Here is a 141,699-nt window from a genome sequence, read left to right as displayed (position 1 = left end):
AAAGGTTCATCAAAGTTTTGTTTCAGCGTAATCTCGATTAGTCCAAGGAGCTCAGTCCGAAAGACGGGACGAATTTTGGAATTGGGAGCATTCGCATGTAACTGCGCCACATGCTTCCCAGCGGCGTGTCTGGTGTCCGTAGGTGGGCGTTTCCTCAAATGTTCATTGCAACGGTGCCGGATAGGACGCTTGCACCCGTTTCCATGAAGCTTGCCCCGCCTCTCTGTGTCACACAGCTTGCACGTGATTTTACGCACCACGCTTCCGAACTTACATATACCAACCAGGAGGTGGTTACTCGTTGGTGGTCCGGTGGATATGGCAGCTTTGACACCTTTTATACCTGGATTTTCTTCTATCTTTTCGTTTTCCCATAATTTATTCGGCCCTTTCTAGATCAACAAGTCCGCAGCGTTAGCGGGTTTTTTCCTGCGCTTTGGAAACGTTGTGGAGGGTGGTGCGAGTTGTATCACGGCCGGGTAGTATCGGGGTGATTGAGTCCCTATGCGACGAATAGCAAACTTGACTCACTCATTTAACCCACAGCAGCGTCCTTTTTTGTCAGTGTACTTCCAGCTGCACACGTGCGCGTGCGTTGGGTTAGGCGCGCCATTTTTCTGGATATGATTTGATGTATTCTAGTGTATTTCATGCGTTTTTTATGTATTTGATCATATTTTGGTGTATGATGTATCCTTTTAAGTGTCTCCGCACCGAACACCAGGCCACCCTCTTCGTATCGCCAAAATAGCAGCTGTTAGGGAGCAACATGAAAAATGGTGAAAAGAAGCATCAAAAAAAGAATCGCACTCAGACAAGACTTGTGAACCCATCAAATTGAAAGCTTCAAACTACGATTAGCATGATGACCGGTTCCTGTTCCCTTGCTTGCGTGCTGTTTGGTGAAAAGTTGGGTTGGTAACAGGTGAAATGTGTCGTGACAGGCTTACATCCTTGAAACTGGATTTTTATGAGATCAAGTAGCCTTAGATATGAGTCTTCCGGCACCTCATAGCTACTGAAAGGGAGACCACTGCCAATTGTAAAGCACAGGGCTTGGCGAAAATCTTGATGCTTCGAAAGAAATGTTCAATTTTGTCGGAATGTTATGCTAAACATAAACTTATCCGAACTAGTAACACAACTCGGTTTTGTTTTTCTTTTCAGAAAAGCTGACTTGCTGTTAGGTTCATGGCTATGGTCGGTAACCTTTCACCCATGATTACATCAATACCACAGGTACTTTTCAAAGTTCCTAGATCCACCAGCCGACCTAGAGGGGTATTGGGTAAGGAAGAGGCAAGAGTTTGCATTTCGTGTCAGGTATTCCGCTGCTGCCAGCGATGTCATCACAAGAATTTGAGCATACGTCAGCATCCGCAGTTCAGGCCGGCCAGGCCATCCTAGTCACGCCCTTAACAGGCTTACATATTTGCAGCCGCTGCCCCTCTCCGTCCCCATGCTCGCAGCGTAATCTAGATAATGCCTCGGATTCCGCTGACCACATTTGCGTCATAAGTACGAGCAAGGCCACAGGCAGCGTGAGCTCTAATGTCAACTAACGGGCGATGTTGCAGCCTTACAAGTCTGCCCGGCCGAACCCCGGCAGCAAGCCCCGGTGTGATGCGTGTAGCATGCGCATATGATGCATGTAAGATAACACAACATGATGATGCTTGACAAAAGAGCATATGCCTTCGGTACCCTCTTTTTAATGCGAAGCTGCCCAGGAGGGCCCATGTGAGGAGGCTCCTTTTTCCAAGAAGCCCCTTGAAAATCCTGCACCCCCCCCCCCCCCAACTCAAAATCCGTGGCGCCACCGCTGAGAATGGGTGCCACACACACAATTTGCCACTCGTTGGGAAAACCCCGAGTTGCGAGAGAGCGGCTAATGCCCACGGAAGATGCGGAACGATCACAGTGAGGCGTCGCTGCACTGCTATGGTCGGCACCCCGTCCACACCCACCGCTCTCGAGCTCATCCGCCGGACCGACGAGGATAGTTCAGGGAGAGTAGTGGACTAGCAAGTGAAGAAGATCGTGTCGTCGTTAATCGGTTGTCTAGGTGACTGTTCCTTGCTGCTGGACAGCGTTTGTAAAGGTCTCACGGCATGATCGCACTGAGCTGAATGTTATACTTACTGAATGCTATACCTTTTGACAGGGAAGTGCATGCACCGCATATGCCACAGAGCATTTTGCGTCCGCCTGAGCAGGATTTTCAGGCGGAACGAACTCGCTTCCAAGGCGTCGCGCCTTACATGTGGTATCAGCTGTGCCTGGGGAACACTGCATCAGCGACGCAGTGTGCAACAAGGAGAGTGATCGATCGATTAATGTCAACGAACGGCTAGCATGATTGCCATGACCTTTGTCATTCAGGCAATGCATTGTCATTTACAGAAACTTGGATCTATAATCCTTACCTGAGAAACCGAAACCATAGCGGCATTGGCGGTAAAACAATCACTGATTAAAAAGGAAAAATTGTCCTGTCGCAACTACGAGGACGAAGTGGCACAGATGAGCGTATTCTGTTTGCATATCTACATTGTTGTTCTACTTTGTTTATCTTTAATCACTGCTTCAATCACTGATTAAAAAGGAAAAATTGTCCTGTCGCAACTACGAGGACGAAGTGGCATAGATGAGCGTATTCTGTTTGCATATCTACATTGTTGTTCTACTTTGTTTATCTTTAATCACTGCTTCAATCACTGATTAAAAAGGAAAAATTGTCCTGTCGCAACTACGAGGACGAAGTGGCATAGATGAGCGTATTCTGTTTGCATATCTACATTGTTGTTCTACTTTGTTTACATATCTATATGGCTTACCTATTTTACCTACGCATTTATATATCGCATCGTATTCAGCTTGCTTACGATGCAGCCTTCTCCACGCACGGATGTCAAATTGTATTATTTCATGTTGGTCACTGGCCCCCCGCAGTGCCTAATATCCCCTCTAACCGTCAGTTCGCCCCCCCCCCCCCTCCAACCTTCTGGATCCTGAGAGCAAGCAGAACATTAAGAACGGGAGCTCTCAATTTACCAAATGTGAGGAGGGTGTCCAGTATCCAACCGTTTCTCAGGTAAAAAAACACAGAACATGAAAACCACGATGTCATGACCAGTTGGTGCAGCTGACTGAGCTTGTCACAATTTGACAGTTCCGAGTTTGTATCGTGTTTACCTGAGTATTTTTTGTGTTTGCTGTATGCTGCACATGCCCTGTTGGCTCTAGTTCAGTTGTGAGTTATTGTCCGAGTGCTTTGTCTTTATTCAGCAATGTTGCAAGCTCTACAGACTGCAGCAAGTTGTGCTGCCCTGCAGCAGCGTCGTATCAGAGAATGAAAACAAGTAGTCGCACATTACCCTCTAAAAACGTGACAAATTTACCGGCTGTCAACTTTCGGAAGAACTCCTGAGACGTGCCGACCTCCACTTCGATGTAAATGATAAATGGGACAGTCACGTAAACCTTGCGATCCACGCGAGCCAGCTTCACGGATAGCGGTAATCGTCCGACAACGACCACCAAAACATCACCAGCCGTGTCCGGCATGCCTAACGTAAGTGTTGCGTTACAGTCTGCAGCCCGCCTACCTTCCTACAGCCCAAGGATTTCCGTGACAGTCTTTGAGAGTCACGCACATCAATTAACACTTTTTTCTTTCCCGAGTCGAGCACACCCAATAACGCCAGAAGTCACATAACATGGACAAATTGAACAAAATGGACCCTACGTCGATTACCAAAACCTGGTTCTGACGATCCGCGCTCAGCAAATCGATAGACGACAACTTCTAGACGACAACTTCAGCTTCGATAGATGCTCGACGACAACTTCAATTTCGATAGATGCTCGACGACAACTTCAACTTCGATAGATGCTCGACGACAACTTCTCACGCCGAGGAGCAGCGAGAAAACGTAGTGGAGCTGTTGTATTTTACTGGCGTGTTAAGCCAATTTCCCGCAAATGCCTCCAGCCTGTTTTGCGGAACTTCACCCCCGTGGCGGGATTTAATGACCGTGACGCAGCGGGTCGCCGCCACGTGGGCTCGGCGTCGTACCTCTCATAGCACAGCTCCGAAGTGGACAGCGACTGGGTCAAGAGGCAGGGGATCAAAGTGAATGCAAGGCAATTGGCAGCTTAATTAGAGGACGTCTTTAACTAAAAACGGCGGGTTTAATCGCCCTTATTGATTCAGAATCGGGTTCAGATCAAGAGAAAACTCAACAGCCAAAATGTTCCAACTCTTAGCGGTCGAGTGACATCGATTGCTTAGTTTGCCATGGAACAACCCAAGACCCTGACTCATAGATGAGCTGGGTACCGTACCTTTAAACGTTGGAGTCTGTTAGTATGTTTGCAGTGCGTGGTTACTATCCATGGTGTTGTAACTCGCTCGCAACATTATTAGCCCATCCATCGCAAGTCATAGTATCCCCTCCCCCCCCCCCCCCCCCAGCACAATTCATGGTAGCCCATCGCCTCACAAAGTCTGACTGCGCTCCTGCTTACATTTATAAATTTAATTTGCAAAACGCTGCTAGCAGAAGCGGTCAAAGGTGATGCCTCACATTTGAAGATGTTGAAGTAAGCATCAGATATGATTAAATATGCTCACATGTACATGTTGCATACAAGTGAGTGTGAAATATGCTTACTTGTATGTATTGGTATACATTGCCGTGCAAACAGCTGCTCTGGAGAGCAACATTATTCTGTTTAATGAATATGCCTTTAATTATGTCGTTCATTACATTATCGTACCATGCACAACATTGACTGAGAGCCGGTTGACGACCGTTACATCTGGAGATCATGCTAAAAGATGTGGCATATGAACGACGCAACAAGTGCGTTTTTCTTGGCCTTGATTGCAGCATGGCTCATGAAATGGCAGAATCTGAATGACTCTATAAATGCATCACAGATGTCTGGATGACCTTGAAATAACCCGCTTGTAGAAGTCTGCACATCTTGGCGGCGTGTAGTCCAGGACTATACGGATTTGGTTCTTAAGAAGGGCAGTGCTGTTAACTGTACCGAATGATCTTCAAGATAGCCATGTCAGCTGAAAACCCCATTCAAATGTGGAACACCCTCTGAAGCGTCTCCTCGGCGCTACATTTTTTAGCGTTTATTTTCACTCCTAGGCTCTCCCTAGATTTAATGGTGCATGTGTGTTGAAGAGCCCCAGTTAATGTCAAGCTGATCAACGACGTTTAGATATTGTCATGCAGTACTGCACGGACATCGAAAGTGTTAGATGTAAATATAACCTGAAATTACTTACCTGCAAGAATATAAGCCTTAGCCCTCGACCAGGTTCGTTGCTTTCTGATATGCGACCTGATCTGGGCGGTCATGAACGCATATAGTGGCCACCAGGAGCACTTCCAAGCTCCCTTGTGTTCTGTGCAGCCGCTCAGATGTGCGCGACTAAGTGACGGCATCAAAACAGTTCGGATAGACACGCAAGCAGAGGTAGATCAAGAACGCCCGGTGTTGTTTTACGTCATGCAACGTATTTTGTGCGTTTGTGGCGCGCTAAACTTGGTCTTTGAAAATTGGGTACGCCTTTCCCACAGTTAATCCTGCATACGCACCTGGATACGGGATGGGCGTGATGCGACCCTGTCTTTCTAAACTTAGAAAGATAAGACCTGGCGGAAAAAGCACCAGTGAGTTGTCACAATTGTTCACAAGCCTTGTGTTAATAGGCCAAAAACTGGCTCTGCACAACCAGTTCAAATGTCAGGTTCCCATAAAACGAGGCACCCTTTCGGCGTTCCCTGCCAATATCTACAAAGTTATGCGATATAGTAGCATGCATTCGGCACAGGTGTGCTTGTTGTATACATATGAGGAGAATAGTGTGTGTTTTCACACATACTTTTCTACTCTACTACTAGTTTACGCATACTTTTCTACTTTTTAAAGCAAATGTGTTTATAATGCAGGGTTTTCTCGAGTGTCGACCACTTCTCATCGGGGGCGCTGTCCGGCATCGCGACATCAAATGTGTTTATAATGCAGGGTTTCTCGAGTGTCGACCACTTCTCATCCGGGGCGCTGTCCGGCATCGCGACATCAAATGTGTTTATAATGCAGGGGTTGTCGAGTGTCGACCACTTCTCATCCGGGGCGCTGTCCGGCATCGCGACATCAAATGTGTTTATAATGCAGGGTTTTCGAGTGTCGACCACTTCTCATCTGGGGCGCTGTCCAGCATCGCGACATCAAATACAAACGCCATTTCACTTTAGGAACCTCTTATCTGCTCTTGACGATGTTAAGATCTCAGCCGAACGGTGTGGAAAGTTGCATTTCGCATGGTCAACCTGTTCTTATGGCATTCGATTAAGACCAGGTGAGTCACTCTATGCCGCCGCACACTGTGAGAATTTGAGTTCAGAAATCGCCAAATATATAGCTCAAAAAATCAGCCAACAAAAAATTTCTGAAACCCACCTGAATGTCAGAAATTCATTTCGCTCGTTCTGTGGAAAAGTTGGAGTAACGTGCCCCTTTGCCACATGTCTCGGAGCGACACACTGTGACTGCGGATGTCATCGTTCGGTTGGGTTGAAAGAAATCCCAGAAAACGTGGTTTCATACTTTATACCAAAATAAGCTTCTTTGGATAACACCTTAAGAGTGCGGAGATATGGGGCATTTTCGACAATTGCTTACGTCATCGCAAGTTCACTGTTTCTTATTTAATGTATATATATATATATATATATATATATATATATATATATATACACAACGGCAGAATGGCAGATAAAGATGCGTCAAGCAGCATCCATGTGGGGGAGAGGACTAATAACCGCGGCGTTATCACATTTCAAGCAAGGACTTCAACCGTCCAGAATCATCTGTCTGGACTAGCGCGGGAGGGACCCTGACAGGTCAACAGCAGGTAGCATCGGCGGGAGGGGGCCCGACAGGTCAACGGTAGGTAGCATCGGCCGGGGGGGCCCGACAGGTCAACGTTAGGTAGCATCGGCGGGGGAGGGTCCGACAGGTCAACGGTAGGTAGCATCGGCGGGAGGGGCCCCGACAGGTCAACGGCAGGTGGCATCGGCGCGGGCCGGGCTGGCCGACGGGAGGGGGCCCAACAGGTCAACGGCAGGTGGCATCGGCGGGAGGGGGCCCGACAGGTCAACGGCAGGTGGCATCGGCGCGGGCCGGGCTGACCGGCGGGAGGGGGCCCGACAGGTCAACGGCAGGTGGCATCGGCGGGAGGGGGCCCGACAGGTCAACGGCAGGTGGCATTGGCGCGGGCCGGGCTGACCGGCGGGAGGGAGCCCGACAGGTCAACGGCAGGTGGCATTGGCGCGGGCCGGGCTGGCCGGCGGGAGGGGGCCCGACAGGTCAACGGCAGATGGCATCGGCGCGGGCCGGGCTGGCCGGCGGGAGGGGGCCCGACAGGTCAACGGCAGGTGGCATCGGCGCGGGCCGGGCTGGCCGGCGGGAGGGGGGTGCAGGCCTACAGGGAGCGCCGCGCCTCGCAGATACGCCCAGCCATTACAGCATCTGCACTGCCCAGGGACCTAGTAAGTCTACAGTTTTCGGTGGGTGCTGTCCGATGTAGACTTGAAAGGCGGTTCTGAAAGACGAGGTTTCTTGTGAATCCAGCATACCAAAGACTTGAAATTTGTTGCGGTGAAAAAACAGTAATTCAATGATGGTGCCAATAGCTGAGTAGTCCTTGACATTTTTATTTCCCACATTGTATTGCTTACATACCCAAGTTTTTCGATCCCAAAAATGCGCTGTGGCTTTCAAGTTATCGTTTTACAATGCGTAGTGCGTTTCCGTTAAAATGTCATTTCCTAATGTTATCAACGACAGAAAACGGCTGGGTACATAGGTCTAACACTCCAGAATAGTGATCGGAGTACGAGGTATTCGACCATACTAAAGTTTTGACCAGCTCTGAGATGGTGGTGGTAGGGTTATACTTTAAGTGGGTGGTATGGCGTGCATGGCCCGGGCAAGAAGATCTTACTTAATGAGGCTTGCGATGAGCGCAGCATGATCGTACATTGGACTTCCTTTGTATTGACGGTTATGTTCTGAGATGGGTATTGTATATTTCAATATAATTTTATTCTGATGGAAGTACTGCTATGTTCAAAACATATTGTCGTTATATATTCCGAATATACCTTGGAAAAAATTGTCTATCGCATTTGGCGTGTTTAAGTCTATTACAGATGCATGCAATGTGAAAGGGCTTCTCTGCTTTATCGAACAATGATTTAAGAGGGAGTAAAACAACCACGGCGGGACTCTTCACCCCACTGTGGTCAGGGTCTTTGCCGACAGTAATCGATCGAGGGCATTCAGGCTTAATAATCCTCTGCACGAGGACCGTTACACCTTCTGCTACCTTGCGTCAGTTTGTTGGCCGTTTATCCCTGCGTGCCCGAGTGGTAGCACGAACGGTGGCTGCATCTTTGTTTTGCACGTATTTCCTGGTATTACGGACCTGCCATGGCCTTCAGGATTTTAAGCATTCGTGCCATAGACCGGAAAAGCATGACAGATTCGGTAGAATGCGACGAAGGATCAGCCTCGTAGAGCTGCTTCAGGCCTATGCCGAAGTATTTGACCAGATGTGGTAAAGCTAAAAACATGTATTATGATTCAAGCACGCACCATTGCAATCTTAAGAAGCATGAGCACCATGTCCGACGTTACGGTTCTCGTCAAGGCGGGCAGCATTGACCGCTACAGCCAGCGCTCGGCGACGCCTGACAATGATCACGTGGCGTGAAGCACGGTTATCTAAAGCTATTTAAAGCCAATTTGTGCCGTTCAAAGGTTCTGTTTAGACATGCAGTTTACTTGTGCACTTTTGGGGTTGACTCTCTGGAAGGATTATCAGCTAAAGCATCAGGAACAATAGGTTGTGTGGAGAGCTCGTGATGCTGCAGAGGTTAGTCCGTTCCAATTATCAATCTGAAAATGCACCGGTGAAATCTACGGCCGAGGCTACCTTCCAAACGCACGGGCTTATTTTATTTAGTGTTAAGAGGTATTGCTTTCGTATGCGTGCTCATTTTTGTCTGCCTGCTGACCGATCATTGAGGTCAGATGTCCCACGAGTGGTGTTAGCTGCAGGGCCAAAGCCGGATGAGCCTGGGAGACTGCAACGCCAGACTTCGGTGCTTTTCCTGATAAGGACTTGCGAGTGCATGCTTGGAACTATTGTATGTTATTTTTTTGTAATTGATAGGTTTAGAAAGAAATGCAAAAATCCCAGGCAAACATGGATTAGCCACGTCCATACAATGTCTCACCCGATTTCGATCTATGATCCACGTTCAGTACGCGGGGCCCTCATTATGCTTACGCTACCACCTGAGGTTGCCACCGGCTGCGGGCCATCTCACGTTCAGTACGCGGGGCCCTCATTACGCTTACGCTGCCACCTGAGGTTGCCACCGGCTGCGGGTCATCTCAAGTACAGTGCGCGGGGTCCTCATTACGCTTACGCTGCCACCTGAGGCTGCCACCGGCTCTCATCAGAAGGCCATCTCAGTCAGAAGCGAACAGCGAGGACTCAGTGGCTCTCATTCGGAGCGAAGGTCATCCCATCACTTTAGTTATGAGATGAACAGATTTTTTTTGCTGCTGTTTGTTTTTGTGATATTATTTCATTTCAACTGTCCAGAAATGACCTAATTTCATTTTAGCCAGAAGTCGTCTTTGAGCTTCGTTGAAAGTCATTGTAATTTTTAAGTCGCTGTTGATGCCTATTTCGATACTATGGTAAAGTTAGAAGGTACTCTGCAGCTCCCTCATACCCGGTGGACGGTGAGTACAGGCTGGTTTTTATGTAAAGCAGGGGTGCCGATTTTGGTAAAAAATTGAGGTGGTAAAGCCGACTGACCCCAACATTGGATTCATCCAAATTTAGATTTTTGAGAGAACTTATCACCTTTCTTGAACAACAGGAAAGCCTATTTGCAACATTTATGAAATAGTAATTGCATCATCAGCATGGCTGTCCTGGTTATAACATGAGTGTAAAGGTAAGTTTTAAAAAGGGAAGAAAAGGGAAGTTAAAAGTAGAAGCTCTCCATCCCTCCCAATCCCTGGATTCATCCAAATTTAGATTTTTGAGAGAACTTACCACATTTCTTGAACAACAGGAAAGCCTATTTGCAACATTTATGAAATAGTAATTGCATCATCAGCATGGCTGTCCTGGTTATAACATGAGTGTAAAGGTAAGTTTTAAAAAGGGAAGAAAAGGGAAGTTAAAAGTGGAAGCTCTCCATCCCTCCCAATCTCTCTCTCTCTCTCTCTCTCTCTCTCTCTTCTCTCTCTCTCCTCTCTCTCTCTCTCTCTTCTCTCTCTCTCTCTCTCTCTCTCTCTCTCTCTCTCTCTCTCTCTCTCTCTCTCTCTCTCTCTCTCTCTCTCTCTCTTCTCTCTCTCTCTCTCTCTCTCTCTCTCTCTCTCTCTCTCTCTCTCTCTCTCTCTCTTCTCGCTCTCTCTCTCTCCTCTCTCTCTCTCTCTCTCTCTCTTCTCTCTCTCTCTCTCTCTCTCTCTCTCTTCTCTCTCTCTCTCTCTCCTCTCTCTCTCTCTCTCTCTCTCTCTCTCTCTCTCTCTCTCTCTCTCTCTCTCTCTCTCTCTCTCTCTCTCCTCTCTCTCTCTCTCTCTCTCTCTCTCTCTCTCTTCTCTCTCTCTCTCTATCTCTCTCTCTCCTCTCTCTCTCTCTCTCTCTCTCTCTCCTCTCTCTCTCTCTCTCTCTCTCTCTCTCTCTTCTCTCTCTCTCTCTCTCTCTCTCTCTCTCTCTCTCTCTCTCCCTCTCTCTCTCTCTTCACAACGTAATTACCCATTCGTCAGAGGCTTACGCGGAAGAACAGGCGTCACAAACAGAAGCAGGTCCGGGAAAAGTTCCATACTTCAGTCATTTTAGACATTGTGTGGGCACCTTGGGGAACATGATCTCAAAGTCAGCAGTTCATTTTTGCAAGACCTACAGGCATCAGGAAATCTGCGACATCCAATTCGCCATTTTCCTCAGATTTTCATCGCTTGTGGCCACGCTAGAAGTAATGTGAAGTACGAAAAGCAAAAAGCGAGCATGCTGGTGGTTAAACCCATCATCTGCAAGTGTCAGTGAGCGTCATAATCACACCGACGTTTTTTTTTACTTCATTACTTCATAAGGTGTTGTGAGGCTACACCACCACCAGGAGGCAAGAACCCTTCGTCCATTTGCTATTCCATCTCAGTTACTCCTTCTATGGATGCTTACCAATCACATCTAAACTGACGCCAGCAGTTACTCTAGGCGCCCACCATGCTTGGCAGAAATAATCAGCTTAGTTGACGCGTCCTACAGCACTAAGGATATGGTGTGTGAGTTCGACCCTTAACGTGCAGGTTAACTCAAAACACATACCCCCTGGCATAGCTTCGTAAAAGGGATGCGCTCCCCGTTTGAAGCGTCATCCTTCCATGGGTCAATAACTTATACTACAAGCCTTCGTGTGCTAAGTTCCCATCAGTTCAAGGACACAACAGACTTGCATATGTTCACTGTATGAATATTTTTGGGGCCTGCGAGCACCTCCAAACATCTCCAGCACGAGTGGGTTCGTTCCAAACGCTTGCGCTGTTAACATCTTGATATGCAAGTAACACTGTGCCCATGACTGAATGGTGCATATGTGAACATGCCAGTTTTTGTGCCGACACCTTTGTGCGAGCGATCATATGACGAATGTCTGTTGCACTCATGGAAGCATGCAGTAGTGACTGCGCCGGAACTGAACATACACAAGTTTCCGCACCACTCGCATAAAAATGACGGTTCCATGATCATGAATGCCTGTCGGGACATGTCATCCTTGAAATTGGCATAGTTTGATAGCGGTCTTTGATTACACCAATACACATCACAAACAAGAATTGTTAGTAGTGGACTGTGACATTAATGTGAATGATGATTCGAGTGACTGAACCAGGAAAAGAACGTTGGTTTTCGAGACAACTGGCCACAGCTCAGGTATCCTGTAACTGCTAAATACACATGAGGCCGAGGTAACTGCATCAAAAGCTATTTACAGATTTTTCCCAGACATTGACTTGGATCAGGAACACGTCTTGAACGATAGTTTGTTCATAAATGAATGCACCGCAGGTCAGATCAGATTGACAAAGTCAGTTCACATGCATCAGGCCGTGCGACCTTCCTTAGCCAACCCTCGTTAGCGGGGGTTACTAAGAAAGCGGCGTTGTGTCACCGCGCCCCCTGTCACATTAGTCACGTGACAGTAAGTTTTTAGTGCCCTTTCACAACTGAGGAATGTCGGGCCCTCCTTGGTCACGCCCACGCCGTGTTCGATTTTGAGCACAGCCATATGGATAAGGCAAAAAGCATTGCCGCACTTCTTGTGACAAATATTCTATACGAGCGTTGCTTTTAACGCTCCTGACCAGTGGCGCTGATCGCACTTGTTGATGAGGTTGCTGAACAATTCAGATTTCTTCCCCCTCGATTATGGGCTTTCCACCCGCTAGGCTCGGGAACCCCATGTTTAGAGGCAGGCTGAACGGCTTCTAAATTATCGGTACTCATGCAGGAGACTGCTATCACTGCATGCTGAAAAATTTAAGCTTAGGCGAAATGTTCCGCATTTGAAGACTTTAAAGCAAGCATCAGATATGATGAAATAGGCTCACTGATAACCAGTGCTATACCTTTAGGTAGATAAGGCTGTTCTGTACAACCAAATTTCTCTATTGAGTGAATGTGCTCTTCCATACCTCACTGTTTGATTGTGTCATAGAACGCTCGTATCGCAGCACTCACTTGTGGTTACTCAATCTCCCATGAGGTAGCCCCGGCGGTGCTGAATGTGTGCTGAGCCAGATTTACTCGTTAGATTCAGATGCTTCCTACTTGCAATCACACAGGCGGTTATACCTAGTTTTAAGTTTGTCAATGTCAGGTCCTTTTCCGTAAAGTCTAGGAAAAATATATCGCGTCTTGCATTATGTAGCACAAAATGTAATTGGTGTTAGAATCTTGCCTAGCTCGCACAACATTGCTTGAGGGCGTATTGGCGACCGTTATGTCTGGCGATCGTGCTTCACGAATGCCAGATGCGAGCAACTTGACAATTGTATTTCTTTGACTGCACGACGCATGGCCAGTGGAATGACGGGATTTGAATGACGTGGTGATGGCGTTATGGATGCCTGGGCAACCTTGAAACAATATGCTCATCTTCGCGGACGTTTAGCTCAGAAGCTAGAGGGGTTTAGGTGTTAAGAAGGGCAGAGCTGTGAACTGCACCGAACGATCTCTAAGACGGCCATTTCAGCTTAAAGCCATATATAAATGTGGTGCACTGCCTTTAAGATATAACCATGTCACTCGGGCTACTAGTCAGGTCGGTGCACTGGGTATCCACACTTTACCAAGGATCTGAGCTGCACCTTAGATTCGTTCTTTGCACCCCCTGTGCAGCAAGTAATGAGGTTTCTCACAGGTCCTGTCCTGAGCACTTGGCTCACGTCAGGATTACTACCAATCACAATCCTGCATTATTTGTCGCAGTCGCGCTTTGAGGGATCACCCATGCTCTGTGTTAATAGAGGTTTCTTGACGCTTTAAAATGCTTCCAGATCTTCATGGCAGCTCTGACATATTCCGGCGGTGGTCGCCAAAGTGGCAGGGATTGAATAATTGGCGCTATTCACGCGCATTGAATGACGGCCGGCATTCGCCCCAGATTTTGACTGTAAGGACGTGTTTGCTTTTGATGCATGGGAGGAGGCACGAAAATGAAGCCAGCCTTGGCTTCACAAAACCTCAGTTTTCTTCCATCGGCTTTGGGCTCGGGGCACCCGATTGGGTCCTGGGGACTTACTGTGTCACGGTCAAAGATCCATTGAAGAGACCAAAGTGCTCGCCGGGGTCGTATTAAAGAACCTCATTTCCGAGGACCAGGCCCTAAAATGTCAGTCAGAGGGTATCTTACACCGATCGGAGTCCCAGGGAAGATGACGGTATCTATGTGGGTCAGAGACCAGCAATACTGAGCAGTCAGCTTCATATTGGCTTGGGCGCTGGGCAAGGGCCTCGAGTTTCACGAGGGCGCGTTTGCTGAACAGGAACAGAGACAGGACCCCCAATGTCACAGGCTCTTTGCGTTAGCCCTTAGGACATTTTTCTCTTTAGGCCTTAAAATAAGGAAGCGACAACAAAAGGGTCACTGGTAAGACGATAAAGGGATCTGTTATACTAGCAAGTGGCCCCAGCACCGAACCCTTATGTGTGAGGGCCCCAAAAGCCGAAAGGGTCCCTCTGCACACTCTGTGCCGATAAGGAACCATTTTGCGTCAGTGAAAGCCCCTGCGTCTATCCGAGGTCAACTACCCCGGTCAGGGACCTCCCGCGTCAGAGCGGGGACCAATGCATGATATATCCCTCTGTGGGCCTCCGGATCGACCAGAGGGCCCCGGCTCATGTGTCGCTAGAATAGCAGCTCGGGCTGGACAGAAGGACTCTTCAGCCATTGACCGGAAAAGGGACTCTGGTGTCCTAACCTGGGCCACTTGTCCGGGAAAGGTAAGGGTTCTCCTTGAAGGAAGTGTATCATATTTGTGTGGGATATTAAACTGGAATAGTCATTTTGACGATCATTCATTGAAGTTCACAACACTGGCCTTCTTAAGACCTAAGCTGCTTTAGTTTCTAAGCTACATGCCCGTAAAGACATGCATGCTATTTCGGGAAGGCTATTTCAAGGTCACCTAAGCATCCGTGATGTCATAATAGCGTTAATCGAATATTGTCATTCCACTGACCGCGTGGCGGTCAAGGCCAAGAAAAATATGATTGTCCAGTCGCTCATATATGGCGTTCGTGAGCACGATTTCCAGCAATAACGCCCGTCAGTTGGCTATCAATCAATCCTGTGAAAGGTGCGGTGACAAGTAAAAAAAAAAATGACGCATTGAGGAGCATATTTACTAAACAAAGAACTTTTGCTGTCTAGAAAAGCCTTTTCCATCAAAAAGGGTATGAATAGTTATAAATGAGCTTATTTCATCATATCTGATGTTTACCTCGAGATTTTCAGATGTGGAACGTTCCCTTTAATGCTCAACAGGGTGGATCAAAACTTGGTACAAAAATGCTCTGACATGTTAAACAGATGTTTGCCTGCGGACATCTTATCCAGGACTGATTGGAGAAAAACTAAACGAGATGGTTGGGATTACCCCGCTTTTAATCTTTTGAACCCAAAGCACCCGCACCTAGCGTTGCAGCCGCTATCGAACCAAATGACACTGGCTGCCGCCGCAAGCACTATACGGCGAGAGACGGGAGGGTGATAACGACTGTTGGTGCCGTTCATATACTAAGCTTCTATTCTGGCCGTCGTTGGTTGAGTTTTAAGCTCTGAACGGGCGGGCAGTAACAGCAACTCGAACAAGAGAATATCACCTTTACGTCTAGGGTACGTGGTGTTCTAAATGTCACTCCGTTAAAAGTATGTAGTTTGAAATTGGTTGGGTAAAATATGCGGTCAGGGCTTCCTTCCACACGCTCGAATTTATTTCTTAAAACGTCCAAACATACTGATTTCCGATGCAAAGTCATCTTCGGCCGCCCGTTGGTCCCGGCTGGCGTTGGGTGCAGGACCGACGACATAGCCAATGGAGACTGCAATGCTGGACGTCAGCATGTTCCTGCTGAAGACCGCGAGCCCGCTTGCTCAAGGTTAGTCCCTAAAATTGTCATGGCTCCTTGAAAAAAGGTGAACATCGCCAGCCAAACGTTGCTGACCATCCCAATATAAAAAATTTCCTGTTTGGATCTCCGCTGGGGGTTAATCTAATGTGCCCCTCGATATCCCAGAAGAACCTCCAAAACTCCGACAACGCCCCGGTTAACGATTTTTAATTGGCCGAGTTAACCATTGCAAAATGGGTAGTGCCGGTGGTTTAGTTGCTGCAGTCACTTGATACCTGGCTCCTTGATTTCATTTACCTCTGCCTGACCTTTATTTCATCGCTGAATCCTATTTATATTTAACAAACATAATTGTTTTGTATCCGACAAGCCGAGTTATGTTTGCATTTAATAAGCAGAGTTATGTTTTTATTGAACAAACAGAATTGGGTCTCCTGGAGCTTCTGTCTCCTGTCCTATTTCAAGCAACGCCAAAATCTATATAAACGAAGGACATCCGTCTTGTCTCGTCTCGTCGTCCCTCCCCAGCACGCGTCCTAATCGCTGGATTTCTCTTTCTGGCAGTTCTTCCTCTTCCCCATGACTAAGCTCTTGCTGCAGTGTCACCGTTCTAACACCGAGGAGGCAATCCATTTTCACAGCATCAGCCTCGCAGACAGCCCGCAGAAAAGGCCGATGTGCCGAGAGCGCCGGCCAGCTGCAGTCAAGCCGAACGGCGATGCCGGGTGAGCGCGCTCAAGTCCGTGCTGCTCTGGTGCGGTGCATCAACATCGTGCGGTGCATTGAATAACGCTGGCATTATTAGATGTCGTTTTAGAGCAGATGATGGTCGTAATCGCGGCAATGAAACCGGAACTGAGTACTGAAACCTTTCCGTATGAGAAACATGTGTTTTAGTCGTTCGAACTGGGTGAGGTGTGAAACGGTAGCACCGCTCCAAATAACAATGTAGGACGCTTCGTGTGAGAAGGCCCAACATCTCAAACGGCTGTGTGGTGCACAAAGGTGTGTTTCAAATACAGGACATCAACATCACGAACATGCTGCAAGTTATCAGAACGGTTGTCATACTGTATATGACAACTATTCTATGTTGGTTGTCAAGATGTGATGTGCGGGGGGAGGTTTGGACGAGACGGTTTATGCTTTGTTGGGTTCAGTTTCAGTCCGCGGTTCTTGGACGACTTACAGAGGCCGTCCAGGTCCGCCTTAAGTCCGAGTTAATCTGGCATGTTGTCGATTTCATGGCAAATATTTTTACGTCATCAGCGTGCATCATGCACTCGCTAATCACTCATAATACACTGCTCGGGAGTGCCAGTCAGAGAGCAGGCGAGCAGCAGCGGTCCCAGGAAGCTGCCTTGCGGGACACCGGTGCCGGGTTCTTACTGGAATCCAGTCGAACTGGTCGCATTACAGCATTAGCAGGGGAAGCGGATCTCTTATCTACCTCGCCTAGAGCATGACGCTCTCATATAGGGCATCCATGGGACGAGTTCACTCCCGCGGCCTGGGGGGCTTAACCATCCGTGACGGCGTGTGCGGAGAAAAGTGACCGTCTTTGCTATCTCAGGATCTTTGCGCGATCGCCGATTTATTTATCTAATCTTGCTTTAATCGCTGAATCGGAAAAATTTAAGTGCCCATCGATAAGCCTCCTCGATTTCACGCAGTGATTGGTGACTTGAGAAGTGATACGCGATTTAGATTGCAAAACCGATTATTAAAAAGCAAAATGTTACAGCCCTTAAGTTGGTCCACGATAAGCGTGAAACAGCTTTAAGGCTATATAGCTCACGTATTATTAAATATATGCCACCAAAACGAAAAAAGCATCATGTTGTTAAAAAAGGCGATAGTCAAGGACCGGTCATTTTAGGCCACAGTCTTATGAAGTCAAAGTCCAGACGCTACAACTGGCATGATGTTCTCTGCTCTTCAGTTCCCATGACATAAGGGAGCCATTAACCTCGAAACGTGTCAGTTATACCGACTTATTCATGACAAGTGGGCGTGACAAATACGTCTAGTTCCACTAATATAAGTTGACCTCGCATGGCCGCTGATGGGGTGACCACGTATAACGAGGCCGACCCTGGCTGGCGAATACCGCACCAGTCGACGGATTTCATCGAAGCGGCATATTCAAGAGAGGAAGCCGCGTTTGTTTTTGCATGCGTAGACAAAGTTCGCGGTGAAAGGTCATTACTGACAACACGATCAATGCCGTTGTCACCAGACCTAACATTAAAACACGAGTTTTCCGAAATGTGCAATATTGGTCAGCAGTCACGTACGGAAAAATATAGTGAACCTATTTTGCGCGGGTTGAAAGCCATCACCAAGAGTGTAAAGAGTGAATAAAACTTTTAGTCTCGGGAGAGTATTTTTAATCAGCAGAGTGGAGGGAGGATTAATGCAATGGTATGTGAGCATACTGTTTAGTCGCTTATGGTACATGCCTTTTGCAACCTCTCCTCAGCGACTGATGTTTGGCGAACGAAAAAATTACATCGCCCGTCCGTCCGTTTCAGCAATGTCCGTTTCAGCAGTGGCAGAAATCATAGAACTTAGAGTCAACATCCTCCAGTTATAACGTGTGCCTCGTTTTGAACCATTACCTCTGCTCACCACTCGCTGCTGTCAACTGGAAACCCAGGCGTTTGATGACATGGGGCAACCCGAGTTGTTACAACAGTGTATAGTTCAGTCCAAGCAGTCCGGTCACGCGCCGGCGGCTCTCTCGATGTTCTCATCAGCAAGAGCCAGCGTCCCGCTCCTGCAGCGGTGCAGGCCGATACCCCTCGAAGCGCCGGCGGCCCCTCACGCCGACCCGCGAAGAGGGTAAGTGTGCCGTTTTCGCGCGTCACGCCGCGCGCGACACGTGACGGCCGGCAGGACGCGTCGTCGGATGGCTCGTGACGGCCGGCGTCACGGCGGTGCCGCGCGTGCGTGGCGCGCCGCGCTCTCTCGCCGTGACGTCGCCGGCGGTGGCGCCAGTCAGGGCACGGCGCGCGGGGACCCGCCCAGAGCTCGCTGCACCAGCCAGGTGAGGCGACCGACGGCGGCCCACAGTCGACCAGGCGCGCTGCGCGACCGGGCGCCAGCAGAGGACGGCGCGCCGCCGAGTGCTGCGGGGTTCGTGCTCGAACTGTGCGGGGCCCGCTGTGGATGAGAGCAGGGAGAAGGAGAGGTAGCGATTACCTGCGCTCCCTAGAAAGGACTTTGGTTGGTACAGGTAGGTTAATGGCCCGGAAGGCTCTCCGACTTCGTGGGACACAGAACCCAAGGGCACTGAGGTTCCGTTGCACCATAATCTGTTCATGGATATACTGGCTGTACAGCTGACACATATTGTTCTGCTGCTGGCGAGAGGCGGCGATGTGTGGGAAGCTTCACATCTACCCCCTTGTTGTAAATGAGTGCAGATATTTATGCTCTATCGTTACAAAACTATTAGTTATTTATGTCCTTCAACTTAAGCCTACTTGTCTCTAGCCTGATTGCCTTCAGCTCTTTGTGCTATACTTGTCGTAGCTAACGTGAGGCGCCTGACCTGGCGGTTTCGTATTGCTTGTCGTGACATGCGACGGATGACTGTCGGATTTTCTCCACCGGCTAGCGATTTCACCACTCACCATACACGTTGCTGGTGCCTTGCCAAGACATGGCTCAAGCCTACAGAGACCACCCGGTAATTTATTTCACAATTATTTTGCGTTGTAAGAAGGCTGACGTTAAATTCATGGGTCCTGTTTCGGAACCATGTTTTCAGTTGTGAAAGCGTGTAAAAACATGTGAATATGCATCTATATATGCCTATATATCAATAGGTTATATGGGCCCCAAGCGGGGTGCCCCATTGTTTCAGGGGTCTGGCCGACGAACAGGTCTTCGAATGACAGTCACGAGCCCCGGCCCTGTCCATGCTTGGCTCTCTGACCAAAACAGACACGAAAGAATGGTATTGGTCAGAGAGACCCAAGGGACAAACGGGCTTATCTGAAATAGCATGACTTCGCTGAATGACTAAGAATTTCTCCTGAAAGCTTTACGAGAGCCAGAGCTTTCTTAGTGCCTGGAGTCCTCGAATTACGTTCAGAGAAGCTCCACGGTCCATTGCAAACCCGAGCAACGCAAAGCTTGCATCTGTGTTCCATGCTCTTTCAGGAATCCTCGGTGTACCACCGGGAAAGGTGGCAATCACCTGTCGCGCGCTGTCCGGTGAGAGGGATTAGCTCATCTCTTTGATCACATATTCTAAAGTGTATGCATTCGAGCAGTGAGACGTTGCTGTTAAATTAGCCGGGTTATGTCAGTTGCCAAAAATCCGTGATCCCTATTATATTGTAGCCTAATGCTCATTGCTTTGCAAACCCCTTTCCGGAGATGGTCCGTGATTTAGGTTGCTCAGACTTCATAAGTCAAGAAATAAACCAAATATATGAATATTGAGTAGCCATCTATAAGTGAATATCGAGTAGTCAGCTACGTGATTATTCGATATCGTCGCTGAAAAACCGTGTCACGCATATAATAAAGAAGCTTTCTAACCCAGCGGTGTTATGTTAGGTGTCTACCTTGTCATACTGGTGACGGTGATATGTGAGCAGTGTTTCAGTTTGCAGCAGGGATTTTATGGGGAAAACGTGGGAAAACGCAGGACAAGGTATCAATGCACATCGATATGAGTTCACGGAGAGAGAGCACAGCAAAACCGACTGCATGATACAACTTGCTACGTTGCTTAATGTTTACGACCTTACGCCCTCACTATCGTTCAAGAGGACGGTGGGCGTGAAGCGATACTCGTGTGCATCAGTTGGTATCACGGACACTGTACCGTGAATTAACCTGTCACCGTGAAATCGGCGGGGACACGCAAGTGTCTGTTGGAAGACGAGTTTTTTTCAGGTGCCCGATTGCCTGCTTGGTGCTTAGCGTCATTTTCCAAAGTGTTTATGCTGGAGTTCTGCTGGCAGAGTTCATGCAAGCACCACATGCAGCCCACTGACCCTTTGCAAAAGCCAAAAGGCCTGTTTCGGCCTGCGGCTCGTGACCACGCCCGCCGGTGACTGCATCGACAAGTGCATATGATAGGGCATTGAGGAAAGTCCCGTCGGATTGGAGAAACTGGCGTGAAGTGTCATTTTTCCGGCGGAGAAACCACGCCTGTGACGCGATCATCAGCCAGCCGGCACGACATTCTAGAGCACTTCAGATACATGAAGCTCATCAGGTCCGGCTGCGTCTCCTAATCCCTTTCACAGCTCAGTACGAAAGGTTTTCCGATATCTAAATGTACACGTTCTAAGAATGCTCCAGGGCCGCCCCAACGTTTGACGTCGCGCGCATTTTGTAAGTTGCAGCGGTCGCATTCAACCCGTTGCAAAGGAATTCGACGTCCGGTCGGCTCGCCAGTTTTCCTTAATGGGGTTCCTCTCAAGGCAAGAGTGCGGGCCATTTTTCACCGCCACTGGGAGAGGCGTTGTCACCGATCAGCTGCAAGTGCAGGTGCAGTACTAAACTGTGACCTCGGCACAGTGACTGCAGGACTGACCCACGGCCTCGGTACAGTGGCTGCAGTACTAGCCCACGGCCTCGGCACAGTGGCAGCAGGACTGACCTACGGCCTCGGTACAGTGGCTGCAGTACTAAACTATAGCCTCGGCACAGTGGCTGCAGGACTGACCTTTGGCCTCGGCACAGTGGCTGCAGGACTGACCAACGGCCTCGGTACAGTGGCTGCAGGACTGACCTACGGCCTGGGCACAGTGGCAGCAGGACTGACCTACGGCCTCGGTACAGTGGCTGCACTACTAAACTATGGCCTCGGCACAGTGGCTGCAGGACTGACCTACGGCCTCGGTACAGTGGCTGCAGTACTAGCCCACGGCCTCGGCACAGTGGCAGCAGGACTGACCTACGGCCTCGGCACGGTAGCTGCAAGACTGAATTACGGCCTCGACATTGTGGCTGCAGGGCTGCCTTACGACCTCGGCACAGTGGCTGCGGTACTAAACTATGGCCTCGGCACAGTGGCTGCAGGACTGACCTACGGCCTCGGCACGGTGGCTGCAGGACTGCCCTACGACCCCGGCGCAGCGGCTGCAGGACTGACCCACGGTTTCGGGGCAGTGGCTGCATGCCGTGAGCCTTCGTATTCCCGCTGTATATGTATACACACACACACACACACACACACATATATATATATATATATATATATATACTGTTTAGAAAATGGGCACTTCACGTAAAAACGATGTTTAATGTAACACAGTGATTCATGTGAGCTTCCTAAAATTTCCATGACTACGGGATAACTAACTGCAATTTTTCGGCTGTTCTTTCATCCTCAGCATGTCGTTATTCGCCTTGAAGGTATATCTCAGCTTTTGGCCCTTTATTAAACGCCCTGAAGGCATCAAGCCATGCTTCAAATAAAGCCTGGATAAACCCTTCATAAAGTGGTTTGCATAGCCGTTTCCGTTTCATGATCTAGTGAATGGTCGATATCGTTCGTTGTGTTTACGCCCCATAGAATTAGCTGCACTAACCCTCTTGCGTCAACCACGCGACTCTCAGCCATTTAAGTTCGCGGTCCACTACTCAATCATTGGGGGATATGGATAGTGGTTCGTGGAGTCGTGGCTGCCCGCCTCCAGCACGTGACACGCAGCTGGGCTTGAGTGTCAGATTCGACTGACGCCTTGGCCTGGCGGGTGTCAGCTGGCAGCGTATGACACCAAAGTCATGAAGCAGGCTTGTTAGCTGTGAAAAGAGGAAAGGATCCGCACGTGATTGTTAGTGTGACACAATGGTCGGGGTGGCACAAGTGTTGCATAGGAGAGGCCTACCAAAAGTGGTGATACAAGGATGTCGAAAATCCCGACGCTGAAGCCTGTCGGTGGAGTTTTGGGGCCCGCTGAAGCAGCAAGTGTGTAAGGGGGTTGAGTGGCATAGCCTAGCCAGCAACTGCGCCACCGAATTTCTTAGGTAACCAAAGTGATTGACTACCAAGTTCCGCGAGAGCTGACGTGGGGATGTCGGGACGTTTGCGCCTGGCTGCACTGAGGGGATCGACAAGTAGATCCGCTGAGAAGGACAATGTCCCACGGTGTGTCTACCTGTAAATATAATTTTCTTAATCGCATGATTGAGCGCAACAGATCGATCGTGTCTTTATCTTTGTTGATTTCATTTCACTTTCATAATTGCCGTCCGTTGTGAAAGCCATCACCCGCCAACATGGCCATGATCATTCTCGCCTCTGTTAAGCCTTTTTCATAGGCATCATTAGACAGGGGCCTAATTGGGTACCAAATCGCAACGCACGAAAAATAGAATAAGAAGGAACGAAATCCATGGGTGTCGCCATAGCTATGAAATAACTGGCAAAAACTGGTACTTGAACTTGCACTGGTTAGCCCCTTGTACGCAACCATTCTTACAGAGCGGTCTCATTTGGTATCAAATGAGAAATGGACAAAAGAACAGGTCAGGCAGGAGTAAGACACGTGGCTGCTCCTCAGGGATATCAAAACAGCTGTTCGTCCGGATGTGTTTTTGTTTTGTCATCATTTTGTCATTTGCACTCATTTGCATTCATTTGTTTTGTCATCATGCATTCATTCGTTATGCTATGTTCGCGGTACTTCCTGATTGAGACTCATGGAACAAAAGACGCAAAAACAAGCTGAATAAGCACATGATGACGGAACAAGAAAATTTCCGGAAAAAAATGCACCGGCTGTTTTGGCAGGCCTGGCAGCAAACGATGAGCTCATCTTTGTTTAGATTTTATCCTTGCATTTCAGATTTGATACCAAATTGGCTACCTATGTAATAACGCAAGCTTGGAAAGGGCTTCGGCAAAGCTTTTCTCGACTCGGTGCATGTGGGGCATAAGAGTGGATGTTGTATCAACATCGTATTCCGGCCAGCGCGTGCCTGTTGGCACTCCATACACGGTTAGTTGCTCTTGGCTACAGTATGACTTGGCCCAGTCGTCATTCCCTCTCCCTCCCTTTGGCGTCCTCCCTTGGGTGAAACATTCTCCACTCTCGTTGAGGACGCCTGTTATGGATGCGGTTTTTAAACCAAGATTGGTATGTATCATTAATCCTGCAATATGTTAAGCTTCTGCATAATGTCCATTGCTCCTTGCATTACTCCATTTGAATCGCTTAACGCAATGGATCGTGCGTGACGCTGACGTCGCGCAATGGCGTTTTTCCCAAATCTGATTCCATGCCTGCCCCATGCACGCAAGTATAAGACACACGTAGGCTTCAAATGAGGCTGAGAAAGTGCCTCAGAATAATTCCGAAGCCTCTGGTGGAGTGATACCCTCCGTGATTGATGCGGTGCACCGCATGCGATCGGAGCACATAAACCCATTCCATGAACGTCACCGTTACGGGGGGCATTGCAAACGCAGGTGGGAAGTCCAACAGTAAGGCCGACAGTGATGCATATCATGGACTCCATTAAAGAGCCTATGGTTGTTTTAGGGCCGATCGAGAAGCATTTTTCTCGCAACTTGCTTATTCAAGCAGTTCAAAAGAGGAGGGGTTTGGAAAGGTCTTTTAGAGCTGCCCGGGCTCTTTCTTCCTGCATCTGTCCGTCCCAGGTCGTTGGCGTGTCAGCGTTAGGCGCCGCTTTCCTGTGGCCAGGCGGATGGGGCGCTGGTCTGGGGGTCTTAAAACAAATGGCGCGCGCATTAAGTCCGCCCTCACTACCGCGTGGCTCACCACAGACTCCTACCTATGGCGCGGCGTTACTCCGACGAGGGGGCGAGGTTCGAAGACCTCGAGCCACTGTCGGCGGCGGCAAGTAAGTCCGCGGGACCTGTAACTGCCCGCAGTCACGGAAGTAGCTCTGCGAATCTCATTAAGTGGCCTTGCTTCTCTTGTTGCCTTCCGCCCTCTCAGCGCGCAGGGCATAATCGTCTCGTAAGCCATCGGACCACCTGGCGTTTTGCCGCGCCGGGCGTGTTGCTGATGTCTGCTGATATTCCTCATGCGACAAAAGACGCTCGGACGCAAACTTCTCGTTTGTGGTTCTCTCGTCAAAACTGGTTTAACGCATCCTGAGATCAGCGGCACCGAACAGGCGCCCCATGGATCAGCGCGGGAAATTAGCCAACAGAATCAATCTGTCGCTTCACAAAAGTGATTAAAAGCACTGGCGTAGTCAAGGGGATAATGGGCTGTGTGACATGTAGCCAAGGGGATGATGGGCTGTGTGACATGTTGCCAATGGGATGGTGGCCTGTGTGACATGTTGCCAAGGGTATGATGGGCTGTGTGACGTGTTGCCAAAGGGATGATGGGCTGTGTGACATGTTGTCCAGTTGGAATTGATGAGGCCCTCTGAGAGTCCACTACTTTTTGGTAGATTAAGATACTTGTTGGGGATTCTGATTCACCCAAAAAGGGCACCCACGTATCAACACTGGATCCCATGCCTAAACTGGACCCTCGAATCCAAAGCAGGACGTTTAGAGCGACAATGTAAACCCCATCAGTTGAAAGGCTTCCTATGCCCCTCTATGTCCTCCCCTTCTGGGGGAAATCCTTGCTGCCTACTTGGTCGAGACGTTTGGCATTTGGGGGGGGGGGGGGGGTAGCATTGTAGATAGCTGTAGAATTTCACAGCCCTGTAAAACAGACGTGAAGGTATGGGTGTAATTCCCCATCGGGTTTGGGGAACTGCATTAACTAACCGCTGCGTGAAGATAAGTGGGCAGTGACGAGGCCTACCCGCATCGACAGGCTACCACAGGATTGCATGATCCAATCACCTGTCACGAAGTCGTTTACTCATTTAGTGTATTAGAACCCATGCACGTTTAAGTAAACCGGTGACGCAAAAGGAACTCACGGCCTCCGCCAAATTTACTGGCTCGGTCTTATGGGGGCGTGGGGTCCGACAGGTGCTGCCTGCAGAGACCCGCCCAGACCCGTCCGGTGCAATTCAAGGACAGTGCCTAGTGCTGAACGGTGACCCTTTCTCAAATACCGTGCCATAAGGAAAATTCTCAAGGGACCGGAACGTTCCAGCCGGTATGTCCTAGCTGCAGAGGAAGAAGATTGCACCTTTTGGGTCCTACTGTACACACGCACAACGCACACACACACACACACACACACACGCACACACACACACACACACACACACACACACACACACACACACACGCACACACACACACACACACACACACACATATATATATATATATATATATATATATATATATATATATATATATATATATAACACGTTGTCATTGCTTACGCCATTGCGAAGCGCGTAAGTGAATCATCAGACTCGCTCTGTGTCACACGTTTCTCAAATGATATTCCGTGTTATCGTTTTAAGGAATTGGGCGGAGCAAAATTGGGTGGAACTGCGACGTCATACCGTGCAAGTGTCTCTTGCCCTCTTCCGGTGCAATTTAGTGGTGTTGGAAAATTCCAGACGGATTATCGTACGCCATTTTGGTGATTTTCGGTACGCCATTTTTAGCTCCAGGTGACCCCTGGGGCCAGAGCCAGATGTCATTCGACGTCCGCATTTTTATTAGACTCGACTATTTGAAGTCTGCAAAACATTGCACTGGGTCTGATTTCATCAAAATATATGTCATTGAGCGCCCTGCAGGGGTAGGTTTGGGGCGGAAGTCGCTGCGAAGCACAGCTTGTGCGGAGTTCCTGCTTCCACCGCCAGGCAGTAGCGTAATTTCAGTTTCATGGGCTATTTTGGCAGGAGCATTTACGCGTGCCGCGAAAGATCACAGAGCGTGCGCCCACCTCGGCCTGTTCCTTTTGAGGTCAGCTGACCGTGTTTTACGAGTTAAACAACCGAGTACATTTTACAGGACGTGTACTCAGATTTTCCCAAATTACTGGCCAGGCATCTACCTCTCTGACCTCTCGGAGCTACGGAGACGGCAAATCGACAATTGGCGTGTTTGTGGTGCCGCTTTATACTCGACTCGCACTCACTGATATGGACTTGCCTGCTCCATGCTCTGCAAACGTGTCGGTATAAAACGGATGGCGGATGGCCAGGTTTTATGGGTCACACATCGTTCTTATATTTACATGTTGTTTTAACTATCAGGTCAGGCAAAACGTGGTCGAGGTCACCTGTACCCGATTCACAGCGTTCCTTGCATTCACAAAGCAGCTTCCATCCAATTCTGCCAATATATCGATCGGAGAGAGGTCAGCCATAGATACTGAAAGTCATACCAACCTTGAACCTGAATGAGTCTTACTCTGAATAATGGCTTACGTGCGTTTTCAGTTTGCATGACCTTCATTAAATGAGAGTGGGGTGTTTTATTTTTTCCACGCCTGTACTCTCCTACCCTTCTTGAAATTGCGCTTATTTTTCTCAACAACGCTACCATGAGTTGATTTGCCCGTCAAGTTGTAGTGTAAGTACATACTCCGCTGTTTGATAAGACGACACCATGTTCACAGAATTGCATGGAAAGAATAGGCCTAAAATGCAGCATTTTTGTGCAAGACTCCGCCCCTGATCTGCATGATTGGAACAGCTCCACGGCTGACCGGAAGCGCGGAGGGAAGCCTCCCTCGCGCACTCCGGTGACGCAATGTCTCTCGGTAACGGAGCTTATCCAATGCTTTCGCTGTGATAAAATGAGGATATTTGCTTATTTCGAAGGCCTCGCTGGATGGGGTACGTCGTGCTCGGGTAGTGGCGAGGTCCCGTCACCTAAGCTCGCGCGCCGTTAGCTGGTCTCGGAGCAGGGCACGGCGGCGGCAGCCAGTAAGCGCGGTCCAGGACGCACCTGTGCTATGTACGAGCCCCGGCCTGACGATTAAGAAGTCTAAGAAGGTATTACGACCCTCCTGGTTAGCGCCACATCCCGTCCGTGCAGACCGACAGGAGGTTGCCAGAAAGCACCCAAGCGCTGAGAGGGGGCACGATAGGGCCTCTGTCGCTCCGACTGTTGCCGTTTCCGAGCTTTCTGTGTCATGAACGCTGCAGCCGAGCCAGCGGACTGCGTCGTGCAACGGTAACGGGCACTAGCTTTCCTGTAACCGCCTCTCGCTCTCCAGCCAACGGGTTTCCGTCCCGCCCATTCTGCCAAATCGTGCTGCAGGACTGTGACGGATCCAGTCTGCTCGCGGCCGCCGACGGAGTGGATGCCTGCTGTTTCTGTGACAGTTCTGAACAAACACTTTGAAACGATGGATAACCAGTTATCTTTAGTGACACGAGACCTACACATCATGACCTTGTTTTTATTAAGCACGAAGGGTCAGTTTTTGTGACAGCTCCAAGTAGATCTATGCTCCGTTGTTCGTCGACAAAGACCATTTGCACGACCATGCGGGGCGCTATCCCGCTCCAACCTGGAACCACCGCTCCACCATTGCGTCCTGGAGCCACCTTCACTTTATGAAAATCGAAAGGTCGAATCCTCGTGTCGCGTCGCTGGATTTGCGGTTTCCGGCAAGCACGTTGTAGGTCACTGCAGTGAAAACTCAAATCGCCATCCTTGGCAGCCGCTAACATCTGCACAGCACTCCATCGAGTAAAATGTACTAACGCATTGTTGTCAGCACATTTCATGTTCCATAACGTCACAGGTCTCGTGATGTATGCGTCACGGTCCTGAGTCATGAGTTCCAAGGGCATAACCGACTTAACTATGATTCCAAGGTTCACTCCTGGGACAAGCTGACACAAGAGACCGCGCTACCGCGACTCCGAGCGTCTTGTGTTTCACGGACTGTAGCTCGCGGTGGATGAATTCAAGCTGGGTCATCGCACGCCACGGCAGCAGTGCAGGCGGTGTCTAGTTTTAGCTTTAGAGCATGTTTATTGTGTTCATGTGTGATAACTTTAGAGTACCACCTGAGGATGTGTCATCTGATTAGTGAGGGCCCCTCGCCGATGAGTCACCCGCCTATCACATAAGTTCATTCAATTCAGTCTTAAGGTCATGTTTAGGAATGTTTTCCTTTCGTGAGGACGTCTGCCACGCATCTTTTTATTTCCATTGGTAGTCCACGCTTTCCCGTACATTCCCTAGCCTTTTTATCGATTCAACTTTGAAAATACCGTGCACTGGAGCCTCAAGCGCACATGACGTGTTCAGGGCGCGCGTGTTCACATGCTGTACAAGCGAAATCACGTTTTTAACCGCACGAGCCTCGCCACGGATCTGTTGGTTGATCGGATGTCAGCCCCGGGACTACAGTGGTAAAGAGTGTCCTTGTTTTTAAAGACCGCTGGAGCTTGAATGGGCTTTCCTTTCTGCAGCAGCATTGTCATGGACTTACAGACCCTGTTCGATGAGGAAAACATGGGAAGAAGCAAAAGATGTTCGGACACCAATTACCTTATTATTCTTTCCCTATCAGCGTAAAGAAACAATTCTCTCCTATTCCACCCTAGTTTTTCAGAGGATTAAAAAACATGCAACAGAACAATCCTTGTTTGATGGTGATTGTGCACGCTTTAGGGCACGAGTATAGGATCGTGCACTTGTGGATAGGCTAAACACTCATGTCGCAGTGAGCTGGTTTGCAACCTTCATTGATGAACTTATGCTTGAATCATTTTCCCTTACACTCATACCATTATTGCACCCCAAACTAAGTAAACAGTAGAGTTATGAGTTATCAAAGTGCCTAGTTTTATAGAGAGTGTGCAAAGTTATCAGGAAGAAGCGAGCATACCGGTTTTAAAGAAACAAATACAGGGGATTGCGTGGACAGATATAATATGAACACATCTAAGATCAATCTGGACAAATACTCAGATGTTGGAAAATGACTAGACCTGAAGTCTTTTGAGTAGGCCTCACCTAAGATCTTATTGAATGAGATAACATGCTGGCACTGACCACGTATTGAAGCGTTAACCATTGGCGTCTAGCATGAGTTTTCGATTTCCTCCTTAAATCACGTATTTATATACTATAATTTTTTGATCAAACATTTTGATTTATTCCATTCATTATATGAGGGCGAGTCGAAGCTTACAACTCGTAGAAATCGCAGTGCAATGCGATAAGACAACTTGGTGTGCAGCTGCATAGCACGAATTATTGAAATGTGATATAGAGGATGGCAGAGGGAGAACATTAGCAGGCTTGGCACGGCTAGGGCTTAGAATTGATGCTGCTTGGTGGCGAATAGGGTCGGCCAGAATTGTATTTAAAGTTGGATTGGTTTTTGTAATTGGTGAATTGTTATCAATAAGCACCAAGCAAGGTAATACGCCAAAGAAGCAAAATCGCACATAATCTGAAAAAACAGTACCGTGTGTGTGGATGTCATGAGACCTTGCTCAAAAATGCACTCGTGGAATACAGCAATACTGTCAGCTTACTTTGAATATTAATGCCATGTGGAAGAGCACGTAGAGGTATTTTGCCGTGCTACCCATGTCCTGTTTTGCACAGGTAACAGATGCCCCTAGCACAACGTGTTCTCATGTTTAGCACGCAGTCTCTTTCGGTTGCAAATAAACGCTCGGTGCTGACTTAATCATGCTTTCTTTAAATCGCATATATTTAAAATTCGCAGCAAAGACACTCCATAACCCGACGCGCTTGTGGTCTCGGTCCATTAACACTATGGTTGAAAGTCAAAATCTCGTCATCACGTGTGCTTGAGGAAAACTCCTCTCAGGCGAGCACTAACGGGTTCTACGAGCATCGTCCAGCCGTAAATGTCATGACCGCGAGGCATTCAACGACGGCCCGACATGGGGTTTAAAGAAAGCGTGGTTGAGGAATTTGATTCATGTGATCGGCGAACAGTCGATATGAAATGGCTCGTGTGTTTCAAGGGAGGCGGTCTAATATCTGTTCAGCGATGTGCTCGGAAGTTACTTGGAGATAGGTTCGAATGATATTGGAATGGCGAGTGCAAACGCATGGAAAGAAAGCGATGACAGTGTGTTTGATTTATCGCATGATATTGGCAACATTACGGATACCTGTAGATCGCTGAGTTCATGTTTTGCATATGCTTGTCGACTTGACAAGCAGTTTTGGAGCTCATAGGCAGCTTCCGAAGGAGAATTCAAATCGATATGATTACCGAACTGCTCCCGGAAAATTGGAATCCGGCATATGGAGACCTTTCAAAATTGGGGGACAACTCCACATCACAAAGATGCTCCAGAACGTTGCACGGACTTTCAATCATTTGCATCAGAGTCTTGGTGGTATATGGGGTGCGATGAGATAAGTGAGACGTATTTCTGGCGGTCTGCCTGCCGGGGTTCCCTTACTGATGCCTCCCTCGTACAAATTTGTCGCGAGTAGGAAAGGTCTGAACGATTGCCTTGATTGGACACCTTTTATGGCGTGGTCTGACAGAGTGTCGTTGTAAGCCACTCCCCTGCCGTTTCCAAATTGAGGCAGATTGGAGGCAGAAATTGAGGCTAGCGGAAAGCATGGGTGGATTGAGCTTAACGAGATCTCGCGGTTAGTAATGACGTTTTGTATTACCAGGCCAATAATTCAACCCATTATGCCTGGTAAAAGTCAAATTTTCAGAAAATTTAGCTTTTCAGGTTTACATGTTCGTCTGTTTGAGATCACGTCTCGTAGCAACACGAAATCTATACGGGCTAAATCTATCCTTGTTTAACCATGAGTATTCTGGTTTGTAATCTGATGTGTTTTGAACATATATTCAGATAGATGCCCACCCACTGAATACCGGGAGTCTCAAAGGGCACGAAGGTCGCGCACGTCACATGCGTGCGGCTTCAGACGTTCTCGAAGGTATCTGGCAAGGCTTGCTCACACTTAGAAGGAGCCATGCTGAATGTTATCATCGCGGGTGTCAACTGACCCGATCTGGATAGCACCTTGCCACCGGTGACCGAGGCGCCAGGCACTGGTGGGCCATCGTTGCCGGGTCTGCCGTATCGCGGTCTCCCTCCTCTCCTCTCCCACCATTGTCTCTCTCCTCCCCTCTCCCATCATTGTCCCTCTCCTCCCTTCCCCCACTGCCGTCTCACTCTTCTCCTCTCCTCTTCCACCTTTGTCCCTCTCCTCCCCTCTCCACCGTTGTCTCTCTCCTCTCTTCCCCTCTCTCAATTTTGTCTCTCTCCTCTCCTCTCCCACTTTTGTCTCCCTCCTCTCCTCTCTCTCATCTTCGTCTCTCTCTCTCTTCTCCTCTCCCAACGTTGCCTCTCTCCTCTGCCACCTTGTTTCTTTGTCTCTTTATTCTCACACCTTTGCCTCTCGTTCTCTGTCACCTCTGCCTCTCTCCTCCCCTCTCCCACATTTGTCTCTGTCTCCTCTCCCACTTTTGTGTCTCTCCTCCCCTCTCCGACCTTTGTCGATGCCGATTGCTTCTCGGCGGTGTGTGTCTGCTGTGTTGGAGGGTCCAGATCAGTATCATCGCTCTGCAAGTTTTATATTGTATTCAATGTGTCATTAACTGAGGTGCCACTCGACCTCGTTCGATCACTGCTCTAGGCGATTGTGTTCTAACCAGGTGACGCCAAACATGCCTCATGGGTTATCTCACTACTTGTTAGTCTTTGTCCACGTTAAGGTGTCAGCGCCTTCAGCATTCGACGTTTCCGTTCGTGATTCCCAACCGTCATGGATTTGTGGCTGTACGCTTCTTTTGAGCTTAAAATACTTGAGGCACCCACAGCTGTCGTGGTCCAGTTCTTAAAAGATAACCACCTGGCATTGCTCTACGAAAAATGTGTGCCACCAGAATTACTGGGAGCAAAGGGAAGGCAAGCAGATTAAGAGCTCAAAGTTGTGCTGAGTTAACGACTTCCAAGGTATCAGGAGCACTGGTTAAACAACGCTGCAATGCTACTTAATGATTATATGGTCGGTGTTCAGTATTTCGAGCCGTGCTCATTTGAACTCATAATGCCGAAAAGATATGAGCTGAAGGCCTGTCTTGCTTATATCAGGAAAGCCGATACTATCCCTACCCCTCCATGGTGCATTGTTCTAACAGGCCCGTGTCAAACTTCTGTTTTGCGACATTCTAGGCCTTTCCGCTGATAATGCCGATATTCAATATGCCTCGAATCTGAAGGTGTAATACGTCGTTAAGCATTATCAAAATCTATTTCAAAGTTTCCTTGACTCTGTCTTTTGATCGATTGCTCCTGGCATGTTGAAGGTTCCTAGTTTCAACTTAAAAATTGTCTAAATTAGTCGGTAAATTAGTCCGCGAGCAAGCGCTTGAAATCGTTTTAGAACTGATGCGGCGATTGGCTTCAGATCTCACACAGAGGCTGAAATAGCCCCACCCACACAGATCAAGGTCCACAGGTTCTGCAAAGTGGCAGGATCCGGGGGATCGGCCTTACAGAAAAGCTGTCCTGAGTCAAAGAAATAGAATGGTCTCAAACATTTTACCGACGCATGTGACACCTCTGCAAGATGTTTGTTGTCGCATCGTAACAGCCGGGAAGACCCTCGACAAGACCGATTTGAGTACCTTTGCAAATGCGTTTGACTTAATTGCGTTAATTCGGCGTCATCCGCGTGGTAAAAGCGCTCATGAGTGTCATCCTGCGCAGCACAGCGTCCCGCACGGGCTTGCTGTCTGGTGTTGTTTTGCCTGCTTTCCTGCAGGTCCTGTCCTGTGATTGTGTTTGCACTGTGCTGCTGGCCGCGCCGTTCGGCAGCCGGGGCTGCGCGGGCATTCGGGGGGTGCCGGGAGCCAGCCACTGCGAGTCGGGGCTGCGCGGGCGTTCGGGCGGTGCCGGGAGCCAGCCACTGCGAGTCAGGGGCGCGGGTTCGGGCGGTGCCGGAGCTAGCCACTGCGAGTCGGAGGCGCGGGCGTTCGGGCGGTGCCGGGAGCCAGCCACTGCGAGTCGGGGCTGTGCGGGCGTTCGGGCGGTGCCGGGAGCCAGCCACTGCGAGTCGGGGCTGCGCGGGCGTTCGGGCGGTGCCGGGAGCCAGCCACTGCGAGTCGGGGCTGCGCGGGCGTTCGGGCGGTGCCGGGAGCCAGCCACTGCGAGTCGGGGCTGCGCGGGCGTTCGGGCGGTGCCGGGAGCCAGCCACTGCGAGTCGGGGCTGCGGGGCGTTCGGGCGGTGCCGGGAGCCAGCCACTGCGAGTCGGGGCTGCGCGGGCGTTCGGGCGGTGTCGGGAGCCAGCCACTGCGAGTCGGGGCTGCGCGGGCGTTCGGGCGGTGTCGGGAGCCAGCCACTGCGAGTCGGGGCTGCGCGGCGTTCGGGCGGTGTCCGGGAGCCAGCCACTGCGAGTCGGGGCTGCGCGGGCGTTCGGGCGGTGCCGGGAGCCAGCCACTGCGAGTCGGGGCTGCGCGGGCGTTCGGGCGGTGCCGGGAGCCAGCCACTGCGAGTCGGGGCTGCGCGGGCGTTCGGGCGGGTGCCGGGAGCCAGCCACTGCGAGTCAGGGCTGCGCGGGCGTTCGGGCGGTGCCGGGAGAGCCACTGCGAGTCGGAGCTGCGCGGCGTTCGGGCGGTGCCGGGAGCCAGCCACTGCGAGTCGGGGCTGTGCGGGCGTTCGGGCGGTGCCGGGAGCCAGCCACTGCGAGTCGGGCTGCGCGGGCGTTCGGGCGGTGCCGGGAGCTAGTCACTGCGAGTCGGAGCTGCGCGGGCGTTCGGGCGGTGCCGGGAGCCAGCCACTGCGAGTCGGGGCTGCGCGGGCGTTCGGGCGGTGTCGGGAGCCAGCCACTGCGAGTCGGGGCTGCGCGGGCGTTCGGGCGGTGCCGGGAGCCAGCCACTGCGAGTCGGGGCTGCGCGGGCGTTCGGGCGGTGCCGGGAGCCAGCCACTGCGAGTCGGGGCTGCGCGGGCGTTCGGGCGGTGCCGGGAGCCAGCCACTGCGAGTCGGGGCTGCGGGGCGTTCGGGGGCGGTGTCGGGAGCCAGCCACTGCGAGTCGGGGCTGCGCGGGCGTTCGGGCGGTGCCGGGAGCCAGCCACTGCGAGTCGGGGCTGGCGGGCGTTCGGGCGGTGTCGGGAGCCAGCCACTGCGAGTCGGGGCTGCGCGGGCGTTCGGGCGGTGCCGGGAGCCAGCCACTGCGAGTCGGGGCTGCGCGGCGTTCGGGCGGTGCCGGGAGCCAGCCACTGCGAGTCGGGGCTGCGCGGGCGTTCGCGGGGTGCCGGGAGCCAGCCACTGCGAGTCGGGGCTGCGCGGGCGTTCGGGCGGTGCCGGGAGCCAGCCACTGCGAGTCGGGGCTGCGCGGGCGTTCGGGCGGTGCCGGGAGCCAGCCACTGCGAGTCGGGGCTGCGCGGGCGTTCGGGCGGTGCCGGGAGCCAGCCACTGCGAGTCGGGGCTGCGCGGGCGTTCGGGCGGTGTCGGGAGCCAGCCACTGCGAGTCGGGGCTGGGCGGGCGTTCGGGCGGTGTCGGGAGCCAGCCACTGCGAGTCGGGGCTGTGCGGGCGTTCGGGCGGTGCGGGAGCCAGCCACTGCGAGTCGGGGCTGCGCGGGCGTTCGGGCGGTGTCGGGAGCCAGCCACTGCGAGTCGGGGCTGCGCGGACGTTCGGGCGGTGTCGGGAGCCAGCCACTGCGAGTCGGGGCTGTGCGGGCGTTCGGGCGGTGCCGGGAGCCAGCCACTGCGAGTCGGGGCTGTGCGGACGTTCGGGCGGGTCGGGAGCCAGCCACTGCGAGTCGGGGCTGCGCGGACGTTCGGGCGGTGCCGGGAGCCAGCCACTGCGAGTCGGGCTGCGCGGCGTTCGGGCGGTGCCGGGAGCCAGCCACTGCGAGTCGGGGCTGCGCGGACGTTCGGGCGGTGCCGGGAGCCAGCCACTGCGAGTCGGGGCTGCTGCGGGACGTTCGGGCGGTGCCGGGACAGCCACTGCGAGTCGGGGCTGCGCGGACGTTCGGGCGGTGCCGGGAGCTAGGCACCGCGGGGACTGCCACCAAGACTGCAGTTCAATCCCTGCGTGGTGACGCCTGCGGGACTTTGCGCGAGAGGGATGGCTTGTATACACCTGTGAGACGGACGACTTGCGCTTTTTCGACATCACGGGACATGCGATCTACCGTAGTTTAGTGGCGTTGCCCACTACGTGGGCGCTGTTTAATCACGGCTCAGACCACAGGCATCTGTTTGACCGCATGCCACTGCTCACAGGCCATATCGCATAGCTGTGCTGTCGGCACCCGTGGCCAGTGACGTGTGAACATCTTTAAAGCTATAAGAAGAAGGTCAGCTTCTCAGCTTCTCAGGGGTACAGTAGTCGCTGCGCAACTCCAACTGAATTGGACTGCTGCTTACATAAGCTCCCAAGGCTGTGGGCAGCTGCCGGGCGCCCTGCTCCGTGGCGCGAGCCGGCGCCGCTCCTGCTGACCTCTGACCCTGTGCCGGCCCGCCCCTGCAGGTGGCAGGCCGCCATGAGGACCGCTGCATTGCTGACCATGACGCTGCTGCTGCACACCGGCGCTGGCGTGCTCTCGCTGCTGCTGCGGCCGCCGGAGACGCTCGGCTGGGGGCTGGCGCCCAACCAGCTGATGAGCCGCTCCGGGCCGCTCGCCACGCTCGCTATGGTCTCACACGCCGCCGCCATCGACGCGTCCATGGCGTTCGACCCCAACCTGCCGGCCGAGCTGCACCGCGCCGTGCCGCGCGAGATCGCCGACACCATGTCACCCTTTGCCCGCGGCGCCGGCTTCGGCTTCGGCGAAGACGTCCAGGTGAAGACGCACTTTGCAGTGCCGGTGGCGCCCGCTCCTGCGCCGGCGCCGCCCGCGCTCGGGCTGCAGCGCCATAGGAACGCGCTCGGTCTCGGCGACTCTGGCGCGCCACCGCCGGCGCCGGGCGGCGTGCTGTTGAAGAACGGCGCCGGCCTGGCCGGGGCGGGGCCCTGCCCCGCCGGCGGGGCGGTGATCACCGACCCCGACCACGCCGGCTGGATGAGGAGCCGCGGCGAGCTGCCGGTGGCGGCTGGCTCGGCGTCGCACCCGCTGATGTGCGGCGGCCCGGCGGTGGCCGGCCCCTCGGGCCGCGTGATCCCTCCGCGCAGCCGAGATACGCCGCCCGGCCTGATGACCAGGGACGTCCGGCTGTCTCGCCAGCAGGAGAAGGACATCATCCCGCCGCGCTCGCCTGACTACGTCACACGCTTCCGCGAGCCGCCGCCTGGCGGCCTGCTCCCGGAAGGTCGGGCGCGCGATCCTCGCCGGCCGACAGGCGCCCGACGACTGCGCCCTCAAGCTCGAGGGCAGGTGAGTACCGGGCGCTGTGTCGCTCGTCCGGTGCAGGAGCGGCAGGCGTAGTCGTGCGTGTCACAGGTCTAGCACGTGGCTGCAGCGTACGTGAGATGGCTGAATGGTCTGTCCATGGAGGCTGGTGTCCGCATGAGCGTTCCTGCAAGATCGATGTCCGTATAGGTTTTGTAAACGTTTAGTGAGGTGTGGGTTACCGGGCATACCTGGTCCTGGATGGACGATTATGTGCGGTTCAGCGCGGACATGAACACTTGGATGAGCGACCGATGCCACTCGAGCGTCAGAGCGAGGCGTGAGCGCTCCTCGTACCGTGAACGGCACTGGTACATCAAACCGAAGGAGACTGTCGGCTAACGCAGAGTCAAGGGAGCAAACAAATCTCGCAAACGTCGATGAATTGAAAATCAAGCCGAAAAAAACAGACAAACTTGAGAACCTAATTGACTTAAAATAGGTAGTTATTTAGCCTAGTCTTTTCGTTTTCGGTTCGATAATGTTTGATTACCACCACACCTTTCGACGCAACAGCCAGATACGTATTTGTCAGTGACTGTTTTTTTCATTTGAGCTGCATTTTAATGTCAGCTTGTTCTGGATGCCACAACTTACAAATCCCAGCAATCAAAACACCATCGTAGCTAGAATATAGTTGAGAATCTTCGCACACGTCCATGAGTTATCCATCGCGTGTTCACCATCAAAACCTTTAACGAAATCGGCATACGGTGATTTATCTGTCGGAACTAATCTGCATAGGAGTGCGTGAATACACCCTCTTACTAAAACCTCACCCGCGTTGTGAGGTTTGTTAAAACTTACCTAGGTCAAACCTCGCCCGCCAAGGTCAAACATGGTGCAGTATGGACGCGCGGCGAGAAATCGAGTCTCGGAAAAACCACCTTTCACTGTTGCTACGAACCGTGTTTCATTAGTTTTCATTGCGTACTTTAACTGCAGCGATATACATAATAATATTGTTCTGGCGGGGAATACGGCAGAAATCAAAGGGCATTGCTCGCAGTGTTGTAAACCAGTGCCTTTTGTGTTGCTGCATTGTAGTGCTGGCGCAATGTTCAATTAGACCATGATTACGCCCCTTGGCGTCGCGTTACCCGACAGCATGGTGTCCCCTGCGGTATGATGCACCAGTGCCGTTCGCGGCACCAGGATACACAAATTTCGGCGTAATACAACATTTTGGGGTGGTACAGCATTTTGAAAGTCAAGCGAAATCCGTCGCCGCACTTCCTCAAGGCCGCCTGGTTGCATGTTCGCTGACTGCACACTGCGCAGAGCAAAGAAATATATCAAAAGATACGTTCAAGCAAGGAGGCGTACTTTGATGTTCGAGGAACAACACAATAGTTCCTGTTTCAAACAATGCTGTATGCGTTTTACGAGGTAATTTGTGCGTGATAATGCCAACTGCTTGACCTATTTCAACGCATCTGGATAACTTTTTCTAATTTTTAGATTGTATTATCCTTTCCCTGCGTGACGTCTTTATTTGGGGCCTCCATCCGGGATTCTATTGTACGTCCACTTCTGGTTCAACTACTGGACAAAAGTCATTTGCTTAGGAGTATATGCAAAGAAAACTACGCCAACTCCATCTGCTTCTTGATGGCCCGTCTTTTCTCGTAAAGTGTTCCTTCTTTAGTTGAGAAAACTCGGCGATGTTTGAACCTTTGCACGGCACCCAGGTGGGAGCGGGGGGGGGGGGGAAGGGGGGGGGGGGGTAACACTTAAATTTGAACTAAGTCCCATGTGCAGGACTTCAGCCACATCGTTGAGGCAAGTTCAGCTAAAGAAAATATCGAAAGCGTGACGATATTTCCGTTGTCCCTTTTGTCGGGCTGAAAATATGTTTTAGGGAACCAGATAAATCGCCTCGCTTTCGACATTGCTCTTTTGGATGTTTTTGACGTTTCCCAGCCTGGCTGGTGTGTAGTCAAACGAGGTGGTGTATTAAATTAAGTCCAGGACACATCTATCATTAGTTTTATATCAATGGGAAATTTGGACTTGTGTTTTTGGTAGGCACAAACAGCAGCGCATATTTCCACTCCAGGCGCGATTCCTACGTTGAAGAAATCGTGTTCAGTGATCAGGGAACTGAGCTCCTGGTGGGGGTGGGTGCCGCGTAGCCGTGTTCCTGAGAAATGGTGCTATGACATCATCACGTGACGTATTACACCCGCTTCTGAGCCTCGGCAAACAATGGCATTGTGTAATGCAGTTATGACCTGTAGCAATGCGGAGCACGTACAGATCGTTAGTTCGAATGTATTCAGTGGGTCTGATAATGGTATGCCGCTGATCAAAGTGCACGCTATGTGCTATAATGAACTGTAAAATGGTAACGTTTTCCATCTGTTTCAGAGACTGCGTTACATACGGAGCAATTGAAGCTGCTTTCCAAGAAGCGGTTGAACGTACGGGTAAGGCGAACGTTGAACGTGGTTCATGGAAATTCCCCCAAATGGATGTACAGAAGCATGCAATAATACGCTAAGTGGAGGTTCTGGGGTACACAAGTGCCTGATCCAAGTATTTTAAGATTGCACAGTAGGACCGCGCCCTGCGGGGAAGGCAGCTGCGTCCCGCCTCGGAGCACAGCCCCGTCAGCGGTCAGAAAGCTGACTTAAACCATTGCGTAAGGCAAAAACAGGCACAACTCGCGCACAGAAAAAGATGGGCTTTTTGATTTTAGAAACGAGAACGTTACCCAGCCTGCATGAATGGTGTCTCTGTAATGGAAAGACCTTGCAATATCACAACCCAACTGATATGCACGTCTCGTCACAAAATTCCGAAGGATTCTCTGCGTGGTGTAGCACGTTCCGACTGACGGCTTCATCCGTGCCCACGTGTTCTAGCCTTGGATCTGCCCCGCGGCGAATGGCTGCCACCAAACGTGGGTACCGTCGGGAGTGCCATCCTGAGGGCTTCCATGAGCATAGCGAGGAGGTGAGCCCACGGCGCCACACTGTGGCTCCCCATCACTGCAACACGCCTCTTCGGATGCAATATTTGTATAAACTGGGGTGTACTGAGGAACGCATGTGTTACAGCGCAGCTTACGAACAGGCCCTCCTTGCGTTGCTGCGCCAATGTTTTATCTGGGAATGTTGAGCTCCTGTTGAAATACTGTTGATCGCAGTCAGAGGTACAGGCCACTACGCTACGTGTTCGAGCGCTTGTTTATCTAACTTTACATGATACTCATAGACAAAGCGATGAAACTACACAAATGTGTGTTTGTTGCGTGATTGTTGGTGGCAGTGAGGTCGTGGTAAGGGCGCAGCAAGCGAGGGCAGGGGGGCACGTCATCCTTAGTTCCCGAGGGGCCAAAGGACCGTCAGGGACGACAATAAAGGGTGCGCATGGAGGGCCAGAGGCCTGAAAGGCTGGCAGCAGGTCGGGTAAGGGGCCACGGCTTGCAGAGATGGGCGTTCAGATGGCAGTCAATGGGTCTCCTGCACCACGACCATTCGGCTCCATGTCGGGTTTGTTCACGGGGCCAAGCATGAACAAAGCCGGGGCCGCGACCGTTATTCGAAAACCTCTCCATTGGTCGCACCCCAAAAACAATCGGGCTCCCCTGTGTCAACCAGGAGTCCGCAGAGCCTAACGGTGGATTGCCGTGTCGACAAGGGGCCTGAGTTGGCCAGGGACTCATTGGCTGAATGGGAACAAGAGGGCCACGTAGAATGTCAGCGAGCCCTTTTCGTTGGTCGGGGCTCCGAAATGATGAGAGAAGGGTCGTGTAACGCGCACGACTGACCGTTCCAAGTCCCCTGGAGACCCGACACATCCGACGCTGAAGACGTCCGACTCTGACACACTGAAGCACCGCGTCGGCGTCCCTCCCGCCTGCCCAACGCTCGAGCACGCGCGCATGCTGTACCGCAACACACCAGGAGCGCTCGCCCGAAGACGGGTGGCGCGCCGCCCGTCCCGCGCTGCGTGAGCGCAGCCCCGGTCCGCTTCAGGTACGAGATGACGCAGTACGAGATCGAGTACGTGCTGCCGCGGGCCGACACCCTGAGCACGTCCATCGCCAACGTGTGTCCCGACTTCGTCACCCCGATCCAGTGCCACCCGAAGCGGTACCGGCGCATCGACGGCCTCTGCAACAACGTCCGCTTCCCCAACTGGGGCGCCACGCGCCGCGTCTTCCAAAGGTGGGTGGCGCGCCGCAGCAGGGTAACTGCATCTGATCCCTGAGGGAGGGCTTAAAGCTGGCTGCAGTTGTGATGCGGTTAGGTCTGGTCCGCCCCGGCCGGACCTACCGTGTCGTTCTGGTCGCAATGACATCTTGTTGACGTTAAACGCTCTAGTTCTATAGAACATCGTTGGCTTAGCTTATGTCAGAGTAAGCCCTTACTCGTAAATCACAGTTAGCAGTGGTACAGGGATCAAAACCACGTTTGCAGGGCCATACAATGGCGTTTGAAGACCCCCGCAAACCACCGACTATTTCCGGGTCCCGGCAGCTCAGCACGGCTGCCCCTGACCTGTCCCAGCGAGAGTGTCGAATTTCTTGTGGGATGGATTGGTGGGGACACGCCAGCACCTTAGAGTCGTGTTTTGACGCCTTTGATTGTGTGGTACCCTGATCCAGTGTGTGAAAACATGCATTGTAGGATGAAGCAAAACTGAGTTCACAACCGATGCATCATATGTACGCTACAGGTAGTGACATTGGTCTTTGATCATGATTTCCAGTGCAAATCTCCAGTTTTTTCCACGTCTTCCCCAGGTTCAAACTTGCATCGCAATTTTGGCCTCTTTATGCTCTGAGTGAAAGATTATTGTCTCCAAAGCAACCCTAGCTGGGGTGTTACACTACCCTGACCGCCGGGGGATTACCAGGGGGCGCGTTATTCTCTTTATGGCCTTGACCGTCCGGGTTGTTCCTTGGCCTCTGATTGTCTCAGAGCCGCAAGTTTCCTTGGGGTCTCAGAGGTCCCTGTTCCGTTCCTGGGCTCAGCGGTCCTTTGGACTCAAAGATTTTGTGGTCATTAGCAACGAGATGGCCACGAGAACTCGGGAGAAATGTATAACAATGAGCTGCCTTATGAATGGGCGCGTTTTCTTGTGACTGGCAACAGGTCTAATATGAACCATGATTATTGGAAAATGAAAGTGCACGCGGAATGCCATTTGCTGTGCAGTTTGTCCATTACCTCTATAAGTAACTGCCTTATCCCCGATTTAGTTTTCCGGTAACATGCGATTTTTCGAGAGATTCTTCACATAATATTGGTGCGAAAATCGTAGCTTAAATGGATTAAATAACATCATTTACAAGAACCTCAATTAAAGTGGCCGAAAGCCGAGGGCCCAATTTCATTTTGACACAGGCAACGCTGTCCTCCGCCCTTGGGGCCCGCAGCTTCAGCGCCTAGAAACCGGACACACTTTTGCAGTACCTGCGCCTGTGTGTGACGTATGTGTTTATGCCACCTCCTGGGAACTGCAGCCAAGACCAAAATTGCACTCCTCAAACATCTGAAATGTCTTACACCGCTAAATCACGTATCAGCCAGCGATTCAGGATGCACCGCATCATTATGTCATCATCGCAGCAATGTCAAATTGAGGCTTGCGCTAGGGTCAGCTGCCGCGACTTACGTCGCAGGTTTTAAACGTTAAGAAGAAAAGAAAGCTCCACGCATGTCCCATATTATACTGCCTGTACGCTTGGACCTCCGCTCAAACAGCAGCTGCGCAGGAAACTTTGCAGAGCAGTTAGCCTTATAACTCTCACTTCACTAGAATGCGCCGACTCGGTCACGATTTCGAACCACGCCCTGAGATTTCTTCAGCAGCTTTACGCAGGAGAAACCGGACACACTTTTGCAGGGAGGCACCAGAGGGCTCTGTTCTTCCTCTTCTGGTGGAACTCTCGCAAAATAGAGATCCTCAAAATTGGGTGACAGCTGGCGGGAAGGTTTTGAGGCCTTTGTAATATATTTCTTACCACACAACGTCAAAGAGCCTATATTAAGTTTTTCAGACTTGGTGAAAATCCCCTTGTCGTTAGGTCCAACGTTTGCCTCTGTTCATGTCGACCTCCTCACCGGCATCAAAATCTCCCTGCTCTCTAAACAACCCGCCGTCGCTCCAGACTAGCGTGACTACCAGCTTGCCGGCACATTACGCCGGGCCGGCGCTGGAACGGCCCGTGCACGCACTCAGCGGAGCGGGGAAAGCGGGACCTTGGCAAGGCAGGCAGATCAGGGGCTCGTGCAGCCGCTCCCACGCGCCGGCCCCGTTGCCGCTGCGCTGTGACAGATGGCGGCTAGTGATTGCAAGGGTCACGGGTCCGGCGGACGCCCGCAGCGCGTGGGAAAAGCGCCAGTGGCGCCGGATATGCGCCGCCCTCAGCTGACAGGTCGACAGTGGCGGGTCGGATATACCAGAGTCTGTGGGTGAGAATATCGAGTTTTTGTTCACTGGGTTGTTTGAAATCATTGGACGCGTTCATCGATCTGCCATTGTTCATCAAATCATCGAGTTCATTGCTACTCGAAGTCGGTCATTTTCACACCGCGACCGAAGGCGCCATGCAAAAGCTGACAAACACTGAGCGAGCTGCAGCCTCTTCAAACGTGTGGAAAGCTTCACTTATGGCGTTACGTTTTGACTCCGGTCATGCGGTCCGGTCCCATGCTCCGGTCCCGACTGTACTTCGCTTATGAGCTTTACCGATGTTGCATAAGGGCCTTTACATGACAGACGTCCCGGTATTTACACTGCAAGACACTTGCTTAGCCATCCTGAGGCTGCAGGACGTGTCTCACGTGGCACATGTTGAGATATGTGCGATGTAGAACAATTGTTGAAAAATGTATCCAACTTCAATCAAAGGGAAACCGTATGCGATTGAACTTAAGAACTTTTGCCAACAGTGTTTCTAGATGGCTTCTGCGGTTCAGCTGTCAGCCAAACGAGGCCAAATCACGAATTCGCTGTCGCCGCGGATCGTCTCTGGATGATGGGCTTGCTCAACGCTGAAACGAAACTCGGCAACGGCGACGTCCGCTAAACTTTAAAGATGGTAGCAACTTAGATAGGGACTGTATCGTGGTGAATGGCTGGCAGTTGCTCTTTGTTTAACACGCGCTCGGGTGGGGGTCAACTTGACCCCCGAAGGTTTTTCAAAAATGGCTTCTGAACGGCGCGGAGAAGCCGCGCCAAATTTTCCATACCTGTAGAAAATTGAATAGAAAATCGTTTGACATCAAAAATTTAGATATACCTTGCAAGGTCGCCGACCTATGGTGGGTCAAAGTCAGGCCATGGTTTCAGCGAAGGCAATTTTTAGTGAATCCTTCAATCTGATCGAACAACGGAATCTTAGACGAAGCCATACATATATGAGATGCTTTTTTAGGCAACACAATAGTTGAATAAGCAAATTACATTGACCTCAGGTCAGTTGTGAAGGTCACACCAAGGTCAAAACCAACTTGTTTTATTACTCTGGGGGTCGCTGTATGGGATAGCTTCTGGTGCTCATTTCGAGTTTATTGATAGCAGAAACCGCATTATTCATCTTCCATGGACTTCTTAAAGGTCATAATAGGTAATTGACCTAAAATGACCTGGGTCAACATTTTGTTTTAGGAACATTCTGTCTAGCGTAATCTTTGTCGCTTAGTCAAAAGCAAAACCCAAAGCAATCTTGTATTATTTTGGTCACCTAGACCTTCAAAAGGTCAAGCAAGGTCACTGGTGAGGATGTGACCTTTTGCTTAGAAACGGTTATCTACGTTCTGGGGGCACTTTGGAGACCAACCTGGAACTTAAGACTGTTTGACCTTTTTTGACCCGAAGGTCATGACCTAGGAATCTGAAAATTTAACCTAAGTAAGTTCACGTACGGGTCAATACACCCTGTAAATTTTGTGTTTCCAGCTTGCTTCCTTTTTCTTGCCTTACTTGCTTCTTGCTTAGTTCCCGATGTCTCAGGGGGTTAAATTGCCCTCCCCCCACCCGAGCGAAGGGTATCTAGCCGGCCGCCCGTGCACGTGTTAATTGTTGTTGAAAAAATCGAGTAGGATCATCGGCAGGCAATTTTCAATTCACTTCTGCTATTGTCCCGGTAAAGGCGTGTTGCCGAAATATCGAACCAACTATCTTTCCATTCTCTTCGTTTTCTCCGACGAATAACGCTAATACTACTATCTTATCTGTGTGAATCATGTTCCTCGCTAATGCACGGAACAACTTACGTGATAGTAGCAGCGTTATCTTCAACGTTATCTCCATTGATGATGACGCTGATGGCATCTATCATCAACTGAAATAACGTAATTGTCTCGTGTATTTTTGCACCTACGGCAGTTCTGTCAACTCAGTCATGGTAGGCGGGACAAAAGGTCACACACACGCATTGAACTACCCACAGACGGATCGAGATGAGGCATGACCTGCCAGCATAAGTACACCTACGCTGACGAGAGCACATGTAAGGGGCCCTTCGGTTCGATTCAGTACGTCCAGCGGCATAGGAGTCACGGCATAGGCTTGGTAAAAGGCTCGCGTGTTAAAAACAATAGCGGCTGGCAACGCGTCGATTAGCGGCACAAGTTGGCGACAGATGCTAAGGCATGGCAACAAAGAAAAACAAGGCATGCATTCTTTCTCAGCCGTGCAAAGTGCGGCTAGGGCAGAGGTGACGTTGTTGCAAGAATTTGCAGAATGATGTCCGTTTAAACCAAGACTGCAAGCGAAGGCGATTGAATCTACCGCTCACAAGTCATGGAGGAAATACTTGCATTTGTCGATTGTTTGAACACAGCCGTCAAGATCTTCAAAGGAGATTAGATTACCACATAAATCTGATTGCTACATCCGAACCTCAAAATGTGTGTACAAAAAGCAATCAGGATAGACAGCTCTTTGGCACGATGCATCTTTTGACTGAGTTATGACAGTACTTAAAGTTCATTTCTTGACAGGCTTCTTGATCGATCGGTGTATGGTGCATAAAGCGGGTTATAGCGTACGTTAAGCACACGTCCATTTGAAAGACGGACGAAACCAGGGACGGCAATCTGACGCAGGTTTGAAGCGTGCTTATTCCAGCAGTGCACAGCAGAGCCGTCCAACACCGCAGTACTGGTTGATAAAAGCCCCACCTTTGTGCCAGTACGAGTAGGCTGTCCAGCCCCCTGACCAGGGCTCCGATGTGAGCGCTAGTGGCATCGATCAATGAGGTAGCGACATGCCCCGGGTCAGATCAGGTCAGGTCAGGTCAGGTCAGGTCACGTCAGGTCAGGGCTCACACAACACGCATGGCTAAGCGCTGGCTCTGATCAAAGAAATACATACATGCAAACGGTTCCCATGAAAATTTAAACAAGCATACAAAAACATTTTGTGTATTTTAAATTCAGCCTCAGCAGCTGATATACATTTCACCTGCGCCGCCATGACCATCACATAGCTACATGTTGTATGCGTCTGGTTTGTTCACACTGATGTTCCGTCAGACTTCGGTAGCCCTGGACTGTCATCGCAAATCGAGTGACGTCATGTCTTTGCTGAGCGCGTCACACCTTTCGACAGCTGTTGCCACTACACGTCGGGTTTGCTTTCCTCTCCCAGCTCTCGTCTGTCTGTGATGAGCGGATTTTTTTTTAGAAAGCAAGCCCAAAGAATGTTTGGGGGTATTTTCGAGCGTCTGGCACTCAGTCTAAGTTTGTCCTGTTGGCACGTGATGAGCGATTGTTTATCGATTACAGCTTTCTCGCGTGCTTAAATATCCAAGATGGTTGGAGCGGATATTCGGACAAAACCCGTCCTTCAATGCAACTGTTTCTGTTCCTTTGTGACGAGAAAGTTGTCTGGGATGTCGATTTGAGTATCCTTGCGTATGGATTAGGCGTCACGCCCTTTCTCATAGCGTCATCCACTTCATTCCTCTGCGACCGTCATGCCCTTGCTGCCCGCATGAACAGACCGGAATTCTAACAACGTCAATGACTAGACTCCAAAAGAGTCAAGCATGCCCGTAAATAAGCCTGCGAGAGAGATGGTAGTGACAAGCGGATCGAACGAGATGCATGCCATCTTTGCCCTGCGCCTGATGGCAATAGGGCTAACATGTTGGCAGGCAAACTCTAAAAAGTTGCCATGCAGCTGAACACCGTGGTGTTCCTTTTGACACACGCTGGGCAAGCGGACCGTTTTTCTCCACTGCAGCGGTTGCATTAAAGAGCACATAACTCTGACATTTCATGATTATGACGCTGACGTCATCGTTTGTGACAGGATAACGCCAATCAGAGACGATAGTCCGTGCTGTCGTACAGAATGAATCATATCTCTGACATTTATCCTGTGCTATGGTACAGCATCAGGGCTATACCCTTTCGCTGCACTGGTCCAGAAACCCCAAGGATGACAACGAATCTGTGTTGAGCGCCCCAAGGATGACAATGAATCTGTGTTGAGCGCCCCAAGGATGACAATGAATCTGTGATGAGCGTCCCAAGCGAAAGACTGATTGTGGAGCGCCTGCCAAGGGAGTGACAACTTCAAAAGAGACCTTATCGGCTGTTTGTAAGGTCATGTAAGGCCGCTTGCGGTGTAGGTTCCGCAACATATCGGGGAAACATTACGTCTCCAATGGAACCGAGCTCATTCCAAGTCATCTGTCTCCGTTAACTTGCCATTTGTTTGTCACTGGCATCTTATCGCAGGAAAGCCATGCCCAACCAAACAGCCTGCACGCAAGCCCTCCGCGAGCACCGCCGGCCCTGTCGGCGTCTCCGCAGCGGGTGACGTGTTCTCCTCCGCCGGCAGGCTGCTGGAGCCGAACTACATCGACGGCATGGGCCTGCCGGCGATGAACCATCTGCCCAGCCCGCGTCTCGTCTCGGTCGGCGTTCACCAGGACAGGGAGCTGTTCGACCACGCCTCTACGCTCATGCTGATTGCCTGGGGCCAGTTTTTGGACCACGACATGACGTTGACTTTCACCAGGCCCGGTCAGTGCTCCCCACCTGCCAGCGGGACCTGGCCGAGCAAGCTGTTTTTGTGGCGGCGCACAACGTGTCTTTGCACGCACTGGTGTCCTAATGTAGAACGTGTTGGGCGTGGTGGCGAGGCAGGTCTGGCGATCATTAGGTCGCATGTGCTGACTGGAAACATATGTTAGCGTAGTGTGTATATCTATGTCAGGATCTCAGCTCATAAGCTTCTCAGCTCTGCTTTTGGCTTTTGCTTGGATCCTGGTTTTGCGGTGACTTCTTGAAGTCCTGCCTCGACAGGGCGTGGAGTCTGTCCGTTATTTTTCCCAGTTTAGTCGGAAGTGATTTGGCCTTTTTCGCTATTCTCTGTCTACTTCTTAATGCTGTGTGCGCTCCTTTAACCTTGCTTTGTGGAATATCGCCTTTCTTCCTACCCATTCTTCCGGCCATTTGTTTCTGCCATCTCTGTGTTCTACCGCTCCGTGTGATTCTGGGACCATTCGCATCAGCTGATGGGCAGAAGCACTCTTGCGGTGTTCTATCGTCTGCCTTTCCTTGCATCTCACTCAGCCTCACATGACCTTTTCCTTACCTCCTCTCACATCGGCTCGGGGTCTTCCATATGAAGTTATGTCACGCATGGAGAGGTGAGGGAGGAGTTCTAGAGCCGTAACGAAAGCGTAATAATGAAAAAGGAAAAGGGAGATGTTTGGGACAGCGTAATGTCACGCTCAAGTTTGATTGCAAATCATGTAAAAGCGTTTTTTCTCAAAATTCAAAGCACTACAGTCGAATGAGGTCGTCTTCCTATCCTAATAAGGAATACGCTCGGTATTTGTTTCGCATCTCTAGCTCAATCAGTGGCCAAATGGACGATACGGCTTGGGATATTACCCTTACCACAGCGTATGTATGTGAAGGACGTGGCCTAGTGCAAGCACTATGTAATGATAGCAAAGGAAGGGTCCACAATAGGGAAAAAAGCGTAATGTAAAGTATGGACGGTTTCTTTAGAGCTCCTCATCCTTTCGGAAGCAAAAAATGCCATCCTTCTGAGGCCGTTCATTCGTTTTTGACTTTTTCAACACTCCTCTGACCTACCATCGTTTGTCATTTAACGCCGTGCCTGCTCACATGGCCTTACCCGACACGCTGAGCTCCCGCCGTCTTCCTCTCCGCTTGGTGCTCCTCCCACTTATCTCCGCACCACCTATCCGCGTTGTCCTCCTCTGACTCCTAGTCGCGTTTCTTTCACCTGCCTCTTCCTCCTCTTCATCCTCCTCTGAGTTCTCCTCTGACCTCCTCCCCGCACCGTCCTCCTCTACCTCTTCCTTTCCCCTGCCTCTTCCTCCTCTTCATCCTCCTCTGAGTTCTCCTCTGACCTCCTCCCCGCACCGTCCTCCTCTACCTCCTCCCGCCCCGTCCTCCCCCGACCTCTCTCCGCCGTCCTCTTCCGACTTCTCTCCGCGCCGTCCTCCTCTGCCTCCTCCCACGCCGCCCTCTGCTGACTGTCCTCCGCGGCGTCGCAGACGAGCGGACCCTGAACGAGCCGGAGGACTGCTGCCGCGGCTCGGGCCCCGAAGACTGCCTGCCCATCGGCGTCCAGCGCAACGATCCGTTCTACTCCCGTCACGGCGTCGACTGCATGGACTTCGTGCGCTCCCAGCCGGGCGTGAGGCAGTTTTGCCGACTCGGTAAGCGGTCAAGGGCTTTACGGGTAATATTTACCTTGTCAACTCCACCCGCCACTCATGGGCTGACTCATACCCACTCGCCGTCCATCGTAATGAATTGTACCCGACCGGTAGCCCAACTGCTGGCATTTATTCCAGCGCTTCTGTTCTGAATCATCGAAAATTTCGGGGAATTTTGCACCTAATCTCCCTCTGTTGCGTTGACAAGTGCCAAAGCAATGTGAAAGTGGCTACGTATGTCCAGAAGAAGCGCTGGCAGCGTGGTGTTCTTTCACACACAATTTATGGTGTGTAATTTCTTCACGTGTGTATTAGGCATTTCGTAAGCCTCCTTCCCATCCACGTACACATATGTGCAATTGACCCAAGTCTGTACCGAACCCAGCCCGTTACCCAGTCCATATGGGTACCCACGGGCTTACTAAACACGTGAGGTTCTCTAGCAAGCAGACCCACCACGCGTGCGCCAGTTTTGTCCACTCGGTTAGCTCGCAGCAGCTGTGGCCGCCCGGCAGCTGCGCTCCAATATGCGCTGCAGCGTTGGCTGGCCGCAGTCCATTCCGGTTCTGGCTCTGGGCACAGACTTACTGTGGTGTAACGACGCGACGCAGGGCGTGGGCTTGGGCATGGGTTCTAAACCTCTCCCCATTGGAGGTGGGTTTAAAGTGCGGGCAGAGAAATGGGTGGATTTAAGGAGGGTAGCGTTTGGCTCTCCCGAAACACGGGAGGCGCTTCTCGCGGGGCGCGGAGAAAAAGAGAATATTTTGCGCGAGTTGTGGAAGATCGGCTCAGTATTGACCTACCACAACATTAGCCCGAATGAATTCAACTAAATAACTTCCTTAAGACTTAAAGATTTATCAAAGCACAGGAAGTCATCACCAACAAAGCGCAAAAACACCATGGCTTCCAGAAACATCAGATCCCAAGAAACAAGACATGGACATAAAAACCATCAGACATACCTAACTGAAAATTGACCATGTCTCCGAAAGGATGACCAGATTCTAGATCCGCCCAAAGCCCCGGCAGGTCAGCCAGGGGTCAACAGCCACACCAATATATGCGCGTGGCAGACCGAGCACAGTGTTTTAAAAAAGGCCAAAACAGCTCTGGGGAAGGTACTCAGAGCATGCCCACAGTCACATTAAATACAAACCGCCATGCCATAAGGCATTCAAGATCTAAAAAAGTATCCATTGGCCCCGGAACAGGGGAGATAAACCGAAAAGTCCAAATGCACCCCGTCTTTGCGCGGTCCGGGCTGGCCACGGATTTTAAAAAAAGAGTTCTTAACAATAAGAGAGAGTAATGGAGCGCGCTGACTGTCAGCGGTACTCCGATGCAAAGCATTCAAGGATTACACCCCGATGCAACACATGCAAGGATTGCATCCTCCCATGCCTGCGTTGATCCTCTGATGTCAATAACCGGCTGGTATTTGTCAAAAAGAGCGCATTTTTTGCTCAGTCTGGGATTTTTCGGCATCGCTGGTAGCAATTCATCTTGTAATTCATTGCACGCATTCTAATTGCTTGTGCATTCAATTCACTTCGTTCAGTGTGTTATTCTGGGGCTGGTTATGTTCGGTTTAGTTCCCTCTGTCTGTTGACGATGTGATCTTTCCAAACATGAGCACGTTCACATTTACTGAAACCAAGTGAGCCTATGGCGAATCACCCCCACCCTCACCGCCAGTGAACGGACTTCAGCAATTGTCAAACATGATAGAATGATCTGACTAATCTGCTCTCTATAGGGCCTCTTAAACGTCATCTGCATTCTCGTGCAGGACGGTTTGGACCGTGCTGGGCTGGCTCTCACCTTATGCAATCAGGCAACATTGCTTCGATCGGAAGGAAGAAGGATGTATTTCAGAGGTGCACTTTGATTGACAGCTGTTTTTTGCATAGCCTCACCGGCTTTTTATGTAACGCATTCCCACGAGGCCGCCACCAGAACGTGTCAATTGTCTCCAGGATCTCGGATTGGGTTCAACGTGCTGACATCTGTGATTGACGGCAACACGGTGTACGGCCAGACGCACGAATCCTCCAGGTGGGTGCTCCTGAGCACGAGCCTATGTATTTCCGACATTTCAACGCAGCCTCTGTGATTGGCGGTGAGGACCCGTGGGCATGTGACGTGTACAAGTGACGTCATGATTTCTCTGTCTGCTGTACTGAATCGCTTGCCCTCCTACTCGGATTTATCTCCATCTCATTATGGACGTATGCACCAAATAGGCATGTAAGCGTCGCGTACCAGTGATTGTATCAGAAACATGGTTCGTCTCATCATTTATCGTGACGTACGAATCTCTTGCATGCTCGCTCAGCGTGCTGAGGATGTTCGAGGGAGGGAAGCTGAAGTCGTACCTCCCGGAGCACTTTAAGCAGCATAACATGCTGCCGCTGCTGCCCCTGCGGTTTGAACATCAAGACGAGGGATGCATTCGAGACCATCCGGGCCAGAGGTGCTTCCTTGCAGGTAAGAGTCGCGTGGTTAAACTGTGCAAAGGCTTAGTTTTACGATGGCGTGCTAGCCTAGTTTTTAGCGCCTGCATGGAACCATTACAAAGCCATTAGTTTTCCACCAGTAGCCTTCCTTACTAACTTGGCTGTTAATAACCGTTATCAGGCTTCCTGATTAAGTGGGAAAGTCTACGATATGGGCTATATAGATATCGCAAAGCATAGTTCTGCCCCAAATCGTGGACAGGGCAAGTCTTTCAACGATGGGTCATTACTGGCGTGAGCAGCCTGCACGTTCCGGGCATGCCCGGCTGTCACTCTCTCCGCACAGTCCATGTTTGCAGCCGCTTGTTGCAGCTCCACGCGGCTATCAGTAGCAATCAAAAAAGTCTCTCGAAAACTGTGATTTGGTGGACTTGTGGCATTGGAGTTGGAAAACTGTGATGAAAACTGTGATAGAGTTAGAAAACTGTGATCAGTGCATTCGCAGTTTGCTCAAACGTGGTTTTCCTGCGTCAACGTGCTGCAAAAAACCGTAAATTTGCAGGCTGCGAAATTCGGCGCAACACAAGACGAAATCAGGCGCGTGGTCTCAGCCATGACGGGTAGCAATGGCACATGCTCAAAACGATTTAGCTGTGAATTGAGCGCACCTTTGCACACGACGTATCTACGGCCCCGCGCGCAGAAGGTCACGGCATTACTGATAACACTTATCATAGGCGTCGTACATTTACATAACAAGTTACAGATCCATATGCATGCCATAATATACGTGGTATATACGGCCCGTGTTGCGCACTACAGAGGCCGTAGATCCGCAGATTATTGACATTTTCACGCATTACAATGTTAAGTGTCAGAAACTAATGTAGATCATTACTTGAAAATGAACTGCATGGCATAGACAATGGCAAGATCCACAACTTGCTACCGCAGATGAACTCAACTCAAGTGACAGGCTCGGTACAAATCGACAGAACTATGGTAATGCTACCTTCTTAAAAGCCGATTCCAAGCAGGGCCTCGTGTCTTAATATCCGTGTGGTGCAAGACGTACACACGGGTAGACAGCATTGCACAGGCTTATTCGGTCCGAACATTTACAACCTTTGTGGAATGTATGTGTCTTATTATTATTTCAGCCTCAAACAATTGCAATTTAAATCTAATGCGAAAACCACGCGTTACGTGCCCACACGCTAATGCGACAGATGTTTTCACATATGTTCGTGAATCTAAATGTTTCAAAGCGTTTGTAATGTCTTAGAGGATACCAATAGGAATGCGTAAGCTCCCAGTTGCGTCTCAAGCTCATGTTATTGTGCTGTGTATCTTTTTCAATAAGGAGAACAGCTGTGTGCAGAAGTTATTTGCAAGCTTTTGAAGTAAGATACGTTAATTTTTCTGCTGCTTAAAATTCTTACATCGATCCAAATTTCCTTACATTTTTTCAAATTGTTTTTACAACGTTTCTACAGAAAATCCAAAGAGGCAGTAACATTTAAATGTGTTATCACCTCGTTCACTCCACAATGGATTGCTATTGGATTACTCCATAATGGATTGCTTCATAATGGATTGCTATACTCCATAATGGATTGTTACACGTCTTGCTGACGTGTAGCCGTGTTTTGCAATGTCATCGTGGCTTAATTCATAACTGCTCCGGCGTATGTCGCAAGTGATTTGGAAGCCCGTGAAAACTGTCTTTACAGGCTAGTTTCCCTAGTTTCTAAGCCGAGTCTGTGTGTTAGACTGAGTCTATTCTAAAGGTCTCGTTAATCTCGTGACTGTTCATGGCGGAGCTCGATGGTTCTAGATTCGTACGAGGACTTCTTTAAACGAGAAAATCAAAGCGGTCTATTGTGTTGTTGCTTTGTCATCACTTGCGCAATCTGTTCACATCCCGGACACATCTTCAGTTTCAGGAATGTCCCATCAACTGTAGGCTATCACGGTTGGATGTTTAGTCATGAATCGGATGTTGACCAGTCACGCAGTTAGTTCCTGGAAACAAGGTGTCACTGGCTAAAGGTTCAGGTAACTTTCCCGTGAAACGCTTTCCGGCATGGTAGCAGAGTTTGTCTGAACGCGCTGAAGTCTGCAATATCGCGCAAAAGCTCCAGAAGGACGAGGAGATGGACGCCAGTCCAATCTCAATCGCCTTAAAAAGCTAGAGCAGCCGGGAGGCGACAAAGGCTGTCTGTGACCCCGGGAAAGCCTAAACGTGGCTAGGTAGTCTGCTGTCATGTCGGCTCGTGATTTTTTCCAGGATGAGTTTTCTCCCAAACCTTTCTGGTTCAAACCCCTTCTTTATGTATTGCTTGTGGAGAGGTATACGTTGGTACGCTTAACATATGTCTTCGCCGATTCCCAAGGCTAGATTATACGGTAAGCTTTCTATTTTACACAGCCATATATTGGTCATACCTTGCGAACTAAGCTTCTTTCTGCAGGAGAAATTCGTGTCAACGAGCAGCTTGTGCTGAGTACGATGCACCTCTCTTGGTTCCGGGAGCACAATCGCATCTGCGACATCTTGAGAGATCTCAACCCACACTGGGACGACGAGAAACTGTATCAGGTAAGCAAAGGTCTAATGCCATGTTACGTTCATTTTGGGACAGTTTTGCAAAGCGTGCGGTTCAATTGATGCTCTTGCAGCCTTCAGAAAGAGAATAACCTCGAAAGTAACTGCTGGCACGAGTCAGTTGCAGTTGGTTGATATTAAACTAGGCATTAAACAATCCATTATATGGCGTCGCCGTTTTCCTACTGCTGTTGATTTGGAGACAGTAAGGTCGTCGTCTCGCCATAAGTAACCGTGACCCAGTGCACGTCAAGAGCATGGGTGTCAAGAATTTATTTTTTTTTGTCACAGAAGATATCACCATCACCACTACATACCTTTTTATGACCTCATGTTTTCTGTTAAGTAACGTTGGGTGTCTTTTCAGCAGAATTCACCGTGATGTGTCTGAAACTGTTTCGCCGTTAAACTAAGGTGTTACTGTTGAAAGAGCGCATTGTTTAAATGAATTTAGCGTAAGGTTCCATGTCCCGACGAAATTTGTCAAATGTGTGCATTGCATTTGTGCGTACAGCAGTAGTTTGTTGGTGTTTATAGATACATACCTGTTTGGGATGGCTTTCAAGTTAACTTGGTCGTGCAGTTGTCAATATATACCAGAATACACAAAAGAGTAACGTTGTGCTATGGGCCAGTGGTCCTGGTTTGACTCAACATGAAGTGTCAGCCATTTCGCCCCATGATCTCGGGTCCCATTACCCTGGCAGATGACCCTGGGCCAGCTGGACCAATCACGTCCGGTTGCTCACTTCCCTCCGCAATGGCACGAGCCCCATGTCATTGTGCCTACCTACCGAGGCAGATGCCGACTGGGTCGGATGCTGAGGTGAAGGACAATGTCCTCCAACCTATGTATCATTTCAGGAAGCAAGACGGATAGTCGTCGCCTGTATTCAGCACATCACCTATGACGAGTTCCTGCCGATGCTGTTGGGGAAGACGGTGATGAAGGAACACGACCTTATCTTGACCGATCACGTAAGTTGATGCGCGGGGTTGTGAAGATTTGGTCGGAACGCATCATCACCGAAATCATGTCAAAACCCAATCAAGCAGTCGTTGGATGGATTTCTGGAACCAGAGCAGTGTGAGTCCTGATCCTGCCAAATCTTCCTGAGATTTCTGACCGAAGGCAGAAGTTTGTGTAAACGCTGCATTCGCGCAACCCTTAGTGCGGTCGCTGCCACCGGCCGCGAGCCATCTGTCAGGCGTGTTTAAGAGAACGGCAGCACGGTAGCATCTTGAGCAGAATCCTTTTCATGCTACGCCCTTCATAACCTGGCACACTTTTGAGTTTTCTGCACCTTTGTCGAGGCTGATTTAATTTTGGAGAATTGGTAACATTAACGCATATTATGTTATCTTAATGTTTCAGCTTAGATGATCATAGCATTTAGTCCGTATAGTTGTCATGCAACAACTCGTGTATTTTCCCAGAAGATTGCTACCAACTGAAAGCTTTGTTTGTCTGTTGAAATTAGTTGCGATGCAAAATAGAGCTTGTAGTACGGAAATTTGGTTTCACCAAATTGCGGATGAAGGTTAAAAAGTTCAGCTCTCAGGCCTGGCGGATAGGTGGATAATATTGTGCAAAAGTGTCATTTTCGGGCAGTTTTCTTCGTATTTTCTGCATGCTTTCTTCATTTTGCCCAGGAATCACAAAATAAACGTAATTTTATCGAAGACTGCATCACAATATTTTGCAGCTGGCGTGAATACACAATTAAAACATAAATACAAGGAAGGTGCGGTGAGGTAGACATTTTGCAGCGTAGCCCGAAGCTTCAACGCCAGCCATGTCGCAATGAACCGTCCTGTATGACAACAAAAGTCGCGTCCCATTTCGGGAAGAATTCATGATGAATGTGTGCCGCATGGCCGCCTTTTTTAAATCGGCAATATTTAGGAGACCAGGAGGATGCACGCAGAATAAGCTTAATACAAAGCAGTTTGTTCTGATATCTCGCTTTCGTTGTGTTAAGATGTCAGGATTTTTTGACGACCCTGTAAACTAGGTTTCGTTGAGCGAAATGGAGCTTCGATTATTACCATTGAATGGCTGGTAGAGGTAGCGTTTTTTTCTCGGAATACTTGATTGCGGTTGTGCACTTGTTCAGGAATGGCCTAACTCTCGTGATACACCAACCTTCACGAACGACAAAATGCGCTTTCGACTGCCTTGGCATTCCGATCACGTGATTACCCGCGAGCAGCGGCGCAACCATTGGTCGCACGGTCGTGTGGCATTCCAGGGCTACTGGGACGGCTACAACGAGTACGAGGACCCCAGCATAACGCTGGCCTTCATGACTTCCGCGTACCGGTTCGGTCACAGCCTACTACCGTCGACGGTTGAGCGCTGGAGCCCCAACCACAAATACATCGGTAAATGGGTGGAAACGGCACGGGGGTGGTCGCACTGTGACCCAAACTAGGCCGACAGCATGCGGGAGCACAACAGTCACGACTACGCGTCCCACGGGAGTGAACAACAAATGTCACCAATATTTTATCGGTATATGAGCTAACATTTGATGATTCATTTTCGTATCATCGTCCACGACCGAGGGCGCGTCGCTTGTCCAAAGCCACTGCTGGCAATGACTGGGCTCTCCCAGGAGGAAGGAAAATTGCAACGCGCGTGTTTCACGGTGTGCACCCCACTTCTGGTGTACAAACCGGTTCAAGCCGGACTGCATGGACAGCTGGACGCGATCTTGCAACGGTGGGTGAAACTCCCTTCTGGCCAGCACACAAGGTCGGCGATGATTTTACCCGATGAAGCACAAAAAAGGAATGTGATGGAAAATCAGGTCGTTGTTGGCAAATCAGGTCTGTTGCAATTGTAGTTGAAAGACGTCCCTAGATTTTGGGATTTCACGCCTTGCTGTATTGGTACCCTAACACTGCCGACGGGCGCAGGGGCACAACGAAATCGGCGTCTGAGACCGGATAGGCAGGCGCGAACCGGCAAATGTTTGTTGTCATGAAGCAAGCGCATTCGTGACCTGACCTACATTTCTTTAGACGAGCGGGATCTCTCGGATCTGATCCGGAAGCCGTTCGACCTGTACAAGCCCGGCGCCGTGGACGAGTACATTCTAGGCCAGCTCAACCAGCCGGCCATGGCCATGGACTTTGCCGTCACTGAAGAGGTGAGCAGGAACATCATGGGTCAGGTCAGCTGGCCATGGCCATGGACTTTGCCGTCACTGAAGAGGTGAGCAGGGACATCATGGATCAGGTCAGCTGGTCATGGCCGTGGACTTCGCCGTCACTGAATAGGTGAGCAGGGACATCATGGGTCAGGTCAGCTGGTCATGGCAATGGTCTTCGCCGTCACTGAGGAGGTGAACAGGGACGTCGTGGGTCAGGTCAGTCAGTCGGCCATGGACTCCGTCACTGCTGAGGAGCTGAGGCGGTGGGCTGGATAAACTGCCCTCCACTTCTGTCGGTGGGGTCCCGGACCGACGACCTGGTCTTCTCCGCTGGCAGCGACTGAGGCTGAAGCCCATCAAACTGCTCGGTGAAGTTATGGCCCGGTTTCGCCGGTGACCGTACCAGCGGTGACCTGACGTCCCGGTTGGTGACGCTGCGAGTTCTGATCGGTGACGCTGCCAGCTATGATCGGTGACGCTGCCAGCTCTGATCGGTGACGCTGCCAGCTCTGATCAGCGACGCTGCCAGCTCTGATCGGTGACGCTGCCAGCTCTGATCGGTGACGCTGCCAGTTCCGATCGGTAACGCTGCCAGCTCTGATCGGTGACGCTGCCAGCTCTGATCGTTGACGCTGCCAGTTCTGATCGGTGATGCTGCCAGCTCTGATCTTTGACGCTGCCAGTTTTGATCGGTGACGCTGCCAGCTCTGATCGTTGGCGCCGCCGGTTCTAATCGGTGACGCTGCCACCCCTGATCGGTGACGCTGCCAGCTCTGGTCGGTGACGCTGCCAGCTCTGATCGTTGACGCTGCCAGTTCTGATCGGTGATGCTGCCAGCTCTGATCTTTGACGCTGCCAGTTCTGATCGGTGACGCTGCCAGCTCTGATCGTTGGCGCTGCCAGTTATAATCGGTGACACTGCCATCCCTGATCGGTGACGCTGCCAGCTCTGGTCGGTGACGCTGCCGGCCCTGATCGGTGACGCTGCCGGCCCTGATCGGTGACGCTGCCGTCCCTGATCGGTGACGCTGACGGCCCTGATCGGTGACGCTGCCGTCCCTGATCGGTGACGCTGACGGCCCTGATCGGTGACGCTGACGGCCCTGATCGGTGACGCTGGCGGCTGATCTGATCGGTGACTTGACAGCCGGCCCGGCCCGCTTCCGCAGGTGACCACCATGCTCTTCAGACAGCCGAACGTCGGCCACGGCATCGATCTGGTGTCGCTGAACCTGCAGCGAGCCCGCGAGATGGGCGTGCCCGGCTACATGCACTACCGCAAGTGGTGCGGCTTGCCCACCGCCGACTCCTTCCTCGAGCTCACCAACTTCGTCAGCAACCACACCGCAGCCGCGTATGCGCAGTTGTACAAGTGAGTTAGCGTGGCTGGTCCACGAGCCGAGCAAGTGAACCAGCAGGGACACGATGGCGCGCGCTTTTCCCTATTATCCCATGATTTGGCGCATCGTTGGCTGGTCTTGAAGAGAACAGCTGCTGTCAAGCGCCTTTGATCCCCAGTATCACCAAGGAAAAAATTAGTGAGCGTCGGCGATGTTCTGGTCTTATTGTTTACGACACCTTCATCGCAGTGCGTTGGTATTCTTTTCTGATAGCATGTGCCAACACTACAAGTCGCATTTCCGTCTAACGGCACCCACCCACCTCGCACCGGGAGTTGACCCTCACACCCTCGCCGTAGATCGCCCTGGGACATTGACCTGTTCAGTGGCGGCATATCGGAGCGGCCGCTGCCGCACAGCATGGTCGGGCCCACGTTCGCCTGCATCATCGGAGCGCAGCTACACAAGCTGCGGCACGGTGACCGCTTCTGGTACGAGCTGGGCAACCAGCCGTCCTCTTTCACTCCAGGTCAGTGACCGCCGGCGGCGCCAACCAGGAGCGTTCCGCTGGCCGGCTGGGGCGTTTCCGAAGTCGGTGTAACTAGTGGACAGTTTTGAGAGGAGTTTAGGCGGAAATGATGGCTTTCCGCCTTTTCGGTGCACAAAGGAAACCTTTTAGAGGGGGATCTTCTTCTTAACCATGTGTCTTGACCACTTCACCAGAGTCGACGTCTGAGGAATGGCAGAGCTGTATTTGAGGCCGAGTAAGGCTGGGCAGGATCGGACGTTTGTCCATGGGTCGACTAGCTGATGTTGCACTATCGACCCCGCTCCATATGAGCCGGAGCCATCCCCCGGAGGTGGCTGATGGGCCTCCAAACGAGTTCATCGCGTTTGGACTCTACGAGAGCTTAATGGAATGTACCATTTTCGCGAGAGCTTTTCCGCCAGCACTCGACGATCAAAGAAAGGCTGACTGAGTGGCGATGACGTTAAAGCCCGTTCACGCTTTGCCTACGAGCTGGAGAATCAGTTATAGATCATGTAACCAGTCAGCTACTGCAGATTAGCGACGGCACTCTTAGCCTCAAGCTGGCAAACCTCAGGTAAAAAGAGCTCAAAAGGGATGTCTCCCAAGTCCACAATACATAACGATCGAAGAACCCGCCGCGGAATCTGAAGGCTTCAGCTGCTGCGAACCAGAGGTGTCCCTTTCCAGCTCTGTTTACCGGTGCTTTGCAGGCCTGCGGGCTTCAATGTGGCACCTCTAGTCCGCGACAGGTGACTGGCAGCGACACCTGCAGTGAACACTGCAGTCAGACTGCAGAATCTGCAGCGGATTCTGCAGTCAGACTGCAGAATCTGCAGTGGATTCTGCAGTCAGGCTGCAGGCGTGCACGGGCCTTGATTCAGCGCCCCGGTCTGCAACCTCGTCCCCGTTTTGATGCGCGGCCCTTGAACAGATTCCAGCTGTGTTATAAGTCACTAACGAGGAAAATCAGATTGTACCATTTCCGCACGTTTAGCGGATTCCGTGTACGCCTTGTGGGGTGGGATGTGGGGATGAGGGGAACACCATCACCCCTCCTAAATGTTATTCACACTGGTGTGCACGATCCGTTTACGCATACAGCAGATCAGGCGTCTGGATCTGACACAGTTTCGCTGTTTTTTGTTCATCAGCGCACATGTTCGGCCCTTCACTTGTTTTGACGGTTATCTCGTGTTTGATTTTCAGAGCAACTCGAACAGATTCGTCGAGTTCAGCTGTCCAGGGTTCTATGCGACAACACGGATCTTATAAAAACGATACAAGTGTATCCACTGGTGCTACCTGACTACGAAGTGTGAGTCCGGCATGCTTGCAAGGAGACGGCTTGAGCGTGCAACGACTTCCACAGGCCAATTTACACTCAAAATTGTCTAAATGGGACTGGCCCCGTGAAAAAGCAATGCCTCAGTTTCTAACTAAGGAAGTGTATCACCTGTTCTTTGCTCTCAGGATGCCCTCTATTTTGTCATACATCCACAATAAACGCTGTCTGCAATATTTCTGCTAAGTTTAGGCTTCAAGATCGCCCCTGTGGAAGGCCGGTTATGCCCCGATGTACCCGCGCCGCAGTGCCGTGGTCAGGTCACAACACTCTGATGAAGAGAGACGAAGAGTGGAGGTCACTGCAAATGTGATAATTTTGATATGACTTGCATCGGTACAAGTGGCGAGGATGACTTTTGGAATCACAACTATGTTTTTATTCCTGAGATAATTTTGAAGCGTTGTTGGTTCCAACCTTTTAAAATTGTTTGGCGCTGCATTTTTGTCCGAATATGGCTTACGAAGTCAAAACAAACAATAGACAGCAACAACCTTGAGATCCACAATGATAGCAGCCATTTCTGCACCGCGGACGTCTCTGACTGGTGTCTGCACCGCCGCCCGCAGAAATCCGCGAGTCCCTTGCGACAGCGGCGTGATCCCAAGACTGGACTTCAGCTACTGGAAGGAGATCCTGCCCTGAAGCTTCACCGACCGGCCGCCAGAGGCGCTGAGTGCCGGCCGCTCTGGCTCAGGCTGCCGTTGGGGTGATCGAGGGCGCCGCTGGTGCCGTGGCGGGAGAGGCGCAGCATGAGCCGCGCGCGGGAGATGTGTGCAGTGCTCTCGTGCGAAGTACGGCCCCCATGCTGCGCGGATCTCCGCGAATATTGACGGGATCATAGGCGCGCGAGGTCAGCGGAGGACAAGGTCGTGTTTTTGTGACTGCGCTGGTCATGCTGTGATTGCAACACGTTGCTGCACTGAAAACAAATTGTCCGACATACTGGCTTGGTTTCCGGGTGTTCATGACGGAGGTCGCGAATTTGTTGCTTGCACTCTTCGATTGCGTTCATGGCAAGCTTGCGTTTTGTGTATTGCTGGTTACCAGACCATGCCTGCGAAAATGGCAGCTTGTCTTCAGTGGAAATAAGTATTTTAATAATGCTGCCGGTGGATGATATCCAAATATCAGCTCTCGACTGCGGGCGTACCATGCGCCATATTTGCCCGTCGAGTGAGAGAAACGACATAGCTTTGTTATAGTGCTGTATGCTTGCCATCAACATAATATTCGCTGACAGTTGAAAATAAATGACCAGAATCCAGCGGATGAAACCTGTGTGCCTTTTTACAAGCACTTCTGAAAGAACTTCGTAATTTCTATAAGCGCATTCAATACAAACTTTTGAGAATTTTTTATAAACACAAGCAGGCGACATATAGTTATAAGCGCTTATAACTATGCGTCGCCTGCTTGCGATATAGTTGTAAGCGATTTGGTCCAACTCTCTCCACAGACTAATGCAAACCAATACAAGCCAGCCATATCTTAAACCTGCATGTTCGATCCCGCTGCCTGAAAAGCTCTCCTTCGCCAAGCTGGCAGCGTGCAGAACGAGAGCCAGTGACGAGCAAGCGGATAGCGTTCTCAAGATCCCACATCGCGGACGCGAGCCTGAGCCCACCGGCGACGGCGGCGGCCCGACGGTCGAACACATCCCCGCGCACCCGCGTCGTCATGACGACGGCAGATTGGAGCAAATAAAACATAGGCAGAACTGCCGAACTAACTTCATTATGTTGGGTTGCAACAACTATTTTGGTATGGACTAGGCAGACCTTAGTAATTTAAAACTAGCGAACTGGTTTGAATTTAATTTAAAAAATGTCTTGTTTGCGGCGTGGCGATGGTGTGCTTAGCACGGAAGAATTTTGTGCAAACCTGCGGGGCCTCATCTGAAAACCACTGCTCAGCCGGCCTGATCAGTGGCAATGACAGCGTTGTCGCCTGGATGAACAGTCAACACTTCAGCATCACGCCAGCCAAAAATATACCATGACGACCAGAACACGCTGACTCCAGAAAACGCTCCACCAAGCCCGACGAATCCACAAAGCTGAACTATCGCCATCTTCATCCCCAGGCCGTCTGGGGAGGGCCGTCCTGATCTGTTAACAGGACAGCCAGCCTCACGACAGGAGCGCGGGCGGACGGACATGGCTCAATGTGCGCTAAAACACCGAGCGTGGGAGCGGGCTGAACGCGGGTCCGCGGGGGGCGTGTCTGTCGAGAGCACGCACAAACGCACGTGCGATCTCTGTGCTCGCGCTTGGTACAGAGTGCAAGCTGGTGTAAAGGCCCACGCCAGGAGAAAGGAAAATGGTGAAATCGACCCACAGACGACATCCGCCGTTGTTTCCACCTTCACGCTTCATTCTGCAGTATCGCGGTGACCCGTTCGTCTTGGGTCAGCTGCCTGCACCCGTCATCGTTGGCTGAAACAGTCAGTGGGCCCTCCTGGCCCCGCCCTGCCTGAGTTCCCGCACAAACGCCGGAGAGGGGCCTCCCTGTGGGCTACGTCCCGGTAGTGGACACAGGCTGCACTTAGTCTTGCCCAGTTACGACCCACTCCCCTTCATCCCTAGTCCCGAAATGGTCACTAATGGCCGGAAAGGGTCTAATTTAAACCACACCAAATCACAGGCAAAGAACGGCCTTGAGTGTCTGGCAGTTCATCAGGCTGTTGTTCAAGTTGTTCAACGTATAACGGCCGCCATGATTCTTAGTCACAATCACCCTGGCCACACATCATCCTGGCCATCCAAATACACGCACGGCGGGACTGGCTGCGACTAGCCCGCCGCGCTATACCCGCGCACGTGCCGGTCTGGGCCGACCAGCGCCTGATGGCCTCACCGCCCTGGGGCCGGCCGCGGGGCTGGCGAGCATGGAGTGGTCCAGGACCCGCAGGACCAGGCGTGGCACAGCCTGACGCGGACCAGTGGTCGGCCAACACATCACGATCAGCACGCCAGTTAGTGACAGACAACGCCAGTGAACGTCGGAAAAAGTCAGAGCGTGCAGCGTACTCCGTGTTCAAAAATGTGGCCGCCAGCCGGACGTGGGAGCTTGGGGGTGGTCATCAATGGTATGGGGCAGTAGTGTGTCTCGATGTCCTATGGAACAGTAAGATAAAAGACTTCTTTCGGCACTGCATACTGTAACAACGCGCTAGTGGAATTGTTGAAATTGTAATATGTCGTAGAGCGACAAGCTTCATTTGATATTTTACTGTTTCGTCGCTACGCCTAGACCAACCACAACAACTTGGGTGCATTACATATTTTCGAACATCTGCACAGGATAAGCTTATGCCGTGTCTTCAGCAAAAATCATTGGGTTAGTCCAGATGCTTCCAGCGTCATCTTACCCTTCTTCATGATCTTTAATGACGCGATTCAATAGTTCGGGAAATCCCGAACATTAAATCCCGTGTCTCCTACGCCAAACTGTATGCGAAAGACCCTAGCCCACCAGAAGTCGTCGGTTGAGAGGGATTATCCCTAGTCTCTTCTTTGCGGTGACTAATTTGAGTCGAATAAACGCAGAAGACTGGGTTAAAGTATCATTCATAAATTATGTAAGGTACTTGTTAGACTACGATCTACGGTACTTCAAACTTAAAGGCCTACCTCATTCACATGAACAAGCTTCCTCTCATAATCCACACTTAATAATCCATACTTAATAATCCAAAAGTATTTTACCTACCCTCTTTTTTAATTAACGTAAGATTTCTTCACTTCACGCTTCCTGGAATAAGCATACATTCTTTATTATCCATAAACTGATGACGTTTCTTGACACAAACTCAAGGTCGAAACTAAGACCCAAAGCAACTTCAAGCGGTTATACCTTCTATAGAAGAAAGCGCACATCAAATGAGCATCCACGTGTAAGCTACGTTCATCGTAAGCAAATACATCTCAAGAAAACTTTTACTCCCCCAAAGACGTCGGGGTGTAAACTTGGTAAAACGGAGCAGCGAGTCACCATGCCACTTCACACGATATCCTGGGGGCTCGCATGCCACAAAGAAAAATGCACGAAGAAACCTGGAGGTCCGGAAACTGCGTTCGAAGGAGCACGTGGGGCAGTGGGGCTCATGAGTGGCTTCCAAATTCAGTTAACAGCTTGTGACGATTACTATCAAAGTAAATGCTGCATTGAAAGGCACGGCACGACTGTTCGACGGTTGCCGAAAGCTGGAAGAATTGGCTGCAGACGGCCCCTGAGTGTCCGAGAAATCCCCTCCTGGAGGTACCAGATAGACTGTAGTGGCGATGGGTGATGACCGTGTTCTCAGACCCAAAAGTCTAAGCAAATGCTGGGCACAGTACCGACGACAAGGAAAATGTCGATCCTACCGTCGAATACCACGTCAGTGCCAACTTCGCTGAAAAGATCATGATGTGCGCCGCACGATATCAGGCAAGGACATTGGCCGTCCCTTGCATAACGCACGAAAGCGTGGTGCCTTTCATAATGCATGGAAGCGTGGTGCCTTTCATAATGCACAGAACCGTGGTAAACGCTGATCAAGGCTAGATAAAGATAACATAAAGATATAAGCATCAAGGACAGGTAAAGATAATCCGCAAGGAGCACAACCCAAAGCTAGACAAGTTCGCCGAATGCAACCGAAAGAAAAAAGTGTGTATTTTGTTCTAGGTGGCACCTTAACACTACGCCCCTGATGAGCCAGGAGAGCTGAATAAGAGGAAAATCCGAACAGGTCGTGCCTTAAATCGTGCCTTGAATCCACCAGCAGCGTTGCAGATAAGGCCCCGAGTAGATCTCGCGCTACTCAAGAATGAGGGTTATTAAAAAACAAAACATTTGGTTGGAGACGTCCGCGACCAAGATAAAGGGAAGAATCGAGCCGAAGATTCGGTCCTTAGACAAGACCGCTGTCTAATGTCACATGCGAGGCGTCAAGAGTGGAGACGTACACAGGATTGTTTTCAGGAGGTGGGGCGAAGCTCAATGAGAACGTATTATGCCAATGTTTGATGTTCTGTCAGGAGCCATCTTCGGTGAAAAAACGTGGGTCTAAACGGAAAGCGGACCCAGCCCCGCCCCCCTTGGACGTACCATTGGGTAAGGGCAAAGGGCATGACGTGGCTATAGAAGCAGGGGGCGTGGCGAGTTGCTCTGCATCTGCGACCAATAGAGAGCGTCAAGCCGAGTTCAGTGGTGTACCGTCCAATTGTAGCTTGTGCATTATCATGCTTCCTTGTTCATTGGAGTATTTTTTCTACGGTATTTTTACTTCTATTTTTGTTTTCAATATGTGATTACGATGAATTCCAATCGCAACCGAGGCTAAAGTGTGCACTGTGCGGTACATGAGTCACATATTCATGTTTAGGAGAGAGGGGATGGTCACATGCTCGCCCTTCGCTCTCTGCATCCTCTTTTCCTATGTTTCCTTGTACTTGATGCTTTGTCATCTACCCTTCACCACTTCCTCTGGTCCTCCAACATCCGCACTGCTCTCTGTAACTCTGCCATCAGTCAATTTTAATACATTCGATCTACCAGCAGGTGTCCACCATTTTGGGTGCCACTTGCGCCACCGGCCTCGGCGGCGCTGTCTGCTCCACGGTCATGGCATCACCTCCGCCTGGCGCGCCTGGGACGCGCCTGCTGACGACCGGCCCAGCGGGACCTCTCGAGGGTCCGGCACCCGCTTCCGGTGCAGCGTCAGAGCGGACCGCCGCCGACGGTGTCCCTGTTCTCTGAGCTCGCACCGCTGTCTGGGGAGCGGCCCGTGTGTCTGGTCGCTGTGTCGGCCCCGGCTCCAGCTCCAACCGCTGTGTCGGGTCCAGCTCCAGCTCTGGCCGCTGTGTCGGTTCCGGCTCCACCTTCGGCCGCTGTGTCGGCTCCGGCTCCAGCTCCGGTCGCTGTGTCGGCTCCGGCTCCAGCTCCGGCCACTGTGTCGGCTTCTGCTCCAGCTCCGGCCGCTGTGTCTGCTCCGGCTCCAGCTCCGGCCGTTTTGTTAGCTTTGGCCGCGATGCCACCGCTCCATGGCCGCAGCGCCGCCCAAGCCTGCCGCATCGCATTTGGACGGGTGGCCCGCGAGGACTTTTTGCATGAGCGTCACCGCAGCCTGCGAGGTGGCGCCACCTTTCCTCCCAGCCTTAGTACGGCCTCCTCTATGGACCGGAGCGCCACCTATGGGATTGGCCGCGGCGCTGCGTGCGGCGCTAGCGATGGTACGCCAGCTCCGCCCGTTCTGATGCCACGCTGCGCCGTAACCCAGCTGGTTTAACAACTGACCACCGGGGGCCTTTGGTACCGTGGTCTCCGTTGGATGGGTCCCAGCCATTGCGGTATTGGGCTGAAGAGAGCAGCAGCCTTTGGAGGACGGGGAACTGCCGTGCTTTGTTCGGGGATCAGTGAGCACAGCTGTGAGCGGTGTGCCTGGTCGGTTGAAACGGTTCCGCCTTGTTTGGTTGTGTGTGGGGGGGGGGGGCGCGTGCGCGCGCGCGCGCGTTATTTCACCCACTTCGGGAGCTTTTTGCACCTCTGCTGTACGAGGGGGCGAAGGTGAAGCCCTTTAGATTTTGAAAATTTATCAAGACACAGCCCTGGTAAATGATGTTGGAAGGCTCCCGTCAAAACTGCATGAGGTAGGAGAGCCCGAGCAATGCTGAACATGACCTTAAACTGGTAAAAACAGGTGAGCGATTTGTGGACCCCGAATGTTAAATCAAGAATTCAGTATGCTACGCCACCGTGGAATACGGAACCAAATGTCCGGAAACTTTATCGGATGTGCGCTGAAGGAAATCGACAGATGTGACCTGCGGCATGTTATGCCAGGTCAAGAGGGTAAAGGCTTTAGTTGCATTGGCTCACCCGGCTATATCAAAGACTAAACAAATCACATTAATGGGAAAACATGTCTAAAGACTACTTCAAAATTGCCACAAAGCTTGAATTATACAATCTTTAAAAGGTAAAATCTGGTAACTAAGGTCAAGGTTTGACCAAGCTGGACCTTGCATGGCCCGATTTTTTTTTAAGTAACCGGAATGATAGCATTGCACTTAAGAGCGATACACTTTGTTATTTGTTTCCGATTATGAGCAACAGTTCGGAAGAGCAGTCGAAAACACCTTTCTGGGGCACATCTCCTGCGAGAAATAAGCGTCATTTGTCACTTCTGAGCAAAATGTTATGAACAAGATATCGTGAGGGGTCATAGGCCATGCACTTCCAAGGGCAGTAACCTGAAGTTCTCATGACAGGTGTAAAAAGTGCACGTCAGACACGGTCTACTCGATGATCTCATTTTGCATTGGCATTGGGCGCCACTTGACCAGAAAGGATGCAACATTCGCTCGGCGTTTTATGTCTGTGTGATCTTAAAATATCCTTCAAGGTTCGCGGGCGTCTAGCTCAGAAACTAGAGACTTAAAAAGGACAGGATTATGAGATGCATTGAGTGATATTAAAATAGCCATCTCGCGCAAAAGCCACATGCAAATGTGGAGCACTTCTCTTGATCCCACCGCTTTCATACGGCAGGGGAGGGCCCGATCGCCAGTGCGCGCATGCGCATTTGCCTGTTGTTTACTCCGTTTTCCCCGTTTTCTGCATGTTTGTGTCACGGTTGTGCACTATAAGGTGTAAATAATTGTCAATAGTGGAGTGTAAACAAAGCAAGTGCAGCAAGCTGCAAGTGTACGTAATTTGACATTGCGCTGCCCCAATTTTGAACTTTCAGTGAGGTACTAAAATTAAACACAATAAAATCCACGAATACCGCTCAGCGTCATTCGTGTGCCAACGAGAACAGGTTACTTAGTGCAGAAAGAGAGGTCATCACCTCATGGTTTTGGTATTTTGGTAAAGGTTAAACGGTGTTGTAATGCTAGTTAAACGACTATATTGACGGTACTCATATTACTACTATACACATATATTTATTTATGTATATGTATGCATATATATGCATGTATATGTATATGCATATGTATACATGCATATATATATATATATATATATATATATATATATATATATAAAGGCGTAGGCAAAGGGGAAAGATCAGGCCCCGGGCCACCCCCTTTGGCCCGGGTTTTTTGTTTTCATTGCAGAGGACTTCCGACAGAAAGCTAAAAATCGGCGTGATGCTATCTCACCGAGCTTCGAGCCTCTCCCTTAACACGCCCCCGGGTGGCCGGTTGGATACCCTTCGCTCGGGTAGGGGTCAAACTGACCCCTGAGATCTCGGTAACTAAGAGAGCTAGAAACACCAAATTCCCAGAGTGTGTTGACCTGTACGTGAACTCTCTTAGGTCAAAGTTTGAGGTTCCTTGGTCATGACCTTCGGGTAATATAAGGTCAAACAAGGTCAAATTCCAGATTGGTTCTCAAAGGGCCCCAAGAACCTAGGCAACTGTTCTAAGCAAAATTGTATACGCTCAGTTAAGGTCGGTGACCATGTTTGACCCTTAAAAGGTCATAATGACCAAATGATATAAGACTGTTTTAAGTTTTGCATTTGGATAACCGACAAAGAAAACGCTGTACAGCATGTTCTTAAAAACCAAATGTTAACCTGGGTCATTTTAGGTCAGTGATCTGTTTTGACCTATAAGAGTTCCATGAAATGTGTATAATGCGGTTCCTGCTATCAATATATTCTAAATGAGCACCAGAAACCAGCCCACACAGCAAGCCCGGGACTGAGAGTAATAAAACAGGTCGGTTTTGACCTTGGTCTGACGTTCATGTCTGACCCTAGGTAATGCTATATGTTTATTCAATTGTTGTGTTGCCTAAGAAAGTATCTCAGAGGTGTTTGGCTTCGTCTAACACTCCGTTGTTTGATCGGATTGAACGATTCCCTAGAAGGTGTCTTCGCTGAAACCATGGCTTGACTTTGACCTGGTGAGCGACCTTACAAGGTATATCTGAATTTTTAGGTCAGACGATCCGTTACTCAATTGTCTACAGCTATACCAAATTTGGCACGGCTGCGCCACGCCGTTCGGAAACCATTCCGGGAAAACCTTCGCAGGGGTCAATTCGACCCCCGCCCCACCCCACCTGAGCATGTGTTGACAAAATCCTGATTGCGTTCCTGTATACATACATCGAGAACACCCGAGCCGCATCGGGAACTTACTCTGGCCGCTACAGATGCTGCGGCAGGTCTGCGTCTCAGCCGATCAGCCAAGTCTGGCGGCGCCGTCCGGCGACCCCCAGACACGGCGACCCGCGTCTGGGCCTGGGCTCGGGCCGGATCACCGCGCGCGGACGCCTCGGACCCACACAGAACGTCGATGTCGCACCGGCCGGCGGCAGCGGCTAGCGCCATTGTGGGCCACGTCGAACGCCCGGTCCAACCGCAGGCCCAGTCTCACCGGAACCGCGAGCGTGCCACAGCCAAATGCCGCCTGGGCTGTTGGGCGAAACTTAAACTGCTCAGATGCTGGATCAGATCTTAATTGTGTGCAGCTGTTTGTATACGTGCGTGAGGAAAACAAGGTCGCGGCCTTCTGTCTGAAATATGTCCGTGCAAGAGTTTGCCTTATTCTAGTTAACGTGCGAGTGGGTACGAAACTGACTTAGTCTTCACGATAACGTCCAGACCTCTAATTTGATTGTCATTATGATAAACACTCGTAAGAATCTGATGTACCATCTCTTTCTTCGTGCGGGGTGCCAGGGCTGTTCTGTGTTGGCTATTTGGCCGGCCGGACTGCATGCAATAACCGCGTGGCAGGTACTGCAGGGCGCTGTAGATCTCGAACAAAATGAAACCACGACGACGGCGTGGTCAACGGGCTAGGTTCGAGGGAGACTGTAACGCCAGGCAGCGGAATTTCTGCTCCCAAACATTGCGAGCGGGCATGCTCAAGATTATGTCATGTGATTGCTGTCACCGAGCGACTTTGTAAACGAACCGACGTCTTCAGGCTAGCATAAATATGTAATGCTAATCAAAATTGTACCTTTTTCGATTCCCCTTCTACTACGGAGACCCCTACCTTTCCTGGACACGGGGCTCCGTGGGCAGATCGCTAGGGGGGGGGGGGCACATCACATTTTCCTGCGAGGGGCTCCTCTCAGACTCTGATGGGGGTGTCCATTGGCTGCTGTTCTGGCGATACGGGACCGGGCCTGTGTTGTATACGGAGGAGCTCAGTTTTTCATATCATGCGTCATGGATAGCTCCGACACGGTCAGAAGGTCCGGGTCGACGCAGAGACCCTCAGTGACGAAAAAGGATCTCTCACCGATGTAGAGGGTCCAATAGTTGGCACAGAAAACTCAACGCAAATTATTCGTCCCTGGCCGAAACGGGTCGGAAGACCGCTGCTGGAACATGGGCCCTTGACTAATACAAGACATTTCTCATATATCATTGTGGACCCTTTCACTGGTGTTTCACATGCCTTTTCTTACTGTCGGATGACCCCGCCCTACGCAAGAGGTCCTCCAACCCTTGGGTCCCGTGCCTGTCCCTGTTCAGCAGATATGCCCTTAATCGTTAAGCTGTAAGACAATAGACATTGTGGGCTCCTGGCCGACACAAGGGGTCCTGCATTGTTCCAGAGGCAAGAGACCTCACCAACGGAAGAGAGATTCTGTGACAATCACGAGTCCAGGCCTTGTCCATGTCTAGGAGATGGCCCTCAGGGTCCGGACACATGCCGACTCTCGGTATTGTCCCCAGGGGCCCTCCATCATCCCAGATGGCCCCGATCAGCGCAAGAGGCCCTCTGAATAATGTTTTGAGGGTGCAACCCTGGGGCTCAGAGTCCTCTAATACGACCTTTAGCAGGCCCTTCTGGAGATTACGGCCTTCTTGGAACCGATAGCGCTTCGGCTGCATGCTTGGAAAACCAGAACTACGGGGTAGATTCCCCGCGTTGCATGCCCTTTCTGCTAGGTTGAGGGGCAGGCGACATCAGCAATTCTCAGCAGCTGAGTGTGCCATAAAACCCTGATGACGATATCAGGGCCCCCAATTAGGCCCGCGGTCGTCGGTTTCTTTGGGTCCTTCGGTGCTTAAGTGTGGGGGGTTACACGCCCCCTTGCGCCTTCCTGCCTGCGCCCTTGGCGCGAGAGTCATTGTAAGACTTCGCTCAATTAAAGTCTTAGTGTCGTTTCCGTAAGTGTGCACCGAAATCGATACGCGTCGCTACAGCAATGCACACAAAATGCTTCGTGTGCACTGCGCAAAGTATGAGTTCTTATATCAGCCGCTACGAGCGCTGGCGTCGGCCGATTACGCCCGTGACGTCGTCGGTTCAGTGCACCGGCTTGTTCTTGTGGGGAGGGGCGCCAGTAGCGGCAGCAGTGCGCGCGCGGAGCGGCAGGGGTGGTGCCGCGCCGGGTTTGGCAGTGGTGTGAGGGCGCGGCGGGGACGCGGGCGCATCCCCTCTCGTCAGCCGCGAGCCTCGTGTCTCCGGCGACCGACGCGGCCGCTCGGGTGACAGGTGTGCTCTGGACCTGCGGCGCCTGTGCGTGGGCCGGGCCGGCTGGCGAACGCACGCGGGCGGGAGCGCTGACGGCGGCGGCTGTGCTCTGATCCTGAGGTCTCCTGCACCACTCTCCAGAAGCCGCCACCATGGTGAGGAACCGACGACCGGTCGGACGGGGGCTAAGCTTACTCATGTGGAAATCGCGTCAGTTATTGCATAACGTGTGTATCACCATGGAGTTGACAGCTTGATATCTGCTATCTGCAAGGCGTGATTGCGAGGATTATGGTTGCAAATCGTGTGTGCAGCAGGCTGATAAAGCGACAGGCGAGTGTCCGTCGGGACGGTACACACAGGTAGGGCGTACAATGTTTGACATGTTGTATGTAGCATGTTTCATTAACGCCCCAATGATACATAAACACACCCACGCACATGTAGATAGCCCCTTCAGGCTATTTCCCCCTTCATGCCGTGCGATTCTCGACAAAGCTTTCCTCAAAGTATTTCCTCCGCGTCACGGCGTGGGTACAAGACCGAGGATGGCGTAGTGAGGACAAGCCAAGCGCAGCTGCTTGCGTTGCATGGGCTCCAGCTGTGTGGGACGTCATCAGTCCTCATACCCACAGGACTTCTCCGGCCCTTGAGCACTGAGCAGTCGCGGGTGCTTTATATCAGGGGCGTGGCGACGTGCGCCGCGTTCCCAAACAACAACAACGGCACCCCCGCCCCCGGGAAATGGTTGGCGGGTCTGGGAATCAAATAAAATCACGTTCATCTCATGTTGTGGGGGTTGTCTTCGGAGCAAAGACATCGTGACCATGGACCCAGGCACCAGGTGACGCGTCCCGGGTGTAGACCTCGCCTCAGACGGCTGCCCCATCGTCCCTGAGGGCTTCATGTGGCCGAGGATCGGGCCGGTGCGGCGGGGAGGGAGGGGTGGGGCGTGCGGAGCTGCCTGGGGCGCAGATGGTGCTCCGGGGTTAGTTCGGGTACTGCAGCCGCCTGCTGATGTTTTACCCGCCGGGCTAAATGGCCAGGGAGGCGTGTTTTTGGGCACGTTTTACACACTCATGGGGGCGTCGCGTGAGCATGTCACAATATACCGGCATTTGGGAAAGTCAAAGACGTATGACGCTAGATTTACCACAAACATGAGAACGCGTTATGTTTAGCGTCAATCATGAGCATCTTCTGAGGAGTGCTCGGACCCGGCTGCGATGGCGCTGCTTGATGTCGCTTTTCAGTTTGCGATTTTAGTGAAACCATGTGTATTGATAGCCGTTTTTTCATCCCCTCCCTCAACTGACGAACGGAAGGCGCAATGTGTTGCCGCCGTCATGCGTGCGAAAACATCGCATAGCGTCTCGATTACATGTGATGCATGCTCCTTCCTATCTTGTGTTCCCTTGAGAAATGCTCCTGTTGCTAAAATCATCTGTTGTTGATTTATAAGCATGAGTCTGTTGTTTATGCTTTGAATGATCCTTTGAATGATCTGCCTACGGTTTGTTTCCGGCCCGTGGTCATTGTTGAGCAACCGAGTCATGCGTTGCAAGAACCCTGGAACACATGCCCCGGTACCATCGGTTGAGCCTCAGCACTGCACCCACGTATTGCAACGGTGCTCTAAATCATCTGACGGCTCGTGTGACTGACGATCCTGAAGTTAGCGCCCCTTCAACGACAAAATACGAGGCTACGAAGTATGACTGATCACGATAGACCGGGCCGCCTGGCACCTCGCACCAGCAGCGCATGGCATGCCCGTCCACAAGGCGACATCCACCGGAAGAGGACGCCACAAGCGCTTCCCGTCTGAGGTTTCCACCCAGTGCGCCTCTGCCGCATCAGACCGCATGAATCAGTCTTGCACGCGCAGTGTTTTCCCTGGCGCAGCTGTGTCGGTCGCCAGTGCTGCGGGCGCGAGCGCGACCGGCCCGCCCCGCTCCGCCCGTCTTCATTCCAATAACGAACGGCTTCCGCACGTGCGGCCCGCCGGCGTGGCGTCGGCTGCTCGCCGAACCGCGGCGTGCGCGGCTCTGAGTCAGCCGCGCCCGGCCACCGCGGACGACGGCGGCCTGGACGGCGGCCGCTGAGTCAGCCGTCGTGGCGACGCACGTGCCCCGCACGGTGCGGACTCGGCTGTTTCCGCCTGGAAAATGGTCGCTCGTGCTGCCGACACGAGCCAACGTGCATGATGTCATCCTCATCTTCTGCAGTCGACTCGGTTGACTCGGTGTTTGACGAGAGCCCGTCGGAGAGAAGCCGGTCGGTACCCGGCTGCGGCAGCGGCCGGGCTGCGGTTGTCGTCGCTAAAGCGTGAGACCGGGCGACGGCGGGCGCCAGCCTCACGCGAGCCCCAGGGGTGTTGTTCCCAGCTGTTGTTCCGGGCCCGACCCGGGCGCCGGGAGAGCGCGGGACCGTGCTGCCCTCCCCGCCGCCGCCCGCCCCGCCGCCGAGCCCACTTTCACTGAACGGGATCAGCTGCGGCGGCGGGCGGCGGGACGCCGGCAGGTGGGAGTGAAACCGAGCCTGCGCGCTGGCCGCGTGCAGCCGCCGCGCCGGGGCCGTCGGCACGTCGGCACGCCCGGCACGCGGCCGCGCGCGGCACGCGGCATCGGACGCGCCGGGGGCGCAGTGGGCGTGTCCCGCTCGTGGGACTCCCTAGCCAAGACCGCTCCATGAGACCGGGTCGCGGTCAGGAAGTGGTGAGGGTCGTGTGGAAGACGATGAGAGTGGTTTCACGAAGTTATGCCTGTCGAAGTCGCGGCGTTAATCTCGTTAGTCTTATTAAATGCTGGTACCGCATGGTACTAATACATCGCGTAATAGGCTAAGACTGTTGGCGAGATACGCGGAAGTCTGTTAAGGTGGCGGAATGAATGTCTTTTAGCTTGCATGTAGGGACTGCAAAATTAGGTCATGCGACCCTGGGACACATGTAACTACGTTCTTCACCCCTGGCGTCGGGCTGAGATAAGGCCTTTGGATCTGAGAGGCAGTATGGTAAACATTACTTGCACTTACCACGGCCACTCCTGTTACGGTTCTGCGACTGATAAGTCTGGCATCCGGACGAACAGTTCAGCAATCAGACTTCATGGTTTGTAATCCTTCAGACCTGCATGTGCCATCAGCACGGCCTATTAACACACGGTCATAAGAGTATTTGGTCAGCCGTCCATTCATCCGCACTACTGAAATATTGAGGCGAGATAACATCCCATCCATACATCCTTGTGCGCATCGGTACTCCATTCGGCGGCAGCCTGCACGTCGCATTCGACGTGCCGCTGGGCCGCATTGGCCAAACTGCCAAAGTTACCAAGCAGTAATGCGTCTACCATCTATTCAAGCTGGATACATCTTTGTCGCGGCCTACGTAGCCGATCCAAAGGTTATTAAGCTGTTGTGCAGTCATATCAGGCCGTCCCAAACACAATGGAGCCGACGACGTGCCAAACACTCCGGCCGGCGGTCGGTGCGTGACGGCCGGGCGTACCCCGCCCCGCGTGACTGCTGCCCAGGGCGTGGGCCTCTCCGCTGGTGCTGCCCCGAGCGTGGGCCGCTCCGCCCGTGCTGCCCCGAGCGTGGGCCGCTCCGCCGGTACTGCCTCGAGCGTGGGCCGCTCCGCTGGTGCTGCCCCGAGCGTGGGCCACTCCGCCCGTGCTGCCCCGAGCGTGGGCCGCCCCGCCCGTGCTGCCTCGAGCGTGGGCCGCTCCGCTGGTGCTGCCTCGAGCGTGGGCCGCTCCGCTGGTGCTGCCCCGAGCGTGGGCCGCTCCGCCGGTGCTGCCTCGAGCGTGGGCCGCCCGCCCGTGCTGCCTCGAGCGTGGGCCGCCCGCCCGTGCTGCCCCGAGCGTGGGCCGCTCCGCCGGTGCTGCCCCGAGCGTGGGCCGCCCCGCCGGTGCTGCCCCGAGCGTGGGCCGCCCCGCCGGTGCTGCCCCGAGCGTGGGCCGCCCCGCCGGTGCTGCCCCGAGCGTGGGCCGCCCCTGCCCGGGGACCGCCACCGGCCCGGGCCGCGAGCAGGCGAGGCGCTCCGGTGATCAGCAGGTGCCAGGGATGTACCGGGCGGAGACCGGAGCCTCGGGGAGGAGAAGTCGAGTCGTCCTGGTGCTGGTGCCATGGCCGCGCGTGCGCCGGGAGGAGGAGCGCACACGGTCATTTGAAGGGAACGACCGCCGGCCGACACTTCAGTGTGTTTGAAGTGCGATGTTTTTGCAGGGTTTGGCTGGTTTCTCAGTTGTGTAAATTGGGATTGCGCTGCGTCTAAGATGCTCAAGAACGCGATCTGATTCAAAACTGTTACAGCAATCTATATATAATCTATCTATTCGTAATGCAATGTGAACAAGGTGTTTGTTAATGCAGACGAGGACTGTAATTCAGACGGCTACATGCCTGGGGAAAGGTAGCCAAAATATTGCGTACATATATGATGTGAACCAAGCATTTGATGTGCTGCGACTGGCGTGATTCCGTAAAAGCTTTGCGAACTTGATATAGCTAGCATTACTTCCTGCTGTGGATGAAACGCGAAGATCTTTGTGCTGGGCTGGGACTCTTCAGTTAGATAATGATGACGGAGTGCATCATGCTGTAGCTATCAGGATCTTAAGGGCATGACATATTTGATCGTTAGAACTGAGAACAGGGAAGCGTAGAACCGATCAGCCGATGCGCGCCGGCTGACTGATGCGGAAGCAAGCGTTTCCAAGCCAGCTCTCCGTTCTCACGTGTACCAGGCCGCCAACGGTGTGCGACACAGTTTGCGGGTGGCGGCTCGGGTGACAGGTGGCGGCCCGTGTCTTGGTCGGGTCCGGACCACCTGGACCGGCTCCGTGACCGCGTCAGGGTAACCCGATAGGGGCCGGCGCAGACCTGCTCGGATTCAGCGCACGATCGCCGGCGGGCACCGCTACCAGGGGCGCTGCCCGCGGTCGTGAGAACCGTCTGCCGCGGGCGACGGGGACGCGGCGCGCGGCCTGCGGCCCGCTGACTCCTGACGTCCGCTCCGACGGTCGCCGGTTCCCTGTAGCTCTTGTCTGCTCTCTGCAGCCCCCCTCCCCCCGCTTCCTGCAGCTCTCCCCCGTTCCCTGCAGCTCTCCCCCGCTCCCTGCAACTCTCCCCCGCTCCCTGTAGCTCTCCCCTGCAGCTCTCACCGCTACCTGCAGCTCTTCCCTGCCCCCTTCGGTTCTCCCTCGCTTCCTGCAGCTCTCGCCCGCTCCCTGTAGCTCTCCCCCGCTCCCTTTGGCTCTCCTCCGTTCCCTTCAGCTCTCTCTCGCTTCCTTCAGCTCTCTCTCGCTCCCTGCAGCTCCCCCTGCTCTCTGTGGCTATCACCCGCTCCTCGATGCTACCCTCCTCTCCCTTCAGCTCTCTTCCGCTCCCTGCAGCTCTGCCACTGCTCCCTGTCGCTCGTTCCTGTTCCCCGCTACTCTCCCAGTTTGCCCCCGATGCTCCCTCGTCGTAAACCATGATGGCTGACATGTTTCGTCTCCCCGCCCGCCCATTCATGCAAGGCACCCCATTTATGTAAATACAACGATCTGTTTGCGGTCTTTTCCTCTGTTCTTGTATTTGCAGCACGCTCATATTTGCATTCCCATTTCCCTGATGGCATGCACACATCATGCCTTCAGCGAAACGCCCATCATTTCGCGCGTCGCTCTTGGACCCCGCGCCGGCCCGTCCCGTCCCGCGTTTGACCGGCGCCCGCCCGTCGCGTCCCCCGTTTGACCGGGTCCCGGTACGGCCGGCGCCGGTCAGCTGATTCATCGCCAGCTGATCGGTCACGTGACCAGGGCCGCTCCCGCCTGCTTCGGCCGGCGGTGGTGCCGTCCATGCTGGCCGGAGACGTGCCGTGCGGGGGGGGGGGGGCTGCTCTGCAAGTCACCCGACGCTCGATCAGAAGGGGCAGGTCGCGTGGTTTGCCATGAGCTTGCCACGGTGCTGCGGCCTTACTCACCACTACGGAAATCCGGCCTTTGTGTTTTGCGTGGGAGCCGTGAAATGGCTGCGCGTAAGGTCGCGGATGTGAGTTTGTTGGTTCGTGTGCAGCGTTATCGCTTCGCTCGCCCGCTATTCACATCTGAGGCGCTTGAGTGCTCCGCTAGCAGTCTTGTCCCTGTTTTACGTGAACTGCCGTTTTGCCAACAAGTGAGCTGGCGGAGAGGATCGGCTCATGGAAAAGCCGCGCTGCTGCCGAGACCAAATGATTCATCTGAAGAGCGTCTGTTCCGCCCAACGGGCACCAAACAACGGAGATGTTGCCATTTTTGCCATATTCTCTTCAGCGAGCTGTCAGATCGCTAATTGGCAACCGTTTGGGAGTGCCCTCATATTTAAAAGTACTACCACAGGTGCTGCCGTGTTTCAAATTCCACCATCATTCCAGTAGGCCCCGTGAATGCTAGAGCCAAAACCCCAAAGATTGTTTATGGTGCGGGGAGCGATCGCGTGGCTGAAATGGTATGAATTAGTCGGAAGTAGCGTGACCTCCCACGCGTTTACCTGGGGTTATTTTCTCCCCACGTGCCGTGCGCCTTCATGGTCTCTGACATTACTCTTCGTTGGGTGATCACGGCACCGACGGTACGTACCGTCTCTGGAGATTAAGCCAACAGGTGACGCGGGGCCGGTGGGCGCCGCTGTGCCCTGCGTGGGCCGTGCGTCGGTAGCTGCAGCGGCGCCGTCGGCCGGCCGGCGGGGCTGGCGGGAAGGCGTCGGCGAGCTGCGGCGCGGCGGAGGGCGGTGGTGACCTTGTACCGGCGCACCGGCCGGAACCGCTGCGATAACAGCACCTCTGATAGCGACTGAGCCCCTCCGCCTCCACCGCAGAGGCGGACACAAGACGAGCGCCAACGGGGACCGTGGTCTCTCACAAAACGGCCAAGACACGTCAAGCGGCACGGTTTTGTTTTATTGTAGTGCGGCTGGCACCGAATGTCGGACTTGTTGCCTCCCTCCCTCCCCCCTCCCCCTCCCCCTCCCCCCTCCCCCTCCCCCCCCCCCGACGGACTTCGGCGCTCCCGAGATTTAGTTGCTCTGCGCTTGCCCTGTTCCGCACACATCCCGTCCCCACCCCATCCTCGCTCCGTTCCCACCCCGTCCCCGCTTCATCCCCATCTCATCCGCGCTCAGGCCCCGTTCCTCATCCCGCGCCCCGCCCGGCCCCACGCCGTGCCGCTGCACACCCCTGCCTGATGTGCCTGCTGAGCGGCGAGCCAGCTCCGCTCGGCCCCGCCCGCTCCCGCCGCACCCTGTCAGTGGCCGGGGCTCGGGCCTGGACGGGCCTGATGGCTGCCGGGCTGCCGCTGGTCTGGGCCGAGCGCCGTGCTGGTTTGTACCGGTACCCCAGTGGGGCGCTGCTGGACTGTACCGGTGCCTGCTGGCCTGCTGATGGGTCGTACCGGGTACCCTGTGGGGCGCTGCCGGACTGTACTGGTGCCTGCTGGCCTGCTGATGGGTCGTACCGGGTACCCTGCGGGTCGCTGCCGGACTGTACCGGTACTTGCTGGCCTACTGATGGACTGCACCGGCACCTGCTGGCCCGCCGAAGCACTGCAGGACGGGACTTGTCCGTTCAGTGGGCGTGGTCCGGAGCCGCCCGGTACCAGTCGGGCCCGAACGCGGACCGCCTGCCGTGCCGAGCACCATAACGCCCTGGCTGGGCCACCACTCGACCGCGCGCCGACCGCCGCTGACGCTGACGCCCCCGCCCCGCCCCCAGGTGTACCACTGGCAGTCCAACGACGTGAAGCGCTCGGGCGTCGACGACATGGTGCTGCTGCCCCGCATCAGCGAGGACGCCATCGTCGACAACCTGCGGAAGCGGTACAGCGATAATTGCATCTACGTATCCTTTTGACGCGACCGAGTGCCGGTTGATGAGGTCATTGCGGTCGATCGGGTGCTGGTTAGCGGTCAGATGCCGCCGTTTTTAAGACTGGACCGGGAGTCCGGTGGAGCGCGGGATTTGACCGCTCTTGATATGTCCGTGCAAATATCAATTTCAGGCCGTCTGCTTGCGATCACTTTTGAACTGCCATTGATTCGGCAGATGCTTTTAGCCGCTCTTGAAGACCCAATACTCCGCTCCTTGTCTGGCAATGTACCACGCTGATAGTCGGGCAGTGGCGAGCACCCGGTACCGCGCCCGGCTGGGTGCCGCCAACAGAGGGCGGTGAAGCACCAGCACCCCGGGCTGACCGGGAGAGGGGCAGACCACGGGTCTGGCGTTAAGTGACACAGTGCAGCGCTGCGCGGCCGGCGGCTGCACCAGTCCGCACGCGGCGCTGTCGCGCGCGTTGACGTCGGCCGGGGCTTCCCGTTGGTGTCTCCGACCGCTGCGCTGCGCGTCTCCGACCGCTGCGCCGCCGCGGACCTCTGCAGGCAGCGGCCCCGTCAGCCACCGGGGGGGGGGGGGGGGTCGGCGGTCAGGGCGGGAGCGTGACTCAGCCGGGCGGCGGCGCTCCGCGGACCACCGCCGCCCGCGACGTGTTGCCCCACCGCCGCGGGACGTCCTTTGTGACCGGACCGTGACGGCTGGACGGTAAACAGAGACGGCACGGTCCCGGGACAGACGGTCGCCGCGGACCGGGCCGCGGGGGTGGCGCGTGGCCGGCGGCGGCGCCGCAGCCCAGCGCCCCCCGCCAGGTCCGCCAGATGACCTTGTGATTGGGCCCCGGCGACCGACGCAGCGAGCGGCTGTGACGCGGCTGTTTCCTGCCTGCTCAGCCCTTTTTGCTGGTCGACGGCGAAACGATGATTGACTGTGGGACAGGGGTGTAGTTTCCTGTGCAGTTAGGCGCGGGCCCTTCAGCTTCCCCCAAGTTTTGGGAAGTCAGTGGGTCAAAGTCGGGAGGAACCCGTTTGTTTGCATATTCTCGATGTGCGATGCGTCATTTTCCACGAAACAGCCCCCCCGCCAACCCATTTGGCAAATCTACGCCCCTGCTGTTGGGGCACTGGCGATGCTGGGGCGTGTGGCGCGATTGACGTACGCGGTCACGATTCACCTTTTAGCTGAGCATTTAGGTGACGTCATTCAACACACATAAACCCATGCTTGTGGGAGTCGGCTCGGCAGCGAGCGCGCTGTCCCCGCGTGACGTCACGTGACGACGTCACTGGCTGGGAGGGCCGGGATTTTGTGCGCCACGCTGGGTCGCTAACGGACGCCCTCGGTGCTCCCTGATTCGCTGACGTGGGCGCGAGCCGCTGCTGTGAGCGTGCCAGCCGCTAACGCAAGCAAACCCGAATGCCGTCCGGAACAATGGCCTCAGCTCGCATGGCTGGATGGCTTTAATACCATCGACGCAATGAATTGTTCACTTTGTGCGATGTGAACATAAAAGCCACGAGACTGTGGTGAATGGGAACTAGGCTGCAAGCATCCGTGCTCAAGCATTTTGACAGGGTTCCTTGTAACCATCCATGCGACGGTAACGGTTTGCCGTGGTACTCCCGCAGCTGCTGGGGGGAGTTTGGAACCGACCACCATCCGCAATGATTTGGTTTCGCTTCCTCGCTCTCAAAATTGCATCTCAGAGTGAAGAATATGGCACGTGTAGTAGCGTGTGGCTACTGCATTGCTACAAAGGGTCCTAGGCCTTCGCCTATGGCATGGCGCTGTGTTCAGTGCATGGCGAGAGTGCAAACATGTAAACATGTGAGCTGGAAAAATCTTGCGGTTTGAGTTGTCGAAAATGATCAACCGTCAGTAAAGTTATAGAAACAGGTGAGGCGAAGATCCCCTGCAATAATTTGAATATGTTATGAAAATGCTCGGCGCCTCCAGCGGGGTTCATGGTCACGAGTTGTTATTATCTGAAGCTGAAGGCCGTTCTCACGTCATCATATCATGCACAGACTACTTCCGCATTGGATACCCACATTCACGCCCCGGGTGGGTCTAAGGCCTCTGGGCTCTTTCAAGATCGCAATGCGATGACAATGGCTGCGCGACGGCTGCGACGGGCGGTTGCGGAACGTTGCGCGTGGAAGGTTGCATGATAACATGTGGCGAGCGACCTTAATAATGATTTTCTTTGTGTATACTTTTTCCCGGTTAAGTTATGATTCTAACAAGCTGTTGGCGTCCTTAGTCGCTGTGCAGTTGCAGGGAGAGAATTTTAAGCCATCGCAGGTGTAGCGACGCAACAACCAAAATTTTTACGTGGAGATTGAGAAATCTGATCACGCAACTTTTCAACGTGCCGCCTGGGAAGCGTAATCTTAGTTGGGCGTGGCTTAGCGCGGCACGGAGGGCGCTTACACGTAAGCGGCTCAGCGTTCGCTAGTACCGCATTCGTTCGTCCTCCCCGCCTATTCGCTGCGCAGGAGTACCTTTGATCTAATATTCTGTCCGTTCCTCTGACCGCAGTTCGCATGTCGAACTATGGCTGGGCGTCTCGATCTGCGAGTGACGTCTGTTTGCCCGCGTGTTTCCCCTGGCCGCAGTTACGCGGTGTTAGGAGTATTTCATCGGTGCTATGCGGCGTTCTAATGCCAGCTGAACAACTCATGGAGCGCCGGCTCGGGGGAAGTGGGCCGGCCGGTAATGCTACCGCAGCACGTGCATGGCCTTGTGGCGGAGGTGCACAGCAGCCATGGACGTGCAGGTGGCGCTCCAACGGCGACCAGCTGACGGAAGTGGACTCCGAATGAACGAAGGACAAGTTACTGTTAACAACGCTTTGCGGTCATTAACGCCTTCCTCATGTGAACCGAGCTTTCCGTAAAAGGCGCCAGCCATTCGTTGCGAGTTTCCCGGCAGTCCCTTTTACCTATCCCACTTACACATCCCTTTTACCTATCCCTTTTACCTATTATCCCACGCGCCTGCGGAGACTTCGGAAAACTGAGAGCATTCGCGCGAAAGGAGGGACGATGTAATCGACCGCATTCGGGTTGCGAAATAGATAACCATTTGGCATGTCCTATTTGATATGTCTTAACATGACTCGGTCATAGACCACTGGACTATTCGCCGGGTCGGTGACGTCATCACAGCCGTCATGGTCGGTGATTGGAACAGATCAGCTCCATCATTTACACAATACATTTCGAAAACAACCATACACCTGTAAAGCCATCATCTTTAAACCCACCGCCTAGGCTTGGCTCATAAACAGTGTTAATAGTTATCCATTCATATGTTCCACGTACTGCCCTATTGTTATGTCTTCGACATTTGTTGTTATAATTAAGTGATCATAAACTTGGTCACGCACAGCAATACGATCACGTTCGAGGCTGAAACACCAAGACTGCGAGGTTTGCAAGACCACCGCACACCTCAATCAGCCGGCGTGACCTGCGTCACCTTTCCACAATGACACGGGTGTATGGATTTGGACGTCCGTGATTCGTTTTCATCTGCATCTCATTTGTGCCATTCGCGACCATTTCCCGGACGTAAGAGCTGATGGATGCGCCATGCGCGGGCGGGTGTGATTCAGCCAGCCTTCGATGTTGTGGCTGCTCAGCCAGCTGTCGATGTTGTGGCTGCTCAGCCAGCCGTCGATGTTGTGGCTGCCGGCCGACGCCATCAGACCACGAGATGATTACTTTAATCCGGCTTATGGCTGTGATGTTCGCAGCGGTGATTATCCCGGTTGGGATGGGTCCAGGTGGTACCATTATGGGCCCGAGTTCTATTTAGGCAGGATGTCAGCATTTTCCCCTGAGGGCGGGACCGTGTTGATTAATTTCAGCTACCAGTTTGGATGTCAGTTAGGGCTGACTTTTCAGCTGCGTGAGGAGCATTGTACACTTTTAGAACAATCTACTACAAGGACAGTCATTACGAAGAAAGACAATGTGTCCAAGTAAGTGCCGACATGACTTCGTGCGTGGCGAGCCGGACTGGCATGTCGTTTCGTGCATTGTTTCCCAGTTGTACAATAAAAACCTTATGAGACAGAGCAGATGAACCGTAACGCTGGAACTCTACTTTCTTTTTGTGGGTCGCAGTGCATTCGCCGTGCAGTGCATTAAACTCTTGTATATCTAGGGCGAGTTAACACGTCTGTGTGCCGTGTTGACCGCAGCGTAGTTCACCGAGCATTGGACGATCCCGTATCTAAATCATACTAACCCCAGACCTCTTCAAACATGTACGCAGAGTTGCTAAAGCAAAAAGGAAGAGGGGAACACGTTGAAACGAATCCGACATCAAATTTTAAATTCAAGCAGGGCCACGTTTTACGCTCACATCCAAGCTCTAACGGGTCTGCGGCGCACGTCTGTTAGATGTGACTCATGATTGAATGAAAGGCTTTCTTGCCTGGAATCGATTGTCCGTCTAGTTAGACTATTCCGTTGGCGCATGTCTTCGTTCTGTACCATCCGCACAAGCACAGTATTTCAAAGGCGTATAACCGCGATGTAAACAATCGCATTTGCGAACCGCTGTTACTGGTGTATGGATGCACCAGTCACTATGTAACTCTCTCCCTTTCGAACTTGTGACGACATCTCCACATCTGGTGCATGGAGAAGCCTTCAGCTTCCATCCTCCAGCGCGTTTCGAGAGTCGGGACCACCGCGAGAAGCCGTGATCGATAGCTCCCTGGTCCCTCATCTTGTCTGGATCGCGGTTTGTTTCTATGATGACTGTCGGTACATCAGCATCTCACCGTACGTGACATTCATGGCGTCTCTCAGGGCATCTCTCTCATGACGTGTCTCGTGGCGGCTCTCTCATGGCGACCACGACATCTCTCGTAGCGTCTCTCTCATGGCGTCCATGGTGTCCATGGTGTTTCCAGTGTCCACTGCTGGTTCGCTCGCGCCCAGCGCCGTCTCAGAAACCCAAACAAACGCCTCTAAATGGTGACCGGCCCACTCGGCGGCCGTGTTGTGACGCGTTAGCCCCTCGCACCAGACCCGAGTCATTCCTCGCCGCCGCGTTGCAACGCGGCAGCCCCTCCGCACCAGACTGGAGTCACTCCCCGCCACCGTGTCGTGACGCGGCAGCCCCTCCACACGGGACCCGAGTCACCCCTCGCCGCCGCGTTGTAACGCGGCAGCCCCTCCACATGGGATCCGAGTCACTCCTCGCCGCCGCGTTGTAACGCGGCAGCCCCTCGCACCAGACCCGGTTCACTCCTCATCGCCTCAGCTGCGCTGGCGTGCCGTGACTCAGCGCGTCTGGGTGCATCTCCGAGTCAGCGCGCGTGGTCTCGGGCCAGAAAATTGGGAGCATGCAGCACCCCCACTTTCCCGGCTGCCGTTCATCGACGAGGTCAGGAGGCCCGTCCGAATGGCGGCCTCCGTTGTCACCTGGTCCTCTTTTTGCAGCCGGTGCAGTGTCGTGCCGATTGGAAAGTCGGCTTGTGCCCACCGGCGGCGCTCGCTCACGTGCGGTCAAGTGTCCGGTGTCGTGCGTACTCGATCAGGAAAGCACACGTGACCTGGGGCGTCGCTTGACCCCGTTTCGGCGCGCACGATTGGTGCCGGTGGTTTTGCGAAGCGTTCGGCCCTCGCGCCGAGCACCGCTACCAGAAGCCGGCGCTCGCGTGCCACCCGCCGTCAAGCGGAATGATTGGAGACGGACCACCGCCCAAGCGATCCCTCCGTCCCGCGCATTCAGCTGAGGCACGCTAGAGCAGCTTATTGCTCTCACGGAGGCCGAACCGATCCGGGCGAGATGAGTCGGTGGGGTTACGTGGACCGAGGACGCCTCTGAGCGCGCGGCCGGCCGCCAGTATGCCCGTAGCTCGGGCGGGTCCCGCAGCGCCGGCGGGTCCCGCAGCTCCCGCTGCTCCCGGACGCCAGCGGGCCCGCAGCGCCGGCGGTCTCGGGCGCCAGCGTGCCCGCAGCTCGGGCGGGTCCCGCAGCGCCGGCGGGTCCCGCAGCTCCCGCTGCTACAGGACGCCAGCGGGCCCGCAGCGCCGGCGGTCTCTGGCGCCAGCGTGCCCGCAGCTCGGGCGGGTCCCGCAGCGCCGGTGGGTCCCGCAGCTCCCGCTGCTCCAGGATGCCAGTGGGCCCGCAGCGCCGGCGGGTCTCGGGCGCCAGCGTGCCCGCAGCTCGGGCGGGCCCCGGGCGGTGGACGGCATGCCAGGCCGGCGGCCGGGACTGCGTCCGCTCGCGAGATAAGTGAGACCGGCCGGCGCATACTGCACGGCTGGCTGGACGGGCGCCGGCCCCGTCCGGTCGGCAGATACGGCAGATCCGGCCACAGTTCCGGGCTGGCGAGCGCGCCGGGGAGAGATCAAACGGCAGCGACCTCCGACGGCCGCCGTCCTTGTCCCGATCTCCAGACCGGGCGGCGTCGACCAGGGGCTGTTGCAACCGACCTGAGCACGCTCGGAGTGGCGGGGCAACGGCATTCTGCTCTCGCGGCTCGCTCACGTGGAGTGCTCCAAAGACCGCTCTCACAGGGCGCCTCGACTTTCCAAACGACAGTCCGGGCGCGCCTGACCCACCAGTCCGCCGGGACAAGCCCGGGCCGGACGGCGGGCCGCGCCGCCGCCGGCACGACGTCCAGCCACCCGCTCGTGCTGTGTCCCGTTGTCGCACTTTCACAGACGGGCGCCGCTTCCGTTCGCAGTCGGGCCATCGTAAAATGACGCGACCGCGTGGCCGCAACCGCGACCCGACTAGGCGAAAACGAAAACCCCGCTCGGGTGCGATGGCGTCGAAGAACGTCTGATGGCGGCTGTTGATGGCACTCGCGAGGGGAAAGTGACTGGCAGCTGCCGTGATGATGCGCACGTTGAAGGCGACATACGCGCCATCCGTGGTGTAATTCCTCCGAGTGCAATAACCTTGGACCTTTCTAGCCACTAAAAACTCTCCATTGTGTCACGCTGGTACAATCATTTTCTTTTCAGCCGGTGGACCAATGCTAATAATACCGGCACGCGGCGGCGGGGTGGCCTGCTGCTGTGTCGTGTGGGGTTTTTAGCACGCTCTCGTGAGACACGAGAAGCCAGACTCGCACGCGCTGCACTACTGGATGCTGAGCAGCAGCCGCCGCGACGCCTGGTTACCATCCAGAGCTGAGCGGAGAGCTCGTTTGGCTCGTAGTTAGTTCTCATGTTTCCGCTTAACGTTGTCTGCGGTTTGAACACATTCATCACGATACGCGCGTCGTGCTGCGGCGCTCGCGTACAACGGCCCGAGCGTGCGGTCTCCGTCATCGGCTGGGATCAAAGAGCGCCCTGCGGCGGTACGCCGTGCCGTTCTGAGATGAACGGCTGCACGGGGCTCGGGGGCTGCGTGCTTTGCCAGCCGCAGCGGGAGCAGGTGTGCGGTGGATCCTCCGTGCTGTCTTCTACGCGAGAACTGCAACCGGACGGCCCTGTCAGCTGACGTCGTGGTGACCCGAGCAGTCTGTGCTGGGCGAGGCTCGTGGTTCGCTGGTGGCGGTTTGGGATTTTATCACCGTTCGGCCGCCTTTTAAAACACATGAAAAACGGTCGTAACTTTGACGTTAACCGAGGCAATCCAAGCTTACACTCCTTATCTTTCCTCATAAATGGTGAGGGCAACTCACTCCGAAACTCTCGAAAAGCCAGAAAGCTGCTATATAGCCGCCGCCAGTTAATCGGCCCTTCTCTAACGTGCCCAGTACTACCCAAACGCGTGCTCCGTCGCGGCCGCCGCTCTGTTTTCAATAACGCAGAGAAAGCGCTGGGCGAAAACTGAGATTGGGTCTGAGTGCGATGTCGCTGGCGCGACCGCTGCTGTTAGCTTACGCAATGTCCCGTGAAACCCCGCAGAGACATGCGTTAAAGACATCGAAAGCACGCGACGTGTCTCGAATGGTGTGCTTCCAACACCGTCTTGAACTACTTCCTCGGGAATCAGCAGTGGCTCGGAAGCGTAGTACAAGTGAGGAGAAAGTGTCGGCGAATCAGTAGGGAGCGAGCACGAGGCTGAACAGGTGCACAAACCTGACACTTTCAAACATTAGGCACACGGTGTTCCACGAAAAACAACGCCGGCAATTGGTACGATAACTGAAGAGTGCGCCTCATCAAAAACAGCTGGCTTCGATGTGGCGGTTGGTCGGCCGCGTCACCTCGTGGGCGTGTTCCCAGAGCACCTGTCGACGTCTCCTTAACTGAACCATTCCAGACCTACATAGGGCCGGTGCTCATCTCGGTGAACCCGTTCCAGCAGCTGCCCTACTACGGCGACAAGCACGTGGAGCAGTACCAGGGCGCCGTGAGTACCGACCGACGGTCCGCAGACTGGGTCCGTATCATGGTGTTACGCACGCTCCCCCCCCCCCCCATACTGGGTCCGTATCATGGTGTTACGCACGCCCCCCCCCCCATACTGTGTCCGTATCACGGTGTTACGCACGCCCCCCCCCCCATACTGGGTCCGTATCATGGTGTTACGCACGCCCCCCCCCCCCCATACTGGGTCCGTATCAGTGGTACGCACGCCCCCCGCCCCCCTCCCCCCGCCTCAGACCAGACAGACGAATCCCCCCTGGCCTGGCGGCCTGTCGCTCGCTCGACAGAGCTTGCAGCGGGTAGGAGCGAGCCGCCAGCGGCGGCGGCAGTGTCGCCGGCAGGGGCGGGTGCCGTCCGCAGAGTTGTCACCGGGCCCACCGGGTCCGCAGAGTTGTCACCGGGTCAGGGCGGAGGAGTATCAGGAGCTGACGGCTGGGGACGGCCGGCGCGTCCGGCCGGCGGCGGGGCGGCTCGTGTCTGACGCCCGGGTGACAGGTGACGAGTCGGGGTCAGAGGTGACGGACACGGAGGTGGAGCACACGCTCTCCGCGCGCCCGGAGCTGACGTCAAAGACCGTAATCGTCACTGAGTAATCTCCGTCAGTTATCGCAGTAATTCACGGCCGCCTGCTCGCTGGCCCACGTCCCAGCCGAAATTCATGTACTCGGCGATCCCCGTGTCCTGGCTTCTGGTGACCCACCCCCGTGTCTGCGTGTTCCCTGTGTGAACCCTGACCGGCAGTCTCGATAATAGCTGGCCTCAGATGCGCCACGCTTGCACGCCGCCACAGCGCAGTACACAGCGGCACCTGCCAGGCCACCGCCGCCAGCGTTAACCGGCCGGCTGATATTGATTACTAGATACGATGGCGGCGCCTGGCTGGCCCTGCCACCGCTGCTGTGTGTGGCTCGCCCGCGGCAGCCGTCATAACGCGGCCATGATGCAGCGGCACTGACGAATGTGCAGCAGCGTTTCCACCGTCGGCCCAGTAGTCGCCCCTCGGCTTTGCCGTTGGGGTTAAGTCCCTGTCACTTCGCCGTGTTTTCTTTAGCGCTGTGAATGTTATAAAGCACACATGAATGCGTCTCGGGTGATATTTCAGGGCTTGTACAGCGTTTGTGAAACATATTCGTGGCTCAGAAGGTGGTGCTGTGTTTTTCAGTGTGTGGCTGCCTGGCTAAAAAAGTAACGCCAGACAGTCGCCATTCGTACCGACAATGAACGGGACCGGTGGCGGCGCCTGGTGCCCCAGCGCGTCTCTGTGCTCTTCTGTACCCCTCGCTGCCCCTCCCCCCGTGACCTCGCGGTCCGCTGCTGACCTCCGTCAACGGCGCTGGTTCACAGGCGAGCCACGAGAACCCGCCCCACGTGTACGCGCTGGCCGATGAGATGTACCGCAACATGTTGATCGACGCTGAGAACCACTGCGTCATCATCAGGTGGGGCTGGCGGCACCGGCACCGCGCTGTGGCCCAGCGTCAGTCACTGGAACCGACGTCTGGACGCCCGAGCGTGGAAAGGGAGAGGCTCCGCGCTTACGACAGCACGGGAGAGTAGCAATGACCGTGACATTCTGTGATGGGCGCTACCTTTCGGGTTGCCGGGGAGGGTCATCGTCACTCGGCAAATTCTGTATCGATTTGGTATCGATCGGTCTTGTAATCGATTCTTGGGAGGCTCCTAAACGCGCAGGATTAAATTTGAATTTTGAATCGCACGATGTGGTCGTGCTAGGTTTTTGTACCCTTCGTTTTTGATCATAAAAATTCAGCACGAATGCACACTAGTGAACCGTGCTGTCATGTAGGTGACACGCATCACCCCTCCTACTGTTTGCACTTCGACAGACACCGCGCCACACAATGCGGCACGTACGATAATGACGTCAGCGTCTGAGTGACGAGCATGCGAGTTCGCCACTGGAGCGTTTTCCGAAGACCCACGTAGTGCCGTTGATGCGTCACTACCATTCCTTCCGTTTTTACGCGTGAAACGGGCAAGGCTGTAACGCCCTGCAAAAAGCCCTCGCGGTCTTCAGGGGGCAAACTCAACCGTCGTTCAAGCAAGCGTCGCGGAGATCTCGGCCGCCTGCAAAGAAGCCTTAGCGTTGATTTGGGTCACACTGATTCCTTGGGCTGTCAGCGACGCGCGAGTCGGCCTCTGGGAAGCCCTTCGTGATGGGATCTCGCGGCTTTCTCTGTCATCGCCTCTCCACGGGCAGGCGCCGTCGTCGTGCCAGTTTGTTTTTCCGTATTTGTTACTGCGCACGAATTCAGAGCGTTGGAAGACGGATGGCCGCCATACGAGGCCAAACAAATTGATTGGACAGCTTGAAATGTCAGGAAGTTGGTTACGTGTCACCGCACGGCCGTCATAAGGCTGAGAACGCCGAATTGGTCCGATTTAAGTGGGTATTTTACAATGAGAGCATTCTGTGTGAGTATCCCACAACAGTGTTCGACACTCCTTGGTATGCTTGATGATGAATGGCTGAGCTGACGCTTCTGGCCAACTTCCAGCGCGTTTCCCGCAGTCTGGGAGTTCCGCATCATTGGATGGTTCCTTTCGGCATGTCCGTTACACCGCGCGTCGTTCAGCCGTCCGCTGCCTCTGCGACACCGATGCCGTCTCGAGCTGGTCGTACTCACTGACACGTAGTCTGCATGTCCCCCGCCACCCACACACATACACGCACACACCAGCTTTCCCTGGCCAGACGAACTCCCGTCACAACTTAACGACGCAGGAGCCGTTGTTCTGACAACGAAAAAAACGAGGCGTTTTTGACGAGTCCCGTGTGCCAATCAAGTCTACCGGTCTCTTCTCCCCCGGCATCCCCCCCCCCCCCGCTGCTCTCATCCTGTCCCTAGCCACGGGGCCGGGGGCGGGGCGGGGTAGCGACACGTGCGCTGCCAGACAGCGGGGTTACGACACTCGCCGCGCCGGCAGCCGACGTCGCCGGAACCGGCGGCTCCCACCGCGGCCCTCCGACTGAGTCATCCCGGTGCGGGAGGCCGCCGCGGCGTCAGGTGCCTTTGACTCTGCCGTGAGTCAGCCGGCGGCCGCGAGAGGGCGCTGCGGCCCGATTCTGCCGGATGTCCGCCCCCCCCCCCCCCCTCCCCCTCCCGGCTCAGCTCCCCGGGCGGTCAACAATGCGCTGCCGTTCGCGGAAGTGTGACCGCTGGCCGCGCGTAACGAGGTGTCGCGTTTGCACTGTGAGTCACGTGCATCACCGGTGGAATTCAGTAAAGCTTCCACCCACGGCATCGAGCATGCCCGGCTCAGTCGCTTGAGCGGAGCACCGTGATACCAAAACGATCGTGGGCGATATCAAGTGTGAACCCCGTATGACCTTCCGTACTTGTTTGCGCCTTTCGGCGTCCTTCTGTGTCATTATGGAGCCGTCCGTGCGTGGCGCCGCTGTTAACATGCCTTGAGCGACCTGCACCGGTGTCCCGGCAGCGGCGAGTCCGGAGCGGGGAAGACGGTAGCCGCCAAGTTCATCATGCAGTACATCGCCCGCGTGTCCGGCGGCGGCCAGCGTGTCCAGCACATCAAGGACATCATCCTCAAGTCGAACCCGCTGCTGGAGGCCTTCGGAAACGCCAAAACAGTGCGGAACAACAACTCCAGCCGCTTCGTAAGTGCGGACCGGAGCCGCGACTCTGTCGTGAAAATGTTCTCGCTGTCCTCCTTCCCCGCTAAGCTCATCAACGGCTGTGGTCTTATTACGCGACGGCACCAACCATTTGTCATCGGACTTTATCACGTGCTGCTCCATCCAGGCCATCGTCATGGACCGGCGGTGCCGAGCCTGCCCTCCGCTCGGGCGACTGTCGACGGCGCCGCCCGCCCCGCGACGGTCCCACAGTGTGCTGGTTAGCGGCGAGAACAATGGGCCGGCCTGCTCTCGGCTCCCAGCCGGGCCGGAAGTGGGCGGAGGACCACCAGACCAGACCAGACCAGACCACACCCGGTGGTCCGCCGCCCACTCGGACGCGCCGCACCGTGATCGCCTGTAACTGCGGCGTTTACGGCGCACCCCGTGTTTAGCCAGCTGACGGGCCCGGCGGTGGCGGCCGCGGCAGCTGGGCGGTGGCGGCCTACGCTGAGAACGGGGCCGATCGGTCACACTCCGCGGCGACGGCTCTAGGTCGCACTGGAATACGTTCTGAGGTGTTCACCGCGCATCCGAGGGTCTTTTTATAGCTATTGATTGCGTGGTATAGCCGCCTGCCCCAGAGACATACAGTGGCGTAATTTCTTTCGATAGCGAGGGCGAAGGCCAGATGTGAAGTACGCGCCCAGGCTGTGGACGTCACGAGCGACGGGACGATACCAATGACGCACAAATGTCGCCGTGTGGATTGCGAAATGTGCATGGCGCCCTTGGCCTTTGTCTCCCGTTAACGTGTGCTTCATTGCGGTTATCTTGTCCATCTATGCGTCATTTCTTCTACTGACCGCGTTTTCGGAGAAACCTAGTTTTAAAAAGCCTTCTTCATGTCAAAGAACCAGTTGAGGGGAGTTCTTGGAGGTTTAGACTCGTTCAAATGATTCAGCACTCAGTGAGTGAGGTGTGATTCAGAACTGATTCCGTCCCTATTCCTCCTTCCTTTCTCGGATCTCGGGGCGTGATGCAGCCCGTAAAGCTAGCTGGTAACGCTACCTATCCACATGCCGTGCACAAGTGGCCAATGGTATCATTGACACTCCCCTCCCAACACGTGACCTTGCGCGGTTTACGCGGCGTCTGTGGTGGGAGTGGACGATCGCCGGGCGGAGCGGTGTCTCCAGAGGCACGCCGTGGCCTCAGATGGGCGTCCTGCCCGGCTGGAGGGGGCGCCGCGCGGAGCTGGCCGGTTACCGCCGCCCGAGACGGTCTGCTGGCCCTGAGAGTGCTCCCCCCCCCCCCCCCCCCCCCCCGCCCACCGGACCTCGTCGATGTTAGGCTGCGTGTACGGTACAAGATGGATCCTTTCACGCCGTCGAATGGATGTAAGGATGGGTGGGCGCGTGTGGCCAGGCGGATGAATGGATGCTTACGCTTGGACGAATTCAATAGGTCGGGATGGCTTGAGGGGAATTCTCCGCATTCCTGTGTCAGGCTTCCCACGCACCAATTTGTGGTTGAGATGTTAACGTCGTTCGTCATGAAGTAAGTTAACTAATGCATTCTTCCGTTTGGTTTCGACGACCGTCTGATGTTTTTCCCACGTTCGTCCGACTTTGTTTTGAACAAAGATGAAACGGATGTGATCCACCAAATCTTTTATACTATTCTATGTAGAAATTTGCGGTCAGTACGGTGTACTCTCCTCATTCGTTTAATATGCATACTAAATGGCGTAATGATAGACATATGTGCATGGACATATATGTCTTTCAGCTGGAGCATTCGTGTACAACAATTTCATTTTCTGCAATCGTTTTGCGAATTGTTGACTGTGACGTCCCATAAGAGACGAACACCACTAAGTGGTACTTCATTGTGGCAGCTGTTAGCCAGTGGCGTTACAGCCGAAATCAAATCGTAAAATGGCAATATTTTCTATTTGAGACTAGAGGGTGGAAACAACTTTTTTGTTGTGGCTCAGTTTTGTACTGGTTCCAGGGAGAATGAGATACAAAACGGTTATGTAGTTTAAGTCTTTTGCAGGACTCAATTTCGCACATTCTACGATATAACTTCCCCCCTTCATTTTCCTTTCTCGAATTTGAACTACTCGAAGGGTCCCCTCGAGAAAATCTCGCAAGAAGCAAAGCGAAATATGACGAGGAAATGAATGTTTCGCGTGGTGAGTTTGTCTGAATGAAGCTTCCCCAGCACCAGCCGCAACTTACAACCTTGACACGTGGTGCCGCATCATGCCCTTTTACGGCACGACAGAAATCCTTCTGGAATTATGTCTTTATCGCGCTGCAAAGGGCGATGACAAAATTACTTCGTGAGCTGAAACATCACTGCTTAATGATCGTTTCGGTGTGCCCAAATACAACCTTACCCAGCATTACAGCCCGGATGCCGGCCGCTCACAAAAACATGCCCTGTTTAGGGTGCGACGCAAAACGACATAGATGCCAACGCGCCCTTAAACATTCAAACCACCAAACCACTACTGAGATGTATATAGGCGCGAATGTATGTATGCGCGCCTGCTTGTGAGGCGATGAAAACCATTTGGAATGTGTTGTCCATACAAGAACATCCCTCTGAACAGCGCCAAGACGAGCAGGCTGGATGATAGGCGTGCGGCTCACGAAGCCGGCGGGTCCAGCCGCGTCTGGTGAGACACGTTGCGCGGCTCCGCCTCGGCCGCCGGCTCCGGGCGGCTCCCACGGGAGCCTGCGCACCGCGCGGGAGCCCCATCCCGGCCGCTCTCACGCCGGCTCCGGCTCCTTGCAGGGCAAGTACGTGGAGATCCAATTTAGCAGCGGCGGCCAGCCCATCGGCGGCAAAATCTCCAACTTTCTGCTGGAGAAGTCGCGTGTGGTGCACCAGAACGAGGGCGAGAGAAACTTCCACATCTTCTACCAGCTGCTGGCTGGCGGCACCAACGACATGAAGCGTACGTGCTCCGTGTGTGCCGGGAGCTGCGCCGCTTGGGTCGCACGCTGCTCGCTCAGCTGTTTTATCCGGATCTGATCCGTTACTATCTGCACGGGATCGCGCCGCAGTACGCGTACATCCAAGCCGGTTTGAGATGCGTGGATCTTAGGATTCTGTGGCATTCACTTTTACCGGACAGATCTTGAAGCCAGCGCGGCAGTGAGTTCTTGGTTCGTCGCTGGTACACGTGAACTGACCAAGTAGGCTTGTGCGAGAATATCGTTATTTCGGTGGAACGATTGCTGTAAGCCTGCAGGCGGACTTTTATAGAAAATCCTACGGCGTCACATCAGCGGTGTTCTCAGTCGTAATTGTGAAACTAGTCCTGCAGGATGGAAGCTTACCGTTAGGGCAGTGGTACACCCGTCATCCGATTATTTTTTAAAGCCTTTCACAACCTAAGACATACTTCTAATCGTAATTAAATCAGTTCCTGAAACAGCGATGACGACATCTAATTACCGACCTGCAATGTATTGCGCTTGGTACGTCAAGCTAAGGGAAAACCCGTTAAAGTAGCGGATACTATGCAGGTTTGCACGGGGAATTACTTAACGTTCTGTTGCGGGATTACCATCACCGTTGGTATCAAGGGGCACATAAACCCTTCTGTTCCTACGATGCGATGTAGCTCCCCACTTCGGAGGAGACATTCTGGGCGGCTGACCGTCCCGCGTCTTCACAGAGGACTTGGGCCTGACGACCCCGGACTACTTCGCCTTCCTCAACCAGTCCAGCATGTACAAGGTGGACGGCACGAATGACGCCCACGAGTTCCAGGAGACGCTCAGAGGTGCGGCCCGGACCATCGCGGCGGGGTACTGACGTCCCGCGCGGAGCTCCCCCCCCCCCCCCCCCCCTGCAGCGACACACTCAACCAGGCTGTGGTGACCGCCGCATTGCTGAAAGGCTGAGTCATGTTGTAGTGAAGGCCCCGTTTGAGTCACATGAACATGTGATACCGCGTGCGTTGCGGAAGGTCAGGGCTCAGAATGACCGGACCTGTTGAAGGTATGAGAGCGTCCTGGAAGGCGTGTCCTCAGAACCGCACACTATTGCATTGGTATGGGTGCTTGCGGTCGTGTACTGGGAGGGGGAGGGTGGAGGCTGCAGCACACAGGGCTAGAATGTCAGATTGGGATCGGTAGTTCGTCGGTTCCAGATGCATTAAATGCCGTCCGGTGCACTGGCCACCAAAGAGCGTCAGTGGGCGTCAAAGATCGCGACGCTGATGGTCGTAACAAAGTTACATGTACCTGACAGCAATCATAGGTGCATCGCATTTATAACCTGGGAGGTGTCCTGCCCTGGAGGCAGTCCGCTGCAACATCATCATGAAATGACCATTGTAGCATTCACACCAGCCCTGAGTTGTTAGCTCCACTCCCCGACGCCAGCGCCCTGGCGCGGCGCGCCCGGGTGCCGTGAGCTGACCCGCCGCGCTACCGCAGCCATGTCGGTGATGGGCCTGTCGGAGGAGCAGCAGATGGAGGTGCTGCAGGCCGTCGCCGCCATCCTCCACATGGGCAACGTGCCGTTCGCCGAGCACGGCAACGACGCGCGCGTGGAGGGGCGCGAGTACCTGTCGTACCCGGCCTACCTGCTGGGCGTGGCCGAGGAGGCTCTCGAGAAGAAGCTGCTCAGCCGCGTGTTCGATAGCCGCTGGGGCGGCCAGGCGGACCGCATTGATGTCACGCTGAACGTGGAGCAGGCGTGTTACACGCGTGACGCCTGGAGCAAGGCGCTCTACTCCCGGCTCTTCGACTTCCTGGTGAAGGTAGGGCGGCGGTGGCGGCGGCGGCGGCGGCGGCGGCGGCGGCGGCGGCGGCGGCGGCGGCGGCGGCCCGTGTGGAGGGGAGGGGCGGTGCTACACGCCTGCTGCGGACGGGGAGGGGGGGGGGGGGAAGGGCGGGTTTGCTCAGAAGTGATAGAAGGAGGAACGGAAACTCTCCACTCTGAGGAATGAGAAGTCGTGTTGTGAGTTGTTGTATGGCGTCCGGACTTGAATGCTTGCGCAGTGAAAGATTTCAGCTGCATTTACTCTGGTTATTGGAGCTAATTTTGTCTGTCTGATGGTTTCAGACCGTGAATGATGCGATGCATACTCAGACAGAAGGGCTGAACGTTGGCATCTTGGACATCTACGGCTTTGAGATATTTCAACGGAATGGGTTCGAGCAGTTCTGCATCAACTTCGTGAACGAGAAGCTGCAGCAAATCTTCATCGAGCTCACTCTGAAGGCCGAGCAGGTTTGTTTTCCTTCAAGTCCTCAAGATTTGCGTGTTTAAGTCGTCTAACTTTGTTTCTATGAAAGCGGGCTTAAACTCATCATTGTTCCTACATGTGGCTACAATCGGCGCTGCTAGTTCCATGAATAGATCAGCGGAGATATCTAATTAGTGGGTCCAGGGCCATCCAGTCGGCCGCCGAGGCTTATCACGTCGCTGGAGCTCCCGCTGCAGCTGATGCTGTTGACCATGCCGCCGGCAGGAGGAGTACGTCCGCGAGGGCATCAAGTGGAGGCCGATCGACTACTTCAACAACAAGATCGTGTGCGACCTGATCGAGGCCAAGCGGCCGCCCGGCATCATGCTGGTGGTGGACGACATCTGCGCCAAGATGCACGCCGTCACGGAGGGGGCCGACCGTGACCTGCAGACGGTAATGCCCGCCCCCAGCCCCCCCCCCCTCCCTCCGGTCACGCAAGGGCCGGACCGTGACGATGATGCTCGCTACTAGTCGTTAGTTATGGAGGCAGCCGACCGCAACCTGCTGTCGACACCGACTACAGCTGCCATAGATAGGGAAAGTGACTCCCCAGCCACTATCGCTGTGAGTCAGGGGATGAAAAACGTGACTCGTGTGAAAACGCGAGATATGCTCCACAAATAATTCCTCTATTTCGTCCCCCCGCCTGTGGTGCCCGTTTCATGCCCGCCACGCCCACAGACGCCTGCTACGCTGTTTCCAATACGTTAACTGGCATCATGGGCCATTACCAGTAGTTGTGTTAGATGCAGCTGTCTCCCGCATTTCAGTCAGGCATTTCCTTTCGTTAGCATCATAACAAAAAGAAGAGGGCTTTCCAAGGGTGGTGACAGCTCCACAACGGTCAGCTTCTGCGATGAGTCCCATAGTCATCACAATGATAATGTAAACGACAGCTGCACACGTCCAGTAGCGCAGGCTGGAGACCCACGCCTGTGAGTGGATGTGTGCTGTTGTAATTGGCCGGCCTTAAGGACCGCCCCCGCGCCACAGCACCTCGACTCTGTGATGAGCAGCCACCAGCACTATGAGAGGAACAAGGAGGGCTTCATCATCCACCACTACGCCGGCAAGGTCAGCTACGATGTGGACGGCTTCTGCGAGCGCAACAGGGACGTCCTTTTCAACGACATCGTGGAGGTGATGCAGTCCAGCACGAGGTACGTCGAGGTCAGATGCTGCGAAGCCCGAACGGATCGTTTGGCAGGCCCCATCTGCCTCCGCGCATCGGTTATCCTCGCTCTTCGGGAACCGCTTATCATCTGTCAAGGGCTGGTACTCCCCGCGGCGTCGGCACGCCCGGAAGGCACCGACCGCGGCGTGCACTGCAGACGGTCTGGGAAGCAAGGTTCACATAAGGACAGTAGTAGGACAGGGATGGGAGGGAGGAGGCCCGCGTCCCGGGACCCAACCACAGTGTCGCGCGACGCTGTCGGAGGCGAGGGGCTTGGAGAAGCAGCCGCTTCATGTCGCACCGCTGAGCGAGATGTACTGTATTGTATACCATCCTGTTTGCGCTGCGTGCGGCATGTGTTAGCAGCACCAAGCTATCGAATCGTGTCAGATTTCACTCGTCTTTTGTGATAGTTATTCACCTGATTAATACGATTGCTATGATTCGCATACCGGGCCTGTGTAGTTCGGCAAACCTTTCGAGTGGCACTGAAACGATCTTACACTCGGCGATCACTCCTGGAGACATCGCTACTGAAGTATGTACGCGCGCTGTGTGCGCTGCCAGCTCTTAGACATGCGCCGCTGCTGGCAGTGAGTTCCTGCGGAGCTTGTTCCCGGAGAACCTTTCCAAGAGCAGCAAGTCGCGGCCGACCACGGCCGGCTCCAAGATCCGCGGCCAGGCCAACATCCTGATGGACACGCTGATGAAGAGCACGCCGCACTATATCCGGTATGACTGGCGGCTGTGCTCACGGGCCGATGAAAGCAGTGACTGCAGAAGGTCCTGTTTGGACTTTGGTCGGGTAGCGGCCACTGGAAGGCACTGTTTGTTGTTTTAGCGGGGGATGGTTAGTATTGGTCGACACTAGCGAATTGGCGAGATTATTGTGCATTGATTAGCTGTCTTCAGGGCACTAGGAACTTTCTCTGCATCGAACAGACAATAGTGTTCGGTGCTATTTCCGAGACTTTCGAAGTTTGCGCGGAAAATCAAAACATCCAACCTCTCCACATGAGCACCACGCGGCCGTGCCTGACGACCGCCTTGTGGGTCTCTGGCAGCTGTATCAAGCCGAACGAGACGAAGCGCGCCGGCGACTGGGAGGAGAGCCGCGTCAAACACCAGGTGGAGTACCTCGGACTCAAGGAGAACATCCGCGTTCGGCGCGCCGGCTTCGCCTACCGCCGGCCCTTCGACAAGTTCCTCAAACGGTGAGCTTCGACAGAGAGAGGAACCTCGACAAGTCCCTCAAACGGCGAGCGGGTCGTCGACGCCAGGCGCCTGCTGTCGACGCCAAGTCCCCGTATTTGTTTTCGTTTGGGGGTGGGCGGGAAGGTGCTGTGGGTTTGTTTTGGCTAGCCACTGAAATGGACTGTGTTTGAGGTCAAGCTTCAACAATAACCCACAAAGCACAAAGCGAAGGGTTGAAGCCCACAGTCATACCCAAACGGATCGTGGGAAGACCGACGCGGTGTGCACAGCGCTTGAAGGGCGGCCGGCCGTACCGGCGTGAGAAGTGCCTCGGAGACCGACTCGGAGCGCGGCGTCGCCGCTGCCCGGCTGACCTGGTGCCGTCACTCCGCTGACCCCGCGCTGCCGGCAGGTACGCCATCCTGACTAAGGAGACGTGGCCGGCGTGGCGCGGCGACCCGCGCGACGGCATCCACCGCATCATGACCGCCGTCCGCATGGACGACGACCAGTTCCAGCTGGGCAAGACCAAGGTGTTCATCAAGGCGCCGGAGTCGGTGAGAGCGGCGGCCGTGCCTCCTGGCGAGGGTGACAGCTGGTTGGTTTGACGTCTGACAGCTACTGTAGTGGATGCGGATGAGCATGTACATGCTGGGCAGTCTTCTCTGGACGTCATCTCAGGGCAGTTTTCTCTGGACGTCATCTCGGGGCAGTTTTCTCTGGACGCCATCTCGTTCAATGGCCGAAATTTTCTGCCCCTGAGTCTGGCGAAATGGTTAAAACTGGAGCGGTTTTGGATAGCGTGGCTCGTTTTTCCGCGTGAACCTCCCACAGTAGGCGTGACCGCCTGCTCGCCTGTGCTGTCAGCTGTTCCAGCTGGAGGACATCCGGGAGCGGAGGTTCGACGGCTTCGCCCGGGTCATCCAGAAGGCGTTCCGCCGCTACTTCGCCGAGAAACAGCGCCAGAAGCAGCGCAAGGAGGCGAGCGACCTGTTCTACGGCAAGAAGGAGCGCCGCGAGCACTCGATCAACCGGTACGCCTAACAGCCGCGGGTGCTGGGACGTGCCGTAGTTGACGCATGCTAGTTTGTTATAATTTGTGACTGCCGACACAGATGGTTTGCATATGCAAAAGCTGCGCTTGCTGTCACTGGTGTTGTGCGGTTAAAGTGGCCTTATTTACTCGGCTGGGCGGTGCGTTTACAGCAGCTGTTTCGGTGTGCTTTCTTGTGACTGGCATGGGCGCCGGAAAATGTTAAAATTCCTATAGGATGGGAAGGCTCTAGCCTCTCCCGGGTTATCCATGTTAGCCTTGATTGTATTTTATTTGTGTTGGGTATGGTGCACAAGAGCAATGACTGCACAATAACACGCATTTCCTGCTATCACCTCATACCTGAGGTGTCCTGTTTCAAGATAAGACAGTTATTCATCCAGCGCATGAAATTGCCGTGCTAGTCAGCGTTTCTGAGGCAGTAGACCCGCGAGCCGCTCGTCGCGTCGGCTGGATCCCCCTCTCCCTGTGACCGGTGACCGGTGACCGCGCCGCCTCAGGCACTTCGTCGGAGACTACATCGGCATGGACGACCAGCCCGGCCTGCGAGCGCTGGTCGGCAAGCGGGAGAGGATCGAGTTCGCCGAGACGGTCGTCAAGTATGACCGGCGTTTCAAGGTCAGTACCGTGCCGCCGCTGTCGACGGTCGGGGCGAGTCTCGGACTGGGCTGCCCGCCGGCCGACGACCGCGCGTTAGCGGAGATGACCGCGGAGTTAGCAGAGACGACCACGTGGTTCGCGAGACGACCGGGGGGTTGGCAGAGACGACCGCGGGGATAGAGGAGTGCACTCAGGTGGCGAAAAGAGGTTTAAATGGATTTGCCCATGTAAAGCTGTGGTACTTGCATCTTCATCGAATTTGTATCGTGGCGTACACTTTGCTGGAGCCTGCGTTCCGCGCATTGTGTCAGCGTCAGCGCTGCGGGCTTTGATGCCCCATCTCTCTCTCTCTCTCTCTCTCTCTCTCTCTCTCTCTCTCTCTCTCTCTCTCTCTCTCTCTCTCTCTTCTCTCTCTCTCTCTCTCTCTCTCTCTCTCTCTCTCTCTCTCTCTCTCTCTTCTCTCTCTCTCTTCCTCTCTCTCTCTCTCTTCTCTGTCTCTGTCTGTCTATGTCTCTGTCTCTGTCTCTGTCTCTGTTCTCTCTGTCTCTGTCTGTCTCTGTCTCTGTCTCTGTCTCTGTCTCTGTCTCTGTCTCTGTCTCGTCTCTGTCTCTGTCTCTGTCTCTGTCTCTGTCTCTGTCTCGTCTCTGTCTCGTCTCTGTCTCTGTCTCTGTCTCCTCTGTCTCTGTCTCTGTCTCTGTCTCTGTATCTGTCTCTGTCTCTGTCTCTGTCTCTGTCTCTGTCTCTGTCTCTGTCTCTGTCTCTGTCTCTGTCTCTGTCTCTGTCTCTGTCTCTGTCTCTGTCTCTGTCTCTGTCTCTGTCTCTGTCTCTGTCTCTGTCTCTGTCTCTGTCTCTGTCTCTGTCTCTGTCTCTGTCTCTGTCTCTGTCTCTGTCTCTGTCTCTGTCTCTGTCTCTGTCTCTGTCTCTGTCTCTGTCTCTGTCTCTGTCTCTGTCTCTGTCTCTGTCTCTGTCTCTGTCTCTGTCTCTGTCTCTGTCTCTGTCTCTGTCTCTGTCTCTGTCTCTGTCTCTGTCTCTGTCTCTGTCTCTGTCTCTGTCTCTGTCTCTGTCTCTGTCTCTGTCTCTGTCTCTGTCTCTGTCTCTGTCTCTGTCTCTGTCTCTGTCTCTGTCTCTGTCTCTGTCTCTGTCTCTGTCTCTGTCTCTGTCTCTGTCTCTGTCTCTGTCTCTGTCTCTGTCTCTGTCTCTGTCTCTGTCTCTGTCTCTGTCTCTGTCTCTGTCTCTGTCTCTGTCTCTGTCTCTGTCTCTGTCTCTGTCTCTGTCTCTGTCTCTGTCTCTGTCTCTGTCCTCTGTCTCTTCTCTGTCCCTGTCCCTGTCCCTGTCCCTGTCCCTGTCCCTGTCCCTGTCCCTGTCCCTGTCCCTGTCCCTGTCCTTCCCTGTCTCTGTCCTCTGTCTCTGTCTCTGTCTCTGTCTCTGTCTCTGTCTCTGTCTCTGTCTCTGTCTCTGTCTCCTTGACTCGCTACTGAATCCAGTGCCTAACGGGCCTTAATTCCGGTCAGATGCCGACCATACCGTTAACGGGCGTACGTGCACTGTCTTCTCAGGCGAGCAAGCGGGACCTGATCCTGACGCCCAAGTACGTGTACCTGGTGGGCCGGGAGAAGGTGAAGAAAGGGCCGCAGAAAGGTCGGCTGGTGGAGGTGGTGAAGAGGAAGATCGACCTGCCGTCGATAAGCCACATCTCACTCAGTCCATACCAGGTATGTGTGCTGTAGTGACCAGTCGGCGGGGGGAGGGGAGTTTGGCTCACCGTCGGTCCACACCCCAGCAGATGGCGTGAGGGAGGAGAGCTGTTGGACGCGCTGGGGATGGTAGATGCCGTGACGAACGAGCTGAGAGCTGTAGTACAGTTACGCGATGATCGAATTGCGAGATACGGTTTCTGAGCGTTGACGATTCTACCAAAGAGTCCTTTTAGCTCCCTTAACATTGGGAACGGCTCTGAAACTCACGGCTGTGGGTGACCCGTGTTATGTAATCCTTGAGGCTTTACGACGCACTCAGCGCTGAGGCGATGTGGCGTCGGCTGCTTCTTATCCTGGTCGGAAAGACGGGCACTGCGGGGAATCGAGCTCCGCACCTCTGGTTTCCCAGATGTGTAGCTCAACCACTTCACTATGGGAGCACCAGACCCCAGACCCTTTGATGGATTATTGTGTTACGGAGAGGTTGATGGATGTTGATGTCATGTCGTGGATGAATGTGACTTCTTTTCTTGTCCCGCGCAGGACGACCTTCTGGTGATACACGTGCGGAACCAGTACGATAGCCTTCTGATGCTCAACTTCAAGACCGAGTTCCTGACGGTGCTCAAGAAGAAGTGCGATGAAAGCATTGGCTCGAACATCATCATCAACTTTGCAACACAGTACGATTTCCTTACCGGCTCATGCATATTGCATGGCCTCTATTCTTATTTGAAAAATCGCTGTTTTTTAGCAGTGACCGGTGACACCTAGAGAGAATTGCCAGCTCAAATATCTCAACAATGATACCACGTGCCCAAAGCGAGTTCACAGAACAGGTCAGTGCTTGTCAAATCGTCACCGATTATTCCAAAATGCAGCTGATCTTTCTCATCACGTGAGCAATGAGCGCAACAACTGTTTCCGCTCCTCGGCGTGTGGTGTGACCCAGCGCTCCCCCGGCGCCGCTGGGACGTCCTGACCGTCGGCCGCCCGCCCCCTCCCCTCTCCCCCCTCGACGCCTGGTGTAGCTCAAGGTTCCCGGCGGGCCCGGTCGTGTGATGACCGGGGCCACGCGCCGCAGGGTGGAGTTCAAAGTGAAGAAGGAGGGCTGGGGCGGCGGTGGCGTGCGTCACGTGCACTTTGAGCGAGGTCAGGGCAACCTGGCCGTCATGAAGGTCAACGCCAAGCAGCTGACCGTCTCCATCGGCGCTGGACTGGACAAAAACTCAAGTGAGCCTGGACGCAGTGCGGCTTGTTGTGTCTGGTGGCAGGGCGGCAGTTGGCTTCAAGATAAAAGTCGTCGGATTTGAACTTGATTTGAATTGGTCGGATTTGAACTCGCCGTGGCCCTTGCGATTTGTCGGCTCATGATGTGGACGCGCAGACGGGTACAGCTTGAATATGATCGCACCTTGCCGGGTCACGCACCGTTGCTTCTCCATGCTTTTCCCTATTGACGCTAATCGTGGAGCAAAGGTTATTTCCGCATCCGTTCTTTGTATTCGTACAAGTGCATAGCGTCATGGTAGATGTAATCTGTCACAACAAGTAGTATGCCTCAATCTCAGCGTCGTAACAGCCGCCCCTTGCCCCGTGTGCTGCCACCACCGGGTCCGACACACTCTAACGTCCGCCGTCCGCCGCGCAGGGCCCTCGGAGACGCGGTCGACAGGGCGGCGAGACCCGCGCAGCCGTCTGCCGCAGCGACCGGCGCCGGGCGCGGGGCGCGGCCTGACACACCGCCCGTCAGTGCGGCAGGCGGCGCCGCCGCCGCCCAGCGGGCCGGCGCCGCCCGGCCAGCCGCGCGTCACGGCCGCCACCACCTACTCGATTCCGACGGGGCCGGCGCGCGCCGTCAGCCCGGCGCGCGAGCGGCAGCGGCGCGGCCCGCGGCGGCCGCGGCCCACCTCCGGCCGGCCGCCGGCGCAGGGCCAGCCGGCGCGCGGCCGCCCGCCGGCGGCCGCCGACCTCACCTTCATGCGTCCGCCGGACGCCGGTGTGGCCGGGTGAGCACCGGCGCTGCCGTCTCCTGACCTGGTGCCGTGTTCTACAGTGTGAAACTGTCCGTCCCCTGACCTCGTGTCGCGTTCTGCACTGTGAAGCTATTCGTCCTGTGGGGTTGTTCCGTGTTTTACAGCGTGAAGCTGTCGTTACCCGAACCTTGTTCCGTGTTCTGCAGTGTGAAGCTGTCCTTCCTCTAATCTTGTTCCGTGTTCGACAGTGTGAAGCTGTCCTTCCTCTGATCTTGTTACATGTTATACTGCGTGAAACTGCTCTTTCCATGGCCGTGTGCCGTGTTCTACAGTATGAAGCCGTCCTTGCGCTGACCGTGCGCCGTGTTCCGCAGTGTGAAGCCGTCCTTGCGCTGACCGTGTGCCGTGTTCCGCAGTATGAAGCCCGTCCCTTGCGCTGACCGTGCGCCCCGTGTTCCGCAGTGTGAAGCCGTTCCTTGCTGCTGACCGTGTGCCGTGTTTCCGCAGTGTGAAGCCGTCCTTGCGCTGACCGTGTGCCGTGTTCCGCAGTGTGAAGCCGTCCTTGCGCTGACCGTGTGCCGTGTTCCGCAGTATGAAGCCGTCCTTGCGCTGACCGTGTGCCGTGTTCCGCAGTATGAAGCCGTCCTTGCGCTGACCGTGTGCCGTGTTCTACAGTATGAAGCCGTCCTTGCGCTGACCGTGCGCCGTGTTCCGCAGTGTGAAGCCGTCCTTGCGCTGACCGTGTGCCGTGTTCTACAGTATGAAGCCGTCCTTGCGCTGACCGTGCGCCGTGTTCCGCAGTGTGAAGCCGTCCTTGCGCTGACCGTGCGCCGTGTTCCGCAGTGTGAAGCGGGCCAGTGTGGGCCAGCCGGACAAGCCGGTGCCGGGCGGCGGGCGGCCGAAGCCGGCGCCCCGCCAGCCGGCGCTGCCCAAGTGTCGAGCGCTGTACAGGTGCGTCCCCCGACTGGACGACCTCTGTGCTCTGCTCACGTGCTAGCCGTCAGGGCAGGGTATCGTAGCTATTTTATTACTCATTGCGGCCTGGTATGATTAATACCCACCAGTGCTGCATTCGGCGGTGCCCTGTATTTAGTTGTACCAACCACGGCACTAGCGCACTTGACCGTAATACGTAACGAATCCATCACGTTTCCCTCGCGCTTTCGTTCAATGTCAGGGCAAAACGCGCATTGAATGAGAGTGTAACGATTCCAGAATAGGTTCCGTGAGGTAAAAATCAGGCGACCCAGTGTTAGTTGGAGGACGCATGAAACCCAATCTTTGATTTACAAACACGTCCGAATCCGTTTTGAGCAAATATGCAACCGCAACTACCACACCATCGCCGTGATTCGTCCGCGACCACAGCATGCTCACACGCCCGTTGGCTAGGCTACGCGGGAGGCCTTGACGGACATGGACGTTTGCGTTGCAGATACGAGGCTCAGGACGTCGATGAACTCAGCTTTGAGGAGGGCGAGATCATTGAGCTTGTGCAGGAAGGTGAGCGAGGCATCTGTAACGTCCGCGTGTATTGAGGCAGACACGTGTTTACTTACGAGGGCCTGGGCTCCTGTCGCCCAATGACCACACGCAGCTGCCCCACACGGTCAGCAGCGTATATTCCCTTCCGAAGCTGTTGGATCACGTTTTGTTGAGTCCGCGAGGCGATGCCGGACAGCTCAGCCGCTCGTCCTGAAAACCGGGGGTCTGGGGTTCGATTCCGCGCGGTGCCGCCCTCCCGCCAGGCTGAGAAGCAGGCGACGTCATACGGCCTCAGCAGCCGAGTGTGTCGTGAAACCCCGATGACGACGTCACTGGCCAGCTGACAGGCCTCGCCGCTTCCCGCAGACGCGTCCGGCTGGTGGCACGGGAAGTTCAAGGGCAAGAAGGCCCTCTTCCCGGGCAACTACGTCGAGAAGATATGAGCGCGACCGCTCTCAGCGCCCGTGACTGAGCGTCACCGCTGGGTCAGACGCTGCAGCCGGCGCCGCGGCCTGGCCAGGAGCCGAGGTGGAAGGCCGAGAGCTTGCTCTTTAGCGGCGGGGTCACCCGCCGGCCGAGCTGGCACGAGCTGGCACGGCCAGAGCCCGCGGCGCGTCCGTGACCTCCCAGCACCGCACTCCTGTCTACACTCGTCTGTGATATAGCAGTGTTCGGGACAGTGCCCGGACCTCCCTCTCCCCCCCCCCCCCCCCTCCCCTCCAGACGCGGAGGCCGGGCCGAACCCGCGGTCTGCGGCGGGGGGCGTTTGTTACGTGCGGCGCCGATAATGTCAAATCTGTTCCGACTGCGCGATAGCGCGGCGCCTGATTGTCCGGGTCGCCGGCGGTGTCTGCCTCCGCCCGCCCCGCGCGCCGCCTGCATTGTACGAGTACGTTACGTGTATCCCAGTATGCGAGAACCGACCGTAGCCTTCAAAACTGCCGTAATCTTGTAACGCATGGAGTGGTGTGCTGCTTGCCTGACCGTCTGCGACAGTTGACGACGGAAGTGCGGGTAATCGTCCCAGTAGTGCCGTCAGTCGAGGAGTTCGTGCCGCTCGCGCTAGTCCATCGAGATGACCCCGCGGTGCTCGGTGCCCTAATCCTCGCATGCACCGACGCGGTAATGTGTTCGTTCGTCGTAGTGTCCACGCACGTATAAAGTCGCTACGTATGAAATGGAGACGTGTATTGATTTCGGCAGGGAACGTGCAGCTGGCGGCGCGGCGCCGTTTGTACGATACGAATGTGGTGGGAGACACGGAACACGGCAAGACGGTAACCTGTCCCCAGCTATCCAGTGGTCCTGGGCACGAACAGATGTGATGTTTCTCCCTTCTCCCCCCCCCCCCCCCCCCCACTCTCCCCGCCCCGCCCCAAGAAAATCCCTTCCATGTCCGTCCGAACAACTGCAAAACACAGGCCACAACCGAGAACACTTCGCTTGGCTGCAAGCACCCCCCCCCCCCCCTGGAACGCGCTCTACACGAGGGGCCGCCGCTGTGCTCCGTCGCTGTGTTCCGCCCGTGCTCCGCCGCGGCGGACAGCGTCCGCAGTGTCCAAGCTGCCCATACATCTGCGCCGGGCGCCCCCAGGCCGTCGGCCGCGGGCGTCAGTCCCGTCCCGACCTGAGCAGGGACGCTGAGCGGTCGAGGACCGGCGCCGCTCGGGGTCGTCGGATGGCCAGACACACCGCCGGCGGCCGGTGGGCCGCTCGTCTGAGACAACGCCCAGCAAAGGAGGACCAAAAGATGGCTGTGATTCGGAGAGGCTCCTCTGCCCCCCCCCCCCTTCCACCCCGCTGCCTTTTGGACGAACACGGCGTCGGTCCGGAATCCACATCCACAAGGCGCATCCACGCTTCATGAAACCTCTCACGCTCAGAGCAGTGACGCAGGTGGACCGCGGGAGCAGACTGCGGCAGAGGAGATCGAGACGGATGCCGGCACGCTGCCGGGGCCGTCCGCTTGGCCGCCCCGCACGCGCGAGCCCCGCAGCCAGCGCGCTCACAGGCGGCCGTCGTAGGCGCGCGAGATACCGAGCGCGTCCTTCATCAAGTAGTCGCGCAGGTGCCAGAGGGTCTTGACGACGCCGGCCGTGTCGGCCAGGCCGTCGGCCAGCCAGTGCGCGGGCAGCCGGGCCGTGTCCGGCACGGGCGTGGTCTCCGGGGTCGCCTGCAGCTGGCGCTCCCAGCCCCCCACGTGTGCCCGCTCCGGCTGCAGGGTCTCGATGTACCTGGCGGACGGAGGGCAGCCGGTCAGGGCGCGACAGTGGTGACGACTCGTCGACCGGGGAACGCTCATAGCGGGCGAACGGAGGGCGATGGGCGGCGCTGGAGCCGACGGACTGTGAACCAACAAGTGCCGCAGGTGACGCCGACACCCCGCCCGCCACACGTCCCACGTCAGCCGCGCCGCCCTGTGACGGCGTCGGACGCCTCGCCGCCTCACCTGATGTAGGCCTCCGAGTGGAGCAGGCGCTGCGGCCGCGCCGGCACGGCCACGAAGCGCGGCTCGGGCGCGCCCGTGCTGCTGGTCGGCGTCGAGACCCCGGAGCCCGCCTGGGCGCGCGTGCCGGCCGCCGCGCCGCCCGCCGACGACGCCGCCGCCGCCGCCCGGCGCGCCACGAACTTCCTGCGGGTCGGACGTCGCCGTCAGCACAGCCATGCATCACCAGCTGCCACACCAATGAAAGCACGCGTACTCGACACTGCCGCCGCTTTCCTTCGTCTCCTGTCGCACCCGGCCCCGCGGCATCACGCGGCTGCCCGTGGGCCGGCTGACGGCACGTGTGCACACGTGCGCCGCCGCTCACCTCCCGCGCTCGTGGGCGGCCAGCACGCGGCCGTTGTTCTTCTGGATGTGCACCTCCTTGACGTGACGCATGAGCCTGCCGGCGTTGGGGAACGGCACGGCGCCCTTCTTGATGCGGTTGCAGCCGCGCCACTGGCACTGGTACTCATCTGAGAACAGAACACGGCCGTTCAGATGCACAGCGCGGCCGCCTTTCCTGATCACGGCGACCCCCTGCATCAGCTCACAGCGTTCGACGGACAACGACCGCCCTCGCCATCACCGCCGTCTGGAACTGCCACGCTCGGTATCGCAGCCGGCGCCAGCCTCAGCAGCGACGGGACCCCGGGTCGCCGCAGTGTCCACAGTCCGCAACAGACGGCGGAGCCGGCCATGAGCGGCCGCCGTCCACGGCGCGGTCTACAGAGCTCGCCGGCGTCGCGTCGGGCCGCGCTGGCCCGCGGCGCACACTCACCGACGGTGGCGGCGTACACGTGCACGTGCCCGGACGGCTCCAGGTTGCAGTGGTCAATCAGGTCGCCCATGTCCTCGAACTGGTAGTCGCAGCCCATCCAGCAGCAGTCGTACACCACGTCCGGGCCCACCAGGCTGGCGCCCATGGCGGCGCGCGTCGGCGTGTCTGCCTCCATGCGCAGGCTGGCCACCGAGTCGGCGTTCATGCGCGCCGCCCGCTCCTCGTAGGCGGCCTTCTCGCCGGCCGACAGGTTCTTCCACTGGCGGCGGCGGCGGCGGCCGGGGCGGTCAGCGGCGCACCGGCCGGCGGGCGGGGGAGGGACACGCGCGGGGGGCGCTGGCCGCCGGCAGGTGGGGCTCGCCCGCACGGCGTGGCATGGGCAGCGTTGGGGCGAGCCAGCTGAACACGACGCGCTGACACTGCTCCCTCATGAACCACTACAGCTCAGTGGCAATGATGGGATTCATGTCCGCGGAGGCGCGTCAATGGGGTGATCCACGCCGCGGCAGTCAAAGGCTGCCGATGTTATCCGGTGGTGATGCAACACACGCGTCGCACATGCAGCGATGACTGGCCGGAAAATACACATGCCGCGAGCGTAACAAGGCAGTCTGGGGCACAAATATCGAGATGGCACAGTGGTCCATCAAGCACATCTCGAGGTCAAGTAACACCGCAACTAAACACTGACACAAAAAGCGTCAAAACAAAGCAAAATCCAGCTGGCTCAACTGGTGGCATGCACAGCGAACTTTCGTCAAAGCTGCGGATTATCCAGCCGGCTGCTTCCCCACGAGCGGGGCGGCTTGACTGCGACCGGCCACATCTTGGAGCTCAGGCCTACTGAAGCTGTCTCGCCCACAGTTCGGAGGCGAGCCCGTCCGGCGGCGCGAGAGACACGCCGGCCAGCCCTCTCCCGCTCCCGTTCTCAGGCCGTCTCCCGCTCCCAGAGGCCGGCCGCGTGCGAGACACGCCGGCCCTCTCCCGCTCCCGCTCTCAGGCCTTCTCCCGCTCCCAGAGGCCGGCCAGCCTTCTCCCGTCCTCAGAGGCCGGCCGCGTGCGAGACACGCCGGCCCCCTCCCGCTCTCAGGCCTTCTCCAGCCCCAGACGCCGGCCGCGTGCGCCACTCGGCTTACCTCCGTGCCCACCAGCCGGCTGATGTCGCCAAAGTTGGCCGCCGGGTTGTTGGACGTGATCTTTTTACGAATGTCGGCAGAGTACAGGATGTAGCCGGTCAGTATTTTGAGTCGCTTGCCACTCTAACGGGAGGAGAACAGAATGGTACAGAACGCAGGCAGGCAGGCAGGCAGCAGGCAACAACACATCACTGGCACCAACTAAAGTCGGGCGGGGGGGGGGGGGAGTCGGGGGTAGCACGAGCAGCGGGGGCGGGCGTTAGAGGCGAGCTGGCTCACCTTGCGCGAGCTGTGCGGCGTGCCGAGCGAGAGGTTGTCCGCCGAGCCGACCGAGGCCGGTGGACCGTCCAGCGAGTCCTCGTCGCCGGCCTTGCTGCCGGCCGGGGACGCCACCTGCCGGTCACAGCCGGGCTGGGGTCACTGCCGGCTCCCCAGCGGGCTGGGGCGGGGGTCAGCGGCGCCACGGACGGCGTCTTGGCACGTCACCGGTACAGCTGCGCCCGGTCTGGCCCGACAGCTCACCGACCACTGGACCGGATACCAAGGTCGTGGCCGGCCGGAGGCCCACGAGCCAGGTCACAGACGGCGCGGACGGCCGAACAGCCAGACATCGCCAACACCCCGTCTGTCAGGTCAGGGCCGACTAAGCCCAGTCCGAGGCGTCACGGACAGTAAGCGGTGGTCGACCATTGACTGTCACGGACGGCCCATAGCAAGGATACCGCGGCTCCCTCCCCTCCTACCCCCTCCGTCCTCAGCACCAGCACCGGATGGCCACACAGAGACGCGTTCCAGACCCGCCAGCCGCGCCGTCTCCGTTTCCGTTTCCGTTTCCGTTTCCGTTTCCGTTTCCGTCTCCGTCTCCGTCTCCATACCCCAACGGCTTCGGCGAAGAGGGACTTGATGCGCTCCTTGGCCTCCTGCTGGATGGCGGCGAGCTGCTGCTTGCGCAGCACCAGCAGCCGCCGGAAGTGGTACACCTCGTCGGCCAGCACCGCATCCGCGTGCGTGTAGCGCTTCAGCTCGCCGCCGCGTGGCACGATCTGCCGCTTCGACTCGTCGAACAGGTTCTCACAGATGTACACGTCCGACTCGGGGATCTCGGTGGGACGGCCTGCCGGGTCACCAGGTCACCAGGTCACCAGGTCACCAGGTCACTAGGTCACCAGGTCAGGTTGTCCACGTCGCTTCAAGCCAACGTCATGCATCGGACCGTTCACCGCTCGCGTGCGACTTCACTCGGTCTAACAACGATTCGAAAGTCTAGCACACGTCACAGCGACGGCGCACTTACACCGACACAGGGCGTGGCAGCTTACGTGAGCAGTAGTCGTTGTAGTCGAGCACGCAGCACTTGCCGGTGACGAACGCCATCGAGTGCGTGTCCTCCAGCAGCGAGACAAACACCTCCTGCTTGTAGAACATCTGCTGCACCGAGGTGGCGATCTCGGCCGCAGTCATGTACGTCGGTCCGTGGAAGTACTGAGCGCCGCTGCGATCATGCAGGGCCGGGGGTCGGGTCAGGGGTCCGACCGGGCAGAGGCAGCTACGGAGCAGCAAATGTACCGGTGCCAGCCGCTACGGAACATCTGGGCCTGCGACACCAGCCTTAAGACCATCTGGCCTGCTGTCGAGCTCCTCCCCTCCCCGTACACACATACGGCATCGGCCGAAAGATATGCAATGGCATTGTTAGCCACGGCCGTCTCCAGATGAAGACATCAGGGCCTGGCGTAGAGTACCATTGGTGATACTCCAGCGTAAATAGGTTCCAGATGTAGCTATCAGGGCCTGGCATAGAGTACCATTGGTGATACTCCAGCGTAAATAGGTCGCAAGAACGTGGAAGAGAGCTTATGCTCACACACTCCTAGGAAAATAAGAAAACAGCTAAGAAGCCACGAACACATCACTCAATCGGCTTCACCAAGTTAGGAGAGGGTCATCCAAGAACAAAGCACCTTTGCACCCTCACCACGCTTGGCCCCTGCTCCCGGCCCAGCTGAGTGCACTTACTCTGGCGTGGTCCACATGGTGTCCACCTGAGCGATGACCTGTTTGCTGTGCTCCGACTTGACGTACACACAGTCGCCGGTCTTGAGCACGAACGGGCCGCAGGTGAGCTGCTCGTAGTACGTGTTGCCGTCCATCGCCGTCCGATTGTCGAGCTCGACGTTCTGGGGGCGGACCCGGCGGTCAGCGGCGGCCCCTCTCCAGCCAGCCGGCCCGCTCCCACGTCGGGGCCGGCGGCGCACCGGCCGACGGGGGACAGAGCCCGGCGAGACACCGCTCCCCGGCGTGGTGACGAGTCACGGCCTCACGACGGACCGGGCGAGGCCGCAGCAGCTCGGCCGCCCGACGTCATCAGCTCATGTCAAGGCGCTCCCAGTGGTGGTACTGAGGACCGCGGCCCTTCGCACCACCGCCAATGCGTTCTGCGTCGATCCACACCGCTCTGGCATAAACCCCACCCCTCCCGGTACTGGCACTGCGACGGCTCGAGTCGCAGCTCCTGACCCGCCACCCATCAGCAGTCCTCTGCTCTGGTCTGATATGTCCGGCAGGGCGCGGCTGCGGACCTTCTGACCTTATGCGTGTCGACAGGTCCCTCTCTGACATACGTACCGGCAGGTCGCGGCTGTGGACGTTCTGACCTTATGCGTACCGACAGGTCCTTTACTGGCATACGTACCGGCAGGTCGCGGCTGCGGACCTTCTGACCTTATGCGTGTCGACAGGTTCTTCTCTGACATACGTACCGGCAGGTCGCGGCTGCGGACCTTCTCGCACTCCTCCAGCTCGGCCAGCTCCTCCTTGTGCTTCTCGACGCGCTTCCGGAACACGGACATGACGCGGCGCGGCTCGAGTGGCTGCTCGCGCTCCGTCAGCCGGTCCGGCGAGGCGAACGGGAACAGCTGGCGGCGGCGGCACCCAGTCAACATCTCAGCGGCGGCAGCACCCAGTCAGCATCTCAGCAGCGGCGGCACCCGTCAGCACCTCAACGGCGGCGGCACCCAGTCAGCATCTCAGCGGCGGCAGCACTCAGTCAGCATCTCAGCGGCGGCGGCACCCAGTTAGCATCTCCGCGGTGGCAGCACCCAGTCAGCATCTCAACGGCGGCGGCACCCAGTCAGCATCTCAGCGGCGGCAGCACCCAGTCAGCATCTCAGCGGCGGCGGCACCCAGTTAGCATCTCAGCGGCGGCAGCACCCGGTCAGCATCAGACACATCAAAGGCGAAGACGGGGAATCCCGTGGGATGTGATCTTCAGGATGTCATGTGAACTGCAGTGTTTCTCACAGGGGCAAAGTTGACATTCCATCACAATCTCCCACGAACACCCCATGATCTATCGCTCCACCCACGTCACCAGCATTTCCGCACTCCTCGCCGCCAGCGAGACGGCCCCCGCTCAGTTCCGCGCCTAGGCGCCGCGCCACCCACCTTGATCTTCTTGAAGGAGCGGGCGCGGCTGGAGTAGCGCGACTCGCACACGAACACGTCGTGCTCGGCGTAGCCCTCGGGCTGCATGCGGAAGTAGTCCTTGACCGACATCACCGAGCACTTGCCGACGATCTGGCTCAGCGGACAGCCGATGTGCTGGTCCGACTTGAACACCTCCTTCTCCAGGAACTTGCGCGTCGGCAGGTGGAACGTCTCTTCGGGCCGGAAGAACCAGCAGCCGTACATCATCTGCTGGCCCTCGTTGTTGGTCCACAGACGCTCTGCGGGGGTTGGAGGTCAGGGCGGAGGTCAGGTCAGGCCGCTCCGCTCCGGTCGAAGCTGCCACTATCGGTCAGCGTGCGGTGCAGCGATAGCTGCCTGGTTTAGGCGGTGTGATAAAGGCAGGTGTAGGCTGTTGGTCCCTGATAAATCAAACCGCAGAATATGAGCTGTGGCTTAATCCTGATGTGATCCCGCACACAGACACTGAAAACGAGGTAGACACGGAACTACTGACGATCTTCTGAAACTTCTAATTTTAGCTGTCTGTCGAGATCCCATCTCACAGCCGCCAAAATGCCATACATCGCTGCCATCAGAAGCGGTAAACTATTTGCCGCAATGGCTAACACGGCGATGGAGTTTTTCCCTTCCGCCGGAGGGACGAGCACGGGACCCGGCCCGTGTTCGGGGAGCGGCCGCCTTCCGTTCGTACCGATGTTGACGATGTGTCGCTCCACGCCCTTGTCTTTGGGCTCGACGTAGACGAACTCGCCGGTCCGGTATTGGATCTGGTTGAAGCTCATCGAGTCACCCAGGCCGCTGGGCGTCGGCTGCGACGCACAGGCGGGGGGGGGGGGGGGGCACAGTCAGCCACAAGGCACGCGCACGGGGCGGGCAGGGAACGGTCAGCCACCATCGGGGCACAGGAACGGAACGCGTGGGACGGTCAGCCACTATCAGGGCACAGGCGGGGGCGGAGGGAACGGTCAGCCACCATCAGGACGCGGGGACGGTCAGCCGTCATTGGGTCGCCGGGTTCACGAAAAACGGCAGCAGCCGTAAGCCCAGCGCCGACCCGGCCGCCAGGCAGCACCTAGCAGCGCTGGCGGGGACGCCACAGCAGGTCGCATCTGCTCTCGAGACGAGGACATGATAGCCGAGTGGTCAGGACCGCCGGCTCTCCCGCGTGGACCCCGGTTCCAATCTCCGCTGCGGCGTCGCCCTTGCGTGTTGGGGTGACCACCACAGCCGCTGATCCTTAATGAAAGGGTACATGACGATGTGCGCAATGCTCCTTCACAAAAGACCGCCACATTTTGGGACAGAGACCTCCAGCATGCGCCGCAGAAGGCCTAGAGCGCCGGGTGACCCAGGCCTGCCGAAAGCGCCGCGGGCACGGGTGCGTCTCACCTTGGCCTCCTGGCTCTCCTCCTCCTCCTGCTTGACCTCCGGCTTGAGCTGGGCCACCTGGGCCTTCAGATCGTCCTGCGAGTACTGCAGCGCCGGCGACGAGAGCAGAGTGCCGCTCCGACACAGCTCGTCCCTGCCGGCGGCCACGGGTCAGGTCACGGGGTCGCCCGGCCGGTCATGGAGCCACACAGCCGACGGCCACGGGTCAGGTCACGGGGCCGCCCGGCCCGGTCATGGAGCCACGCGGCGGAGGGTCACGGGCCAGGTCACGGGGCCGCCCGGCCCGGTCATGGAGCCACGCAGCGGAGGGTCACGGGCCAGGTCACGAGGCCGCCCGGCCCGGTCATGGAGCCGCACAGCCGACAGTCATGGGCCAGGTCACGGGGCCGCCCGGCCCGGTCATCGAGCCACGCAGCGAAGGGTCACGGGCCAGGTCACGGGGCCGCACGGCCCGGTCATGGAGCCACGCAGTGGAGGGTCACGGGCCAGGTCACGAGGCCGCCCGGCCCGGTCATGGAGCCGCACAGCCGACGGCCACAGATCAGGTCATGGGGCCGCCCGGCCCGGTCATGGAGCCACACAGCCGACGGTCACGGGTCAGGTCACGGGGCCGCCCGGCCCGGTCATGGAGCCACACAGCCGACGGTCACGGGTCAGGTCATGGGGGCCGCCCGGGCGGATCAATGGGGCCACACGGCCAGGCCACGAGGACCGCCCGGCCGGGTCCCGGGGTCGCCCGGCCGCAGGCGAAGGGACTCATCAGCCGGCGGTCGCGACAGCCCGGCCCGGGGCGACGGCGGGCAGCGATGCGACAGAGCTGTGGAAACGACCGACGGAAGCGCCCGGGCGCTCAGTTCCGGCAACAAGCTGATGCAAACAGTGCACGACCGTGTGCGACGTACATCCGCACTCAACTCTCCGGACAATCCGCACCATTCTGGCGTGAGAGGAGCCTCCCGGCTCCTGCACAGTCGACCGCCAGCGCCACCAGCCAGCTGCGGCCGCCGCTCACCGGTACGATATGAAGAACATCTGCATCTCGACGGCGTCTTCGAACGTCTGCGAGTCGGGCTTGCTGAGGCGGCGCGCGCGCTCCAGCACGGCGAACATGTCCTCTTGGAAGGCGTCCAGCCGCGTGTACAGGCCGCGGTCCAGCCGACGCTTGATGATCTCCAGCGAGATGCCGCGCACACGGCTGGCGGCACGGGCGGCGGACTCAGCGGTCGGACAGCACGACCGACGCCATGTGAACATGGCTAACCGCGAAGGGCCGAAAACAAGGCTAGATGTCAGCACTACACCATCGTCAGCACAGGAGGGAGTGAGCGCCCCCAGCACACAGCGGGGTGTCCGCGAAACACAGCTGTCGGCAAAGGCAGCGTCCCTAGCACACGGCAGCACTGACAGTGCAGAGAGAACCCGGCCGACCGGCAGATGACACGTCCGGGGGCCAGACCCGGTGGACGGTGGCAGTGCGCAACCGAGCACGTATGACGACGCGTGATGCGTGATGTGATACACGCAGACACATGGAATCCATGCGTTCCACCATAAAGCTGTGGTTCTCTCACGCCACCCAGATGCGTGAGTAGGAATAGAATGGAATGGAGCACTAATATGCACGGCTTTTGCGCCTCCATGGCAGGCGGAGCCGGAAGTTGTTCCAGAGGCAGTTGGGCCAGGACCAGCGAGCGCCGCCCCTCTCCAGCTGTTCCCGATCAGGGCGCTGCCGCCTGACCCGTACCTCTGACCCTCCACCTCGTCGTGCTCGGGCAGCTCTGCTAGCGAGTCGGAGTAGCAGCGGCCGTCGGCGTCCTGATGATTGTACGTGGCGATGAACAGCGATGTTAGCAGCTCCTGCGGGCGGTGACGGGGTGGGGTCAGGTCAGGTCAGAAGATCGATGGGAGCGAGCCCGGGGGTATAGATCAGCCCTAACCGGCGGGGGTGAGCTCGGGGGCGGTGGCCGACAGAGGCCATAGGTCAGCTTGACCGGCGGAGGTGACCCCGGGGGCGGTGGCCGGCAGAGGTTACAGGTCAGCCTGACCGGCGAGGGTGAGCCCGGGGGCGGTGGCCGGCAGAGGCCACAGGTCAGCCTGACCGGCGGGCGCGAGCCTGAAGAGATCCGACAGCCCGACAGAAACCGCACGGCCGGAACACAGCCGGAGCACAGCCGCAACACAATCCATACCTGGATGAGTGTCTTGACGTCGGGCACCTCCTCGGCGTCCTCGGTCAGCTGTAGCTTGGTCTGCAGCGCCAGCCGGTGTAGGTTCAGCGCGTCCTGCGGCACGCACGGCGGCGTGATCAGCCTACAGCTGTGGTTCAGCCCCACCGGCCGGCGCCGGCAACAGCCAACGGCACCGGCACACACTCAACGTCCACACCAGTTCCCACCGCCCACACACGCTAACATGCTCGTAGCCCCTCTGGTGAGACTGGTCGAACAGTCCTAAACACGTCGTCCCCGCGCGTGACAACCACGCGGATACGCTGATACACGTACGCAGCCATTGTTGTGCTGTTTCCGTGTCCCGCACCGCCGACGACGTCGGCAACTGCGGCCCGGCGCCTCCCCGAGCCCCGCTGACCTTGTACACCTGGGAGTCGGGCTCGTTGTACTTGCAGGCGTTGTCGAACATGAGCACCAGGTCGGCCATGATCTCGTCCATGGTGTTGTACGTGCCCGTCTTGAGCTTCTGGGCGATCCGGTCCAGGTGGATCGGGTGCTTGATCACCTCGAAGTAGTCCGGGTACTCCTGATGGGTCAACACGGTCAGGTCAGCGGTCTCAGGTCAGGTCAGCGACTCCAGGTCAGGTCAGGCCAGCGGCCAGCGCTCTCGATGCACGCCAATGGCATCACGTCACTCAAGACGCGCCAGCAAATACAGGTGGCAGGGGGCGAACCACAGCTGGACAGTCTGAGCACACAGGGGAATACGACCACACATGGCGGCCGTGGCGGGCATACCGATGCCGCTCGGCCCTGCATCCCGGCGGCGGCAGGCTGGGGACGGCGAGGGAGAACGCTCACCAGCTTGGAGGGCAGCCGGGCGAATATGAGCGACAGCTGGCGGCCGGTGGCGTCAGTGTGGTCCCGGATGGTGTTGAACAGCGTCCACATCTTCTCCAGGAGCTGGGCGCGGCTGCACGGCACGGGCGCCAGCGGTCAGCGTCCAGCATTGAGCAGCGATCAGACACTATTCACCAGCGTGTCACCTCCACACACCAGCCCACCACAGCACCTGAGAGCGTGCTCGCGCAGCACCAAACCACCGTCAGCACCGGCCGCCCGTTACACGCCCGTCACCACTCCGCAGCACGACAGAACCCGTCCCACCGCGAACACCGTCCAGAGCCATCACGCCACACGCCGAGCGCCGCTGATACGACGACGACAGTGTGGGATCACGGCAGCCGAGCAGCTCTCGAGCGGGGCATGCCCGCTGGTGGACGCGCCGCGGCGGCGCACCGAGGACGGCCCTTACCTGAGCACGCGCGGCTTGTTGCGGACGCCCTCGTGCGCCGGCAGCGGGCCCAGCTCGCGCACCTTCGACATCAGCACCCGCTCCAGCACGTTGGCGTCGTCGTAGATCACCGAGCCCTCCTCGTTGTATTGACGGCAGTTGTTGAACATGAGCTGCCGGCACCAATGGGTTAGCATAGTGCACACTGTCTCCAAACCCCGCATGCGCTCCATTTTCACATGGTGTGACTACCGTAACGGTAGATCGGCTGAGGACCAATGAGTGCGAATGATGAATATCATAGTCGGCACACCGACAGGACAGACTGTGTCCTGAGAAATACTTACTGTCGAGCCTCACCGAGACTAGACCACCAAGTCAACGACTGACCAGACACAAAGGCAGCAACGCAGTCGTTCGTTGACACCGAAGACCCTGCCCTTCCGCCCAACCGCCCTGCACACTGACGCAGCCGGAGCAGCACACTGGCTCTTACGCCGGCGGCTGGCCGGGCCCGGCCAGCGCCGCGCGCCCACCTTGAAGTCCTGCAGGATCTCGATCTCGGTGTCGTACTGGTCGGAGCGGATCTTGGACTCGATGCGCGCCAGGTCGATGGGGCTGTCGATGATCTCGTAGTAGTCCGGGTACAGCTTGCGGCTCGGCAGCTCCATGAACACGGCGCTCAGCTGGCGCATCTCGTCGTTCTGCGGCCACGCCGTGCCGCGCCGTCAGCCCGGTCCAGAGCACGGCCGCGCCGCGAGCCCCCAGGCCACGCCACGCCGCGCCGTGAGCCAAGGAAACCACGCCGCGCCGTGAGCCCGGGCCACAACATCGCCGCGCCGTCAGTCCCCAGGCCACACTACGCCGCGCCGTGACCCCAGGTCACAATACGGCGCGCCACGAGCCCAGCCCACACCACGGCCGCGCCACGAGCCCGGCCCACACCACGGCCGCGCCGCGAGCCCAGCCCACACCACGGCCGCGCCACGAGCCCAGCCCACACCACGGCCGCGCCACGAGCCCAGGCCACACCACGGCCGCGCCACGAGCCCGGCCCATACCACGGCCGCGCCGCGAGCCCAGCCCACACACACGGCGCGCCACGAGCCCAGCCCACACCACGGCCGCGCCACGAGCCAGCCCACACCACGGCCCGCGCCACGAGCCCAGCCCAACCACGGCCGCGCCACGAGCCCAGCCCCACACACGGCCGCGCCACGAGCCCAGCCCACACCACGGGCCGCGCCACGAGCCCAGGCCCACACCACGGCCGCGCCACGAGCCCGGCCATACCACGGCCGCGCCGCGAGCCCAGCCACACCACGGCCGCCGCCACGAGCCCAGCCCACACCACGGCCGCGCCACGAGCCCAGCCCACACCACGGCCGCGCCACGAGCCCAGCCCACACCACGGCCGCGCCACGAGCCCAGCCCATGCCACGGCCGCGCCACGAGCTCAGCCACACCACGGCCGCGCCGGCGAGCACAGGTCACACCCGGCCGCGCCACGAGCCCAGCCCACACCACGGCCGCGCCGCAAGCCCAGCCCATGCCACGGCCGCGCCACGAGCTCAGCCCATGCCACGGCCGCGCCACGAGCCCAGCCCACACCACGGCCGCGCCACGAGCCCAGCCCATACCACGGCCGCGCCGCGAGCCTAGCCTACACCACGGCCGCGCCGCGAGCCCAGCCCACACCACGGCCGCGCCGCGAGCACAGGTCACACCACGGCCGCGCGGCCGGAAACGGCGCGCCTAGCCACCGGCATAGTTACATTGATATCGATTTTACTGAAGGCCCATCCAAGTGGTGGTTGTTCTGAGCCTACTCGGTCAGGAAACAAGAAACGCAGCACACAGAAAGATCCATCCACACGCAGAGGCAAAATCAATGAGTTTCAGTTCTTGAGACAGCGATTTTTAACACTCACGAATGCTAGCACGAAGGGGCGCGAACGGCCGCCAAGGGCAACCGTCCCACGCGGGGGCGGCGCGGTACGAGTCTGCCGCTGGGTGGCAGTCAGTCGAACGCGCGGCAGATGCAGCGAGCCGACGTCACCCAAAACAGCCCGAGTTTGACGTTGGAAAACCTCGGCGCGTGTCACGAATAGAGCACACAGTGCACAGGAGGGATTCGGGGCCCTCCAGTGCCCTGTACACACGCGGCAGCGCCGGTGGCGCACACGATCCGCGCCGCTGCGCCAGCCAGGTGCGTCAGAGCGGGTGGAACGACGCAGCTGTACCGCCACGTCACCTCGAGCGCTGATCACGGCGTCTCTCTGGCGCCGGGGCCTGTGGACACGTCACGGGACACGACAGCGCCCCAGCCGCCCCCGCTCAAGCAGAAAGCGTCTCCGCCAGCAGGCGCTGCCTCGAGCCGACGGCGGCAGCGGCGTCCGCGGCGGCGCACTGACCACGTAGTCGCGGATGGTGCGGTAGAGGATCTTGCAGCGGTTCTTGACCGGGTGGTCGCGGCGCACGGGCCGCACCGGCGGCAGCGGCTGTGAGTCCTCCTCCGAGTTGTCCTCGTCGCCCTGCCGCCGACGCACGCGCACGTTAGGGGCCACTGGGCCGCGGTCGTTAGTGGGCGAGAGGGCCGCTCATACAGTGACCGCCCGGCTGGCGGCGACCAGTACAGCTGAATGGCCAGCATTCAGTGATGGCAAGTGATTGAGTGTGACTGTCTTCAAACTTAACACTCGATGGACTACAAGAAATCGATCGACCGAGGACTTCTCCCGGGCGCAGCGTCTCAGATGAACGCCGACTGGGCTCGTGCACGTCGAGAACTGCGCGAACAACAGTATTCGTCACCGCTGAACCACGCTGCCATGACGAGCACTGCACCATCGCACAGACCGTCTCCCAGGAGCACCGGCGGCCGCCCACCTCGTCAAAGTCCGCCGCCATTTCGGCCACCTTTTTCTGCAGCAGCTTCTGCAGCCGGAGCGCGTCCTTGTACAGCTTCGAGTCGGGCGGGTTGTACTGCTTCGCGTTGTCGAACATGACGTTCATGTCGTCCTCCATGTCCTGAATGCCAGCATACAATCCGTCCTGCCGGCAGATCAGCGCCGCCGTTACAAAAAACCGCACACAAGGATACAAACAGCGTGCCACACATTCACATACAAAACAACAGCTGCTGGTTTAAAACTCAGCAGCACCAAGTGTTCCGTTTTGTGACGAAAAAGTATCAGCAGTAGCAGAGTGTTTGAGCAAAAGTATTCTTGGTCAAACGCTCTGATCGCAGCGTCCACAGCAGCTGAGAAGGCAGCCCCTCACCTTCATCTTCCTCTTGATCTGCCGGAGCGCGATTGGGTTCTTGATTTCGTCATAGTAATCCGGATAGAGGCGTCGCGAGGGCAGCGTCTGGAACGGCTCGCTCAGCAGGTAGCCTGGAGCGGACGTCAGCCGGTCACCACACGGCAGTCACTGGACCGTCCAGAACAGCGCCAGACAGCAGTCACATGGACCGTCCAGAACAGCGCCAAACAGCAACCACATGGACCGTCCAGAACAGCGCCAAACAGCAACCACATGGACCGTCCAGAACAACGTCAAACAGCAGCCACATGAACCGTCCAGAACAGCGCCAAACAGCAACCACATGGGCCGTCCAGAACAGCGCCAAACAGCAGCCACCTGAACCGTCCAGAACAGCGCCAAACAGCAGTCACATGGACCGTCCAGAACAGCGCCAAACAGCAGTGGCGTCCAGAACAGCGCCACCCAACAGCAGCGGCGGCCAGAACAGCATCACCCAACAGCAGCGGCGGCCAGAACAGCTCCACCCAACAGCACGGAACAGAGCCACAGGCGAGCAGCGTCCAGCATACAGGACCACGCGGCGGTCACCACGTGATGAACTCCGCCCCGGCTGTGTGCTGTGCTGGCCATCAGTGAGCGGCGCCTGCGGTGTGGATAGGTAGTTGTGGGTGTGCGTGTGTGGCGCGCGGGACCACTGACCAGCCTGCGTGGTGTAGCTGCGGACGGCGTCGAACAGCTGCCAGAGCGGGTTGTCCTCGCTCATGTTGCTGTCGCTGCTGCTTCGCTCCTCGTCGGCCTCGTACTCCAGCTGCGCCAGCTCAGCCGACAGACAGGCCGTGCCGCCGATCCGCTTCGACCTGCGGCGAGTCGCGGCATCACACACCGCGGCGCGCCGCGGCTCGCGGCCGCCGCCGCCGCCGGGTCACGATCCGCCGCAGACCGCAGGCATACCCCGCGTCGGCGGTGAGTCTCTCGGCCAGCGACAGCTCGCTCGCCTCCCGTCGGGACACGTCGCCAGTCCGCCTCAGGACGCACGCTCGCCGCGTCTCCCGGCGGAACACGTCCTGTCATTCCGCCCCCACCCCCTCACCAAAAGCACTCGCCGTCTGTTCGCCTGCCCCGTCCCGGCCGTCTGTTCGCCTCTCCCGGCTCGGCCGTCTGTTACCCTGTCCCAGCTCGGCCGTCTGTTCCCCTGCCCCGGCCGTCTGCTCCCCTGCCCCGCTCCGGCCGTTTGTTCGCCTGCCCCGGCTGTCTGTTCGCCTGCCCCGGCCCAGCCGTCTGTTCACCTACCCCGGCCTGGCCGTCTGTTCGCCAGCCTCGGCCATCTGTTCCCCTGCCCCGGCCCGGCCATCTGTTCCCCTGCCCCGGCCCGGCCGTCTGTTCGCCTGCCCGGGCTGTCTGTTGCCCCGCCCCGGCCTAGCCGCTTGTTTCCCTGTCCCGGCCCGGCTGTCTGTTCCCCTGCCCGGTCGTCTGTTCCCCTGCCTCAGCTCGGCCGTATATTCACCTGCCCCGGCCCAGCCGTCTGTTCCCCTGCCCCGGCCCGGCCGTCTGTTCCCCTGCCCCGGCCCGGCCGTCTGTTCCCCTGCTCCGGCCCGGCCGTCTGTTCCCCTGCCCCGGCCCGGTTGCCTGTTCCCCTGCCCCCGCTCGGCCGTCTGTTCCCCTGCCCCCGCTCGGCCGTCTGTTCCCCTGCCCGGGCTGTCTGTCCGGCTGCCCCGGCCCGGTCGTCCGACCACAGCTCGGCCGGCTGCTCACCTGATGCGCTCGCTGGACTTGGCGGCCGTCAGCCGGGCGTGCTCGATCTCGGCGCGCCGGCTCTGCGCCAGCCGCCGCAGCACCTTGGCGTCCTTATAGATCTGGCTGCCCGGCTCGTTGAACGTGCATGCGTTCTTGAACACCAGCTGCAGGTCCGTCTCCAGCTCGTGCAGCGACGTGTATTCGGAGCCCTGGATGCGCTGCGCCACCGTCTTCAGGTCCATCGGCTGCTTGATGACCTCGTAGTACTGTGGCAGCTTCTGCGGGCCGGACGGCGGATGGTGAGGGCGGTGACGTGACCCGAGGGAGGGGCCCGGGGTGACGGTCAGGAGCCCCTGCAGATGGCTGATGGTTGAGCACACTGGGGCTCGTTTTGGAAATGCCTGTGCGTGCGGAGACATCTCTATTTGGTGCATATTGCTACGCAACGCAATATTCGTAGTTCGTATCATTTGCTCACAAATAAAACTGCGTACATCATATGCATGAAATAATTCACCTACATCACATGCAAAGCACTCAGCAGTAAAAATGCACAAGACGAGCGTCGGCAGAAACCAAACGAGACAAGTGGTAGCTAACAGCAGGGGTTCAGCGCTCGAAGGGCCAGAAAGTGGCACCGAAGTATGAAGCATGCGCACGCTTTACAAAAGCACACAAACAAAACTAAAACAAACAAACCGCCCACCCAGGGAGAGTGCAGTGACCCCGAGAGCTGGTGTCCCTGTCCTCGGCACGTCCGCAGACGGCGCCGGTTTACGGGGCCGTCCCGTCCACGGGGTCCCCGCCGGGGAGTGGCCCGGGTCGCGTCATGAGCTCACAGCAGAGGGAGGCCGCGAAGACTCCGGCAGCAAATTGGGTGTGTTTTGTGAGGTGCTGGGGCCGCGCTCCGGCCGCTCAGGCCCTCGCTGAGGGGCGGAGGACGGAGCATTACAGGCGGGACGGCGCGCCGGGCCGCAGCGCGAGCCCCCGAACATGGTGCTCCGCGGCCACCGAGGCCGACTCGCAATGCAGGGAATGGGCTTTAATATGTGGCAGGCCTCCGTAATAGCAAGACGGGGTCCCAGGAGCCTTCTACAGTTACGAAGCGGATGCTACGATACGATAATACAATGCTGTTGGACCATATTCAAAACGCTAAATAATATCATTGCGTCCCACAGACGAGCACAAAAAATAAACGCTTAACATGCTCCACTACATTAGCGCATGTCCTAAATCAACAACCACACGAAACAGTCATGCTGGCAAGCACATACCTTCGGGGTTGCATGCCCAATCATCGCAGACGCACAGCAGCCCCGCTCGTCCGGCGGCGCGGACGGCAGCGTCCACTGATGGTGACGGGAGGGGGAGGCGCCCGTCCCTATGGGCCTGAGGGCGGGCATTCTGGGCCCAGCTGGAAGCGGCTCCACCATCTACAGTGAGCCTGAGAGTACCCCAGACCCCATCTGGGGGCGGTCCCACCACACGCAGCCGGCCGGTGAGTGCGCCAGGCTCAACGCAGGTGGTCCCACCCTCGACAGTGAGCCTGAGAGTACCCTAGACCAAATCTGGGGGCGGCCCCATCACACCCAGCCGGCCGGTGAGTGCACCAAGCTCAGCTAAGGTGGTCCCGCCCTCGACAGTGAGCCTGAGAGCACGCCCGAGCCCAGCCAGGGCGGCCCCACCGCCGTCAGCGGGACGCCGCCCGACCTCTCCCCGCCGCCGCCGCCGCCGCGGCCTGGCTTACCGTCCGGTGCGGCACCAGCTGGAACCAGGTGGACATCTGGCGGCCATCGGCGTCCTGCGCCGTGGCGACCGAGGTGAACAGCTCCTCCAGGGCGTCCTCCAGCTCTGCGGGCGCCGGTCGGCCAGACGTCAGACATCGGCCGCCTCCCGGCAGCTCTCGGCCGCGCTACGTCACAGGGCTGACGGCGGACCTGCCTACACGGGCCAGCACCGCGTCCGGCCGCATCGCTGCGCGAGTGTGCGGAGGGGTTGCCCGGAGGAGGATTGTGATGATGCTTGGGGTCACCGTCGATCGTCACAGCATATGGATGAGGCTTTTGGCCACGATGGTCGCAATGGCCACCTTGTCAACTCCAAGCACACCATGTGCGCAGGCAAAGTGCTATCTGTAGATATGTACCCACATTAAAGCGGTTCCCACGCGTTGTCACGCCTGGGCAGTGACTGCTGCGGACCTCCACCCTACAACCAGGGGGGGGGGGGGGGAGGGGCAGGACCTGGTGTGGGGCTGGTGCCGCAGACCGTCGCGCCCTCGGACCGGGGCCGGACCGCCGCGCGACGGCCGCGGCTGCCGTGCTGCGGTCCCGGCGGCGTCCGGCACGTATAAAGGACCGGAGCGAGACGGACGGCGGCCGGCCGGCCCGGCAGGCGTCCCCTGCCGCGCTGCAGGATCGGCGGCGGCCGGCACGTGTACAGGACCGAGGCCGGCGAGGCGCCTGGTGGGCGGCCCCTGCCGCGCTGCAGCCGGGGCGGCGGCCGGACGGTGGACAGGTCCGGCGCCGAGCTGACCAGCCCGGTCGGCCCCGCACCGCCGGACGCCTCGCCGCCGGCCGAGTCGAGCCGGTGGCCGGGCTTAGGATCGGAGGAGGGTGGCCAGGAGGGAAGCGGCGGCAACAGGAGTCCTGCGATGACAGTGGACAGGTCAGAGGAGCAGGAGCGCGCACACTCAGGGAGCACATGAGCCGCAGCCAATGGAATCATTGAAACAAAGAGAGATACTTCTACCGTCACAACGATGACACCAACACTTCCAGCTATTGCATCGGTTCATGAACCTAGACACTACGTCAGCGCAGGGACCGTCACACGCCTCTCCGGCCGGTCACATACAGCGATCCCGCACCAACCCGTCTCCAGCCGCCACCGCGCTCGCGCTGTCTCGCGGACCGCGCCGGGCCTGCGCGGCGAGAGGGGGCCTGCTGCCGCCACTGACCGCCGGGTGTCCAGTTGCTGATTCCGAGTGTTGCGCCAGCGAGCTGCCGGCCTCCGACTCCTCGCTCGCCGGTCAGCGGCATCGCCTCCGAGCCGCGCCGGCTCTGCGGACACGGAACGGGGCGACCGTCACAGCGAGACACGGGGCGGAGCGGCCGTCACAGCGGAACACACGGGCGGAGCGGCCGTCACAGCGGAACACACGGGCGGAGCGGCCGTCACAGCGGAACACATGGGCGGAGCGGCCGTCACAGCGGAACACACGGGCGGAGCGGCCGTTACAGCGGAACACACGGGCGGAGCGGCCGTTACAGCGGAACACATGGGCGGAGCGGCCGTCACAGCGGAACATGGGCGGAGCGGCCGTCACAGCGGGACATGGACAGAGCGGCCGTCACGGCGGGACATGGGCGGAGCGACCGTCACAGCGGAACACACGGGCGGAGCGGCCGCTCACAGCGGAACACTAGGCGTCGGAGCGGCCGTCACAGCGGAACACATGGGCGGAGCGGCCGTCACAGCGGAACACATGGGCGGAGCGACCGTCACAGCGGAACACACGGGCGGAGCGGCCGTTACAGCGGAACACATGGGCGGAGCGGCCGTCACGGCGGGACATGGACAGAGCGGCCGTCACGGCGGGACATGGGCGGAGCGGCCGTCACAGCGGAACACACGGGCGGAGCGGCCGTTACAGCGGAACACATGGGCGGAGCGGCCGTCACGGCGGGACATGGACAGAGCGGCCGTCACGGCGGGACATGGGCGGAGCGGCCGTCACAGCGGAACACGGGCGGAGCGGCCGTTACAGCGGGACACGGCTCCCGGGATAGAGGGAGACACGGGAGGCCACCGCTGTCATGAGATCCAATGGGTTGAGACGTGGCCTCTGGGCAGAGTCCCGACCTCAAGACCGACAGCCAGTGGCCGGACCAGACGGACACGTGTCAGACACATCACACAGGGCACCTTCACCACGGAGACAGGGGAACATTCAGCGGCACGACGGCTAGGCCCGAGATACAAAGTCTGCAGCCGCGAGGGAGTCTGTGGGGGTGTGTAGCGGAGGGAAGCAGGCCCCGCCGTCGACGGCAGGTCAGCGGGTTGGAGCTCAGGACCAGGTCAGAACATCGAGGGCACCATGGAGGCTTGCTTGCTACACCGGTTCATCCGTGTCAGGCCATCAACAACAGGATCCGGAGCCAAGGTCAAATGGAATACGTAAACATCTCTAACAATGGCAACACGCTTCCCCTGATCTATTTGATGTTTCTAGGTTGAATGCCGTTTTGCATTTTCCACCAATTCATACTGTTGCGTCTTGATCATCGCAAAACCAACAGTAAGTTTCATTTTTACCGCTGTCGGCGGCGCCTACGCATTAATTAAAATATAACTCCTTTGAGAAGTTTTGGGAGCTTCATCTCAACCGATTCCCATGCTGAGGTACCTAATGCGATGGTGTCATGTCCTCAGATCACGTCACTCCCAGCTGTGCGGCAACTTGCGGCGCATGCCGACATGCAAAAAAGCTAAGGTGTTGTTTGTGCCAGCAGAAAGTGCTCGAAGTGCAGACTCAGCCTGCACAGCCACTCTTTGATCTGTCGCAAGGAGAAAACGAGACGTGTCTGATGATGATAAGCACGTTCAGCAAACTCTTTTTCAAGCCCCTCCCAAAAATCGTCCACGCCAGTTTCACCACGGCTACTTTCGCGACCTTGACGGTTACTCAATCTAGTTTCGTTAAACTTCTCAGTTTTCACGCGGTTCTGGGGCTTGTGGTGCGTTCATCGTTGCATTCATGCAGACAACCTTGGTGTTTACATCTGTGCAAGCTTTACACAAAACCCAATTCATTTGATGAAAAAATGCGTCCAAACAGCGGTGTGTTTGACGGAGCAGCTATCCAAACTTGAATTCGCTCCACATCTATCACGTGATATATGACGACAATGAAACGTCCCATTGCTGTCGCGGTAAGCCTCTGTCTCCAGCTCCACGTGTGCCTACTTCGGGAGCTTCCTTGCGACTGGGTCATCACGATCATCGACAGCGCCACAAACGAGAGCGTCGAGCACAAACTTAACGCCACACAAGCCACCGGCAACTCAACGGCGGGCAACGGTTCCACCGCAGATGTGACAGACCTCCACAACGTGACGAGCATTGATTTCGCCACCGCCCGCCGCTACCTGACACGTCTACCGGCCGGCGTGATCAGCAATATCTCGGGCCTCATCTACCTGCACCCGGACCCGTTCGCGTTCGGTCTGAGCCTGCGGCTGCAGCTACGCTGCGGCGCCGGCGGCAGCCAGCTGCAGGAGCGACTGGTGCATGGGCTGTTGACGCAGCGCCAGCTGCCGCGGGTCAGCGTGCGCGGCGTGTCGGCGCTGAGCGGTCCCACCGAGCTGCTGCTGGAGGCGGTGCCGGTGCGGCGGCCCGGCCAGCCGGTCACCTTCGAGGCGCCGCTGCCGGTGCTGGCCGCCCAGCTGACCGTGCAGGTCGACTGCCTGGCGCGCGTGGCCGGCGCGCACCGTCACCTGCGGCTGGAGGCGCCGGTCGACCGGCCGCCGCCGCCGCCCGCCGCGCTCCAGCTCGCCTGCCTGGGCGACCGGGCCCGCGCCCGCATCGGCAGCCAGCTGGCGGCGCCGCTGTCGCGGCTGCAGCGCGTCCGGCTGCGACCGCCCCGCGCCGCCCAGCCGTGGAGCGACGGCGTGCCGCCGCCCGCCGTTCTCACCGGCTACCGCTACCTCGCCCACCTGGTGCAGACGCAGTTCCTAGAGCGCGAGCAGCGCCAGACAACGACGCACGATCTGCTCGCCAGCCCCATGCAGCGGCTCGCCGAGTGGGCGCGGCCCCTCGACCGCGCCGCCCGCTACTTCTTCTTCACGCACAACCTGAGCGTGTACGCGTCGCCCGACAGCTACGTTAAGCTGTCGCCGGCGGTGCTGGGCTCGGGACAGCGCGCGCTGCCCTCGGTCGTCTACCTGGACCGCGGCGACACGCTGGTGTTCGACTTCACCGTACCGACATCGGCCGGCGCGCGGCTGCGCACCGATCGGCCCGACCTGCTGGTGGTGGCCGCGTCCGACTGCCGCGCCGCCGCCGACGGCTGGCGCACCTGCCGCGCGCGCGTGCAAACCGCAGCCGACCCTGCGGCTGGGGCAGCAGCCGGTCGGCCGCAACCTCAGCTGGGCGACGCTGCGGCTGGAGGCGGACGGCGACGCGTGCCGGCGCCAGCCGCCGGCGCCGCTGCACGTGGCCGTCGGCTGTCCGCCCAGCCGCACGCTCATCTTCAACTTCACCAGCACGTTCCGGCTGTCGGGCCTGGGCATCACGTGCCGGGGCTGCCTGTGCAACCGCGGCGTGCCGTGCCTGCTGTACTCGGAGCGCTTCCAGCCGCAGCTGGCGCTGGTCGACTGGACCACGTACGCCGCCCAGCCCTACCTCGGCAACTACACGCTCACCGTGCTGGGCGAGGGCTACCACGCCAACAACGTCAGCCGCTACAGCGCGGCGCGGCGTCGGCTCATGGCCCGCCCGCTGTGGCGGATCTGGGAGCCGTCCATCCAGGACGAGAGCGCTGATGTGGCCACGGCAGACCTCGATCGGCCCATCTTCCGCAACGTGCCCGAAGCCCTGTTCAACGGCATCAAATGGCACTGCGACCAGTACAGCGACTGCCCGCCCTACGTGCGCCTGCTGCTCTCCAACTGGCGCGTCGAGAGCGGCACCTTCTGCCGACACAGCGTCGAGGTGGTGGTGCAGCTGTACGGCGTGCCGACCAACACGTTCGTCGACGTGATCACCATGTCGGCCGTGTACGGCGTCACGTTCATCGTGTCGCTCGGCTACACGTGCTGGCTGATGCTGCGCTTGCGAAGGGTGCGTGACAACGTCAGCATAGTGGACCTGTACCCCGTGCAGCGCTGACGCGTGCGGCGCTGACGCGAGTGCAGGGACCCGTCAGCGGGGGAGACGGACGTCTGGAAGGGCATCCTCGGTGATGTTGAAGGGGATGTGGTCCAAACTGTGCAGCGCTGTCGGAATGCCGCGCAGGTATCGAAGTGTGCCACGCTCATTTGTGCGGCCCTCACGTCAGTAGGATAGTGCAAGGAGATGCACGTGAGAGGAACTCAATACCCAATGCAAACGGTGCGTGTGAAAGGCACTCAATGCTTACGCAACTTATAATTAAACTCTGTGCCAGCAACACTAATAACGGCGAACTTGTTCGAGCGCATGATTTTCTTCACCATGTGTGTTTGCTTTGTGTTGTATTTGCCTTGTAAGAGCCAAGAGCTAATGTTCAATGAACTTATAAATGATTTGCCGTAGGCAGCGCACTGTGGTATATCGTTCCACTTTGTGGTGTGTTATATGCCGTTCAACCAGGTAGTCAATATAGGATCGTAATGCCATGCACATTAGGCTTCCCGAAAAAACGACATGGCACTTAATTCATTGCAAAGGCATACATGCGGTTCTCCCGAGGAGAAATCTTGGGACAACTGAGACCTTAGGCGGGTTGTTTACGAGCATTTGGTCACGTTTTCAGCTTGGCACTTCAGGACGTATGGCGGCTGTTTTCCCCGATTCCAGCCATACAGGACAGCGTTTTGCTGTTGAGATGACGACGTGGCTCATCTGATGACGCTTCAGTGGTGCTGCATGCTCGTGTGCATGCCGAAGACTGGCTGATGTGTTTGGTTCCAGCCCGACTGTGGGAGGGCCTCCCCCACCGGTTCCCGGAGCGTTGGTGGCCGGTGGGGGAGGGGGATGACCGTCCACCGGCGGGATAAACCCCGCGCCAGCCACCGGACGCAGCGCGGCATCACGGGACGTAATCCTCCTCTGGACGACGGACGCATCTGTCTCTTGACCCAGCTCGGGGTCACGTCCTCACAGCGGGCCACAAGAGCAGGCCCTGTTTCATTGAGCCGGCTCCACTCTTCACAGTAACCAGGATCGAAAACAGGGCCGCATGTTTGTGCGACACGGCGGGGATACCGTCGGCGAGCGAGTGGGCAGCACCCACTTCCCACAGCCTGCACCTTCTGTCACCGGCGGAGGGCGTGCATACCAGGCACGGGCGCAGATACAAGGCATGAGGACAAAGGGAGGGACCAGCAGGAGGGACCAGCGAAAGGGACTCGCAGGGACACACCAGGTGGTGCCCTCCAGCCCGGCGGGACCTCGTCCGCCCGCCCGGTCGGCACCTCACCATTCGGTTCAGTCGGAGGGTGATCTTCTCCGGCCGCTCCTCCTCCTTGATGGCCTTCTCGGCGGGCGCCTCCTCCGTCACGATGCTGCTGCGGTGCTCGTTGAAGGCGTTCCACAGCGCCACGGCGTCCGTGTACTCCCGACTGGACCGCTGCAGAAGAGCGACGGACGGGGGAGGGTGAGACATCTCCGGACCGGCTACAAGTCAGGGCGGAGTGGCGCAGTCGGACAGCAGACCGCTCAGTATGGGCATCCAGAGCGTGGCTGCGATACACGTGAGCGTCGCATTTCGCACGTCAACGTACCACCAGCTCAGCAGTGCTGGATGTCAGAAAGCGAGAGAAAGTCAACAGCGAGACCTTCCCATGTCATGTGGAAAAAGCATTATGCAACGGTAAGCAGACGTTACTTAAAATCAATGCACATGCACCGGAAACAGTGATTGGCCTACACGCCAGCTCCTTGGAACGTGCGAAACACCACGTCTCCTCACCGGGAAGTACTGTTTGGCATTTTCCACGAGCAGCTCGACGTCGGACGCCAGGTGATTGACGTCGTCATACTGGTGCGTGTTCAGGTTCACCTGGATCTTGGCGACATCGATCGGATTCCGGATCGTCTGCAAACACCCATCGGCCGTGAACAAACGCGACAACTCGTGCAAAATGAACGCTGCAAATACCCAGCGGCTGTGAACAAACGCCAAAACTCGTGCAAAATGAACGCGGCAAAACCTTACCGGACGTAAACCCTAAAGGCGAAGAGGACGGGGACTAATAATGATCCCAGTATGGCAAAGACCAGATGAGTTTAAAATTGTGCAACAAAATTGAAAACATACAGGTGCATCATCAACTGCATACAGAAGCTACGACTGGTAGCTACATACGCCAACCACATTTCACAACAACTTCCTGCTCATAACCTCTTGACATAGCACCAACCACCCATCCAACCGCTTGTCAGCGCACGCATTTCCCCAACATGTCGACAATCGACATCATGACAGTGATATAAGCCCAATAATGCATGCACTACTGCTGTGTAGGGCAAAATCAAAATAGTAATGGTCTCACAATTCTTCAGGACAGTATCTTGGAGTCATTATTTTGTATTACAGGACAGGACAATATTTTGTTGTCATACCAGAACACCGAATCGTTAATCTCGTGATGGTTCCAAATGATCGAAATGCCTGGTTCACGACTGTGCACCATTGCAATAATGATGCGAATGGCGCGCACAACTGCAGGTGTGTTCACTTTGTTCCAAAGTAGTGAGGACCACCCTCACACGTTTTTGCACAATAATCATCAGTCACGTGTTCCTGTCTTGGATGGTTGATTCGGACTGACTTGCGTAAGCCCACCCAATTACTATTGTTATTTCGTTCAGAAATATGCCAGTGATGCGTTCTCCGCTCCGAATGTCAGAAAACCTGACATCTTCAGTAGAAAGAGGTGACTACAACTTCACATGGAAGATCCAATCACGATGCTTACCTCGTAATAATCCGGGTTGACGCGTCTTTTTGGCAGCCGGTAGAAAGTCTCGGACACAAAGGACCCATCAGGACGTTTGTGATTCAGCACCGATTCCAGCAGTTGTTTCAGTTGTTCTTGCTGCAGACAAAGTTCACATGTGGTTCGAGGCAGCACCACGGCACACATTAACAGTTAGTGTGCGAGTGTTATGAGTGTGGAGTGCGTCTTGAGTGCTGTGATTTGCATACAGAAATGTCGACCACGGGTGGTGTTCTACGGACGGGTTAACTTCGGAGATAATATCGCGCCCAGTATTTTCAGGTAACACTTTATACGGAGTTTATAGTCATAAATATATATCTATTTATATGTTTATACAGGCAACCGCGCCAATACGGGTTAGGTTCTAGTCAGCAAAGTGGAGCGTGATCACACAGCAGAGCAAACTACCTTAAGTCAAGAAATTGATTTAAAAAAACAATCTTATGGTAATCAACTGACACTGGTAGCCCCTCCCGCCTCGTCAGTCCTGTCTCAGCATGCCTTCCTCCCGGCCGGGCATGCTGATATGTTAATGTTACCATGGACTGGAAATTATGTCAACTGTGTGTCCGCTTCCCCATTTCTATCAATGTCACGGTGCAAAGTGATCAGTACTACTTCTACGAAGTAGTACGGATCTGCAACTACTTCGACAGGAAGTAGCCGCATGTGTGGTGACACACGTCAAACAGTACGGCAGTCACGGGACGGCGCGCTCACCGAGACCGCGCCGAATCGGCGCCGCTTCCTGGTGCCGACACCGGCGCCGGCGCCGGCGGCGGCGGGCGCCGCCGAGCTCGATTCGGACGTCACCGACTCCGCGTCGTCGTCGTGGCTGCTGCTCAGTCGCTTCCGCTTTGGCATCCTGCGTGGACGGCGGCGCGGTCAGTCAGAGTCGGTCCGGGTCAGCCCGGGTCAGCATATTATATATTAAAGCATATTATCTAGCTGGGGAAGAGCCATAAGTATTGTTCTCAAACAAAATTCACAATGTTCACCTGCCATTAGACAAATATACTCATAAGTGGCCAGTAAAATATACTCCAATTTAGACATCAGTTTTATAGCATAACCATAGGTCATTCTTGCACTAACACTTGTAACAAACAGACTGCAAAACATGCATGTTACACAAAACACATATATCATAGCTGTGACATCTCTTGCACAGCTGTGATCTCTGGTAAAACTGTGACATCTCTGGAGTAGGTTTGATATCACAGCAAAGAAGCTGCCAGGGTTTCATGCATAGTCATGTGAGGACAAATTTGGAGTATTTGTGCCTGATATAACCAGTGCAGCAACACAATCTCCATATCTGCAAAAGGTTCCAGGCCTGGCAAGATATTCTGAGGAGGTTTGATCCTCCTGTCTCAAATTTTCCTAATGACCTAACTTCTAATTGCACCAACTGACTGCACTAATAGCCCTCACCACTCCACTTGAGAAAGGGCAGAATCAAACTAAATTTACCTGTTACATTACCAAATGCATCAGCATTTCATCAAAAAGCATAACATGTCATGGCTTCTGAGCTGCTTCAATGAGACTAGCCTGTATGACATGCAGATGTTTGTGGGTGGTTTATGTGATCAGTGCAAACAGCAGAAACTGTAACACACTAAATGCTCCATGCTTACAAAAAAAAAATTGTCTGAGTGCCTCAATCTAATTGGTGGAACTCTGGCTAGCAGGGGGGGGGGGAGGGAGGGGGGTTACATGAGCAGCTGCATGCAGTCCTGGACAAGATAACATCACAGCAGTGAAGACAACTATGATCCAGTTCACAGATATGTGGTTCATTTAGCTTTGGGGATTGCCAGATTTACAAAGTGTCATTCTGTCATTGTGTTATGTGTCATGGTGCATTTTCTGGCTCCTCCCAATCTCTGCCTGACCTCAACACCTGACACAAGGTAGGCTGAGCTGTACCAAAATAATGTGAGCTACCCTACTTGAGGAATTCTGGCCCCTAAAATTCAAAATCAGCCTGAAATATCATTGTTTTGCACAAGTCCTGCTCCAACAAGATCTTGTCCCAACCTGCCAACAATTGGTACCTACAGATCAGAATGGGCCTCTGCAGGCCACAATGTGCTCCCACAGTAAATAATGAGCCTTTTGTAGGCTCAGAATAATCCTCTTTTGGTTACAGTGAATCCTAAAAGGACCAGAATGAGCCCTCAACAGGCCAGAATGGCCTTCAACAGGCTTACGTAACCCCTTTACAGTTCAGAATCAGTTCTTGACATACCAGAACGTACCAACCAACCATACCAACAGGCTCTCCGAGTTGGGGGGAATCGGGGGAGACAAAACGGCACCATACTGCAGCTTTCAACTTGGGAGGAGCTGTCTCCACTGCCCCTCCCCCTGACCACTGCAACTGTGCTCTGAGTGAAATATTTTAAACCAGACATGTTCAGGGTATATTTATTTGCAGTTTGCCACCTATGCCCAGAATTTTTTCACTGAGGTGGTTCTTGAACCTTCAGGCACATGGACAGTTCTCATTACATTTTGGTAAATTATAATGAACTACAAAATAACAGTGTATCAAGAGCTCAATCAGGAATAGGGGCAGAAAGCTGAATATTGACTGACTGTCATTGTTCAAGGGCATTACATCCAAAGTCTGCAAAAATAATCCATTGTGATGGAGGCTCTCAGCACTGAAATTACATCATGCATGCTATTAATTGAAGTCAAGCCTACCTGTGCTGAATTTCTTTATGCCCTAAATTTCAAAATATTCAAAGGGTAATTTTCTTGAAATCACTCTTGATGTAGTTCCCTGGCATGTTAGGGCTTTTTGCTGAACCTGGTCTCAGTGACACACCAAACTCTGGGCTTAGATTTACTGTGCACACACCGAAATTGTTGCTGAGATGTCACTGCTGCACCAGACGTATTCAGCATGGTGTATGCGTTTTTACAGCCTAACATTGTTTCTCACCTGCCAAATACTTCGCAGTAGGTATGTCCTCTTCCTACCTGCCAGCTCTCAAGTACCTATCTCAGTACCTGTTTGGATGTTAAGTACAAGCTGCACTCAAAAGGCATCAGGACTAGTCCGACCAAAAAACTGTACTTCCCCCTTTATATAATTAAATGGCGTACACCACAGCACATCCCGGCAGTCACAACTCAATCTCCGGACCCGGAACGTAAGCATCGCACTAGTGCATTATCTTGAATTCATTCATTTTAAAAGAAGAAAAACATCAAAGCAGGCATTCCTGGGCGCACTCTGAGGCGAAGTCAATTAGTTTGGCGTCACAATTGCTCAGGGAACAAATCAGCTGCCTCCTACTGCTATTTTCCACCAAACTGTGGAACTTTTCAGCTATTAAAACTACCAGCATATTCCAAAATGATTTGCGTTATTATGAAATAATGATGTTGATTGGCATCACATGGCATCATGTTATTGCGGCATACTACGACCACAATTTGTATTAGGGCCCGACGGTAGTCTTTATTCACCCTCGTCCATGGAGTTCCAACAACCGCCACCTCCAAGATATCTCCGAACACTTGTGCGTTAAACCCACGCTAAAAAACGGCACTCCCAAGTCGCTTATTAGCTTCGTGAGGCAGTGGCACAACTTCCAATGCAACCTTTAGCAGGTCAAACCAGGTCAAGGTGTCGGTTTTGAGCTTTATAGACCCGTCGTCATTACATCGAGAACTGATAAGGTTGCGGCAAGTCACGGCCTTACGAAAGACGGCATTGAAGAGCCTATGAAGAATTTGATTGGACAACCGCAAGTGAACATCGACGTAGGTGGCTTGCATGTCATCAGATCTAAGGGGCGAAGACACAGCTGCCTCCTGCTCGGACGCACACCTGCGGTCAAGCCGGGCTGATCGGAAGCAGGCCTTGATACCAACGAGCCCAGCCAGGATTTGGCACCGCTGCAATACCACCCGCCATCGCTTAACACGAACGGTGCCAGTGTAATGGCAATGTGCACGAGTGGAGATGTGAACCGGACCGTATTTTACCTGGTCCGAAACATTCGAAAAAAGACTATAAAGATGTTGAGGAAACGTTTCCCGGTCGTACAGCTGTCGAGCCAGGGCTCCCATGTCATCTACAGACTACAAAGTGACGGTCAAGTCATCTGAAAGTTTGTTCGAAGGAGCGTTCGTGACCTCAAGCACGAGCGGCGGTTTGAGCTGGTCCGCCGCGGCCGAGCGGGTTCCGGACGCCACCAGTCAAGTTCAACAGGCCAACAACAGATGGTTCCACTGCTTCGGAACGAGTCCTTGACTGCCTGCTAAACACCAGGCAGCAAGAAGGCGGTGGGAAACGCTTTAGCGCGTTCTCTCGGTGTGGCTCGGTTTTCTGTAAACTAGGGGTGTGGGGGCCAGGGCGTGCTTGTGAAAGGCGAGGAGGGGCTGCCGCCAGCTGACCAGCTGGAGGGCGGCCCTCCGGCAGCGAGGGATGGAGGTGGCGGGCTGAATCCCGGCCCTCGGCCCAGCTGATCCCGCCGCGTCGGGCCAGCTGATCTGGCCGCTAGTCCAGCACGTCAGACAAAAACAAGGCTGTGATACACTGCCGGCGGTTTATGAAACTTTCGCAAAATTACCGCCATTCCGTCATCTCGTTGGGAATTTTGTTCATTGCTAGAAATGCTACGAGTTTTTGGGCGACTTACCCCAGGCAGCATTGTTACGGCTATTCGCCGAACTAACGACATTTTTATGCATGTTATGGAAGTTTAGAATGATATCTGACGTTTTTGGAAAGGTTTGACTAAATCAAGTATAATTATGTTTTAACTGGTCGGCATTGTTCACTGCGCTTTTGCGTTAAAGGATGTAAATAGTAGTGGCGTTCAAAATCGTTTTTCATGCACGATTTATTTAGAATAAGTCCATCAGGAGGGGCGCCGGAAGCGTTCAAGAGTGTGGCAGCAACCACTGCTGCTTACAACAGTGCTAAGAAGTCATGCCTTTGCAGGAGGTTTTTCTGAACGGCTCTGTTTTCAAGGACAGGGGCTCGCGAGTTGCGCTCGTCGTGGGGGGGAGGGGGGGGGGCAAAACAAGTGCAATACTTTGCGCTATAGTTCAGTGCCCTGTGTCAACAAGGGGAAGACTGAAAAAACGGCAAAATTTGTTAGCTCCACACTAGCAGAGCTTTGAAGAAGGCTGTCGCCTTCCATTGACAAGTGCTGCTTGTGTTAAGCCACCAAAACATGTCAGCAGCAGCAGCTCCGTCACGACTAGGTGACCTCTGGCGCCCTACGCTGGTAACAGCAGGGATGACGCAGCAGATTGACGGCTGGCGCCCGGGGGCAGGAGCGGCGGTGACCTCGGGCTCCCTCGTTGGCAACAGCAGCGGTGACGCGGCAGGCCGGCGGCGATGGCGCAGACGGCGTGAGGCGAGATGGAAAGAGATAACTAGCTCGCGAGCGGCTACAAAACACGGAAAACAAAACGTTCAGCTATTTACCACGGCTATCGGCACATCGATCAGGTTATTCTTGACGGACGTCTGAAGGAGAAATGAAAATGTGGAAATCAGAAGAAGAAGTCTATGAGGATCGTTGGGACGATACATCAGGTTATGTTTGTACGCACGTCTGGAAGTGTGTAGCAGGTATATGACTAGTTGAATCCACTAAGTGCTGGAGGAACAAGCAGGCAGACCTTCATGCAAAGCTATATTCATATTGATCTCGGTTCGACAATTCAAATGTAGGTGTCATGTAGCGCTTGTGCTTTTTCCCAAATGTAGCTGTAGGTATTTAGAACAGCGATGCAACAGAATATTTACAATAGCGAACAGCCTATGTCAGCTAGCGAAGTCTGCAGAATAAACGCGTCGGCTTTACAGCACTATAGGACTTACGAAACACGACGAGCATTACCGAGTATGTGCCTGTGCCTCCTGGAGAACCAAATCCTTAAAAACATGAGCCTGAAAGCACGTATATACTGCAGATATGTCGATGGCATGTTTGTTGATGTTAGAGACGAAGCCCACCGTCATCAAATAAAGGCTATTATACGGCGGCAAACGTTGGTACGATTTACAGCTGACCTGAGTGCCGACAACCATTTACCATTTTTGACCTCAATGTGGACGCGAATAACGAATCTTTTGTCGCGAAAGTGCACCGCAAACCCACTGTTGCTGGCAAATGTATAAACGCAGCAAGCGAATGCCCTGAGCCTTACCGCGCGGCCGTCATCCGGTCGTTTGTACGTGCTCTAAAATATTGCTCCAGCTGGTCCAGCACGCACCACGAACTTGAACGGCGCGAGCCATCGTTCGTTAATAACGGCTGTTCCAACACCGGAAATGACGAAGAGGTCAAGTCCTCCTGGAATCGATGAAACCAAAAATCATTCAGCAAGAAACCGGTCCATAATTTTTTTGTCCAAATCAAATGTCTCTTGGCATATCAGGTGCAAACGAGGACACGGAAACGAGACTCACTAGTACAAGAGCAAGACAACTAGTAGCCTTGCAATGAAAGACAGCCTGACAGCTGACCAAAACCAATTAAAGCGCAGATTGAACGATTTTCGCCTGCCAGACAACAAACTACAGCTGACTTGAGATCCACACTAATATTTCATAAAGGTAGCACCGGTAAAATAGTAATATTAATAGGCACTGGTAATACAGCACTGACCCATAATCTTCACCACATGTCTTTTTGTCAAAGTTTTTTGGACTCTTGCAGGAATGAATCGTAGGCCTTCATTGATTCCGGTCAGGCTGGTGTCATATTTCGATAGAGCTTTATCGTGGATGGAATAATTGGTCAGACTATCGTCGTCGTCTCGTGTGTTAGTTTGAAATTGCATGAAACTTAACTGATTTTGTTTGTTTACTTTCCTTTTTTGATTTAATTGACTCAAGTAGTTTCCGACACACTGCAACTTTATCCAATTCAGTTCTGAAATTCATCACTCACAAAACGCTTCAGCCAAAATCTCTTGGGCGTTTACGTGGTTGACTGTGGAAAGGAACATCAGCTTCAAGTACACTCAAAATATGCAACTGATTGTTTGATGTGAGTGCACTGTAAACTGGTGTTGCGTTTGTTAGGAGACGTTTTCCCCGCGAGCCGGCCGGTCATCGCATTGGTCACCGCCCCAGGCGGCCTGCCGCATGGGCGGGTCCAGGGGCGCTAACACCTCCCCTCCCCCCCCCCTCCACAAAAGAACTCGTGTCCCACATTCTCCCCCCCCCCCCCCCCACCACAAGAACTCGCAACGAAGCCAAAACAAAACACAACAACAAAAACAGTTTGTACAACGTATCACAATCTGAACTGCGTCTTCTCCACGCACTTCCATTTCAGCTCCTCAGCTCAGCTCAGAGGGACGGGTGCCGGAGCTGCACCAGCCATGGGGGAAGGCGCCCGATCAACCGGAGGCATCCCTCACGGGTGAGGTGGATACCGTCCCCCCCCCCCGCTCCCCCCCCCCAAGCAGCTCCGCTCCGGGGTGAGCCAGTGGCGCCGTCTGCCCTGCTC

At 55.5% G+C, this 141,699-nt stretch overlaps 3 protein-coding genes and 1 pseudogene across 3 annotated transcripts; 3 read left to right on the top strand and 1 right to left on the bottom strand.

Annotated features, from left to right (window-relative positions):
* LOC119100384 (solute carrier organic anion transporter family member 74D-like) overlaps positions 1-36,106 on the top strand; it is a 63,207-nt pseudogene extending 27,101 nt beyond the window's left edge.
* A 146-nt stretch (positions 36,107-36,252) lies between these two features.
* Positions 36,253-62,315, top strand: LOC119100383 (chorion peroxidase). The gene is made up of 17 exons (XM_037223483.1): positions 36,253-36,402; positions 36,869-36,933; positions 39,319-39,377; positions 39,816-39,906; positions 40,932-41,123; positions 47,761-47,945; positions 49,457-49,621; positions 51,601-51,679; positions 51,960-52,111; positions 54,555-54,682; positions 55,553-55,666; positions 56,941-57,073; positions 57,716-57,843; positions 59,016-59,218; positions 59,546-59,715; positions 60,925-61,033; positions 61,630-62,315. The coding sequence occupies exons 1-17, from the start codon at positions 36,253-36,255 to the stop codon at positions 61,703-61,705; spliced, it is 2,199 nt and encodes a 732-aa protein (XP_037079378.1). The 3' UTR covers positions 61,706-62,315.
* A 10,081-nt stretch (positions 62,316-72,396) lies between these two features.
* LOC119100382 (unconventional myosin-Ie) lies at positions 72,397-107,945 on the top strand. Its single transcript, XM_037223482.1, has 24 exons — positions 72,397-72,659; positions 80,240-80,365; positions 88,600-88,689; positions 90,051-90,145; positions 92,169-92,346; positions 95,113-95,275; positions 96,002-96,109; positions 96,768-97,093; positions 97,399-97,566; positions 97,808-97,978; positions 98,579-98,745; positions 99,354-99,491; positions 99,824-99,973; positions 100,366-100,510; positions 100,821-100,987; positions 101,508-101,625; positions 103,164-103,319; positions 103,848-103,987; positions 104,389-104,537; positions 104,956-105,086; positions 105,261-105,313; positions 106,124-106,231; positions 106,716-106,783; positions 107,132-107,945. Exons 1-24 carry the CDS (start codon positions 72,657-72,659, stop codon positions 107,206-107,208), a joined length of 3,195 nt encoding a protein of 1,064 aa, XP_037079377.1. The 5' UTR covers positions 72,397-72,656; the 3' UTR covers positions 107,209-107,945.
* Positions 107,946-108,770: 825 nt separating this feature from the next.
* LOC119100381 (protein polybromo-1) lies at positions 108,771-137,370 on the bottom strand. The gene is made up of 35 exons (XM_037223481.1): positions 137,157-137,370; positions 134,921-135,065; positions 134,177-134,296; positions 133,168-133,293; positions 132,676-132,825; positions 127,493-127,555; positions 126,737-126,800; positions 126,241-126,344; positions 124,509-124,768; positions 123,456-123,613; positions 122,772-122,884; positions 122,379-122,543; positions 121,904-122,023; positions 120,026-120,193; positions 119,511-119,662; positions 119,057-119,168; positions 118,614-118,781; positions 118,214-118,306; positions 117,769-117,881; positions 117,037-117,219; positions 116,025-116,157; positions 115,327-115,444; positions 114,612-114,892; positions 113,927-114,082; positions 113,184-113,344; positions 112,487-112,659; positions 112,043-112,281; positions 111,447-111,560; positions 111,168-111,290; positions 110,032-110,290; positions 109,579-109,726; positions 109,376-109,397; positions 109,215-109,324; positions 108,906-108,999; positions 108,771-108,845 (listed from the first exon to the last, which is right to left on the bottom strand). Exons 2-35 carry the CDS (start codon positions 135,062-135,064, stop codon positions 108,771-108,773), a joined length of 4,782 nt encoding a protein of 1,593 aa, XP_037079376.1. The 5' UTR covers position 135,065; positions 137,157-137,370.
* Between the last annotated feature and the right edge of the window lie 4,329 nt (positions 137,371-141,699).

The sequence above is a fragment of the Pollicipes pollicipes genome, unplaced genomic scaffold (genome assembly GCF_011947565.3).
Source record: "Pollicipes pollicipes isolate AB1234 unplaced genomic scaffold, Ppol_2.1 Scaffold_4881;HRSCAF=5763_pilon_pilon_pilon, whole genome shotgun sequence".
Lineage (NCBI taxonomy): Eukaryota > Metazoa > Arthropoda > Thecostraca > Pollicipedomorpha > Pollicipedidae > Pollicipes > Pollicipes pollicipes.
Note: the sequence above shows the minus strand (reverse complement) of the source record. Positions and strands in the feature narration are given on the sequence as shown.

What these genes read in the sequence shown, in the direction of transcription:
- LOC119100381 (XM_037223481.1), bottom strand. Translation starts at nt 135,064, where the DNA reads ATGCCAAAGCGGAAGCGACTGAGCAGCAGCCACGACGACGACGCGGAG. An exon ending in TCAACCCGGATTATTACGAG is followed by an intron (nt 133,294 to 134,176) that starts GTAAGCATCGTG and finishes GGGTGTTTGCAG; the next exon opens with ACGATCCGGAATCCGATCGA. An exon ending in CGCCGCACAGCTCGCGCAAG is followed by an intron (nt 111,291 to 111,446) that starts GTGAGCCAGCTC and finishes TCCTCCCGTTAG; the next exon opens with AGTGGCAAGCGACTCAAAAT.
- LOC119100383 (XM_037223483.1), top strand. Translation starts at nt 36,253, where the DNA reads ATGGTCTCACACGCCGCCGCCATCGACGCGTCCATGGCGTTCGACCCC. An exon ending in ACCTTATCTTGACCGATCAC is followed by an intron (nt 55,667 to 56,940) that starts GTAAGTTGATGC and finishes GTGGCATTCCAG; the next exon opens with GGCTACTGGGACGGCTACAA. An exon ending in GCGTATGCGCAGTTGTACAA is followed by an intron (nt 59,219 to 59,545) that starts GTGAGTTAGCGT and finishes CCCTCGCCGTAG; the next exon opens with ATCGCCCTGGGACATTGACC.
- LOC119100382 (XM_037223482.1), top strand. An exon ending in GTTCCAGGAGACGCTCAGAG is followed by an intron (nt 96,110 to 96,767) that starts GTGCGGCCCGGA and finishes GCGCTACCGCAG; the next exon opens with CCATGTCGGTGATGGGCCTG. An exon ending in TCATCAAGGCGCCGGAGTCG is followed by an intron (nt 100,511 to 100,820) that starts GTGAGAGCGGCG and finishes CTGTGCTGTCAG; the next exon opens with CTGTTCCAGCTGGAGGACAT.